The 144179-nt window shown below is 42.3% G+C and overlaps 1 protein-coding gene and 1 pseudogene across 2 annotated transcripts; one reads left to right on the top strand and one right to left on the bottom strand.

The window, feature by feature from the left end:
* Nucleotides 1-75069: 75069 nt before the first annotated feature.
* On the top strand, nt 75070-143341 carry ISOC1 (isochorismatase domain containing 1). 2 transcript variants are annotated; one of them, XM_089677707.1, is made up of 6 exons: nt 75070-75152; nt 75558-75908; nt 105476-105595; nt 123381-123584; nt 127531-127647; nt 138437-143341. In XM_089677707.1, the coding sequence occupies exons 2-6, from the start codon at nt 75570-75572 to the stop codon at nt 138581-138583; spliced, it is 927 nt and encodes a 308-aa protein (XP_089533833.1). In that variant the 5' UTR covers nt 75070-75152; nt 75558-75569; the 3' UTR covers nt 138584-143341. The 2 variants fall into 2 exon arrangements, with proteins under 2 accessions (XP_089533833.1, XP_089533838.1); XM_089677712.1 differs by having other exon boundaries at nt 75085-75157.
* LOC149473560 (U2 spliceosomal RNA) lies at nt 116811-116943 on the bottom strand (annotated as a pseudogene).
* Nucleotides 143342-144179: the final 838 nt, after the last annotated feature.

The raw sequence follows: 144179 nt of genomic DNA, 5'->3' as shown, positions 1-144179 counted from the left end.
ATGCAGGAGAGGATTGTGGAGGGTGTGATAGCAGGCAGTATGTGCGGGAGAGGATTGTGGAGGGTATGATAGCGGGCAATGTATGCAGGAGAGGATTGTGGAGGGTATGATAGTAGGCAGTATGCAGGAGAGGATTGTGGAGGGTGTGATAGTAGGCAGTATGCAGGAGAGGATTGTGGAGGGTATGATAGTAGGCAGTATGCAGGAGAGGATTGTGGAGGATATGATAGTAGACAGTATGCAGGAGAGGATTGTGGAGGTTAAGATAGCAGGCAGTATGTGCAGGAGAGGATTGTGGAGGGTATGATAGCGGGCAGTGTATGCAGGAGAGGATTGTGGAGGGTATGATAGCGGGCAGTATGTGCAGGAGAGGATTGTGGAGGGTATGATAGCGGGCAGTGTATGCAGGAGAGGATTGTGGAGGGTATGATAGCGGGCAGTATGTGCAGGAGAGGATTGTGGAGGGTGTGATAGTAGGTAGTATGTGCGGGAGAGGATTGTGGAGGGTGTGATAGCAGGCAGTATGTGCAGGAGAGCATTGTGGAGGGTGTGATAGCAGGCAGTATGTGCGGGAAAGGAATGTGGAGGGTAAGATAGCGGGCAGTATGTGCAGGAGAGGATTTTGGCGAGTATGATAGCAGGCAGTATGTGCAGGAGAGGATTGTGGAGGGTATGATAGCAGGTAGTATGTGCGGGAGAGGATTGTGGAGGGTGTGTGTTGGCTTTTTAGACACATATAATACTTCTTCTAGTGTCTTGAGGCGATTATGAATGAAAGAGCCATTGAAATAAAAAATGAAGTGTGATTTTATTCTATCACACAATGGTGTAAAATAACAATGTAAAGCGTATTATGAACAGTTCCATGTAGATAAAACTACTGTAAAAATGACAAGCAAACGTTTAAAACAAAGTCACCATTATCTGTCATGGCTGTCCTTGCCATGTGCGATTCTCATGTCCTTGTCCAACTCAAAGTCCGAGAGAGAAGACGGAAGTGACGTTAATGATGATCTCTTGTCTTGCAGCACCTGTTCCAGCATCTCAGACGTGTGTATGCAAGAGTTATGTAGCGTGTAAGTGTGTGTGTGAGTGAGTGTCTCCTATGTCCGTTGTCTCATGGACTTTTAAGAGGCAAATGTACGTCATAGTTAGTGATCTTAATACCTTCTATGGAAATTATTACTGCTTAGCAAAGCCATTTCATATAAGGAAGGGATGCTATACATATGATGTTTGATGGACAGGAACATATGTATGCTGATGTACTAATGACGTAATCCTCAGCTATATATTTACAGAATAGTATAGCTTAAGAACATATCAATGTATAATCACTAAACTATATATGTATCAATGTTAGAAACGTATACTAAATACACACAGATACTATTAAAATACGTAATGTAATAGTAAGTCACTTCTAATAACCTTGACATAACTACCAAATACTTTTAACCAACTATATCTAAATATAGTATACTCAACCTAACTTGTATATCTTTTGGTCTCAGCTATAATTGAAGAATAGTAAATACTACCATTTGTCAATAGACCACTTACACATATTAATATTAATTATGACTAATCATAAAAACCAAATATTTTGCAAGCTTGCCATCAATATAAGTGCCGAATCATAATTTAGATTTAACATGTCCCCCTTATTATGATTAGTTCAGAATTAATGTTTAATCAATGCACACTTCATTCATGTCCCATACACACAGTCTTATACCAAATGATCGTATATATTCTTCATAACTGGACCAATCAAAAATAACTTTCCTTCAAAACTATACCTTATCTTCAGTTTCTCTTACTAAAAATTCTTAATCATAATGTTAATTGATATATGATAATAGTAATAATAATAATAATTAAATTAAATAATGTAATAATATTTGTATAATATTTTAACTCTCCGGCTTAAATCTTTTAACAAAAGATATTCTAATAACTGGAATAACTCTATGAAGTTTTAACCAAAAAATATTCCGTATATGAATATGTAAAAAATAATAATAATAATAATATTAATATTATCCCAATATGGATGTAAGTATCGGAATAAAAGGATCATTAAAATGTATATGTGACCTATAACAATATTTACTAATAATAAATTATTTTATCACTAATAAATAGATTTCCTCTTGATGAATCTTTTCTTCATGCAATGTCTATATAATTTCTTCTTTAAGTTCTGTAAAGTAGAAACATCTTTGTTGAACGTGATAAATCAGTCACAAGTGTGAAGTATTGAGCTCTTGTTCAATCTTCTTCCCATATGAAGATCTCTTCTTTAACGTCCAAATTCCTTAAAGTTGGCTTGTAGGAGATTGTTACGCTTCATGTTTGATTTTAGATGTCATTTCTGTAAAGAAATGCAGTATCATTACTTTGGCACAAACATTGCATTATTCTTGCACCTTTTTCAACAAATATGAAAGATTATGGAACAATCAGTTTATGAGTTTGAAACACATATTGTGAAGTAACATTACTTCCTATTTCCTTTTACAGAAAACCTCTATATATCAATCAAAATACTGTCCTAATCCTGTCTGAAATTACCTAAACTAGAATACAAAAGTAGTGTGTTATTTAGGTATGACAGGACGCAATATTTCACCATAGGTCATGACCGCAAAACCCTGTTTTACTAAACAAAGAAAGGTTTTGTATCACCCCAGAGATGACAAAGCTTTATGCCTTTGTTCTCATCCCTATAATATTAGAAATATGCGTAGCTGTTTTCTGTGCTGATGTCATTATTCTGGTGTTAGAGTGTTCTTCAGTAATACATGTGTTGCTGTGAATGTGAGGTAGAGACTTGTCTGATACAGCTGTACCTATCACAATGTGTTTGGCTAACAGTGCTCTTATCCACTGAGGATACCTTTCACGACATTCTCTGAATATATCTTCCTCAAGAATTCTTCTTAGTGAACTGTCAGGAGACTGTAATATGATACTATGTGACTTTACTGTGCTTTGTGAAGCTTTGATTGCATAAAAGAAACTCAACAGTTGTTGTGCCTCTGATGTAAAAGTTCTTTCCAATGGTGATAAATTCCTGGAGAAGTAACTAATTAGTCTCTCATTACCTTCTTTTAAATGAGACAAAGTTACTGAAATTGCATTATCAGATACATGAGTTTTCACAACAAAAGGAGCATTGGAACAAACCTCAATTGTATTTAATGCTGGCGCATTCTGCAAATCCTTTTTCAACACTTTTAAAGCATTATTCTCATTTGGACCCCATTGGTCAACTAAGTTATTTTTACTCTTCAAAAGATGATATAATGGCTTAACTTTCTCTGCGAAACCATGTATAAACTCTTTGCAATGATTTATGTTTTTCAAAAATTGTTGCAATGCTTTATGTGTTGTAGGAACTGGAAAGGCAGTGATAGCTCTGACTGTTTCTAGCAATAATTGTCTCTTTCCTTGACTAATCTGCATGTGAAAGCATTTCACCTGACTTTTCATCAGCTGAACTCTTTCCGGGTTTAATTTTAGACCTGCATCCTGTAACAACATAAATAACTCAGACAAAAGAGTAATATGTTCGTTAACATTCTGCGTACTTAGCATAATTGTATTTACATGCTGAAAAATGCATTCTGGCCTTGAAAATTGTGATAGAATTTTTGCTATGGACTCATGGACTACACCATCACTGATGTCTAAACCAGCTACTAATCGAGTGAATGCATACGTCTCTTTCTGAAACTTAAAAGCTAACTTGTATTGACAACTTTTAGCTATGGGGATCGAAAAATGACTGTTATCGATTTCCAAAACAGAAAACACTTTGGATTCAGCCTTTAAATGTAACTTGATATTAGAATGATCAGGAACAACTGCTTTGTTATTTGTAATATGTTTATTCAGTGTCCTGAAATCAACTGACAAAGAATATGAATTGTCAGCATTTTTGATAGGCCAAATACAGTTATTTACTACTGATTGTGTTTTCTTTAAAATGTCAAGTTGTACAAACTCTTGAATAATGGCAGAAAGTGGTCCTATTGATTCTCGTGGTAATTCATATTGATTAAGGGCTTTAGGATCTTTTCCCTCAATATTCAATTCTGTATCTTTCAAAGTTCCTATGTCATTTTTACATTTTGACCACAAACTTGGAAAACGTTGTACCAATTCTTTTAAAGCACAATTACCATCAGTATCAGGCCATCTTTGTGCTGTAGACATTTTAGAGTTGAAACCAACATCACTGTATATAGAAGGATCCATTAACATTGATTTGGGCCTAGATGGATTCCTCCAAATAACTTTGGTCATAATATCAATAATCCACTTTTGTTTATTGATAAAATCAATGCCAAGAATATTTTCGGTGGCATTACTATACCAAATATCAATGTTAGTTTTCACTAGCCCAGGTACTTCAAATGTTACATTAGGTACCTGTCTAGCAGTGGAATGACCTGTATTATTAAAACCTTTTATTTTACACATGGGTGAATTTGGTTTCACAGGTACGTTTTCTCTGGTAAGATTAATCTCAGATCCGCTGTCAATTAGGAATTTGATCTTTTTACCATTTAGTAATCCGTCTATAAAAGGCCTTCCATTGTCATCCAATACAATTGGAGCGACAAATTCTAACGATATCGGGGATGAATGTGGACGTGATTCTATTTTTGGAACTGGTAATAAACCATTTCTGTCAGTGACAGCCCTTCTCACCCTGTTGTCAGAACAGTTGTTTCTAGTCAAAGTATGAATTTGTTTAACTGTTGAGGCATAAGGCAATTCAGTTAAATTTTTATCATTACACAACACAGCAGGTTGTACAAAAGCTGCTTTTTCACTTTTTATTTCCAGTTTCTTTATTTGTGAATCAAGTTTAAACTTCCAACAATGGCATCTGATATGACCTTGTTTATGACAGTGAAAGCATGTGGTATACTCTTTATGACTCACTTGCTTGCATCTGTCGTTGTCATTCTTACTGGGACCTGTAGTTCCTGGCATAACTGTAGTCTGACTGTTGTTGTCACTTTGAAGCACAGCTACCTCATAAGTGAAATAGTTGTTTTTCAATTTTCTCCGGATTCTATCAATGAAACTTACTATATCATTCAAATTTTGTTTTTCCTCTGCTATGACAATGGTTACTGGGTCTAAATACGTGAATTTCTTTACAAAAGCTTTGATCATAGCTGAGTCTTCCTCATTTTCTACTCCAAATATAATTTTATATGCTTTGGAAAACTTAGTTTTAAACTCAAAAGGGTCTTCGTCAGCAGTAGTCTGAAGTAAGTCTAGCATTTCTACAGAAGGTACGTCTTCACCTGTTGAACATAACAGCAATTGTCGCAGTCTGTCTGTCGCGTCATTATGTTTTTTCTGATCTTTATTGTTAATAACAGAATTTTTAATTCGAGACATAAATTTAATTGGGAGCCACATCGGAAATAAATAATTTATGTCATGATTTGAAATCTGATGGCATTTGACATGCATTTCACATATTTCCATGTTGCTGTAGATATCTTTATCTGGATCATAAGCAGGGATGTCTTTTAAAACTTTCATTAATTGATTATGTATTTGCAACTTAAGTTTTGCAGTTTTACATAACAATTCTTTATGTTTAATTTGTGTTTCATCATCAGAGTTAATATCCGAACTTTCAGAAATATCGGACAGCCGTGGCTCTGATTTTGAATCACTCTGTTTGTCATCTGTGTTTATCATGGCAACCTGTTTACTGTCATCCTGCAGTCTTAACAAAAGATTTGTCTTTAAGTCAATTTGTTCCTCAAGATTCTCTATGTAATTACAAAAAATGTCACAGTTTGGGCAACTAGGAGCATCTTGAGACAAATTTTCATGCTTTTCTGTATTCTGTACAGTGTTATATTATGTCTGTTTTAATGTACAAGCTTTTTTAACAGATAAATCAACATTCAAAATCATTTTGTTGAATATTCTTACTAAATTTAAGATGTTAGATATCTTTTTACGCTGTCTGTGCACAGTAAATCTAGCTTTATCTATCTGAATATTGGCCTGTAAACATTTGTTATACATATAGTGCCATAGCTGACTGTCTTCAGGATATAAAGAAACATCTTTAAACTCTAGCTTACTTTCATTAACTAAGTCATCAATAAATTCCATAATTGTTACTCACCGTAATCAGAAGATTTTCTCGTTTGACCCGGCTCAGTCACTGGACCTCTCATCCAAGTCTGTTTAATCGCCTGTTCTGCTAGGTTATTTTCACCGTGTTTTCCCAAGACTTGACAATCACAGAATTGTGCGTAGTTTTCCCCCTTAACAAGGCATGGGGAAATCCGTAGAAAAAACGTTCGGTGGTGGCTGGCTCACCAAAATGTTGGATTTTTAGACACATATAATACTTCTTCTAGTGTCTTGAGGCGATTATGAATGAAAGAGCCATTGAAATAAAAAATGAAGTGTGATTTTATTCTATCACACAATGGTGTAAAATAACAATGTAAAGCGTATTATGAACAGTTCCATGTAGATAAAACTACTGTAAAAATGACAAGCAAACGTTTAAAACAAAGTCATCATTATCTGTCATGGCTGTCCTTGCCATGTGCGATTCTCATGTCCTTGTCCAACTCAAAGTCCGAGAGAGAAGACGGAAGTGACGTTAATGATGATCTCTTGTCTTGCAGCACCTGTTCCAGCATCTCAGACGTGTGTATGCAAGAGTTATGTAGCGTGTAAGTGTGTGTGTGAGTGAGTGTCTCCTATGTCCGTTGTCTCATGGACTTTTAAGAGGCAAATGTATGTCATAGTTAGTGATCTTAATACCTTCTATGGAAATTATTACTGCTTAGCAAAGCCATTTCATATAAGGAAGGGATGCTATACATATGATGTTTGATGGACAGGAACATATGTATGCTGATGTACTAATGACGTAATCCTCAGCTATATATTTACAGAATAGTATAGCTTAAGAACATATCAATGTATAATCACTAAACTATATATGTATCAATGTTAGAAACGTATACTAAATACACACAGATACTATTAAAATACGTAATGTAATAGTAATATAATAGTAATGTAATAGTAAGTCACTTCTAATAACCTTGACATAACTACCAAATACTTTTAACCAACTATATCTAAATATAGTATACTCAACCTAACTTGTATATCTTTTGGTCTCAGCTATAATTGAAGAATAGTAAATACTACCATTTGTCAATAGACCACTTACACATATTAATATTAATTATGACTAATCATAAAAACCAAATATTTTGCAAGCTTGCCATCAATATAAGTGCCGAATCATAATTTAGATTTAACAGTGTGATAGCAGGCAGTATGTGCGGGAGAGGATTGTGGAGGGTGTGATAGCAGGCAGTATGTGCGGGAAAGGATTGTGGAGGGTATGATAGCAGATAGTATGTGCGGGAGAAAATTGTGGAGGGTATGATAGTAGGCAGTATGCAGGAGAAGATTGTGGAGAGTATGATAGCGGGCAGTATGTGCAGGAGAGGATTTTGGCGAGTATGATAGCAGGAAGTATGTGCAGGAGAGGATTGTGGAGGGTATGATAGCGGGCAGTGTATGCAGGAGAGGATTGTGGAGGGTATGATAGTAGGCAGTATGTGCAGGAGAGGATTTTGGTGAGTATGATAGCAGGCAGTATGTGCAGGAGAGGATTGTGGAGGGTATGATAGCAGGTAGTGTGTGCGGGAGAGGATTTTGGAGGGTGTGATAGCAGGCAGTGTGTGCGGGAGAGGATTGTGGAGGGTGTGATAGCAGGCAGTATGTGCAGGAGAGGATTTTGGAGGGTATGATAGCAGGCAGTGTGTGCAGGAGAGGATTTTGGAGGGTGTGATAGCAGGCAGTGTGTGCGGGAGAGGATTGTGGAGGGTGTGATAGCAGGCAGTGTATGCAGGAGAGGATTTTGGAGGGTATGATAACAGGCAGTGTGTGCAGGAGAGGATTGTGGAGGGTATGATAGCAGGCAGTATGTGCAGGAGAGGATTTTGGAGGGTATGATAGCAGGCAGTGTATGCAGGAGAGGATTGTGGAGGGTATGATAGCGGGCAGTGTGTGCAGGAGAGGATTGTGGAGGGTATGATAGCGGGCAGTATGTGCAGGAGAGGATTGTGGAGGGTATGATAGCGGGCAGTATATGCAGGAGAAGATTGTGGAGGGTATGATAGCAGGCAGTGTATGCAGGAGAGGATTGTGGAGGGTATGATAGCGGGCAGTATGTGCAGGAGAGGATTGTGGAGGGTGTGTGTTGGCTTTTTAGACACATATAATACTTCTTCTAGTGTCTTGAGGCGATTATGAATGAAAGAGCCATTGAAATAAAAAATGAAGTGTGATTTTATTCTATCACACAATGGTGTAAAATAACAATGTAAAGCGTATTATGAACAGTTCCATGTAGATAAAACTACTGTAAAAATGACAAGCAAACGTTTAAAACAAAGTCACCATTATATGTCATGGCTGTCCTTGCCATGTGCGATTCTCATGTCCTTGTCCAACTCAAAGTCCGAGAGAGAAGACGGAAGTGATGTTAATGATGATCTCTTGTCTTGCAGCACCTGTTCCAGCATCTCAGACGTGTGTATGCAAGAGTTATGTAGCGTGTAAGTGTGTGTGTGAGTGTCTCCTATGTCCGTTGTCTCATGGACTTTTAAGAGGCAAATGTACGTCATAGTTAGTGATCTTAATACCTTCTATGGAAATTATTACTGCTTAGCAAAGCCATTTCATATAAGGAAGGGATGCTATACATATGATGTTTGATGGACAGGAACATATGTATGCTGATGTACTAATGACGTAATCCTCAGCTATATATTTACAGAATAGTATAGCTTAAGAACATATCAATGTATAATCACTAAACTATATATGTATCAATGTTAGAAACGTATACTAAATACACACAGATACTATTAAAATACGTAATGTAATAGTAAGTCACTTCTAATAACCTTGACATAACTACCAAATACTTTTAACCAACTATATCTAAATATAGTATACTCAACCTAACTTGTATATCTTTTGGTCTCAGCTATAATTGAAGAATAGTAAATACTACCATTTGTCAATAGACCACTTACACATATTAATATTAATTATGACTAATCATAAAAACCAAATATTTTGCAAGCTTGCCATCAATATAAGTGCCGAATCATAATTTAGATTTAACAGTGTGATAGCAGGCAGTATGTGCGGGAGAGGATTGTGGAGGGTGTGATAGCAGGCAGTATGTGCGGGAAAGGATTGTGGAGGGTATGATAGCAGATAGTATGTGCGGGAGAAAATTGTGGAGGGTACGATAGTAGGCAGTATGCAGGAGAAGATTGTGGAGAGTATGATAGCAGGCAGTATGTGCAGGAGAGGATTTTGGCGAGTATGATAGCAGGAAGTATGTGCAGGAGAGGATTGTGGAGGGTATGATAGCGGGCAGTGTATGCAGGAGAGGATTGTGGAGGGTATGATAGTAGGCAGTATGTGCAGGAGAGGATTTTGGTGAGTATGATAGCAGGCAGTATGTGCAGGAGAGGATTTTGGAGGGTATGATAGCAGGCAGTGTGTGCAGGAGAGGATTTTGGAGGGTGTGATAGCAGGCAGTGTGTGCGGGAGAGGATTGTGGAGGGTGTGATAGCGGGCAGTGTATGCAGGAGAGGATTGTGGAGGGTATGATAGCGGGCAGTATATGCAGGAGAAGATTGTGGAGGGTATGATAGCAGGCAGTGTATGCAGGAGAGGATTGTGAAGGGTATGATAGCGGGCAGTATGTGCAGGAGAGGATTGTGGAGGGTGTGATAGCAGGCAGTATGTGCGGGAAAGGATTGTGGAGGGTATGATAGCAGGCAGTATGTGCGGGAAAGGATTGTGGAGGGTATGATAGCAGATAGTATGTGCGGGAGAAAATTGTGGAGGGTATGATAGTAGGCAGTATGCAGGAGAAGATTGTGGAGAGTATGATAGCGGGCAGTATGTGCAGGAGAGGATTTTGGCGAGTATGATAGCAGGAAGTATGTGCAGGAGAGGATTGTGGAGGGTATGATAGCGGGCAGTGTATGCAGGAGAGGATTGTGGAGGGTATGATAGTAGGCAGTATGTGCAGGAGAGGATTTTGGTGAGTATGATAGCAGGCAGTATGTGCAGGAGAGGATTGTGGAGGGTATGATAGCAGGTAGTGTGTGCGGGAGAGGATTTTGGAGGGTGTGATAGCAGGCAGTGTGTGCGGGAGAGGATTGTGGAGGGTGTGATAGCAGGCAGTATGTGCAGGAGAGGATTTTGGAGGGTGTGATAGCAGGCAGTGTGTGCGGGAGAGGATTGTGGAGGGTGTGATAGCAGGCAGTGTATGCAGGAGAGGATTTTGGAGGGTATGATAGCAGGCAGTGTGTGCAGGAGAGGATTGTGGAGGGTATGATAGCAGGCAGTATGTGCAGGAGAGGATTTTGGAGGGTATGATAGCAGGCAGTGTATGCAGGAGAGGATTGTGGAGGGTATGATAGCGGGCAGTGTATGCAGGAGAGGATTGTGGAGGGTATGATAGCGGGCAGTATGTGCAGGAGAGGATTGTGGAGGGTGTGATAGCGGGCAGTATATGCAGGAGAAGATTGTGGAGGGTATGATAGCAGGCAGTGTATGCAGGAGAGGATTGTGGAGGGTATGATAGCGGGCAGTATGTGCAGGAGAGGATTGTGGAGGGTGTGATAGCAGGCAGTGTATGCAGGAGAGGATTGTGGAGGGTGTGATAGCAGGCAGTATGTGCGGGAGAGGATTGTGGAGGGTGTGTGTTGGCTTTTTAGACACATATAATACTTCTTCTAGTGTCTTGAGGCGATTATGAATGAAAGAGCCATTGAAATAAAAAATGAAGTGTGATTTTATTCTATCACACAATGGTGTAAAATAACAATGTAAAGCGTATTATGAACAGTTCCATGTAGATAAAACTACTGTAAAAATGACAAGCAAACGTTTAAAACAAAGTCACCATTATCTGTCATGGCTGTCCTTGCCATGTGCGATTCTCATGTCCTTGTCCAACTCAAAGTCCGAGAGAGAAGAGGGAAGTGACGTTAATGATGATCTCTTGTCTTGCAGCACCTGTTCCAGCATCTCAGACGTGTGTATGCAAGAGTTATGTAGCGTGTAAGTGTGTGTGTGAGTGAGTGTCTCCTATGTCCGTTGTCTCATGGACTTTTAAGAGGCAAATGTACGTCATAGTTAGTGATCTTAATACCTTCTATGGAAATTATTACTGCTTAGCAAAGCCATTTCATATAAGGAAGGGATGCTATACATATGATGTTTGATGGACAGGAACATATGTATGCTGATGTACTAATGACGTAATCCTCAGCTATATATTTACAGAATAGTATAGCTTAAGAACATATCAATGTATAATCACTAAACTATATATGTATCAATGTTAGAAACGTATACTAAATACACACAGATACTATTAAAATACGTAATGTAATAGTAAGTCACTTCTAATAACCTTGACATAACTACCAAATACTTTTAACCAACTATATCTAAATATAGTATACTCAACCTAACTTGTATATCTTTTGGTCTCAGCTATAATTGAAGAATAGTAAATACTACCATTTGTCAATAGACCACTTACACATATTAATATTAATTATGACTAATCATAAAAACCAAATATTTTGCAAGCTTGCCATCAATATAAGTGCCGAATCATAATTTAGATTTAACAGTGTGATAGCAGGCAGTATGTGCGGGAGAGGATTGTGGAGGGTGTGATAGCAGGCAGTATGTGCGGGAAAGGATTGTGGAGGGTATGATAGCAGATAGTATGTGCGGGAGAAAATTGTGGAGGGTACGATAGTAGGCAGTATGCAGGAGAAGCTTGTGGAGAGTATGATAGCGGGCAGTATGTGCAGGAGAGGATTTTGGCGAGTATGATAGCAGGCAGTATGTGCAGGAGAGGATTGTGGAGGGTATGATAGCAGGAAGTATGTGCAGGAGAGGATTGTGGAGGGTATGATAGCGGGCAGTGTATGCAGGAGAGGATTGTGGAGGGTATGATAGTAGGCAGTATGTGCAGGAGAGGATTTTGGTGAGTATGATAGCAGGCAGTATGTGCAGGAGAGGATTTTGGCGGGTATGATAGCAGGCAGTATGTGCAGGAGAGGATTTTGGAGGGTATGATAGCAGGCAGTGTGTGCAGGAGAGGATTTTGGAGGGTGTGATAGCAGGCAGTGTGTGCGGGAGAGGATTGTGGAGGGTGTGATAGCGGGCAGTGTATGCAGGAGAGGATTGTGGAGGGTATGATAGCGGGCAGTATATGCAGGAGAAGATTGTGGAGGGTATGATAGCAGGCAGTGTATGCAGGAGAGGATTGTGAAGGGTATGATAGCGGGCAGTATGTGCAGGAGAGGATTGTGGAGGGTGTGATAGCAGGCAGTGTATGCAGGAGAGGATTGTGAAGGGTATGATAGTGGGCAGTATATGCAGGAGAGGATTGTGGAGGGTGTGATAGCAGGCAGTGTATGCAGGAGAGGATTGTGGAGGGTGTGATAGCAGGCAGTATGTGCGGGAGAGGATTGTGGAGGGTGTGATAGCAGGCAGTATGTGCGGGAAAGGATTGTGGAGGGTATGATAGCAGATAGTATGTGCGGGAGAAAATTGTGGAGGGTATGATAGTAGGCAGTATGCAGGAGAGGATTGTGGAGGGTATGATAGAAGGCAGAATGTGCAGGAGAGGATTGTGGAGGGTATGATAGCAGGCAGTGTATGCAGGAGAGGATTGTGGAGGGTATGATAGCGGGCAGTATGTGCAGGAGAGGATTGTGGAGGGTATGATAGCAAGTAGTGTGTGCGGGAGAGGATTTTGGAGGGTGTGATAGCAGGTAGTATGTGCGGGAGAGGATTGTGGAGGGTGTGATAGCAGGCAGTATGTGCAGGAGAGGATTTTGGAGGGTATGATAGCAGGCAGTGTATGCAGGAGAGGATTGTGGAGGGTGTGATAGCAGGCAGTGTATGCAGGAGAGGATTGTGGAGGGTGTGATAGCAGGCAGTATGTGCAGGAGAGGATTGTGGAGGGTATGATAGCAGGCAGTGTGTGCAGGAGAGGATTGTGGAGGGTATGATAGCAGGCAATATGTGCAGGAGAGGATTTTGGAGGGTATGATAGCAGGCAGTTTATGCAGGAGAGGATTGTGGAGGGTATGATAGAAGGCAGAATGTGCAGGAGAGGATTGTGGAGGGTATGATAGCGGGCAGTATGTGCAGGAGAGGATTGTGGAGGGTATGATAGCGGGCAGTATGTGCAGGAGAGGATTGTGGAGGGTATGATAGCAGGCAGTGTATGCAGGAGAGGATTGTGAAGGGTATGATAGCGGGCAGTATGTGCAGGAGAGGATTGTGGAGGGTATGATAGCAGGCAGTGTATGAAGGAGAGGATTGTGGAGGGTGTGATAGCAGGTAGAATGTGCAGGAGAGGATTGTGGAGGGTGTGATAGCAGGCAGTGTATGCAGGAGAGGATTGTGGAGGGTGTGATAGCAGGCAGTGTATGCAGGAGAGGATTGTGGAGGGTATGATAGCGGGCAGTGTGTGCAGGAGAGGATTTTGGAGGGTATGATAGCGGGCAGTGTGTGCAGGAGAGGATTTTGGAGGGTATGATAGCACGTAGTGTATGCAGGAGAGGATTGTGGAGGGTAAGATAGCAGGCAGTATGTGCAAGAGAGGATTGTGGAGGGTATGATAGCAAGTAATGTGTGCGGGAGAGGTGTGGAGAGTATTAAGGGGTGGGGAGGGGACTGATGCTTGTCTGGAAAGGTTGTGAGGCAGCTGCAAGATATATATTTTAGAAAAAGGTGCATTGAGCAATGTGTCAGCGGTGGTGAGTGGGAAGGCCAGAGAGGGATTTCTGTGGGGTTTGAATTGGTATGTGTGTCTATGGTGGGACGCCAAGAGGTGGACTTTTGTTGGAGATGTCTATCAACAAGGGTCATGTGGCAGCAGAGGGGTGTCTGGCAATTGAGGGGATGTCTGTTAGCAGAAGGTGTGATGGGGCCATGTAGAGATATCTGTCGGAAGGGGGGTGTAAGGCAGCTGTCAACAGGAGGGCATGAGGCGGTAGAGGGAAAGGGGTAGTCCATCAGCTTGTGGTGTTAGGTGCCTGGGTGGATATGTCTCTTGGCAAGGGTGTGAGGTGTTCAGAGGAAGTATCAATAGGGAATGTAAGGCAGCTGACCAGGTGGGGGGACACCCTCCTGGCCAGATTGTGTACCCAAAAGGCAAATCAGATCCCCTAGGTATCGTCCCATTATTTTCAATGTCATGCCATTCTCCCTCAATTCTCTGCACCTTATTGACCCTCCCAAAGCACATGGATCTCCAAAGCTGATAAGAGCTCTGCGCTGACACTGGCAAGAACCGAATGACTTGTGTACCAGCCTGTATATACCACTTCCTTTATGGTCCATTTTTCAGTTTTTCAGTTTTTATTCAGTAATGCAACCCTGTACCCAAATAATTTTATATGAAATTAAAAAATTATGAGAAAAAAAACTTTTACTTACTTTATAAAACATATTAAATAAATAGTCTTTCTTCATAAATTTAGAACAAAATGTACTCTTGGGGGTGTTTTATACTTCTGTCTGTACAGTCAGGAGGGGGTGCATACTTTCTTTGGAGGAGAAGTACCATATTCACACATGAACAGGCAGGAAGGGTGTATATAGATTGTATAGGGGGTGTCATATTCACACATGTACAGGCAGGAGGCGGTGTATATAGATTGTATAGGGAGTGTCTTTTCACTTATGTACAGATATGAGGGAATGTGGCTTATAGATCAGTGGGTAAAACTATGATCTGACCCCTATGGATGCTACTGTGCAGAATAAACCTGTCAGGGTCCTCTCCACGGCAGGAGTTCTGGAAGATCTGGCATTTCTGCCAATACTCTACATGGCTGCAGAAGTACACATCAGCCTCAGTCTGGTGTCAGACGGCCTTTATAAGGAGGCTCATCACTTCTGGTTGCTGGATGATCTCTAGCTCCCCGTGCCCTGTTCCTGGTTCCTGTTTCCTGTGTTTCTGACTTGTGATTTCCTGTTATCGACTCGGCTTGCTCCTGGACCTGTCTACTCTGATTTACCCCTGATCTGACCTCAGCTTGGCTTATGGATACTCTCTCTCTCTCTTGCTCCTCTGTGAATGATGGCTTTCCCATCTGACTACATCTGCTCTGATTCCCACCTGGTACCTGACCTTGGCTTGAACCAACTACCCAGTAAACATCCAAATCCCGGAAGGGCTTGCATACCACGCACAGGCGCCTCCTGTCTGCAGACCTATCTCCGTGCACCAGCTGTGCTTCTGAGTGGACCACCAACCAGCACTCCTACAGGCGACCTCTGCAACTTTGGGCCTGACTCCCACTGTCCCACTTTCAGGGGAGTCTGGAACTTAGCCGCAAGGGAAGCCCTCTCTCCATTGGCCTCCATCACCAGGTACGTGATAGTATCATCCAGCCAGTATGTCTGAGGCCGAGAGAGGTGCTTCCGCACAAGAGGCCCTGTGCCAACAGATGATGGCACTTACCCAAGCAGTGAAGGATTTACAGCAAGGATACTTCCAGCTAGAAGGGCATCTTCACTCCCTCTCTACTTCCGTGGACCAGGATCCCTCCGCCAGTTCCAACCCAGTAGCCACACCTGTCAGTCAGTCTCCTGCCACCATTCCTGCTATTGTGTTACCACCTCCAGAACCCAGAGTTCCTACTCCGGAACGTTTTCTCTGGGATCGACGTACGTTCAGAGCTTTCAAGAATGCCTGTGAATTATATTTTGCTCTGCAACCCAGGACCTTTTCTCTGGAAGCGGTCAAGGTCAGGTTCATCATCTCCCTCTTGTCTGAAGAACCTCAGTCTTGGGCACATAGTCTTCTGGAAAAAAAGAGCCCAGCACTCAAATCAGTGAGTGAATTCTTTGAAGCCATGGCTGCCCTCTTCGACGATCCCCAGAAGACCTCCAGTGCTTCCATGCTCTACTACAAGGTCGGCAGCCTGTGGAGGACTACATAGTGGAGTTCCGTAAATTGTCTACAGACATTGGTTGGAATGATGCAGCATTGAAGTACCAGTTCCGCCTAGGCCTGTCTGAGTCCCTCAAGGACGAGTTCGCTAGGGTCGAAGCTCCCTCCTCCTTGGAGAATCTTATCCTGCTCGCTACCCGGTTGGATTGGCATCTACAGGAAAGACTCGCTGAGCATACTCAGAGATTTCGTCCCACTTGGGTTCTGCCAAAAGTTCCAGGACCAACAGCTCCTGCCCTTGCTCCGCAACCCATCAACAATTCGGAGGTAGAACCTATGCAAATCAGCCTTCTCCGACCTGCCCTAAGTCCGGAAGAAAGGCTACGCAGACAGCAAGGCATCCTCTGTCTTTACTGTGGGGCCACAGGCCACTTCCTGTGTAACTGCCCAGTACGCCCAAGTAAGTCCAGCCAGCCTCATCCTTCGTACCTTCAGCTATCCGGGACTTCAACCACCCATGTCATTCTCCCCATGTCTTTGCAGGTGGCTGGAAGGGGCGTCAAGTTGCAGGCAGTCGTTGACTCGGGAGCTTTTAGCTGTTTCTTAGACATCCAATTGGCCAAGGACTTACACATCCCTCTTATGCCTAAGAAACAGAGACTTGACGTCTTACTTGCGGATGGCACTACTCCGAGTTCCGGACCTGTTACCCAGGAAACCACTCCTATTCTTGCAACCACCGATTCCGGCCATCAGGAGTTTATTCGTTTTGACGTGATCAGATCCCCTATGTTTCCAGCCATCCTAGGAATACCCTGGTTGCAAGCCCACAACCCACAGATCAATTGGCCCAAGAAGGAAACCATCTTTTCTTCAGAATATTGTCTACAACACTGTGGTGCACCCCTACACCCACCAATTCTTCCATATGTCTCTCAACCCAACCTTCACCAGAGGCCAGTCAACTAGTTCCCTCTACCTACCATGACTTCCTCGATGTGTTTGCTAAAAAGAAGGCCGGCACATTACCTACTCATCGGTCTTAAGATTGCCAAATTGAGTTACTCCCAGGAGCAGAAATACCATTTGGGCGAATTTTCCCATTATCCGAGCTTGAACTGGAAGCCCTCCGGCACTATCTAGACGAGAATTTTGCTAAAGGATTCATCCGCCCTCTTCCTCTGGTGCCAGGGCTGGTATTTTCTTTGTAGAAAAAAAAGATTGGTCTCTTAGACCGTGCATTGACTACAGGGAACTTAATAAAATTACCATCAAAAACCGGTATCCTTTTCCTCTCGTGCCCGAGTTATTTCAGAGATTTCGAACAGCCCGAGTCTTCACTAAATTGGACTTACGGGGGCCTACAATTTAGTCCGTATAAGAGAGGGTGATGAGTGGAAGACCGCCTTCAGAACACGCTTCGGACATTTTGAATATTTAGTGATGCCGTTTGGGCTATGTAATGCCCCTACTACATTCCAACATTTTGTGAATGACATCTTTAGAGAATACCTAGACCTTTTTGTGATCGTCTACCTGGACGATATCCTAATTTTCTCTACCTCACTGGAAGTCCATCGGGATTACGTTAGGAAAGTGCTAAACACTCTAAGGATGCATGGCTTGTAAGCCAAGGCAGAGAAGTGTGAGTTTGAGAAGCAGTCCATTCAGTTCCTGGGGCTCATAATTTCCACCGAGGGGATCTCCTTGGACCCTCAGAAAGTATCTGCTATCCTGGATTGGCCTGCACCTTCAGACAGGAAAAGGGTCCAAAGATTTTTGGGTTTCGCCAACTTTTACAGGAAATTTATTAAGAGCTTTTCCACAGTCATTGCCCCTATTACTCAACTCACCCGCCAGCATACACAATTTTGCTGGAGCCAGGAAGCTGAAAAAGCATTCTAGTAATTAAAAGATCAATTCACCTCCGCTCCTGTGTTACAGCATCCAAATCCAACACTCCCCTTCATCCTGGAGGTAGACGCATCTGAAGTTGCTACAGGAGACGTACTCTCCCAGCGCCAGGGCCCAAAGGCTCTGCTCCACCCAATAGCCTTTTGTTCTAGAAAACTGAGCCAAGCCAAAAGGAACTACGATGTGGGAGATAGGGAACTGTTAGCAATTAAAATAGCCTTCGAAGAACGGAGGTATCTCTTGGAAGGGAAGCCCTCTCTCCATTGGCCTCCATCACCAGGTACGTGATAAAACCACTTATTAATTTGTAATAATAAAAGAGTCAGTGCTTACATTTGTAATCTCTGTGATTGTCCATCCTTGTGATCACAAGGCGCATCTCATTGGCTTTGTACAATTTGCCTGTGTAATAAGGGGTTAGCCTTATTACTTAAAAGTTCCTATGCTTAATCTGTCAGATATGTTGATATGGTACAATAATTTCAGACAAACTCGAAAGTATAATAATAAAATAATTTACTTAGCTTGGTTTAAAGAGGTATTACAGATGATAACAAATAGATAAATACAGCATCATTCCAGACCAGGGGGAGTTCTCAACCCTTTCTCGAGTTCCTGGAGACGACAGATGTAACCCATACTTTAATATGCGCCGAACTCCACTAACTCTTTGTATTACAAGCATTTATATAGTGGTCTACAAAACTAGTCAAAACTGGTTTGAGCCACACCACAGAATGCAAAGGTGAAAGGTTCCCAAATTTCCATAGCATCAGATGAGACCATATGTTTCAATACACATGAGGCCATTTTATATATATATATATATATATATATATATATATATATATATATATATATATATATATATTGTGGCAGTGCGGTATCCTGCCACGGTCGAAATCCAGTTTATAACCCAGGATTCTCAACCAGACAGGTTGAGGAGCTCCAGAGGGTTTATTTGTACTTTGTGTCATTCTTGACTCGAATCTATCCTTCCAGCCCCAAGTCCAATCGCTAACAAACTCATGCAGACTCCACCTCTGCAACATCGCCAAAATACGCCCATTCCTAACCCCAGAAACCACTAAGAAGCTCATCCACTCCCTCATCATATCACAACTCGATTACTGCAACTCCCTCCTCACTGGCCTGCCTCACCACAGGCTATCCCCACTTCAGTCGATCCTGAATACGGCAGCCAGACTCATCCACCTTACCAACTGCTGCGTTTCCGCCACCCCCCTCTGTCAATCCCTCCACTGGCTTCCGATTGCCCAACGGATCAAATTCAAAATGCTAACACTGACATACAAAGCTGTCCATAATACTGCCCCAAACTACATCACCGACCTAATATCCAAATACCACCCAAAACGCACTCTCCGCTCCTCACAAAACCTCCTTCTCTCTAGTTCCCTGGTCTCCTCCTCCCATGCCTGCCTCCAGGACTTCTTCAGGGCATCACCCATACTCTGGAACTCCCTACCCCAATCCATCAGACTATCACCTACTCTCCTCTCCTTTAGGCGCACCCTGAAAACCCACCTCTTTAGGGAAGCCTACCTCGCCCCCTGCTAATTGCCGATCTCCTCCACTCTTCCTACCACTCCATCCCCCACAGCTTTTCCTCCTGTACCACTATCCCCTCCCTCCTAGATTGTAAGCTCCAAGGAGCAGGGCCCTCGAACCCCTCGTGTATCGCATTGTATTATTATTGTACTGTCTCATGTATTGTCTCCCATTGTAATGTACAGAGCTGAGCGAACTGTTGGCACTTTATAAATACTGTATAATAATAATAATTTGATGCAGAGGAAACTGGTTTTTTGGTTTCCTCATTTATTTGTAAAGTCCGTTTTGGGTTCTGGAGCCTGGAGATTTCTAAGTGATCTGGGAGGGATGAAATCTCCAATCCTGGGTCCATGTTTTCTGAACCCCCAGCACACTAATGGTACAGATGTGTGCAGGGCTTTAAATAAGAACCTGACTATGGTTCTGGGCTTCACCTCGGCAGACAGGAGATCACTGTCTTGGAGTCAGGTGGGCTTCACCTAGGAGAGGTGGAAGCCAGAGTAGCTGTGTGCTAGTGGCTAGCTGTGTGCAAAACAGCCATTTTTGGAAAGAGTCTGCAGGAGACAGACATAAAACTGTGTACAATGCAGGAGGGAGAATATTTGTTGCATTTGTTTTGATGGTGGATACCCCTGCGTGGGAAACTTATGTTACGGGACTTAATTTTAAATAAAATTGGGCATAAAGGCCCTTAAAAAGAAGCGAGTTGCTGTGTGCTTTAAAGAAGCTCTACCACTTGATGCAAGTTCTCACTATATATATATATATATATTTATGATTACTCTTAGAATAACATAATTGTTAACACAAAATTACTACTTAGTTTCTTGTAACTCAATAACTGTTCAAAACCCACACTACAGCCTGTCTAATGACAGCTTGATCACAGCATTCAATGAGCACACTGGCCACATGTGTGTGTTTTCTGCAGCACTTTTTATAAACATGTACCCACTGTTTTCTTCCGCAATATAAGCACTGAAAGTGTGACCTCCGTAACTAATCAAGTTGAGGTGAGATAGCTTAACTTACAGCCCCAGTAGCACGGCAGACAGTGACTCAATCGAAATGACATCTTGCAGATCATAGAAAACTTGAATCCAAAAACTTGTGTGGATCATAACAGGGGAACATCATATAGGTCAAAAAATGATAGTGTGTCTAGCTCCAGTTGAATCGAGTACATGTGGTGAATGGAGGCTACAACATGAAGAAGTGTGGGAATAACTACACAAAGCATCCCCTAGCTTTGGAGTCAGGTAGAGACAAAATTGTTTAATGACAAACAAACAGCAGTGCACGTGTAACATGATACTCCCCATTGAAACTTAAGATTTCAATATTAAAACAATTGAAAATCAAGTTCAAACACTAAAGAATATGTAAACCCAACATTTCACATTCCTGATATGTGCCTGTTGTACCATGTACTTGTATGAAAAAGTATCCTGTTCTCTTTATATTGCTTCCTTTGTGGGAAATTCCTGGTGTTTTTGCCAGTCCCTTACCTTTTTACCCACTTGCTGACTGGCCAACAGTAATTTTACTGCTGGCCAGCAGCTTGACCAGGCACTGTGATGTATCCATATGTTGGCCCACTCATGCACACTGTGCATGCCCCCTGTGATATACCACGTAATCACTGTGCAATCACATGTCACCTAGTAAACAATAGTCATGAATGGAATCCATTCATGGTATAATTGTTTACTACTGTGTGTGATCTGTGATTAGTCACCAGTGATCACATGGTACCTGGGCCAATCATAGGACCCTGTGCCATTTGATTAGCTGTGGCCAATCACAGTATCACAATCGTAAACAATGAGTCATAGATGATAGAATGTAAAAAAAAAAAAATCATTTCATTTCTTCATTTTACAAAATACTTTTGACAAAAATTGCAATTTCAAAAAACTTTCAATGCCTCTTACTAAATACCTTGAACTACTTTCCAAAAAGGGGTCATTTGGGGGGTATTTGTACTGTCCTGGCATTTTAGGGCCGCAAGAAAAGAGAGGCAGTCAGTACATCAGGATTAAACAATTTTCAAATATATATCCCATAGTTTGTAGACTCTATAACTTTCACACAGGCTAAATAATGTATACTGATTTGGGTTATTTGTACCAAAGAAATGTAGCAGAGTACATTTTGGCCTAAAGTTATGAAGAAATATTCTTTGTTTGAAAAATATTTTAACCGAAACTAAGAAAACTGTGGGGGTTTTTTTCAAAAATGTTGGTATTTTTTTGTTTATATAGCAAAAAAAAAAAACAAACAGTGGTGATTAAATACCACCAAAAGAAAGGTCTATTTGTGTGAAAAAAAATTATACAAATTTAATTTAGGTATAGTGTTGCATGACTGATCAATTGCCAGTTAACGTAGCACAGTGTTGAATAGCAAAAAATGCCTAGGTCTTGAAGGTGGTAAAACCTTCCAGAGATCAAGTGTCAACAAGTATACAATACTCAAGCTGACACTTGACCTCCGGAAGGTTTTACCTCCTTCATGACCAGGGCATTTTTTAGGTTCAGCTTTCCGTGGCTGAGGACCTGTGTTTTAGATCTAGTGTTCCTGTACTCAATCAGATCCATAGTAACATCAAGTCAGAAACTCGGTATAGTCCATAAAATCCAAATCTTTATTGGCTACATACTAAAACACACTGGTAACAAGCTAACTCATTTTGGCTCTGACAGCTTTCCTCATAGCATAGTGCTATGAGGAAGGCTGTCACAGCCAAAAAACACATTAACTTGTTACCTTTGTGTTTTAGTATATAGTCAATAAAAATTTGGATTTTATGGACTATACCAACTTGCCGGCTTGATGTTACTATGGTTCCGGAGGTCTACTGGGTAAGCACTGACCACACTAGCCAGGACAACACAGGGTGGTCAGTTCTCGGAGTGTGCTCTCCTCCAATGATCAGACTTCTGCGGACACCCCCCAATCCTGCACAGCCATTTACTGAGAAGTTTAGTGTGCTGCTGCTTCTACTCTCTGAGCTCATTATGGAGCTGATACCAGAGATTACATGATCACTTATAAAAAAGAGGGGAAAAGGTATTTAGAAAGTTTTTTATATGTATTCACAAATGTTTTGCCTTTCATTTCTATTTTAAACTGAATGTGTTGTTTTACAAGGTGAGGGTTTACATATACTTTTAGTGAAAACTCTATTCTAGGAACACCTGAAAGGAAGAAAGGGATAGAATACGAAAGGATAATGCAAACATTAACATACTGTAAAAGTAATGTCATCTATCTTCAAAGGGGAAGGCAGCAACATGCACCAGTCCTTCTTACCTCCCTTTAAATTGAGCTCTTCAGGAGGGAAGGTAACAACATGGGAACATTATGTGATGGCTCGGAGAACAAAAGACAATTTTGTCTTTTGACTTCACAGATGTGTTGAGTAATATGGTATTAGGTCTAATTTCATTGTCAGTCTCAGGACCAACAAGTTCAAATGCAGAATCAGTGTGAATTGTGATGGGGTCATCATTCAAGAAGTCAGGTAAGAATTATTATAAAATGTCCTGAAATGCAGCAGCTGGTACAGCATGAGTGCCGCAGTCAACTGGGTTGAGGTCCATAGGCACATAGTGCCATTGATTGGGATTGAAACATTTTCTGATGCATTCTACTCTCTTACTGACATCCACATATAACTGTTTTGTTTGGTTGTGTATGTATCCCAACACTATTTTGTTGACTGTGTAAAAGTGAAAAAAGGGTCTATTTCAAAGTCTATTTCACATTTTATAAGCTCAACAATTTCATCAGCTAACATGGCTACAAAGAGATCAAGCCTTGGAATGGTATGTGCTGTTTTTTGAGGCCAGCTTGGCCTTGCCAAAGACAAGCCCACACTTACTTTGTCTCTTGGATTTATAACTTTAAAGCGGAGTTCCATCCAAAAGTGGAAGCTCCTCTTTTCTGCCTCCTCTCCCATTCCGCTGCCACATTTGGCACCTTTTTAGGGGAGGGGGGAGCAGGTACCTGGTTTGACAGGTACCCGCTCCCACTTCTGGCTGAGTTTGCTGTGGCAAACTCAACCAGAAGTTCGGCACCCCCAGCAGCCCTCTGGGACACTTCCAAGGTCCCAGAGGACTGCAACCCATTCATAAAACGCAGAATGCTTTGCGCATGCGCAGTAGGAAATTGGCGGTGAAGCCTCAAGGGTTCAGTGCCAGTTTCCCTTATTCAAGATCGAAGCACCAGCACCCAACAGCCGATTGAAAAATTGGCCTGGGGTGAGGACACCGCTGGATGCATTTGATGCGTGGACAGGTGTCCTACTATTAAAAGTCAGCAGCCACAGTATTTATTTTTGGGATGTAGCAGGGACCGGAACTCCGCTTTAATGTAGGCTACTGCAGCTATTTTTTCAATGGAAGCATCAGTGAAAATATGGATCTTTCTTCTGGTTGCATTTGATGCAGGAATGTAAGAGCACAGTATCTGATGTTGTTATAGTGCTTTCAAGGATTCTTTCCATGATAATCATCTTTGATGTTTCTCTCTGTGTTATGGGGATTCCCAATCTGTGTTTTCAGAAGTAAGCTGTCTTAGAAGTATCTTACCCTGAACCAGGGGCGGACTGACCATTGGGGAACTCAGGCACTGCCCGAGGGGCCAGGGTCAGTAGGGGGCCCATGAGATGTCCCTGGTTTCTTTCATAGGCTTTTCTGGGTGTGGTTTGAGTGTGGGCCAGGACAGAGGGGCCCCATGATGCCCTATTGCCCGGGGGCCCCATGAGTTGTCAGTCCGCCCCTGCCCTGAATAATTAAGGATGCTATGAAACCCAAAAGATCATAGATGCTGTTCACAGCAGACAAAATTCCTCATTTTGTGAAGGGCCTGTCACAAGTTGATACTTGAAATGTGAATGTGTCTTGTTTGACATTCCAAAGCACTGCATAAGGGAAAGATCTGTTCCTAGCTTGAATCCCTTTACACTAACAGCATGGTTGTCAAAAGGGAAAGGCCTTAAATTGTCACTGTTAGAAATAATTTTGTGAAGCTTGAGGTTAGCAGTGCTAAGGATATCATGAGTTCTTTTGAGATTATCAATTGCTTATTCTTCTATAGGCAGAAGAGAGTGAGAGTAAGAGAGAAGGTCACTGAGCTCTTGTTACTTTAGTATGTCTCTGCTAGATATTTTTGGGAAGGTTTTGCAACCTTTTAAATAAAGCATTCTCAATGGCTTCTGGGCTTCTATGCCCAAGTCTGCCCTGGCATTAAGATCTGCGGCAGGGTTGTCAATATGAACAGCTTTGAGTCTTTAGATATTGTAACAGGGTTAGCTCGGCAGCGGGTGTGTGTGACCCCCTGGATGGGTGCACAACACAAAAAATAGGCACAGCACAACAATAGTGGAGGTGAAAACAAACAGGTGCAATTTATTTACAATATTTACAGAAAAAATGATAAACAAAAAGAAACATCAAAATAAATCCTGGCCAACTTGGCTACTTACTGCAACAACAGCTTCTCCCTAGCTACCCACTAGGTACAGCCTGCTGCTATACCTAGTTGCTAGTACTTGGAGGCTAGCCACACAGGCTTTGGTCTCTCTGCACACAGGTAACAGGTCAGCTCCCCAGACAGTTCAGGCACAGATCTGGTTCCAGGGTGGAGCAACTCCCTAAGCACTCTGGGAGGTTTTATAGAGGTGTTTAATGAGCCCACTACCTTCAGCTGGGCTCATTACCTCAGTGCTGAAGGACTCAGCACTTCCCTCTAGTGGTACAAATCCCCATAAAGCCTGAACCTTGGACAAATATATCGTCCATCCAGGACGCAACCAGGTGATTTCACCTGCCTACTGTCACATACCCCCCCCCTCTTGTTTCAACCTTGGGGTTGTAACACCAGTAGCCAGGCAGGCATGTACCCGGGATAAAGCATCCACATTTCCCATCTGAACACCAGGGCGATGCTTCACCGTGAAGGTAAATTCCTGTAGGGCCAGAAACCACCTATTTACCCTTCTATTGGTCTCCTTATTTTGAGCCATCCATTTCAAGGGAGCGTGATCTGTGATCAGGTCAAAATGTCTGCCCAGCAGATAGTACCGAAGGGAATCTAGGGCCCACTTCACCGCTAAACACTCCTTCTCAATTGTGGCGTAATTTTCCTCGTGAGACTTTAGCTTTCGGCTGAGATAGATTACTGGGTGCTCCTCCCCCTGCCAAACCTGGGACAGCACTGCTCCTAAGCCAACATTGGATGCATCCGTCTGGACCACAAAGTCTTTTGAGAAGTCTGGGGAGTATAGGACTTGCTGACTACATAAGGCCCTTTTTAAAGACTGGAACGCTGCTTCAGCATCAGGGGACCACTTAACCATGACAGGCTCCTTCCCTTTTGTCAGGTTGGTTAGGGGTACTGCCATAGAAGCAAAATGGGGAATGAATCGCCGATAGTAGCCAGCAATTCCTAGAAAAGCCCGTACCTGCTTTTTGTTATTTGGGCGTGGCCAATTCTGTATTGCTTCCACTTTGTTTATCTGAGGTTTTATTACCCCTCTCCCAATAGTGTACCCCAGGTACCTGGCCTCCTCCTGTCCAATCGTACACTTCTTTGGGTTGGCCGTAAACCCAGCTTTCCGTATTGAGTCTAGCACAGCCTGAACTTTTGGCAAATGTGAGGCCCAGTCTGCGCTATGGATAATCACATCGTCCAAGTACGCTGCAGCATACTTCTGATGGGGACGAAGAATCTGATCCATTTTTCGCTGAAAGGTGGCCGGTGCATTCTGTAACCCGAACGGCATTCTTTTATACTGGAATGACCCTTCTGGGGTTACAAATGCAGTCTTCTCCTTTGCCGACTTAGCTAGGGGAATTTGCCAATAACCTTTTGTCAAGTCTAGCGTTGTCATGTACCGGGCTGCTCCTAGTCGGTCGATTAGTTCATCTATCCTTGGCATGGGGTAGGTGTCAAATTTTGTAACTTTATTCAACTGTCGAAAGTCGTTACAAAATCGCCAGCTCCCATCTGGTTTGGGCACCAACACTATGGGGCTGGACCAGTCACTTTGGGACTCCTCTATCACCCCCAAATCTAGCATTCTCTGTACTTCCCCACGTATTGCCTCCCGTCTAGCCTCTGGGATTCTATAGGGTTTCAGTTTTACTCTTTCACCCGGTGGGGTGATAATGTCATGCTCCACCCCCGAGGTTTGTCCTGGCAGCTCAGAAAAAACATCTGTGTTGCGGAGCACAAACTCTTTAGCCTCCTGTTTTTGAACTGTAGACAGCGTGACTGCTATTCCAACCTCCGGAACCAAGCAGTTAGATGGCGCTGGTGACAAACCCTCAGCAACTAGGGATTCCCTGTCCCTCCAGGCCTTTAGCAGATTAATGTGGTAGATCTGCTCCGGTTTCCGCCTTCCTGGTTGTCTGACCCTGTAATTCACTTCACTCACTTTCTCAATCACCTCGTAGGGGCCATGCCATTTGGCCAGGAATTTGCTTTCAACCGTAGGGATTAGCACTAGCACTCTATCTCCTTCAGCAAATGACCTGGTCCGGGCCCCCCGATTGTACACCCTCTGCTGCGCTAACTGTGCTTGGGACAAATGTTCCTTTACGATAGGCATGACCTGGGCAATTCTATCTTGCATTTGGGCGACGTGCTCAATCACACTCCGGTGGGGAGAACTCTCACTTTCCCAAGTTTCCTTGGCGATATCTAACAGCCCCCTTGGGTGTCTCCCATAGAGCAACTCAAATGGTGAAAACCCTGTGGAGGACTGGGGTACCTCCCGGATGGCAAACATCAAATAGGGTACTAAATAATCCCAACCCTTTCCATCCTTATCTACCACCTTCCTTAGCATTTGTTTCAGGGTTTTGTTGAACCTTTCCACCAACCCGTCAGTTTGGGGATGATACACAGAGGTGCGCAACTGTTTGACCTTGAACAGTTTGCACAGCTCTTTCATCACCCGGGACATAAAGGGGGTTCCCTGATCCGTCAGCAGTTCCTTTGAAATACCCACTCGGCTGAAAACGAGGAATAGCTCCTTAGCTATTGTCTTGGCAGAGGTATTTTGGAGTGGAATTGCTTCTGGATAGCGGGTGGCATAATCGAGTATGACCAACAGGTACTGATGCCCCCTAGCGGATTTCACCAGCGGACCTACCAAATCCATGGCAATCCTTTCAAAGGGGACCTCAATGATGGGAAGAGGTACCAGTGGACTACGGAAATGGGGCATAGGGGCCGACTTCTGACACACAGGGCAAGAGGAACAGTAATTTTCCACCTCCTTAATGACCCCAGGCCAATAGAACCGCTGCAGTACTCTTTCCCGTGTTTTCTCTGCCCCCAAATGACCCCCAAGGATGTGTCCATGGGCCAACTCCAACACCAACTTCCTGTAAGGTCTGGGCACCACCAGTTGCTCAATGGTTTCTTCTGCCCCTTGAGCAACTCGATAGAGTAGGTCCCTTTCCACAAGGAAGTATGGATAAGCAGCAGTTTTCTCAGGACTCACTAGTTGACCATCTACTTTTACTACATTTTCCCGGGCTTTTATCAGTGTGGGGTCTTTCAGCTGTTCGGTTGCAAAATTTTCCCTATGCACCTCTAAGTCCGAGAACTCCACAACCGGCAGATTTTCATCTGAGGAGGCGGGCTCCTCCTCAGTTCCTTGGGTCTCCCCAGCTAGTACCGACAAGGGGAACTTGGGAGAGACCTCACCACACTCAGACGCTTTCTGGGATTCACCTTCCTGGTCTGCAGGGGAGACAGTGGGGGGGTCAGAACAATCCCAGAGTTCCCAGAATTTTGGAAAATCCCTCCCCACAATGGCATCATGTGGTAAATGAGGTACCAATCCTACCTGATGAGACAGGTTACCTTTGGGGGTCTCAAAAAACACAGTAGCCACGGGATACTCCCTAGTGTCCCCATGCACACAAATCACCGCCACCTTTTTATGCCCAGAGACCTTTGTAGTGACCATCTCCTCTCTTATCAAGGTTACCAGGCTACCTGAATCCAGCAACCCCACAATATTATTTCCATTAACAGTCATTTTGCACAAATGTTTCTCAGTGCCCGGGCTGGCCGTGCATACCACTGTCGCAAACAGCGACTGACGTCTATTGCTCAGAAAGTCACACTGCATAGGCTCATCCACCACTGGGCAATTAGCTGCAATGTGTCCCTCTTGCCGGCAGCGGTAACAGACAATTTTTTTCACCGCTTCTTGCAGCCTTGGCCTTCCTGGCCGCTCTTGCCAGACATTGGGTAATACTCCCACCCTCTCACTCTCTCCACCCTCACCCCTTGTAGTCATCTTACCCGCCGCTGGGGATGGTCTGGTCTTAGGGTGGAAAGTCCGTGAGTCTCTGGAAGAGGAGGTCAGGTTCTCAGTAGCCAAGTATCTTTCCACTAGATCCACCAGCTTGTCTGCAGTTTCTGGGTCTCCATGGCTGACCCACTTTTGAATAGTAGTAGGCAGAGACCTTAGGAACCGATCCATGACGACACGTTCCACAATTTTTGGGGCGGTCAAAGTCTCTGGCTGCAGCCACTTCCTGCTCAGGTGAATGAGATCATACATCTGTGACCTGGGAGGTTTCCCAAGCCGAAAAGTCCAATTATGTACCCGCTGAGCACGGACAGCGAGGGTAACACCCAACCGGGCCAAAATTTCCACTTTTAGCACATCATAGTTTTTGGCTTGGTCCGGCTCTAGGTCATAGTAAGCTTTTTGCGACTCTCCAGTTAATAATGGGGCCATCAATCCAGCCCACTGTTCTTTAGGCCACTTTTCCCTTTCAGCAGTCCTTTCAAAGGTGGTTAGAAACACCTCCGGATCATCCTCTCCCGTCATTTTTGGCAATAAACGGCCCACAGAAAATGATGGTGTTTTACCAGAATCAGCCTCAGTCTGCTGCCTCTGCTGGAGCTGCTTCAAAACAGCCTCCATTTGTTGCTGGTGTTTCTGGTCCTGTTGCACCAGCAATTCCCTATGGCGGACCTCTGCTTGTTCCAAGGCCCTCTGCTGGGCTGCAATGCTCTGCTGGAAACTTGCATTTGCCTGTTGTTGATTGGCATTTGCCAGAGCCAACTGTCTGATTATCTCCTCCATGCTGGCCTTTAGTTACCACAACTGCCCGCCGTCCTCCACCATATGTAACAGGGTTAGCTCGGCAGCGGGTGTGTGTGACCCCCTGGATGGGTGCACAACACAAAAAAAAATAGGCACAGCACAACAATAGTGGAGGTGAAAACAAACAGGTGCAATTTATTTACAATATTTACAGAAAAAATGATAAACAAAAAGAAACATCAAAATAAATCCTGGCCAACTTGGCTACTTACTGCAACAACAGCTTCTCCCTAGCTACCCACTAGGTACAGCCTGCTGCTATACCTAGTTGCTAGTAGTTGGAGGCTAGCCACACAGGCTTTGGTCTCTCTGCACACAGGTAACAGGTCAGCTCCCCAGACAGTTCAGGCACAGATCTGGTTCCAGGGTGGAGCAACTCCCTAAGCACTCTGGGAGGTTTTATAGAGGTGTTTAATGAGCCCACTACCTTCAGCTGGGCTCATTACCTCAGTGCTGAAGGACTCAGCACTTCCCTCTAGTGGTACAAATCCCCATAAAGCCTGAACCTTGGACAAATATATCGTCCATCCAGGACGCAACCAGGTGATTTCACCTGCCTACTGTCACAATATGTAATGCAGATTGAGGACCTAGCCACCTGATAAGCAGATCTAGTTCTTCTGTTGTTGTGACATCTAGTCCATTGATGGTGGCTTTGAAGGTGAATTTCCAGCCCCTTTAGTTTTCAGGTTTGTCCTCAAACTTAGTGATACACTGTGTTGGTGAGTTCTTTGAGAAGCATACATTTAGCAAACTGTGACATGTCTTTGTTTTCAAACTTTGAATTCACAGCTGCGTGCAGAACAGTTAGTTACATTGTCTGGTTTGCTGAGATTGAGTGATTTTGGGGAGGCATAGTGGTGCAAAGGCATTCATTCTTGACACTGATGATTGCTGTGTTGGGTTGTAGCTGTGAAGCAGTGTACTTGGAGGTAGCTGACTAGTCTCATGGTAAGATGTATTGTCCAATACCTTCATACTGGTGTCTACATTTTACTACAGTCCAAAAGCCTGGTGTACTGAGGGATGAGTAGGAACATTGTTTTGAGCAGTGGTAGGTGTGGTGTACTAACCTTAGTTGAGGAATACAGCTGGTGTCGCTGGGAGCTGAAGTTTTGGGAGAGTGTGTGAGGAATATGATGCAAACGATGCAAATGAGTATCTGCTGCTGTTATGTCCTTCACTTTCGCTAGCAGCTTGTTCTAAGGCCTTTAACCTTGCCATGGCTGTGGCATGCTCATATTGTTCCAAAGCTTTCATCTCTGCTCTTGCATGCAGCTTCTGCGTCTATCTCTGCTTTCTTGCATGTAGTGTCTACTTCCATCTCAGCTTTCATCTGTGCTTCCTAGCACGCAGTTGGCTTCCATCTTGGGTTTTTTTTGGACAAAGGCTGCCTCAATTTTAGAAGCATCAGCACAGGTTTTAATAGGTTGGCTGAAAGTGGAAAAACTTAAGTGTAGAGACTTGGGGGATCTGGAGGAGTGTCTCATAGATAAAGAATGATGAGATTTAGATTCATTGACTTGTGTGATTATCACTTCTGCCTTTGTCTTTGTAGTACTACTGTAGAGAAAGCATTATTCCAAAAACTTGTGCAGATCATAACAGATGAACATCAGTTAGGTAAAAAACAACAACATAATGTGTCTAGTTTCAGCAGAATACAGTACATGTGGTGCATGAAGGTTATGCTTGAAGAAGAAGGGTGGAACTAACTACATTGAGCATACCCTAGCTATGGAATGAGGTAGGAAAAAAAATATTTACATGAAAACAAACAGTAATGCATGTGTAACATGATAGGTGTAGTAAGGTGATTTATAACTAAACTAAGCCCTAACCCTAATTAAATAGGAACTCCACCTTACCAATAAAAAATGATAATTGAAATTCCTAACACTTGTCCTAACAATATGCCAGAGACCCGCGGGGTGTCTGTGCATACAACACACATCCCAGGGGGCAGTTTTTGAGATCTCTCACATGCACAGACAAGCTGTGCTGTCTTCATAATGTTAATGGCACAGACCTGAGCCATTTATATGCATGATTCACATGGAGCCTTTCAAAACTGGTGGATTGCAGATATTTCTGATGTACTCCAATTGACAGGATAAACCTCTGTAATTTCTGTTCTTGCTGAAACTGTTCTGGGACTGAAAATTAAAAATGCATACAGCCACTGCATCTAGGAACTGCCATCCTGCAATATAGGTAAATGCTTGCGTGCAATATCCATCTGCATAATTTCCATGTCGTGTATGACTACTAATTGTCACTGCTATGGTATATGGTAAATAAAGCAATATCCTTTAAACTTGTCTATATACTTGGTGATTTTATTCTTACCTCCTTTTTGCCTTCATAATCAAAGAATGAATTATCTTCATGACTTTGGCCTGTGTCTGTGACTGATCTGGTGTTTTTTTTTCTCATCCCCCTCCCTTCATGTTTGTTATCAGATCCTAATTTCATCAATCAAGAAATGTTTTCCAGCATCATCTCCCTATAAATTTAGTTCAGCTTACGGGGAAGTCGCAGACAGGGGTTAGCCACAGACATCATGTTTCTTTTCTGAGTGTTTCTTTAATGAGTGTTTGTCGCAGTTTTAACGGCACAATTTAACTAAAGCAGGACAACTAAAACTGTATGAAGCTACAACACGAACTCTGCTCCACTCTGGAAGAATGGCAAGCAAATCAACATTTCGATATTTCCTTTCCTATGAAGTCTGATTCCCACTAATATTCTCTCTACACTTCCTTCTCACATTAGTGTTCTCTGTCCTCAAATTGTCCTTACTTTACCCCTCACCTCCACCCCACAGCTTATACATATCATCCTCACTCCTACCCTCTCCCTTTTACTGCACCCATCACCTCTTACAAATAGTTTACCCACATGCTGACACAAGCACCAGGGCAGTGGAATATGTGCGGTCATATTCTTCCTGCTCCTATCTTACTTTCCTCACCCTCCTTCTCCTAATCTCTGGGAACATTTCCTCCAATCCTGACCCTCCATTTTCTAACTGCAAACACCCTTCCTTGTCTCGCAATCTACTCAGTTTAATTTCTATCCCCCTGCTTCCAAAAACCAGCCCCCCAATCTCATGTACCCTCTGGAATTCCCACTCAGTCTATAACAAGTTCACATTTGTGCATGACCTTTTTTATATCCCATTGCTTTAACATACTTGTCATAGCTGAAACCTGGCTTGAAGATTGTGAATCAGATTCTTCTACTGCCCTCTCCCATGGTGGCCTCCACTGGACTCACTCACCCAGACCTAGTGGACAGAATGGGAGGTAGAGTTGGATTCCTTCTATCCCTACAGAGCACCTTTCAAGTCCTTCCTTCCTTGTATTCTTCCATCTCTGCACTCCTGCAACCTTACCAACACCCCCTTTACTCTCTCTGATCACATCCTCATCACTTTCACAGTATCCTTGTCTCCAACCACCTATCCCTCCAAGCAGCAAACAATTACTTGTAAAAACCTTCGCCAATTTAACCCTTCTCTTTTCTATTTTGCTACTGACCATCTCTATGACAAAACCTCTCCCCTTTCCTGTCCTAACTTGGCTAGCAATGTCTACAACAGTTCACTCTCATCTTCACTCGATACACTTACCCCTCTACTTGAAGAATTAGGCCCAGACCATTACAATCTTGGCAAACTGACACCAGAAATCTCAAGAGACGTTACTGTGTTCTTGAACAATTGTGGCGTAAAACCAAATCCCTGCAGGATTTCATCCTATATAAATCTGCCCTCCTAAAATACAATTCTTGCCTCCATGCTGCCAAACAAACCTACTTCGTCTCTTATTAATACCTTATCATCCAGTCCTCGTCGGCTCTTCACTACCTTTAACTCTCTGCTTTCTCCTCCACCCCCTTTATCCACTAACTTACTGACTGCCCTAGAGATTGCCAATTACTTCAAAGACTAGATTGATGCAATACATGAGGACACATCCACTATGCAGATATCTTCCCCACTTAACATACCTTGTCTAACAGTAGTCAACATTTTTCACTTTTGAACTGGCTACTTCTGAGGAAGTTACCAAACTTTTCTCAGATGTCCACCTAACCAACTGTCCCCTGAATTCTGCTCCCTCGCAACTACTACAACCACCCTGTGGGATGATTTGCAAATAGAAATGTCCATAGAAGAGTGATCGGTCACGCGCATGTGCACAGAAATGACTTTGGCTTGCTTATGATTTGGTACCACACTGTCCGCCCGTTGATGACCCTGGCTATTCCTATGACATTGCTCCTGTCTCCCATCCCAGCTTTGTCTTACTCTGGTGCACACCTGGTGATCTACCATACCAGCTCTGCATATCGTTGCTGTTCCTGAATCGGAGGTTCATCAGACTTCCAAAGTCTCCAGCTGCAAGAGCTGCAAACAACATCTACTGGTGCTCTAGTCCCCCGGTCCCTAGACACCCTCTGTTCCACTTCCAGTGGGGTCAGGGTTAGTGACACAAGTGAGGCTGACCTCGTCATTTCAGTCTCCAATCAGGTACGTGACACCCCCGCTCATGTCCTTGTGCATGAGTTTTCCATCAAGATCAATAATACAACTATCAGTCCCTCCCCTCAAGCCAAGGTACTAGGTGTAATCCTAGACTCTGACCTATCCTTTTTGGCCCCAAATCCAATCGCTGTTAAAAGCTTGTAGACTTCATCTCCGTAACATCTCTAAAATTCTCCCTTTTTTAACTAATGAAACCACCAGGCTACTCATCCACTCCCTTGTTATCTCTCGCCTTGACTAATGAAACTCCCTTCTCATAGGCCTACCTCTCTGTAGACTATCCCCTCTTCAGTGTATCATGAATGCTGCTGCCAGAATTATCTACCTTACCAACCACTCAGTGTCTGCCACCCCTCCCTGCCAATCCCTCCACTGGCTTCTAATTGCCCAACAAATTAAGTTCAAAATATTAACAACAACATACAAAGCTATTCACAACTCTGAACGGAGCTACATCACCAATCTTGTCTTCAAATGTCACCAAAACCATCCTCTCCACTCCTCTCATGACCTCCTGCTCTCCAGTTCCCTTGTCTCCCCCCTCCAATGCTCGTCTCCAGGACTTCACCAAAGCCTCTCCCATCCTCTGGAACGCTCTACCTAAATCTGTCCAGGTATCCCCTACTCCGTCTTTAGGTGATCTGTGAAAAGTTATCTCTTCAGGGTAGACTATGATACCTCCAATTAGACATTTATTACTTTCATCAGCTTATCCCTCACAGTTATAACCTTTTGTAACACTTGCCCCAACCTATTAAATTGTAAGCTCTTATGATCAGGGCCCTCTTAATCCTTTTATTTTCTATTGTATTGTAACTGTACTGTCTCCCTTTATATTGTAAAGTGCTGCACAATCTGTTGGTGCTATATAAACCCTGTATAATAATAATAATAATAATACTAATAATGCATGCACAGGATCTGATTATGTCATTCTCAGATAGGTGAGACTATAGAATTGAAAGTAAAAATAACAAAAAAAAAACAAGGTATTTCTTTTTAGTAAATTGTTTTTGCAATTGTGTAAGTAGGGTAAGGGTGCAGAGAGAGGACTTTAGGGAAAGGCAACATAATAAACTGATTCTTCATATTTGACCTTAAACAAAAAATCAAGAACAGTTAAAAGAGTTTTTTTCCCCCCAAACTGTATTTACCTATATCTGTCCCTTGCCGGCTCTAAGTGTGAGAGTTCTCATGGCCACTGTGAGCAGAGAGCGGTCAGTCACCGCTGTCTTTGCTGCAACGCCCCCCCACTTTCTGCAGGATTCAGCCCGCTGTCAGCTGAAAACGGGTCACAGGAGTGCAGAACAAACTGCACTTCTGTGATCCACAGGAGAAGTACAGCCAAAAGAGCTTTGGCTGTACTTCTCCTTTAAATCAGTTAAACATTTGAATAATTGTTTCACTAGTGATAATGTAGGCATGACATTAAAAGAGGCATATACTTATGCAGAATTTATGAAACTGGCTATTGTTTTTTTTTTTATTATTCTTTTAGATCATTTTGCAAAGATCTGCTTTCATGAAAGAGATCTGATTATATTACGCTCTGTAAAAAATAAACTGAATGAGTAAATACGTAAATTTACTTAAATGCAAAGTTCTAAGACAATAAAACATGAAAAGGGGTTCATTACTTTTTATAGCCATTGTTTACAGAAACACTGCACTATTTTACATGTAACTGCTATTTAAAAATTGTCCATCGGGTGGTGCTCAAGCAGTGTAAAAGTAAAACTGACTCAGAGCCTAGAGACACTACAAGTGGTTTTGTTCATTTTTCAAAGGTCATTGTGGTTTTTTTGTACAGATATAGAAAGAAAGTTTACTTTTAACTGTACAAATAGTGATAAATTAGTGTTCATTTTGTTGCTGCTGACCAGCCTGTATGAAGGTCAATCTGTAAATAACCATGGCTGAATGCCTTGGGAGCAAAGGCAAGACAAGGGTCTATTTATTTCAGGTACTTATATAGTGCTGTCAATTTACACAGTGCTTTACATATATATTGTACATTCACATCAGTCCCTAACCCTCAAGGGGCGTACAATCTAAGGTCCCTAACTTACATTCATACATACACATACTAGGGCCAATTTAGACAGGATCCAATTAACCTACAAGCATGTTTTTGGAGTGTGGGAGGAAACTGGAGTACCCGGAGGAAACCCACGCAGGCACAGGGAGAACATGCAAACTCCAGGCAGGTGATGCCATGGTTGGGATTCGAACCAACGACCCTAGTACTGCCAGGCGGAAGTGCTAACCATTTAGCCACTGTGCTGCCCATTCTTGTAGGTTTACTACAAGAATGAAGGTAGTTCCGTTTCACACTGCACTTTTTTTGCTTTCAAACAATGCAGCGGCTTGTGGACAGAAGGCAGCTTTGAGCACCCTAAACTTTTAAAAAAGGTCCTTTCACCATATAATAGAAACCAATATACCCAAATAAATGAAAACCCGCTTAAGACAAGTGAACCTGTATTACTAATGTACAACTAGAAGACATCGTCCACTGTTGTCAGGAATCCCGTCCTGGGCAATAACCTACAGCCACCATTGGAGTATGAGCACATGAACTAGAAGTGTCTGCAGAGTGGCTGGAGAAGATCAGCAGAACTGAGATTCAAAAAATGATAGAACAGTGTCGCATAAAAAGGCAGCTGTTTATGCTGCACAGTGCTTTCGCAAACATCATCTAGTCATGGTTTACATCTACTTTAAAGCTCTTAAAGAAAGGTACCACATTTTAAGAATTTTCCTACCTTTTAGAACTTTGCAGTGGGCAGGGAAGTGTTGGAGAAGCACCTTATTTTGAATAAAATTCCTCATTAATAAACTTTGTATTGCTTATTTATGGTCTTCACTTGCTTAACTATGTCTGCCTGCTGCCCAAAACCATCGGTAGCTGGAAGTCAGTTATTACCAAACAAGGAGTATACATATCAGCATTTAAGCAGGATATGGATCATATCTGGATTTTATCTGCTTGGTTTAAATTTGAATCACTGTTATTGTACCAGACAAAATGCAACAGGAGTGCATTTAGAGTAGTTTGGCATATGGTAAGATTACAATTTTGATGTTGAAAGCAGCTTAAGGGATTTCAGAGAGATAGTAGGCAGTGCAATGTAATTTACAAGAGGAAGTTTCTATGCTTATGTGAATTAATCACCGCGTGGTTCAATTTCCATTGCATGAAGTGGTAGGCTGGGCTACAAAATATATTGACAGGATAGAGAACAAAGCAGTATTGAAATCATAACATTATAAAGTATTCTACATATTTTTTCATGAGTAAACGGGAGGTAAGGAAAATTGTCCTATACAGTACAGAGAATATATTACGTTGAACTGAATGGTATTTTTTCAACCAGATTAACTATATTCAGAAAAATACATAAATACTTCTTCCAGAGGTGGGTTAGGTAGTGATCCATGCAAGTTAGATTTTGTGCAGAAAATTGGTTATTATGAATAACATGGGCAGCACAGTGGCTAAATGGTTAGCACTTCTGCCTGGCAGTACTAAGGTTGTTGGCAGGGGAGGACTGACAACTCATGGGGCCCCCGGGCAATAGGGGATCATGGGGCCCCTGTGTCCTTGCCCAAACTCATAAAAGCCTATGAAAAAGGTACCAGGGGCATCTCATGGGGCCTCCTACTGACCCTGGGCCCTCGGGCAGTGCCTGAGTTTCCAAATGGTCAGTCCGCCCCTGGTTGTTGGTTGAAATCCCAAACATGGCACCACCTGCTTGGAGTTTACATGTTCTCCCTGTGCCTGTGCGGGTTTACTTCAGTTTCCTCCCACACTCCAAAGACATACTGGTAGGTTAATTGGATCCTGTCTAAATTGGCCTAGAATGTGTATGAATGTAAGTTAGGGACTTTAGATTGTACGCCCCTTGAGGGTTAGGGACTGATGTGAATGTACAATATATATGTAAAGTGCTGCATAAATTGACAGAGCTTTATAAGTACCTGAAATAAATAAATCTGAGCCATGCTTTTGTAACATTGGCATGCTTTCCCATCAACACCAACATCTCTCTGACCAAGGAGACAGCTTTACCTCCATCTGCAGCAGCCAGTCACGAGCTGGGAAGAGAATGAGCATTCCTACATATTAAGTGGAGGAAGAAGGATAGGATACAGAAGGCTATTGTTTTGTAGTAATTTGTGCATTGCAGATGCAGGGTTACAGCATGTCATTTCCTTTGTTTTGGCATAATTTATATTCTGCATCTCATACACTAGTCACTACACTGCTGGTGCATTAGCAAAACTGTGGATCACTCTGCCAAGCTGTCTCTTTTCTGTACTTGGAAGTAAAGCCAACACTGATAAAATTGCAGATTATTTCTGCTGAAAAAACACCATTCTAATTCACTGTAATACTAGGCCATGGTGTCAATGCAAACAGATTACTCTGTTGGCTGCCTTTTTTATGTAGCAGGGAGAATCCTATTTGGTTGATGCTGCTGGGTGCACATGGGAGATTTATTCTAGATTGATCATCGCCTGTGATCGCCCCATGAATTATTGCTTTGATAAATACACAATGGAGTGTAGCATGTAGTAGTAATTAATTGCAAATAGAAGCATACTGCTCCAAATGTGTGTAATTGATTGCTACTACATGCAATTGCATGAACAACAATTGAAGAGTGATCATGGGCCATGATTGTTCTAGCAGCCTAGTGTATTGAATTATATAAATCAGGGGTGTCCAACCTGCGGGCCATCATGGCTATGAATGCGACACAAAATTGTAAACTTACTAAAAATGTTTCTTTTTTGGGGGGATTGTAAAAATGCTTTTACACTTAATGAAAACATACGGACGAAGAAAAATTTGCCAGTGTCTCTTTACTGGACTTTTATAAGTTATATCTATATCTCAAAGAAAAATATCCCACTTTTCACAATCACACCTTATTAATTTCATCACTATAATAACAACACATGCAGCGCTACAAATGGTTAATATAAAGTAACATATAAGGTAATAAGTGATGGGCTACTGGTGCTTAGTGGTGATTGATAAGTGTCCAATAAGCCGTGCAAAAGTGGTTGACTCCGTGCTGAAAAGTGTCTAATATTATGCACTCACCAGAAAGCGCATAATATGCGCATTTGAGTTGTCAGACCACTCCTGGTCCTAGAAAGCTGAACCTGTGTGGATCATCTGGCAAGCTGTCACTGTGATGGGGATAACCTTTTCCTTGGCCAGCAGGGGGATTCCAGACATCCAGAGACCCTTAATAGCACTGATCCAGGTTCCTCACCCAGGGCACTCATATGAGGTATCCACCTTAAGAGAGGGGGGGGCTTGACCAAAAAGCCCACCCCAAAAAACACTGATAGTGTAGTACGTTTCAAAAAAATCCTTTATTGCAGAGTAAAAGACAGGTCACTCACAGGGTTTCCCAGAGTCAAAGATGGCCGCTGGCCTCCACGAGGTACGGAACGGCGTGACGTCACCGGCTAGGCTCCACTCTGACGCGTTTCGTGCGGAAGAGCACGTTATCAAAGGGAGCGAGCACTAGCCGGACAAACTCATATATAGTGTTTCCCGCGCATGCGCGGTGAAACGAAAAAGCCGGTGACGCCATTTTTTCCCGCTCGCGCATGCGCAAAGCATACGATAGCGGCCATTTTCTTGGTTATCACGGCTCAGGGTAGGCGATCATTATGCATTTAGGTGAATCCATCTCACCTGCACTACTATATAGAAGACCAGTATACAGGAGACGGAAAACCATCCATATTACAATGTATACTGGCCATAAGGAGTATTACATATATTATTAAACTATCCCTGACTCCCTTATAATGGAGTTTAATACAGGTGCAGTCAAATTTGCTAAATGAAGGCTAATTACATAGCACTTATTGCACTTACCTATAAATATATTTAAATATAATATGGTAATAGCCAGACATCAATAAAATTAAGATAAATAATTCATAAATACTGGAAACCATGCCTAAAAACAACCCCCTGAGCCAGGATAACTTACACTTCACATAATATAAAAACCTTGTACAAGCCATATATATATAAAATGTATAAACATATACGTATATGCATTTAGGTGAATAAAAAATTAAAAAATAATTAAAAACATATCGACTTGTATCAATAAAACAATTAATGTCAAGGTCTACATTCAAGCCTTGAGGGAAAAAAGACTGTAGCTCATAAACCCACTTTGTTTCCAACTTGGAAACCGATCTCTTTTTGTAAGTGCCCCTCCAATGTGGTTTCACAATGTCTATCGCTACAAATTTCAAGCATTTGGGGTTATTATTGTGGCACAGCCGATAATGTAAAGATAATGAATGGTCCTTAAAACCTTTTTTAATATTTTTTAAGTGCTCACGCAGTCTATCCCGTAACCTTCTTGTTGTCCTCCCAACATATTGTTTCCCACAGCCGCACTCTAATAGGTAAACAACGTATGTACTATTACAAGTGATGGTATTTTTAATTTCATAGGTTCTGTTGGTGATATTAGAGGCAAAAGTCTTCACCGGTCTCTTGTGTGTACCATTATCAACACAGATCATGCACCTATTACAAGGATAAAAACCTTTATGCCCAAGATTAAATGTTACAGTTTTTGGGGCGTTCACAATGTTGGGGGCTAAAGACAACCTGAGGGGTGGTGCTCTCCGGAAAATAATCTCCGGGCGGTCGGGTAGTACTTTTCCCAATAATGGGTCATTCAGAAGGATGGACCAGTTTTTCTTAATTATTTTGTAAACATCTTTATATTGGGTATTAAAATTTGTAATGAAGGGACAGACAATGTTATTATTGGCAGCTGTAGTGGGCTTGAGTAATTCATTCCTATCTGTATTTTGTACTTCCTTTATTGCTTTAGTCAGGAAAGGTTCATCATACCCTTTTTCCAAGAACCTTTCTTTTAAAATTATAGACTGTCTATGAAAATCCTCAATATTGTCACAATTTCTTTTTATCCGAAGAAATTGGCCTTTCGGAATATTCATTAACCATTTTGGGTGATGACAACTATCAAGTGGAATAAAACTATTCCGGTCCGTCTCTTTAAAAAATGTTTTAGTTAAAATATCCATATCTGATACAAAAAGAGTAAGATCTAAAAAATCGATTTGTTTAAGATCATACTGGTAAGAAAGTTTAATATTTAATTCATTAAAATTTAATGTAATAAAAAATTCTTAAGAGTGAATTCATCCCCCTGCCACAATAAGAACACATCATCAATGTACCTCCGATAAAACAAAAGGTTAGGCCATTCCCTAGAGTAGATGAGATCTTCCTCCCATCTGGCCATAAATAAATTTGCCAGACTTGGGGCAAACTTGGCGCCCATAGCGACACCAGTAGTTTGTAAATAAAATTCATTCCCAAACCAAAAATAATTGTGTGTCATGGCAAATTTAAGAAGGTCTAAAATAAATGTTCTTTGTATTACAGGGATGTCTGTGGCCATATTAAGATAAAAATCTGCTGCCGCCATTCCATCATCATGTTTGATATTACTATAAAGTGCTGACACATCTGCTGTGACCAAATATGTAGGGGAATTCAGTTTAATAGTTTTAATGTCTACAAGCATTTGTTTTGTGTCTCTTAGAAATGCTGGTGTCTTGGCCACCAGGGGCTGTAAAAATTGATCGATGTATTCACCAATCCTTGAGCTTAGAGAGCCAATGCCACTCACTATAGGTCTCCCCGGGGGGTTAGTCAGATCTTTATGTATCTTAGGCAAGCAATATAAGACCGGTAATTTGGGTGAGATAGGGCACAAATAATCTTTTTCCTTTTTGGTTAAAATGCCCATATCATAACTTTTGTTAATAATACTCCTCAATGATCTTTTATAAGGGACCAGAGGGTTTCGATCAAGGGTTTGATAGGTGTTCTTATCATTTAAGATAAGATATACCTGCTTAACATAGTCTGTCTTGTCCATAATAACTACCCCCCCACCTTTATCGGCTGGGCGCACTACCAGATCTTTTTCTTCAAGTAATGATTTTACCAGGGAATTTCTGTGTTTATAGTTGTCTCTATTTCTGACCTTAATTTTTTCTAGGTCTTTTAAAACTAAACTTTTAAAAACATTAACATACGAATGGGCTGGGGAATTGAACAGGGAAGCATTCTTAAGGCCTGAATGTTTAAAAATACTAGTGGCAGGGTTAGAGGAAATACTCGTGGGAGGGGCATTCAGAAAATATCTTTTCATAGCTAGTTTCCTCGTAAATTTGTGAATGTCAATATATGTGTCAAATTTGTTAAGTTTAGCTCTTGGGGCAAATTTCAGCCCTTTGTTCAGGAGGTCTACTTCATTCTCAGTTAATTCTTGTTTACTTAAATTAAAAATACCTCTAGAGTTTAAGTCTTTCTTTTTTTGTTGTCTATGTACCCTCTTTCCTCCTCTCCTTCCTCTGACCGTGTACTTCTTTTTCTTGCCGGGCCTATTCCTAAAAAATGACTTTGTGGGTGAGAGTATTGTTGGTCAGGATTCGGATACGAATAATTCTCATTCATTTCTACAGAAGCTTGTGGGTAGTCCCGGTATTGGGGGCCGTAATTATTGGAAGGGTATCTCCTAGGTGATGAGCCCCAGTTTTGACTGGAGTTGTATTGGTGCCTCCCTGGGGTCCAATCACCTCTCCCTCCTTCTTGGTGATAATAATTATTATTACCATAATTCGCTTGATTATAGTTTTTTGTATTTCTCCAGGTACCCCCTTGTTGTGGTTTACGCGGGTGCCCTCCATTACCATTTCGATTACCGCCTGTTCTATTGTTATTGTGGTTGTGGTTATGATTAGAATGTGGTCTAAAATTCCTATCCCCATAAAAAAGTGTGTGCATCTGATTAAACCCTTGAAACCTAATAAAGGTGGGTATGTTATATTGGTCTTGCAAGGGGTTCGGTGTAGTAGGGGGTCTATCATCATTAACCCTGTGATTGCTTCTCTTTGGTGTCCCCATTAATTTTTGGGGATTAATTTGTGGGGCATTGCCTTTATTAGGATGAATATAAGGTCTAGAAACATTACCTTCCGACTGGGTTACAGTCTGTGATGAAGGAGAAAGGCTGAGAGTCTGCCATTTGAATATTTCTTTATTTGCATAATCTTTGCAGTCTCTCCCATATTTTTTCTTTTTCTTGGTTTTCTGTTCCTTCTCAGTTTTGTCAAGGAGAGTTTTTAGCCGATTTGATTCTGCTTTATATTCATCCTTCCCTTTATATGGTTGTAGTTTTACATTAGTTTTATTAATCTCATTGTCTAGGTATATTAGTTTCTTTCTCTTCCTGGCCACCAAAAATGTTAACAAATCCAAACCTTTATTGTTAAAGAATGAAAACCATTCTACTTCACTGTTAACATCTCCGACTTCCGGAGGAACCTCCCACCTCAGAGATCTGGGAACCATACCCTCCTTGATATATTTTTCCAAAAAGGTGATATCCCAAAGGGTTCTGATCTCAGAGGTGGTATGGTTAGACAGATGTAAAAATAACCCATGGAGGTCATCAAAGTCATCCTCATGAGTAAATACCTCCTCGGATAACACCGGTCTCTTAGATCTAAACTCAAAAATATCCTCTTCCATTTAAATTGAAGAAAAGAAAAAAAGGGGAGAGAAAACCAGGTATATAAACCTATTAAAAGGTAATGTTCCAGCAGCTCAGTATAACCAAGTAAGTAGTAGTCAAAAACAGCAGAAAGAATAATTAACGAGCGCTTGGAGATGGATAGCAAGCAGCTGGCATGAAAGGCACAAACCTCAAACCTTCACACTAAGATAACAACACATGCAGCGCTACAAATGGTTAATATAAAGTAACATATAAGGTAATAAGTGATGGGCTACTGGTGCTTAGTGGTGATTGATAAGTGTCCTCATAACATGATACAATAGTCCCAATAAGCCGTGCAAAAGTGGTTGACTCCGTGCTGAAAAGTGTCTAATATTATGCACTCACCAGAAAGCGCATAATATGTGCATTTGAGTTGTCAGACCACTCCTGGTCCTAGAAAGCTGAACCTGTGTGGATCATCTGGCAAGCTGTCACTCTGATGGGGATAACCTTTTCCTTGGCCAGCAGGGGGATTCCAGACATCCAGAGACCCTTAATAGCACTGATCCAGGTTCCTCACCCAGGGCACTCATATGAGGTATCCACCTTAAGAGAGGGGGGGCTTGACCAAAAAGCCCACCCCAAAAAACACTGATAGTGTAGTACGTTTAAAAAAAAATCCTTTATTGCAGAGTAAAAGACAGGTCACTCACAGGGTTTCCCAGAGTCAAAGATGGCCGCCGGCCTCCACGAGGTACGGAACGGCGTGACGTCACCGGCTAGGCTCCACCCTGACGCGTTTCGTGCGGACGAGCACGTTATCAAAGGGAGCGAGCACTAGCCAGACAAACTCATATATAGTGTTTCCCGCGCATGCGCGGTGAAACGAAAAAGCCGGTGACGCCATTTTTTCCCGCTCGCGCATGCGCAAAGCATACGATAGCGGCCATTTTCTTGGTTATCACGGCTCAGGGTAGGCGATCATTATGCATTTAGGTGCATCCATCTCACCTGCACTACTATATAGAAGACCAGTATACAGGAGACGGAAAACCATCCATATTACAATTTATACTGGCCATAAGGAGTATTACATATATTATTAAACTATCCCTGACTCCCTTATAATGGAGTTTAATACAGGTGCAGTCAAATTTGCTAAATGAAGGCTAATTACATAGCACTTATTGCACTTACCTATAAATATATTTAAATATAATATGGTAATAGCCAGACATCAATAAAATTAAGATAAATAATTCATAAATACTGGAAACCATGCCTAAAAACAACCCCCTGAGCCAGGATAACTTACACTTCACATAATATAAAAACCTTGTACAAGCCATATATATAAAATGTATAAACATATACGTATATGCATTTAGGTGAATAAAAAATTAAAAAATAATTAAAAACATATCAACTTGTATCAATAAAACAATTAATGTCAAGGTCTACATTCAAGCCTTGAGGGAAAAAAGACTGTAGCTCATAAACCCACTTTGTTTCCAACTTTTCACAATCACACCTTATTAATTTCATCAGTTTTGGGCAGCACCTATATTTGTGAACAAATATTTTCAAGGATGAAGTGCACAAAGGGCAAAATTAGAACCAAAATATCTTATGAGCACCCTGAGAATTCATCTAGAAATGCTGCTACATCCATCAAACCAGATATTGATAACCAGCGTTATTTTAGCAAAAAACAGAGTCAAATATCTCACTAGTTTTATATTGCCCTCTTTTACTTTTATCATAAAAAATATTTTTATAAAATGACGTTTTATTACTTGAATAGGTACATTATCTATATTAGTGATGGTTAACTTGTAATTTGCCCGACTTTTTCTGCTCATCAGCTATCCTTATTGTTAGAGTATTTTATGCGTGGCCCAAGACAATACCTCTTTTTCCAGTGTGACCCAGGAAAGTCAAAAGGTTGTACATCCGATATAAATCAAATAGTAACAAGAATGTAACTTTTAAAATCAAGCACAAATGATGCTTTAAGTGAACCCAGGAAAGCATTAAATGCGATAAACTGGAATCTAAGACAAAGCAGAGAGCCTACGATTTCAGCTTTTAACACATGATCACCAATTGAGACCCTTTCATAATGGTGTGGAGGGACTCAGGATAACACATTGGGGGAGATTTACTAAAACCGGAGCACTCAGAATCTGGTGCAGCTGTGCAAGTTAGTCAATCAGCTTCTAACTTCAGCTTGTTCATTTAAACTTTGGCAATAAAACCGGGAAGCTGAATGGTTTCTATGCAAAGCTGCACCAGATTTTGCACTTTCCAATTTTAGTAAATAATCTCCATTCTTAATGCCTTCTTGCTATCATAGGTCCAAATAAGAGCAGAGTGGTTCCCTGATGGAATAGCTTGCTGATGGCAACATGTATTTTCTCTTCTGTAGCACCCTGGAGGATGCCTCCAGGCATCAGCTGTGGTAATGTCAGGAAAGGCTTGCCCATAGTACAGATGAAGGTTTGCAGTGTGAAAGTATGCGCAGAACAGTAACGAGCCAGACAGATGTGCGTGGACTTGGGCATAGGCGCATGCAGGTGGGCGTGCATTAGCACTCACGTATACAGGCACGTGCATGCACACTCATGCATTCAGGCGCGCCTGTCAGTAATGCTGGTGACAAAAGGGCTATTTAAACAGGCTGCAGTTTTGTCTCATTGCTGTTTGGTCTACAGCTTCTGAGTGTGTTCCTGATTCTTGTGCCTGACCTCTGATACTGACCCAGCTTGTTCTTGATCTTTGCTTGTCTGCTACCTGCCCTGACCCCGGCTTGTCTTGGATTACTCTTCTGCCTCCTGTTCCTGTCTGATTCTCCCTGCTGACCTGGCCTGTGACCTGACTACTCTGCCATCTATTGTCTATGCTTGATCTGCCCGACTGTTACAGACCCGGCTCGTCTGACCCTGCATCTTCCATTCTGCTCCCTGCAGCTCATCAGCTCTGGAAATCCGCATCTGGATCTTGCTTCCTGCTGCAATTCTACAACCTGCTGAAAGCTGAGATTCATGCCAGGCTATCTGCCATCAGACTGTCCTGCTGCTTCACCTGCCTGCTGACTGCCACTGACACACAGACTACTGGACTGATCACAGGCATTCATACCTCGCCATGCTCCTGTGGCTGCTGTCCCACTACCAGTAGTCCTCGAGACGGAGCTGAATGGGAGGCCTGCCTCTTCACATCAGGCTCACTATCCAGGTACGCGACAGGTAAGCTGAGATGTTAATTAACTAGTACAGGCTTGTATATTAAAGTGACCCAATACATTTCAATGCATGTTGCACAGGGAAGAATTCTATGAAAGCAGACGGGTTAGCATCATTTTGGGTTCAAGTCATGTTACTGAGCAATTACTTAGCCATATGTTGTGCTCTTGAGTGCAATAAAGTGTCACTGGTTTTTATTAAGAAAAATTTCCACCTTAATTTCACCACATAGGCTCTTATGTACAATCATTCTCATCACATTATCCCTCCAGATTTATCTCATGGGTCACTGGATAGGTATAAATCTGGAAAAAGGTTCATAACTTGGGGCTTGTGTACACCAGAACAAATGTGCTAATGTGTGTTACTCTGACAAGCCTTTGTAAACCTTTTAGACTTGTTTTGGAAAGACTCTATATAAACTGATTTGAAAGGCACACTGCAGGTCAATGAAATAAAATACAATTAGTTTGCATTGGAAAATGAAGAAAAATGTATGGTAACAACAACAGGTCCCATGACAGGGCCAGATTGAGGGCAACTGATGCCCTAAGCACAGCCCAACAACGATGCTCCCTCGGAACCTACCTCCCTCTCCACAGATGTATACTTACCAAGATTGGACTGCCAACCTCCATTGTTTGTTTACATCCTGTGCCACAAGTCCATTGTTTATTGTGTCCCATAAGTCTAATCTCTTGCCCATGCATGTGCATTACAAGCCCATATAAGTTTATGCGGCTGTGCTGCGCCTGCACATGATCATTATTTTGTTAACCCCCCCCAGTTAAAACACCACAAGTTATGCTATAATCTGCATATACCAAGCTGTGAATAGCTACCCTAAACTTTAATCCAAGCAGTCAGTGAAGTGCCAACTACTAAAGGACCTGTCCAAATATAGCTGTTCACCCCTCCATTTAGGATATTTGGCAAAGTACAAATAGTAGAAGTTTTTTGTACTGCCTCCAGTCTTAGAGCATAGCTATTGAAAAGTACATCAGCCTAAGGCTCCATGCACACTAGCATTTTTTAAGCTCAAAAAAGCCTGGAAAAATGCTGGATAAAAAATCCACTGGTAATAGCATTTTTTAGTAGCATTTTAGTAGAATTTTAGTGGCATTTAGATGTGTTTAGAAGCATTAGCAATTTATTAGCGTTTTTACAGTACATGTAGAAAAAAAAAGAAAAAAGCTGTTAGTAGCTGTTAGAAGCCTTCCATAACCTAAGATCTAATATCTGCTTGTTAACAGCACTAACATATGTATGAATGTGTTGGATCTTAATAGAATAATTGAGTTGTTATATTTTTATTTGTTCTAGATTGGGAAAAGTAAGATAAACAGACTTTTATAGTCTATGTGAATACATATGTATATGGGTATATATCTTGTTTTTTTTCTCTACATTCGAGTATCATGTGGTAGTAATTAGTCATGAATTGGTTAGCTAGCTTTCCTCCCCCATCTCCCCCCATCTCTGTGGGTAGGAGATAAAGTTTCACTAATAAGAGAATTGTAAGAATCTATTTATACATGGCAAGCATACACATTTTATACTGTAAAATTTCTTGATTAGGATGTTTATATATGACATACCTTTATATTAAGATTACTTTTGGGAGAATATATATATATATTATATATTTGTAACACATCCCATCCCCCCTGACTAATGGAATGTCAGTAAAGTTTTGATTAGAGATCCCAAGGATTGAATTTCAGACTCCCTCCTAGAGGAGGGAAGTGAGACGGAAGGTTTGTTCTACACATCTGTTGCCAAATATCATTGTAGGACTATAAGAGACAGAAAGGAAAACCAGCCCACTTTTAGGAGAAGGTGGGGGCTGAATTGCTCCTTATAGAGCAGAACAAAGACTTTTTAGTGGGACATTTTTTACAAGCTGGGCTAAGGAGCCCACATATACACACAGATTCATACCATACACACACAATTACACACAATTTTTATCTCAAGAACATAACTATATTTTTTGGACATTATTTAACATTCTGTAATCCAATATTTTATTTCTAATTTCATGCAATATTATTATTATTAAATAAATTTTTGAGCTGAAAGGACTTTCTGTTTTGGACGTTTCTCATTAATACAAGTTAACAAAATATCGAGACAATCAGGTATTTTACAGTAGCATTTTAGTAGTGTTTAGTAGCGTTTAGGCATTTTCTGCTGGAAAAAAACTCTACAAAAACATTTTTTTTCTGCTCCTAGAAGCTGAAGCTCAAAAAACACCTAAAGTAGTGCTTCTAGGAGCAGAAAAAAAAATAACAGCTTCAAGGAGCTTAAAAAAACCCTAGTGTGCATAGAACCTAAATCATTGCAGTGCAACTTACATCCACGGGATATTTCGAACACAGTGTACATGTCCAGGATGAAGAGGACCTGGCAAAGGGCATTTTCAGAGGAAAGTCTATGCGGTTATTGGTGGGAATGTACAATGATGATCACTAGAAAGCAAACAAAAGGTTTCTACCATTTAGCTGGTTACCTGGGCTTCTAACTTAACCACTTACCCTCCAGAGGATTTACCCCCCTTCCTGACCAGGCCATTTTTTGCTATACGGCGCTGCATTACGTTAACTGACAATTGCGTGGTCATGCAATGCTGTACATAAATGTAATTTATGTCATTTGTTTCCCACAAACAGAGCTTTCTTTCAGTGGTATTTGATTACCTTTTTTTTACGCTATAAACAAAAAAAGAAAGACAATTTTGAAAAAAAAAAACAATATTTTTTACTTTTTGCTATAAAACATATCCAGTAAAAAAATTTAAAAAATTACATTTCTTCTTAAATTTAGGCCAAAATTATTATTATTATTATACAGTATTTATATAGCGCCAACAGTTTGCTTAGCGCTGTACATTATAATAGAGGACAGTACAGTAACAATACAATACAATACAATACACGAGGGGTTCGAGGGCCCTTCTGGAGCTTACAATCTAGGAGGGAGGGGAGAGTAGTACAGGAGGAAATAGCTGTGGGGATGGAGTGCTGGGAAGTGCGGAGGAGATCAGCAATTAGGTGAGGGCGGGGTAGGCTTCTCTAAAGAGATAGGTTTTCAGGGTGCGCCTAAAGGTGAGGAGGGTAGGTGACAGTCTGATGGATTGGGGTAGTGAGTTCCAGAGGATGGGGGAAGCCCTGGAGAAGTCCTGGAGACCGGCATGGGAGGAGGAGACCAGGGAACTGGAGAATAGGAGGTCTTGTGAGGAGCGGAGAGTGCATTTTGGGTGGTAGATGGATATCAGGTCGGCGATGTAGTTTGGGGCAGTGTTATGAACAGCTTTGTTCGTCAATGTTAATATTTTGAATTTTATGCGTTGGGCAATCGGAAGCCAGTGGAGGGATTGGCAGAGAGGGGTGGCAGATACGGATCGATTGGTAAGGTGGATGATTCTGGCCGCAAAATGTATTCTGCTACATGTCTTTGCTAAAAAAATCCCAATAAGCGTATAATTAATAGTGGTATATACAGTATAGTGCAATTTTTATTTTTTTTTATACTTGTAATGGCGATGATCAGCGACTTATAGTGGGACTGTGGGACTGAGGCAGACACTCTGACAATAGGTGGGAACTGACTAACTGCCACAGACATCGCCAATAACACTAATTTGACCAGTGCTAATAAAAAGCACTGACACTGTACTAATGACACTGGGCAGGAAGGAGTTAACAACTGAGTTAATCAAAGGGTTAACTGTGTGCTGTGTGTTTTACATTGTGTGCTGTGTTTTACAGTGTGTGCTGTGTTTTACTACAGAGACATGCTGCTTTGTATTTCTCTGCTGTGCACAAAGCAGCATGTCCTTGCTGACAGGAGAGAGATCTGTGTTGTTTACACACAGGTCTCTCCCCTGTCAGCTCTGCCAACAATCACCGAGTCCCGGGCCAAGAATTGCCGGCTGGGACCTGGTGATTGATATATCCAGCAGCCAATAACGGCGCAGGTAGGGCGGCGCGTGCCCCTACCCAGAAATGCAAATCACATATATTTATGTGACTTTGCGCAACCCTGTAGCAGTATTTCTGCTATAGGGTGGCGGGCAAGTGGTTAATGAGCCAGCATCTTCATATTTACCAACAGCTCCTACAGTGATAGTTGTAACTGTAGCAACACCCCAGCAGGAAAGAGAACCCCCTGCGCAGGGGTAGGCTGACATTACCCCAGGGTGGATCCATGACTGTAGTAGAGGACTAAAAAAAACTTTGGGTGCCAATCATATTTTTTTCTTGTCCAGATGTTTACTTGCTCCAGGCTCATAGGGATAAACGGTTAGGGCTTCAAATGCTTCCAGCAACATATTTTTGAGACTCTACCCATACTCCTACTGTCACAGTCTGTAAAGAACAGGGACCACAGTGTATTGAAAAAATAAGGACCATGAAGCAAACACCAGCAACACTGTCTTCAGAGCTCCACAGCCGGCAGTGGATACCTCCATTCATCCTCTCCAAGGGAGTACAGGATCCTCAGAGAGTCAGACTCATCCCACCTCCAGCAGGACTTCTTCCCCTGGCTCTCCACCTTGGGTGCTGTCTCCTCTTTGACCATACAGGACAGCTTCAGGATGATTTTGCTAGGCCCAAACAGGCTTCTGGCCAAGCCAGTACACACTTCTACACACACCTCTACAGAACACCCTTGGAAGAAGAAGACTCATTACATCATTCCCCAAATACGTATGTATATCCTTTTGCCAGCATGCACCACTGTCAACAAACCTCCTAGTGGCTGGCCAGGGGACATAAATATTCATAATCCAGCATTAGCAAAGCTCCCCTGTCTATTGCCAAAGGTGGTAGTAGTGATACCTACAGTTGCAAGAAAAAGTATGTGAACCCCTTGGGATTACGTGGAGTTTTGCATGAATTGGGCATAAAATGTGCTCTGAACGTCATCTAAGTCACAACAATAGAAGAACACAGTCTGCTGAACATAATACTACACACACATTAGATGTTGCCATGGTTTAATTGCACATAACATGTAAACATTCACAGTGCAGGGAGGAAAAAGTATGTGAGGCCCTAGCTTAATGACTTCTCCCAGAGCTAATTGGAGCCAGGAGTGAGCCAACCTTGACTCCAATCAGTGTGATGATATTGGATGTGTTGCTGACAGCTGTCCTGCCCTTAAAAAACACACACCTGTTTTGGGTTTACTGGTTTCAAGAAGCACTGTCTGATGTGAACCATGCCTTGCAGAAAAGAGCTCTCAGAAGACCTACGATCAAGAATTGTTGACTTGCATGAAGCTGGAAAGGGTTACAAAAGTATCTCTAAAAGCCTTGATGTTCATGTGTCCACGGTAAGACAGACTGTCTACAAATGGAGAAAGTTTAGCACTGTTGCTACTCTCCCTAGGCGCGGTCATCCTGTAAAAATGACTGCAAGAGTACAGCGCAGAATGCTGCATGAGGTAAAGAAGAATCCCACAGTGTCAGCTAAAGACCTACAGAAATCTCTGGCACATGCTAACATTTTTGTTGACACATCTACAATAAGGAAAACATTAAACAAGAATGGAGTACATGGGAGGACACCACGGAGGAAGCCATTGCTGTCCAAAAAGAATATTGCAGCACGTTTGAAGTTTGCAAAAGAGCACCTGGATGTTCCACAGCACTACTGGCAAAATATACTGTGGACAGATGAAACCAAGATTGAGTTGTTTGGGAAGAACACACAACACTATGTGTGGAGAAAAAAAGGCACAGCACACCAACATCAAAACCTCATCCCCACTGTAAAACATGGCGGAGGGAGCATCATGGTTTGGGGCTGCTTTGCTGCCTCAGGGCCTGGACGGATTGTTGTCATTGATGGGAAATGAATTCCAGAGTTTATCAAGACATTTTGCAGGAAAACGTACGACCATCTGTCCGCCAACTGAAGCTCCGCAGAGGATGGGTGATGCAACAGGACAATGACCCAAAGCATACAAGTAATTCAACAAAACAATGGCTGCAACAGCACAGAATACGCCTTCTGGAGTGGCCCAGTCAGAGTCCTGACCTCAACCCGATTGAAATGCTGTGGCATGACCTTAAGAGAGCGATTCACACCAGACATCCCAAGAATATTGCTACATTGAAACAGTTTTGTGAAGAGGAGTGGTCCAAAATTACTCCAGATCGTTGTGCAGGTCTGATCTGCAACTACAGCAAACGTTTGGTTGAGGTTATTGCTGCCAAAGGAGGGTCAACCAGTTATTAAGTCCAAAGGTTCACATACTTTTTCCTCCCTGCACTGTGAATGTTTACATGTTATGTGCAATTAAACCATGGCAACATCTAATGTTTGTGTAGTATTATGTTCAGCAGACTGTGTTCTTCTATTGTTGTGACTTAGATGACGTTCAGAGCACATTTTATGCCCAATTCATGCAAAACTCCACGTAATCCCAAGGGGTTCACATACTTTTTCTTGCAACTGTAGATTACCATCTAAGTTTATGGCAGAGTGGCTACATAACCTCAAAGTGCATGTGAACCTTTACCTTGTAAAACAACCTATTCAGGCTAACTAAAAATACAAGGCAAAACATCTCTGTGGCATGATGGTGCTTACTACTTTTCGGCTCTTCAGTGTTTTGGACAATGGTTTTTTCATTCACATGTTTGTACCATGTTCAGTGTTTACAATGTGTATTACTGTAGAACTTAACTGTATTGTTCCTGTATAACTTGAAAAATATCTACTGTGTTTAAAAGTTTGCGTACTGTGGCAGAAATTGTGAAATTTTGGCATTGATATTAAAAATATGACTGATCCTGCCAAAAAACTGTCTTTTATTGAAGGATGATGATCATATGAAGCCATTTATTATCACGTAGTTTTTTGGCTCCTTTTTAAATCATAATGATAACAGAAATCACCACAATGGCCCCAATCAAAAGTTTACATACCCTGGAATGTTTGGCTTTGGTACAGACACATGTTAAAATGGCAATTAAAGCATAATTTACCACATCTGTGGCTTTTTGAATTTCAATTAGTGTCTGTGTATAAATAGTCAATGGGGGGGGGGGGGGGTAATTACTAAAACTGGAGAGTGCAAAATCTGGTGCACCTCTGTATCGCAACCAATCAGCATCCAGGTTTTATTGCCAAAGCTTAACTGAACAAGCTAAAACTAGAAGCTAATTGCCTATCATGGACAGCTGCAGCAGATTTTGAGTGCTCCAGTTTTAGGGGTTAAATCTATCCCAATGAGTTTGTTAGCTCTCATGTGGATGTACTGAGCAGGCTAGATACTGAGACATGGGGAGCAGACAAGAACTGTCAAAAGACTTCCGTAACATGGTAATGGAACTTTATAAAGATAGAAGAATGATATAAAAAGTTATCCAAAGCCTTCAATATGCCAGTCAGTACTGTTCAAACACTTATTAGGAAGTGGAAAATTCAGGGATCTCTTGATACCAAACCAAGATCAGGTAGACCAGGAAAGATTGAAACCACAACTGCCAGAAGTATTGTTCGGGATACAAAGAAAAATTGACAGGTAACCTCATGAGAAATACTGCTCTAAAAAAAGACTGTGTGATTGTTTCAAGCAGCACAATAGCACGATACGTGGACAAAAATTAGCTGTATGGTAGAGTTGCCAAAAAGAAGCCTTTACTGTGTCAATGCCACCAAAAAAAGCCCGGTTACAATATGCCCAACAACACCTTGACACGCCTCACAGCTTCTGGTACACTTCCACAGTTGGAGTAAGTGGAAAGATAGCACTGGACCTGTAGAGTTATGTTATTGCTATCTTAAAATATTGATGTTGATGAAAATTATCTGGTTCCCAGGCAGTCAGCATCTACACCCCAGGGGATCTGCACAGTCTCCTTGGTTTGTAGCGAAATGAAAAAAAAATGAAACCGAATTGCCACACCACTGCTAAGAGGCCCAGATACAACTTTATTCTGATAAAAGTTAGGAATACAATCCAAAAAGTAGACCAATGCATTTCAGGGGTCTAAGACTACCCCCTTCATCAAGGCTAGAAAGAACATACAAAAGATCCCCATATCAATCTGATATCAATAGAATATCAATTAGAAATATCAGATATAGAGATCAGAATGTCAGACTTTAGAAATAGAGATGATTGATTCACAAATAGAGGCAAATCCGGAAGAGCAAGGGTGAGCTGTTGGCTACATTAGATTTACTTTCCAGCAATTTGAATAACCAGATTCACAGAGAATTGCACAATTAATGGATCCAGGCCATGGGGGATTCACGGATGATATCATTCAGCACACTGAGCAGGCACAGGAATATTTCACAGAGTCAGCAACTTACAGTTTGGTTAGTAATTCAAATCACTGAATGTGTCTGATTATACATTATATGATTTACAGCAAATCACCAATCAATTTGTTTAACACTACTTGGACATTTTTAATTAATTCAGCCTGATAGCTCAGTAAGTGTAAGCTTTTCACTTTGACTTTTGCCATCTGAGAAAGGCATTCAGCCAGGATACATTTTTTTGTATGACTGTATAGTGAACTGTATGTGATGGGTGAAGATTTTTGTCTATGTTTATTGAAAAACATACAAACAAATTGTAACAAAGTAATACAAAAATCCCCCAAAACATGGCAAGGGCTGTCACAAACAAGCATCTGTTTTTATATTAATTACAGTAAAATGGATGAGAAAAAAATATGTAAATACCGACAATGTTTGATCGTTCTTTAAAAAGCATTTGCATTTAGATCAAAGGAAGTGATTATTCAAGATGTATGCATGCACAAGGAAATAAAATAGGCAGCTGTCCCTTTCCGCTACATCAGTATATTGCTCAAAAGACATGTTGCTAATCAGTAAATAATAACATCCTCTTTTGCATGGGAAACAAGGAACAGTTGCTTGAAAACCATTGTCTGCTTTACAGAACATATTCACCCAAAACATGAGAAATGATGGTGAAAACCTCCTGCGCTTCTTACCTAAAAATGTACCAAACATATATAAATATATATAGAGAAGCTGCTAACATCCAATCATATACCAAAATGATCAAGGATAAATGAAATAAAGGAAATGACGCAGCGCTACTCTGATGATATTATGACTAATACTTAAATAGTATATAAAAAGTACATATATATAAAGTGACACAATGTGCAAAAAAACATAAACAGTAACCTGATCCTCCAGGGATCTACAAATATATAATAGTGAACTGATCCTCAATGGATCCAAAAGTGTACACAGTGATTATTTCATCACCTCAATGATGGTAATCACAGACTTTTATAAACCAATACTAAGCGTATGGTATAAGTGCGCATAAATCCTAAATTAGGATCCAAAGTGATGGTGTGAACAAACAAGAATATATAAATTTAGTCCAAAAAACGGAATAATAAGTGATACGTCCAAATTTTGGACTCAGATTGAAAGAAATGCATAAAAGTGCATAAAATAGTGCATAAACATGCAAAAACCAAATATATGAATCCCAAAAGCTATAAAGTGTTTCCATACACAAATCAGTGCATATACAAAAAAACAACCAATGATAAATACAGTAGTGAAAAATAACTACGTCATACAAAACGTATGACTCCAAACTAAAAGTAAGAATGTGAAAAAATGTCCAAATGTGGCACTACACCACCATATATTCAAATAAACAAGATAGCACTCGTGCACGTGGATGGTGAATGTGGGTAACCACAGAAGAGTATCCGTCAAAAGCCAGATTGGCCGCTCACCTCCTTGCTTCGACCCGCAGGAGGTCAAAATACTTTTGGGATCACTAAACCGGATCCTGCATGTATATGATTCCTCTATTTCCGCATATTTCTCCCCGCAGCAATCTCCCTCTCAGGGATGTGCGTGTAAGTAGCGAACTCCTCTCCAGGTATACGAATAAGGTATAAGCCAGTATCTCAAAAAACATAGGTAGAGTCTTCCATAGTGTATTACCTTTTATTAAACTCAATATTAAGCAAAGAAATCCAAAGTTTGCACTCACATTGTCATCCTTAGCAAACAAACATTTAGAACCTCATGTTCTGGGTGTATCTGCATGGGTATGTTCAGTTGGGTGCAGTAATATATATTTGAATATATGGTGGTGTAGTACCACATTTGGACATTTTTTCACATTCTTACTTTTAGTTTGGAGTCATGTGTTTTGCATGACATAGTTATTTTTCACCCAAAACATACCGCTCTGTTTGGGTGCAGTGGCACAACTTCCCGTACCTAGTTTGCCTCTTAAACGCTGTAGTAAATCCTAAGACCTCTTTCAAATAAGGAAAGGGTGGGGGGGAGTAAAAACAGGCAGCTAAGCGCTGCCTGTCAAACTTAGCCATTCAAGTGAATGGGGCTGTGCCACAACCATGAGGCAAATGCTTGGCTCACAGTTGTGGTACATTAGCCTCATTGTAAATTGCCATTCAGCAAAAAAAGAAAAACATGGTCTTAAATTAATTTGCTGGAATAATACTTTTTTGTGTGTGCAAATGAACAAATCTAGATTGCAATCAATGGCCCGCATTTGTGGGAGTGTTTTGTAGTATAGTGTCCCATAGAAAATGTTGATTTTGAAAAGAAAAGTAAAGGATTTCTGACAAATCTGTTGGGGTGTACTCATTTATGCTGGTCACTGTATGTAGCACCCACCTACTGTATTTAAGCTGCTAGGTAAATTTAGCTTTTGGCTTGCTCTACAGTCAGAGCAGCAGAGATTGTTTGCTATGGTCTGTTCAGGGTTTCACAGGCTGGGAGTTTGATTGCTTCCCTTTGCTTCTAGAAGAAATTTCTAAAGCTTAGGGAAGGAGAATTCAGATAACCAGCCTGGATATTTATCAGGGTGTGGAAGATCCTTGGGGAGGTGTAGTCAGATAGTGGCTGGACTGCTGTTAAATAGTCTGGAGCCCTGAGGGGATTTTCTTTTTTCCCCCCTGTGGGAATGGAGCTGAGAGGGAACTGATCTGCTAGCTTCAGGAGGCTGTCTGCCCCTGGAGCACCTTTGGACTGGCTGCTGAACTACTCTCCTATAGACATATCCCATGGACTTGTTATCTACCGCCATGATCTGTGAGTTGAGCCTAATTCCTGTGCTGCAATTTATCCATAGTCTCCAGCTAATTGTGCTGCAAACTGTCTTGTGGTCCTCAGCTGCAAGAGTTCAGACTGTGCTAGTCTAACACCTAATACCTGTGCTAAAACTTACTTCATGTTCCAATCTGCCACTATTGTGCTCATTCTGATTGCATGGTCTTCAGCTGTGCACCCATAGACTGTTCTAGTCTACAACCTTGTGCGATTTGCTCGTTCATGGTCTTAAGCTGTGCACCCATAGACTGTACTAGTCAAACTGCCATTTTGCTACTGCCACTAAGAGAAAAGTCTTCTCTGCAAGTTGTGATTGGCCTTTTTGGAGTATCCCACACCTCTGTACCCTCTACTGTTACAAGTTTCGTTAAACAATAAATATTCTAAAAGACATCCCCTAAACTGTTCAATGAGTCAGAGTGAATGGACTGCTGCTGTGTGCCTGGCTGCCCCTCCACTGTTGTGGAAAGAACCCCCGGCTCCTACGGGGGTAGCGCTACACATATTTACATTGGTCCAGGCTGGACTAATGTAACTATGTAAAAATAAACAGGTCTGGAAGTCATTTTTAAGTCACCTGGAAGTCACTCATTCACACCTGAGCATTTTTCTGTTAATTTCCCTACATCTGACTGAAGCTGACTATGCAGAATCCTGTTCTTTCTAATTGTCCCTGTTCACACTTATACACCCAGTTCTCCTATGCCCTAATCAAAAAGGTACATGAGCTTTAAACATGTGCACGTCAGAAATATTCCTTTCATTTCAGATGCATTTGTTCATTGAAGAATTTTGTTTTGTCATATTCTCTATGTTAAACCAATTCGTTTTTGGAATCTGTTTCATATTTCCAGCATTCGATTCGTATATTCGTTGGTCCAGGTGAATTCAAAAAATTTTGCAGTTTTTCAAGAAGATTGCTATATATTCCATATACTATTGAATCAGACATATTTGATATTCTCAGACGCAATCCAACCCACCAAGAGAAATGGCATGAGCTGATTAGACATTATCGACTGAGATCATATGCATCTGAATTACCAAATGAAACAAAATCGGGATCCATTTGTTATCCAAATTCCGATTATTGAACAAATGTGAAAATTGAACTCCCCATGGGCCCGAACTACTATCACATCATGTGATCTCATCCAAACGAAATTAATGCATTCATTATAACTTTCTTCTAGATTCATTGACATTCCTTACTATGTCCATTTGGAAATTCGTATATATCAGAATCTCCAAAAATGGAATTTTGGTAGAAAAAAAACAAATCAGCAATGAAATGCACAAGTCTAATGAGCTTTTTTTCTGGCTTCATAGACTTCATTGGAAACATCTGCAAATGCACACTACTTTTGTTTTTGCAAGCGGTTTTACACCAGAATTCCTCTCCTCCTACAGAACTGTTCATCTCCCCTTGCCCAGCCTAGGAAACTAAAATGCTTGATACACATGCAAAAATGGCTATAAAACACCTGCAATGTAACACACCAGAAAAAGGCAGGTAAAAATGCATCAAAGCAATTACCAGGAATACGCTCTATGGTCTTTAGATATTGGAGGCATTGATTTTTTTTTGTTTAAGCGAAGAACATTGCCAGAAAATACCTGTTGCTCATGCTAGAAATGCAGAGTCCTTCTCTATTCCTGTGATCGGCACCAAAGAATATCTTCCTCCTTAGTTATCTTCTGTAAACTACTGATTGCCCTGCCCTCCATGTAATGAAGATGAAGACATATTGACATGTTTGTGGTCCATATCAGGAAAGCTGTCTAGGGTGTCAACCATGGCTCCCTCAATAGATACAGTGAAGGAATGATGTAGCTAACCAGGAACAGCAAGTTTGTTGTTTGCAGAATTACTGGGCAAAAATACAGCAAAAGAAAACTTGAGATTCAAAAACAAATGTAGCCACCACAACAAGGACTAGTAAGCTGCCATATATTACATTTTTGGTTTTGGGTTTAGATACACTTTAAAGTGAACAAAAGCCTGTCAATACGGTGCTTTACCGCTTAAGGACCTGCCCTATAGTAGATATACTGCTACAGGGCGGCACCTGTGCACAAAATCATGAATATACACAGTGGGGCAAAAAAGTATTTAGTCAGCCACCAATTGTGCACATTCTCCCACTTAAAAAGATGAGAGAGGCCTGTAATTGGCATCATAGATAGACCTCAACTATGAGAGACAAAATGAGAAAAAAAATCCAGAAAATAACATTGGCTGATTTGGAAAGAATTTATTTGCAAATTATGGTGGAAAATAAGTATTTGGTCACCTACAAACAAGCAAGATTTCTGGCTCTCACAGACCTGTACCTTCTTCTTTAAGAGGCTCCTCTGTCCTGCACTCATTACCTGTATCAATGGCACCTGTTTGAACTTGTTATCAGTATAAAAGATACCTGTCCACAACCTCAAACAGTCACACTCCAAACTCCACTATGATGAAGACCAAAGAGCGTTCGAAGGACACCAGAAACAAAATTGTAGACCTGCACCAGGCTGGGAAGACTGAATCTGCAATAGGCAAGCAGCTTGGTGTGAACAAATCAACTGTGGGAGCAATAATTAGAAAATGGAAGACATACAAGACCACTGATAATCTCCCTTGATCTGGGGCTCCACGCAAGATCTCACCCCGTGGGGTCAAAATGATCACAAGAATGGTGAGCAAAAATCCAGGACCACACGAGGGGACCTAGAGAATGACCTGCATAGAGCTGGGACCAACTTAACAAAGGCTACCATCAGTAATACACTACGCTGCCAGGGACTCAGATCCTGCAGTGCCAGACGTGTCCCCCTGCTTAAGCCAGTACATGTCCGGGCCCGTCTGAAGTTTGCTAGAGAGCATTTGCATAATCCAGAAGAGGATTGGGAGAATGTCATATGGTCAGATGAAACCAAAATAGAACTGTTTGGTAGAAACACACCTAGATATGTTTGGAGGAAAGAGAATGCTGAGTTGCATCCAAAGAACACCATACCTACTGTGAAGCATGGGGGTGGCAACATCATGCTTTGGGGCTGTTTCTCCGCAAAGGGACCAGGACTACTGATCCATGTACAGGACAGAATGAATGGGGCCATGTATCGTGAGATTTTGAGTGCAAACCTCCTTCCATCAGCAAGGGCATTGAAGATGAAACGTGGCTGGGTCTTCCAACATGACAATGATCCCAAACATACCGCCCGGGCAATGAAGGAGTGACTTCGTAAGAAGCATTTCAAGGTCCTGGAGTGGCCTAGCCAGTCTCTAGATCTCAACCCCATAGAAAACCTTTGGCGGGAGTTGAAAGTCCATGTTGCCCAGCGACAGCCCCAAAACATCACTGCTCTAGAGGAGAACTGCATGGAGGAATGGGCCAACATACCAGCAACAGTGTGTGCCAAACTTGTGAAGACTTACAGGAAACGTTTGACCTCTGTCATTGCCAACAAAGGATATATAACAAAGTATTGAGATGAACTTTTGATATTGACCAAATACTTATTTTCCACCATAATTTGCAAATAAATTCTTTCCAAATCAGCCAATGTGATTGTCTGGATTTATTTCCTCATTTTGTCTCACATAGTTGAGGTCTACCTATGATGCCAATTACAGGCCTCTCTCATCTTTTTAAGTGGGAGAACTTGCACAATTGGTGGCTGACTAAATACTTTTTTGCCCCACTGTATATATATATGTGATTTTGCATTTCCGGGTAGGGGGCGCACGCCCTACCTGTGCCGCCATTCGCGGCTGTGGATGTAAATCACTGGGTCCCGGATGGTAATTACCCGCCGGTGCCCAGTGATTACCGAGCATCTCCGATGGGGAGGAAGATTGTTTTGTTTACAATCTTCCTCCCTGTCAGCTTGAGCACACTGCTTGGGATGGCTGTGCACAGTACAGCCATCCCGATGAGTGTGCTTACAGTGAAGAACACCACCCCGCCCCCCAGTAAAACACACACAGCACAGAGTTAACCCTTTTTATCTCCCCAACACATTACCCAGTGCCATTAGTACAGTGTCAGTGCTTTTTTTTAGCACTGATTACTGTATTGGAGTCACTGGAGATGTCAGTGACACTAAGTTAGTTCCCCCCCAGTGTCAGAATGTCTGCCACAGTCCCGCTAAAAGTTGCTGATCGCCACAATTACTAGTAGCAAAAAATCCCATTATCTATACTGCCATTTGTAAACGCCATAACTTTCACGTAAACCAATTAAATTTACATGGATTGGGATTTTTTTTAAGCATAGACATGTAGCAGAATACATTTTGACCTAAATTTATGCCGAAATTTGATTTTTTACATTTTTTTACTGGTTACTGGACATGTTTAATAGCAAAAAGTCCAAAGTATTGTTTTTTTCTCAAAATTGTTGGTCTTTTTTTGCTTACAGTGCAAAAAATAAAAAATGCACAGGCGATCAAATACTACCGAAAGAAAGCTCAATTTGTGGGGAAAAAAAGGACTTAAAATTTAATTTGGGTGCAGCGTTGCATGACCGCGCAACTGTCAGTGCTGTGACACAAAAAATGGCCTGGGGTGAATCCTAAGGAGAGTAAGGGGTTAAATGTTCTAGAAGCATTGTTTCTATGTGAAATTTGTAATTATATAGTAACGTATACTCATCATAGGCTACCACTTATCTTAAATCAACAGGTATTGGGTAGAGACAGTCATTGTAGTAGTTAAACTACTCTGCCTCTAGAAGCTTATAAAAATAAGTGCATGCTTAAAGTGGTTGTAAAGGCTGAAGGTTTTTTAAAAACCTTCTGTGTGCAGCAGCTCCCCTAGCCCCCTCAATATTTACCTGAGCCTCATCGCGACCCAGCGATGTGAATGAGAGCCTCGGCTGTCCCGGATCTCTACCTCCTCATTGGCTGAGACAGCAAGCTGGAGGCTCTATGTGTAAATTGACAGATGGAGCAGTGGGTGCCCTCATAGCAACCTGCTTGCTGTGGGGGCACCTGACAGACAGGAGGAGCCAGGAGAGCCTGCGGGGAACCCGAGAAGAGGAGGATCCAGGCTGATCTGTGCAAAACCATTGCACAGAGCAGGTAAGTATGACATGTTTGTTATTTTACAAAAAAAAAATGAAGCTCCAAAACTTTTTCCCTCACTGTGCGTGCAGATGCGTGCACCTACCTTCCTGCCATTTCTGAGCAAGCTCTGCACTGTGGTGCCCCGATCCTGAAACTGAATCAACTTTAGAAGACGGTCCTGGTACTTGCTGGACTTTCTTGGGTGCCCTGAAGCTTTCTTCACAACAATTGAACCTCTCTCCTTGGAGTTCTTGATGATCTGAAAAATGGTTGGTTTTGGTGCAATCTTAGTAGCAACAATATCCTTGCCTGTGAATCCCTTTCTGTGCAAATGATGACTTCAGGGAAATTCATATTTGTGTCATTCTCAGGGCTGTAGTGTGTGTATGTTAGCTCTCAACAGAACTGTCAAGCCATGAAGTGGCTAGTGTCATAGTTGATCACATGTACAGCACCATGGCAACTGCAGATCAAACAGAGGCTAAGATGGCAGTTTCCTTGGCTGTGAAGGATGGGAGGATTAAGCTTCACTAAGAGCTGATTCACACATGTGCAATGTGGATTGAAGCTCAGGTTTCACAGCTAATTAATACAGTAGTAGTTCACCTGTTCACTGTAAAGGTGATGAGATTGTGATCTGACAGAGGAAAAGGGGTGTTTGTGAGGTTGTAAGGAGTGCAAAGATGGGAGAAAACAAGGTCTAATGTATTCCCATCAGAGTGAGTGGAGGACTGTACCCATTGTGTTAAGGCAAAAGTTGAGGTTAGGGTGAAGATTTGGAATGTAGCTGGGTTGTTTACATTATTCTGGATATTAAAATCTCCAAGAATGATAGTGGGTATTTCAGAGGAGAGAAAGTAGGGTAGCCAAGCAGAGAAGTCATCAAGAAAGTGCGACACCGGTCCAGGAGGCCAGTAGATCACTGCAATCCTCAGAGAAATGACAGAAAACAGCCGAATGCAGTTCATCTCTAAAGAAAAGGATAGAGAGGGAGGGTTAAGGAGGACTTGAAAGGTGCTCAGTGGGGTTAGACGCAAACCAACTCCACCTCCTTTCTGACCACTGTGTCTGGGTGAGTGGGTCCTAAGAAGGCCTCCATAGGAAAGTGCTGTGGGAGAAGCAGAATCTGATGCTTGAAGCCAGGTTTCTGTAATTTCTAGCAGGTTAAGAGAGTGGGAGACAAAAAGGTCATTGACAGAGGTGACCTTATTACAGACAGAGAGGGCATTCCAGAGTGCACATGAAAAAGGGAGGGTGGTTTTTAGGAGCATGGGGATTGAGATTAAATTGAGTGGATTGCAGCTATTCCCAGAAGATGGAGGGTGCCTGATGTGGGGGTGAGATACTGGAGGACCAGGGTTTGGGGAGATATCCCCAGAGGTTAGGAGAAGAAGGAGGGTGAGGAAAGTAAGATGGATGTATATGAGTGCACATGCCTTCATATCCTGGTGGACAGTAGGTGAGTAAAGTATTAGCAGGAGGTAATGAGAGCAGTAGTAGGGAGATGGTAGAAGTGAGGGTGATATGTATAAGCTTTGGGGTGGAGCAGAGGGGTAAAGAAAGGGGATTTTGAGAGCAGAGGATAGTAATATGAAAAGGAAGAGTATAAAGGGCATTTTAAATGGTACATGGAGTGGGAATTAGACTTGTAGGAGATGTTTCCTCCCTAACCCTCCCTCCCTAACCTTCTCCTCCTTCGAGGCTCACTGTATCCGGCTCTTCACCCCCACCCCCCTAAGGATCGCAGTGATCTACAGGCCTCCCGGATCCATACCCCGCTTCCTGGATGACTTCGCCGCCTGGCTTCCCTTCTTCCTCTCCTCTGAGCTACCAACCATCATCCTCGGGGACTTCAATATCCCCATCAATGACAACAGCCCGGCTACTTCCCAACTCCTCCACCTAACCTCCTCCTTCGCGCTCACACAGCACACTCAATCCTCCACCCACATCATTGGGAACACCCTGGACCTCGTCTTCTCCCACCTCTGTACCCTCAACCAGTTCTCTAACACCCCCTTCCCTCTCTCCGACCACCACCTCCTCACGTTCTCCATCTCCCCTTCCCCTAACTCCCCCCCCCCCCCGAGCGCCAAACCATCACCAGCCGCAACCTCCGCAACCTGAACCCGGCCCCCCTCCACTCAGCTGCCGACCGCCTACACGACAGCATCCTTCCACTGTCTTGTCCTGACCTAGCCACTAACACGTACAACGACTCACTATCAGCTACCCTAGACTCCCTGGCACCCCTAACCACACGCTACATCAAACCCAGACCGCTCCAACCATGGCAGAACGATCACACTAAATGCCTCAAACGTCGCAGTCGCGCGCTAGAAAGACTATGGCGCAAAACCAGGTCCCCCCGTTCATTCTCCCTATACAAATCTGCCTTCCTCACTTACACCTCCTCCCTCCACGCCGCCAAGCAGGCTTACTTCGTAAACCTGATTAACACCCTCTCCTCTTGTCCTCGCCGACTCTTTTCCACCTTCAACTCCCTGCTCTCTCCCCCCCCTCCTCCACTCAGTACCTCACTCACCGCCCACGAAATTGCCACTCATTTCCACAACAAGAGTGATGCAATCCGTCAGGACATAGTCAACTCGCAATCTACCTCCCCACCTAGCCCCCCCCCCATCTCCCCCTCATCTCTTCCCTCCTCTGACCTCGCAACCGCACTGCCCCCCTCCACACCCAAGACCCCGCTTACCGTAACCCCACCAGCTCTGCACTCCTTCAGCCCCGCTACCACTGAGGAAGTCACCAGGGTCTTCTCAGAAGCCCGCCTCACTACCTGCCCCCTGGACCCTATCCCCTCTCGACTCCTCCAGTCACCCCCCTCTTCCCTCATCTGCTCTCTCACCCACATCTTCAATCTCTCCCTCTCTACCGGCGTATTCCCCTCCCCCCTAAAGCATGCGCACATCACCCCCATACTCAAAAAGCCCTCCCTGGACCCCTCTGACCCAAACAACCTCAGACCCATCTCCCTGCTGCCACTCACTTCCAAACTCCTGGAGCGCTTAGTCTACAACCGCCTAAGCGCCCACCTAACTGACAACAACCTCCTTGACCCACTACAGTCCGGCTTCCGTCCCCTACACTCCACCGAAACCGCCCTCCTCAAAATCACCAACAACCTACTAACCGCCAAAGCCAAAGGCGACTACTCTATCCTCCTCCTCCTCCTGGACCTCTCCGCGGCCTTCTACACAGTTGACCACCCCCTCCTCCTTAATAAACTACTCTCCCTTGGCATCAGAGACACCGCTCTCTCCTGGTTCTCCTCTTACCTATCCCGACGCTCCTTCAGCGTTTCCTACAATGGTGCCACCTCCCCTTCCCTCCCCCTCTCTGTTGGGGTCCCCCAGGGCACTGTCCTTGGACCCCTTCTCTTCTCCATCTACACCTCCTCCCTTGGCAAACTCATACACTCCCACGGCTTCAACTACCACCTTTACGCTGATGACACTCAAATTTACCTCTCCACCCCCCACCTCACCTCCACTTTCTCCGCCCGCATCACTCACCTCCTAAACGACATCTCTGACTGGATGTCGCTCCATTTCCTCAAGCTTAACCTCTCCAAAACCGAGCTTCTCGTCTTCCCTCCTGCCCGCGCCCCCCCCCCCATCCTATCCATCACTACTAACATCACCACCATCAATCCCGCCCCGCAAGCCAAAGTCCTTGGAGTCATTCTGGACTCTAACCTCTCCTTCCAACCTCATGTCAAATCACTTACAAACACATGCAGACTCCACCTCCGCAATATCGCCAAAATACGCACCTTCCTTACCCCAGACACCGCTAAACTACTTGTACACTCCCTGATTATCTCACGCCTTGACTACTGCAACTCCCTCCTCACCGGCCTACCCCAGTGCAGGCTCTCCCCGCTTCAGACCATCCTCAACTCAGCGGCTAGACTCATCCACCTCACCACCCCCCTCTGCCTATCCCTCCACTGGCTCCCTATCGCCCAACGCATCAAATTCAAACTACTCACTCTGACCTACAAAGTCATTCACAACACTGCCCCTAACTACCTCACCGACCTGATTCCCAAGTACCACCCTACCCGTACCCTTCGCTCTTCACAGGACCTCCTTCTATCTTGCTCCCTGGTCTCCTCCTCACACGCACGTCTGCAAGACTTCTCCAGGTCCTCCCCCATCCTCTGGAACTCACCACCCCAATCCATCAGACTGTCACCTTCCCTCCTCACCTTCAGGCGCTCCCTGAAAACCCACCTCTTCAGGGAAGCCTACCCCACCCTCACCTAACTGCTGCTCTCCTTCATTCCTCCTACCACTCCATCCCCCACAGCCACTTCCTCCTGTACCACTACCCCCTCCCTCCTAGATTGTAAGCTCGAAAGAGTAGGGCCCTATAACCCCTCGTGTGCTGTTTGTAGTTGCTGTAATGTTTCATGTATTGTCCCCCTCTCTATTGTACAGTGCTGAGCGAACCCTTTGGCGCTATATAAACTCAATGTAATGTAATGTAATGTTTCCCAGGGTGTTTGCTTGCAGTCCATCCAGTGTGCAGTAGAGTTCTTTGTTGTATCTTCCTGCTGCTTGAGTTATCCTGCTTTAGTTAAACTGCTGTGTTCAACTGCTGTTTTGCACTCCAGCAGAAAATACACTCATGCAGGAAAAATGCCCCCTCCAACAGCGACTGTACCCCCATCTGTGAACTCCCCCATAAGCTGGTCTAAATTTACATGGAGAAGATCAAATGAGCAACTCTTCTCTGCCCCAAATTAGGAACTGATAAGGATCACATGAATTTTGGGGGAGGTTGGTCAAAACCAGACCAGCTACAGACACAGGCTAAAGTCATAAAAGATGATTGATTCTCTGTTCACAGAAAAGCAAAGGAGGTGAGAATCAATCACCACAGACAAAAAAATATAGGAATAATCATCCTGTGTTTTGCAGAAAGTCAGTGCACAGCAAGGAGACAGTTTAAGGTTGAGAATACATAACATCATTTACGCTAAGTTTGCAGAAAGTCAGTACATAGCACAGAGACAGTTTAAGGTGGTGATCACAAAACAGCATTTACTTGTGAAAAAGCAGAGGACATGATCAGATGATCAGGGGGTCGTGTTCAATTGCTGTTTTGCACTCCAGCAGAACATGCACTCACGCAGGACAATGCCCACCGTCTGCTGCTGTACTCCCCCATCTGAGATATACAGCTGTCACATGACCCAGCTCTTTCCCAGCCTGTCTGCAGGAATATATAAGCAGGAGGAGCTTCTAGTCCTCTGCTGCTCATCACATGTTCAAAATAAAAAAAACAGCCTTTGGGATACAGAGTAAAAAAAAAAATAATATTAAACTGTTTTAAATTGTCTCTCCTAAAGCTCATGCACATAAAAAATCCCGCCTGGAATTTGCCAGGGCACATGCTGAAAAAGAATAAGTCTACTGGAACTCTGTACTGTGGAGTGATGAGACCAAGGTATATGTTTATGGAACTGATGGCTTCAAAACTGTATGGCGTTGCAAAGGTGAGGAGTAAACAAAAAATGCATGGTGCCTACAGTATAACATGATGGTGGCAGGATCCTTCTGTGGGGCTGCATGACTGCTGCTCATGCCGGGGGGCTGAATTTCATTGATGTTATCATGAATTCAAAGATGTGCTGCTCCATTTTGAAAGAAGATGCTACCATCACTCCATGCCCTTAGTCGTCCTGCACTTTTCCAACATGACAATGATCCAAAACACACATCTTAGGCCACTGTTGCATTTCTGAAGGACAGGGTGAAAGTGATTGGGTGGCCAATTATGTCTTCTGATCTGAATCCAATTGGACATGGGGAATTCTGAACAGACAAGTTGAGCATCACTCTTCATCCAGCATCCAAGCTCTAAAAGAGGTGGTTCATGAACAATGGAAAAAGAACGATGTTGCAATATGTCACCAACTTGTTCATTCCATACCTAGAAGACTTGGTGCTGTCCTTACAAATCATGGAGGTCATACAAAATACTATAGTAGTTTTTGTTGTGGGGTGTATTCATTTTTGCATCAACTAATTTGAGTAAAGGTGAAGATTTTTAAATCTAAGTTATATTATTACCCTTACTTTCATGTAATGAGCTAAACAAATGTTCTATGAAATGCAGTTCTGTCATAATTTGGAAATTGTTGTGTTCATTGAGGTATTGATTAATATCTTTTTCAAAAGGGGTGTACTCATTTTTGCTGAGCACTGTATATATATATATATAGGGCAGCACAGTGACTAAAATAGTTAGCACTTCCGCCTGGCAGTACTAGGGTTGTTGGTTCGAATACCAACCACGGCACCACCTGCCTGGAATTTGCATGTTCTCCCTGTGCCTGTGTGGGTTTCCTCCCACACTCCAAAGACATGCTGGTAGGTTAATTGGATCCTGTCTAAATTGGACCTAGTATGTGTATGTATGAATGTAAGTTAGGGACCTTAGATTGTACACCACTTGAGGGTTAGGGACTGATGTGAATGTACTATATATATATATATATATACTGTCAGGTCCATAAATATTGGGACATCAACACAATTCCAACATTTTTGGCTGTATACACCACCACAATGGACTTGAAATGAAACAAACAAGATGTGCTTTAACTGCAGACTGTCAGCTTTCATTTGAGGGTATTTACATCCAAATCAGGTGAACGGTGTAGGAATTACAACAGTTTGCATATGTGCCTCCCACTTGTTAAGGGACCAAAAGTAATGGGACAGAATATTAATCATAAATCAAACTTTCACATTTTAATACTTGGTTGCAAATCCTTTGCAGTCAATTACAGCCTGAAGTCTGCAGTTAAAGCACATCTTGTTCGTTTCATTTCAAATCCATTGTGGTGGTGTATAGAGTCAAAAATGTTAGAATTGTGTCGATGTCCCAATATTTATGGACCTGACTGTATATATATATATATATACAGGTGGAACTCAAAAAATTAGAATATCGCGCAAAAGTTCATTTATTTCAGTAATGCAACTTAAAAGGTGAAACTAATATATGAGAGAGACTATGCAAACTTCTTTTGCAATTACCTTTTGAGGCTTTCCCTCCTTATGGAGGGTGTCAATGATGGTTGTCTGCACAACTGTCAGGTCAGCAGTCTTTCCCATGATTGTGATTCCTACTGAACCAGACTGAGAGACCATTTAAAGGCTCAGGAACCCTTTGCAGGTGTTATGACTTAATTAGCTGATTAGAGTGGGACACTTTGAGCCTAGAATATTGCACCTTTTCACAATATTCTAATTTTCTGAGATTGTGGATTTGGGGTTTTCATGAGCTGTAAGCCATAATCATCACAATTGTGACAAATCACGGCTTGAACTATCTTGCTTTGCATGTAATGGGTCTATCTCATATATTTGTTTCACCTTTTAACCACTTGCCGTCCGCCTGCTGTTTATAAACGGCAGGACGGTGGCACTCCAGGGGCGGGTTACCGTTCACAAACGATTCATCCCAAAAGTGTTCTATTGGGTTGAGGTCAGGACTCAAGGCCAGTCAAGTTCCTCCACCCCAAACTTGCTCATCCATGTCTTTATGGACCTGCTTTGTGCACTAGTGTGCCGTCATGTTGGAACAGGAAGGGGCCATCCCTAAACTGTTCCCACAAAGTTGGGAGCATTAAATTGTCCAAAATGCATTGGCATGCTGACGCCTTAAGAGTTCCCTTCACTGGAACTAAGGGGCCAAGCCCAACCCCTGAAAAACAACCACACACCACAGTCCCCCCCCACCAAACTTTACACTTGGCAAGGAGCAGCCAGGAAAGTAACGTTCTCCTGGCAACCGCCAAACCCAGACATGTCCATCAGATTGCCAGACCAAGAAGCGTGATTCATCACTCCAAGGAACACGTCTCCACTGCTCTAGAGTCCAGTGGTGGTGTGCTTTACACCAGTGCATCCAACACTTTGCATTGCACTTTGTGATGTAACGCTTGGATGCAGCTACTCAGCCATGGAAACCCATTCCATGAAGCTCTCTACACACTGTTGTGCTAATCTGAAGGCCACACAAAGTTTGAAGGTCTTTAGCTATGGACTCTGCAGACAGTTGGCGACTTCTGTGTACTGTGTACTTCAGCATGCGCTCACCCCGCTCTGTCATTTTTCATGGCCTACCACTTCATGGCCGAGATGCTGTTGTTCCCAGTTGCTTCCATTTTGTTATAATACCACTAACGTAGAGTTTTGCATGAATTGGGCATAAAATGTGCTCTAAACGTCATCTAAGTCACAACAATAGAAGAACACAGTCTGCTGAACATAATACTACACAAACATTAGATGTTACCATGGTTTAATTGCACATAACATGTAAACATTCACAGTGCAGGGAGGAAAAAGTATGTGAACCTTTGGACTTAATAACTGGTTGACCCTCCTTTGGCAGCAATAACCTCAACCAAACATTTCCTGTAGTTGCAGATCAGACCTGCACAACGATCTGGAGTAATTTTGGACCACTCCTCTTCACAAAACTGTTTCAGTGTAGCAATATTCTTGGGATGTCTGGTGTGAATCGCTCTCTTAAGGTCATGCCACAGCATTTCAATCGGGTTGAGGTCAGGACTCTGACTGGGCCACCATAGAAGGCATATTCTGTGCTTTTGCAGCCATTGTTTTGTTGAATTACTTGTATGCTTTGGGTCATTGTCCTGTTGCATCACCCATCCTCTGCGATGTTGGTGTTGATGTTGGTGTGCTGTGCCTTTTTTTCTCCACACATAGTGTTGTGTGTTCTTCCCAAACAACTCAATCTTGGTTTCATCTGTCCACAGTATATTGTGCCAGTAGTGCTGTGGAACATCCAGTTGCTCTTTTGCAAACTTCAAACGTGCTGCAATATTCTTTTTGGACAGCAATGGCTTCCTCCGTGGTGTCCTCCCATGTACTCCATTCTTGTTTAATGTTTTCCTTATTGTAGATGTGTCAACAAAAATGTTAGCATGTGCCAGAGATTTCTGTAGGTCTTTAGCTGACACTGTGGGATTCTTCTTTACCTCATGCAGCATTCTGCGCTGTGCTCTTGCAGTCATTTTTACAGGACGACCATGCCTAGGGAGAGTAGCAACAGTGCTAAACTTTCTCCATTTGTAGACAGTCTGTCTTACCGTGGACACATGAACATCAGGGCTTTTGGAGATACTTTTTTAACCCTTTCCAGCTTCACGCAAGTCAACAATTCTTGGTCGTAGGTCTTCTGAGAGCTCTTTTCTGCGAGGCATGGTTCACATCAGACAGTGCTTCTTGAAACCAGTAAACCCAAAACAAACAGGTGTGTTTTTTAAGGGCAGGACAGCTGTCAGCAACACATCCAATATCATCACACTGATTGGAGTCAAGGTTGGCTTACTCCTGGCTCCAATTAGCTCTGGGAGAAGTCATTAAGCTAGGGCCTCACATACTTTTTCCTCCCTGCACTGTGAATGTTTACATGTTATGTGCAATTAAACCATGGCAACATCTAATGTTTGTGTAGTATTATGTTCAGCAGACTGTGTTCTTCTATTGTTGTGACTTAGATGACATTCAGAGCACATTTTATGCCCAATTCATGCAAAACTCCACGTAATCCCAAGGGGTTCACATACTTTTTCTTGCAACTGTATTTACCAGCAAGGAAATGTCACGGATGGACTTATTGCACAGGCGGCAACCTATCATGGTAGGACGCTTGAATTCACTGAGCACCCGAGAGCGACCCATTCTTTCACAAATGTTTGTAGAAGCAGTCTGCATGCCTGGGGGGGGGGGGGGGGGGGGTGCGTGTGTGTGTGTGTGTGTGTTCCCAGCACTTCCTCCATCTATACTTGTGTCCCTAACACTTCCTCCATATATGTGTGTTCCCAGCAATTCTTTCCCTAGTGAAGAAAACACCCTTCACAACAGTTGGCCAGATCAAGAACACTCTCCAGGAGGTAGGTGTATGTGTGTCAAAGTCACCAATCAAGAGAAGACTTCACCAGAGTGAATACAGAGGGTTCACCACAAGATGTAAACCATTGGTGAGCCTCAAAAACAGGAAGGCCAGATTAGAGTTTGCCAAACGACATCTAAAAAAGCCTTCACAGTTCTGGAACAACATCCTATGGACAGATGAGACCAAGATCAACTTGTACCAGAGTGATGGGAAGAGAAGAGTATGGAGGAGGAAAGGAACTGCTCATGATCCTAAGCATACCACCTCATCAGTGAAGCATGGTGGTGGTAGTGTCATGGCGTGGGCATGTATGGCTGCCAATGGAACTGGTTCTCTTGTATTTATTGATGATGTGACTGCTGACAAAAGCAGCAGGATGAATTCTGAAGTGTTTCGGGAATATTATCTGCTCATATTCAGCCAAATGCTTCACAACTCATTGGACGCCGCTTCACAGTGCAGATGGACAATGACCCAAAGCATACTGCAAAAGTAACCAAAGAGTTTTTTAAGGGAAAGAAGTGGAATGTTATGCAATGGCCAAGTCAATCACCTGACCTGAATCCGATTGAGCATGCATTTCACTTGCTGAAGACAAAACTGAAGGGAAAATGCCCCCAAGAACAAGCAGGAACTGAAGACAGTTGCAGTAGAGGCCTGGCAGAGCATCACCAGGGATGAAACCCAGCGTCTGGTGATGTCTATGCATTCCAGACTTCAGGCTGTAATTGACTGCAAAGGATTTGCAACAAAGTATTAAAAAGTGAAAGTTTGATTTATGATTATTATTCTGTCCCATTACTTTTGGTCCCTTAACAAGTGGGAGGCACATATGCAAACTGTTGTAATTCCTACACCGTTCATCTGATTTGGATGTAAATACCCTCAAATTAAAGCTGACAGTCTGCAGTTAAAGCACATCTTGTTTGTTTAATTTCAAATCCATGGTAGTGGTGTATAGAGCCAAAAATGTTAGAATTGTGTCGATGTCCCAATATTTATGGACCTGACTGTATACTTGTGTCCCTAACACTTCCTCCGTATATATGTGTTCCCAGAACTTCCTCCATCTATACTTGTGTCCCTAACACTTCCTCCATATATATGTATGTTCCCAGCACTTCCTCCATCTATACTTGTGCCCCTAACACTTCCTCCATATATGTATGTTCCCAGCACTTCATCTATACTTGTGTCCCTAACACTTCCTCCATATATGTATGTTCCCAGCACTTCCTCCATCTATACTTGTGTCCCTAACACTTCCTCCATATATGTATGTTCCCTAACACTTCCTCCATCTATACTTGTGTCGCTAACAATTCCTCCTTATATATGTATGTTCCCAGCACTTCCTCCATCTATACATGTGTCCCTAACACTTCCTCCATATATATGTTCCCAGCACTTCCTCCATCTATACTTGTGTCCCTAACACTTCCTTCATATATATGTATGTTCCCTAACACTTCTTCCATCTATACCTGTGTCCCTAACACTTCCTGCATCTATACCCGTGTCCCTAACACTTCCTCCATATATATGTATGTTCCCTAACACTTCCTCCATCTATACCTGTGTCCCTAACACTTCCTCCATCTATACCTGTGTCCCTAACACTTCCTCCTACTATACCTGTGTCCCTAACACTTCCTCCTACTATACCTGTGTCCCTAACACTTCCTCCTACTATACCTGTGTCCCTAACACTTCCTCCATCTATACCTGTGTCCCTAACACTTCCTCCTACTATATCTGGGACTATACTATGTCTTCCTCTCCTCAATGCTACACACAGCTAACCCGCTGTTACGACCACGCCCCCTCATGAGACGCCCGGCCAGCTGACGTCAGCACGTGTCCGGTGTGTTGCTCTCGGGACAGAAGTGATTGCTGGGACAGACGGCGGGCGTTGAGGGATCGGAGAGTCGGGAGAAGTAAGGTGCTCCTAGAGGCGGCGTGTGGTTACTACGGACCTCTAGTGCCCCGTCTCCGGGGGGAGGGGGTGTCATTGCTGGGACGTACAGTCTGGGGCTCCACAGGTTGGTGGGATGTGGGCGCACACAGTGCTGTCAGTGTTCCTGTGTGTGGTGCAGGTCAGGCAACCTCCAATCACATAGCGCTTGTCACTTCCTAATCACAGACACGCCGCCTCCTCCAGTACAGAGCTGACACAGGGGGAGGGGGAGTGTGAGGGAGGAGGAAGGAGTGTCCATCACCTAGGCTGTGCCCTCCACCCACTGCTTGCATCCTGCACTCTCCTCCTCCCTGTGGGTGACACTTAGTGTGAGGGGCTGGCCAGACCACTGTGGTATAACCCCCTTTTCTGTGTCTGTCCACAGCAGCGGGTGACCATGGCAGAGCAGCCAGTGTGTGCAGCACAGGTGAGCAGCTGCCCCAGCATCCAGAACAACAGCTGCAGTGCTGCCCTGGGGGGCAGTGGTGGGAACAGCAGTGGTGTGCCAGTCCTCTTCTGCTTCTCTGTGTTCGCCCGGCCTTCCTCTGTGCCCCATGGTGCTGCCTATGAAGTCCTAATCCAGAAGTTCCTCAGCCTGTACGGGGATCAGATCGACATGCATCGGAAGTTTGTGGTGCAGCTCTTCGCTGAAGAATGGGGGCAGTACATTGACCTGCCTAAAGGATTTGTGGTCAGTGACCGGTGTAAAGTCCGCCTGGTGCCCCTACAAATTCAGGTCAGTGCCAATATCATCCTTACAGGTGTGTCATTGCAATCATGAGCAATTCCATGTGCAAATACTTCTCATCTGTCATAGAGCTTGCTTTAAGATGAAACTCACCGTCCATCTGAAACCGATCTTTCAGTTTTGGGTGCGTGCTGGTAGGTTCAGTTATTTGCTAGGAGACTTCAGCCACAAGATCTCACCGTCCCTGGTCCACCTACTTGCCATGAGGAGTGTCTCATTCACCCTGATTATTATGTGTGTTCTTAATATGATATGGTGACTGTAGCAGAGGAGGTGAGAGCCCATCTACAGCTGCCGGAGGCATGGGACTCCGATGTCAGCAGGAGGCATGGGACTCCGATGTCAGCAGGAGCGCAGCCATCAACTCCCAAAAGGAGAGCTTTCTTTGGAGATCTCAAGGGATAGGAAGAAACAAGGTGATTTACTCCCCCAGCGTCCATCCATCACTAATTCATTGGTGTTGGGTGGAATGAATGACACAAGGTAATTCACCCCCCCAGAGTTCATCCATAACTAACTCTTTAGTTTTGGGTGCACTGAATGACTGCAAAATAGCTCAGATCCCCTTTAGTCCATTCATTACTAGCTCATCAGTTTTGGGTGCAATGAATGATTCATTGATTACACTCTCCCAGAGTCCATCCATAACTAACTCATCAGTTTGGAGGAAATTAATGACTACAGGGTCATTCACTCCCTCAGATTGTATCCATAACTAATCAGTTTTGGGTGAAATGATTACCACAGGTTCATTCACTTCCCCAGAGTCCATCCATAACTAGCTCATCAGTTTTGGGTGAAATTAATGATTACAGGGTCATTCCCTCCCTCAGATTGTATCCATAACATCAGTTTTGGGTGAAATGAATGACTACAGGTTCATTCACTTCCCCGTAGTCCATCCATAACTAACCCGTCAGTTTTGGGTGAAATGAATAACTATAGGGTAATTCACTCCTCACTCTATCCATAACTAACTCACCGGTTTTTGGTGGGATGAATGACTACAGGGTAATTCACTCCTCACAGACTCTATCCATAACTAACTCATCAGTTTATTGTGGGATGAATGACTGCATGATTTGTCACTCCCCAAAGCCCATCTGAAACTTACTCCTCAATTTTGGGTGCATTCAGCGTCTACAAGGTTATTCAGTTCCCCAGAGTCCATTTATTGCTAACCTTGTTTGGTTGAATGAATACCTACAACAAGCAGATACGTCCTTCAATGTTCAGGCAGTTAATGTGCCAATATTCCCTTTCATTAACGATTAGTGTTGTCATTGAGGTCATTCATGTTTAGAACTAAAATACAGAGTGCATCAATATTGCGTAAAAGTAGCCCCGCTTGTTTCCTTGGTAGCTAAGGCACCAATGATTAATACTCTTTCAGTGCTGCTTGATTAAAAGAAAAAAGTCTGGATGCTGCTGCCCTGAATAATTCTCAGTGGCTGTCTCCAGAAGGTAATAAGACAGAACAGGGGCTGCTTCCAGGATGGAATAGATTTGAATGATCATCAGGAAATGAATGGCTCAAATGATGAAACAGTGGATATGTACTTGATTTACTGTAATCTAATAAATGGATTTTGCAAATGAGTGCTGCAACCTGGCATGTATTTCAAACCACTAAATAGCTATTAAACCCTCTTTTTTTAACATTGTGTGCATTAAGCTGCTATTTTCCATTTTCCTTTGGATGAGTTTATTAGGATGAAAGGTTTAAAGTGAAAAATGAGCAATGATCATTCAGAGAAACCTGGTTATGGATTTTAGAATACAGTTTAGCTTTTCATTTCTTTGTCAGAGCAAAAAAGGGACTCAGACATTTAAGACAGAAAATCCCCCCCCCCCCCCCAATCTGTCAAGTTTCTTCTGCAGATTACATGGGGCGGAACAAACTCTTAGGATAAAACTCATACATTTACCTTGACATACTGCATAAAGAATTTAGATATATATTGCATATTACATGAATACTGTGTCCAGTTCTGGAGACCTCCCTTACATAAAGATGGGACAGGAGGAGTCCAGAGACAGATAACAAAATGGTGAAAGGTCTGAGGGATAAAGAATATCAGGGGAGACTTCAGGAACTTAATTTTTACAGTCTGGAGGAAAGCAGGGAAAAGGGTGACATGATTGAAATGTATGAAGGGGGTGAATTAGGTTTAGGAGGGCAGAATTTTCAATATGAAGGCAAGAACACGGGAGACATGACCTCAAACTAGCAGGAGGAAAGTGCAAAACTGATCCTGAAAAGTATTATTTTACTGAAAGTAGTTGATACTTGGAATAGAACTCCAGCAGAGGTAGTGAGTACGGCCACTTTATTAGGTATAGCTTGCTAGTACCAGGTTGGATCCCCTTTTCCCTTCAGATTTACCTTAATTCTTCATGGCATAGATTCAACAAGGTGTTGAACTCATTCCTCAGAGATTTTGGCCCATATTGACATGATAGCATGCAGTTGCTGCAGATTTGTCGGCTGCACATCCATGTTGCAAATCTCCAGTTCCACCACATCCCAAAGGTGCTCTATTGGATTGAGATCTGGTGACTATGGAGACCATTGGAGTACAGTAAACTCATTATCATGTTCAAGAAACAAGTTTGAGATGATTTGAGCTTTGTGACATGATGCACTATCCTGCTGGAAGTAGCCATCAGCAGATGGGTACGCTGTAGTCATAAAGGGTTGGCATGGTCAGCAACAATACTCAGGTAGGCTGTGGCATTTAAATGATGCTCAGTTGGTACTAAGTGTGCCAAGAACATATCCCCCACACCATTACACCACCAGTAGCCTGAACTGTTGATACAAAGCAGGATGGATCCAGGCTTTCATGTTGTTTACACCAAATTCTTTCCCTACCATCTGAATGTCGCAGCTGAAATTGAGGCTCAATAGACCAGGCAATGTTTTCCCAATCTTCCATTGTCCAATTTTAGCGAGCCTGTGCAAAACTGTAGCGTCCGTTTCCTGTTCTTAACTGACAGGAGTGGCACCCGGTGTGGTCTTCGGCTGCTGTAGCCCATCTGCTTCAAGGTTTGATGTGTTGTGTGTTCATAGATGGTATTCTGCATACCTTTGTTGTAATGAGTGGATATTTGAGTTACTGTTGCCTTTCTATCATCTTGAACCAGTATGAACATTCTCCTCTGACCTTTGACATCAACAAGGCATTTTCGTTCACACAACTGCCGTTCATTGGATATTTCCTCTTTTTCAGATCATTCTCTGTAAACCCTAGAGATGATTGTGCATGAAATCCCTATAGATCAGCAGTTTTTGAAATATTCAGACCAGCCCGTCTGGCACCAAGAACCATGCCATGTTCATAGTCACTTAAATCCCCTTTCTTCCCCATTCCGATACTTGGTCGTCATCGCCACAACTACATGGCTAAATGCATTTTACATTATTGTCCTTGTATTTATAGTAATTTTCCTTAAGTAGCATTCTGGTAAAATCCTAACTAATCCTGCACCCACCCCCATTCTTAGCATATATGTTAGGTAGACTGACTTTTATGTTTACTTTCTAAAACGTTATTGTTCCTGGTACCAAGGGTGCATACACTGTGTGGATATATACATGCCATAGTACAGACACTGTGTGGCTTTATCTGGCATGATGGTCACAGTAAGACAGCAGATACAAATGCATTGCTTCCCAATATGACTGTGCAATGTGTACAGTACATATTCCTGCATTTTTTTAATGCTGCCATCAGAAATGAGTGTACACATTACAGGGGAAACTCAGACAATTAGAATATCGTGCAAAAGGTCATTTATTTCAGTAATGCAACTTAAAAGGTGAAACTAATATATGAGATAGACGCATTACATGCAAAGCAAGATAGTTCAAGCAGTGATTTGTCATAATTGTGATGATTATGGCTAAGGCTGGCCATACATTATACAATTATCTGCAGATTTTTGGTTTAGATTTACCAAAAACCATATAATAGGAGGACAAACCTAAACAACACTTTCAGTTGTATCCAATTAGGCAGGCCCTTGCACTACATAGTTGAAGGTAAATCTAAAGGAAATTGGGCAGAAAATCTGCAGATAATTGTATAATGTATGGCCAGCCTTACAGCTCATGAAAACCCCAAATCCACAATCTCAGAAAATGAGAATATTGTGAAAAGGTGCAATATTCTAGGCTCAAACTGTCCCACTCTAATCAGCTAATTAAGCCATAACACCTGCAAAGGGTTCCTGAGCCTTTAAATGGTCTCTCAGTCTGGTTCAGTAGGAATCACAATCATGGGAAAGACTGCTGACCTGACAGTTGTGCAGAAAGCCATCATTGACATCCTCCATAAGGAGGGAAAGCCTCAAAAGGTAATTGCAAAAGAAGTTGGATGTTCCCAAAGTGCTGTATCAAAGCACATTAATAGAAAGTTATGTGGAAGGGAAAAGTGTAGAATAAAAAGGTGCACAAGCAACAGGGATGACCGCAGCCTGGAGAGGATTGTCAGGAAAAGGCCATTCAAAAGTGTTGGGGACTTTCACAAGGAGTGGACTGAGGATGGAGTCAGTGCATCAAGAGCCACCACACACAGACGGATCTTGGACATGGGCTTCAAATGTCGTATTCCTCTTGTCAAGCCGCTCCTGAACAACAAACAACATCAGAAGCGTCTTACCTGGGCTAAAGAAAAACAGACCTGGTCTGTTGCTCAGTGGTCCAAAGTCCTCTTTTCTGATGAGAGCAAATTTTGCATCTCATTTGGAAACCAAGGACCCAGAGTATGGAGGAAGAATGGAGAGGCACACCCTGCAAGATGCTTGAAGTCCAGTGTGAAGTTTCCACAGTCTGTGTTGATTTGGGGAGCCATGTCATCTGCTGGTGTTGGTCCACTGTGCTTCATTGAGTCCAGGGTCAACGCAGCCGTCTACCAGGAGATTTTGGAGCACTTCATGCTTCTTTCCGCAGACGAGCTTTATGGGGATGCTGACTTCTTTTTCCAGCAGAAATTGGCACCTGCCCACACCGCCAAAAGCACCAAAACCTGGTTCAATGACCGTGGATTATTCTAATTTTCTGAGATTGTGGATTTGGGATTTTCATGAGCTGTAAGCCATAATCATCACAATTATGACAAATCACGGCTTGAACTATCTTGCTTTGAATGTAATGCGTCTATCTCATATATTAGTTTCACCTTTTAAGTTGCATTACTGAAATAAATGAACTTTTGCACGATATTCTAATATTTCGAGTTTCACCTGTATGTGTTCCTGTGGGAAGAATTAAAAAGTTGGTTCCTGGGGCTTAGGTTTATCTAACTTTAAACTCACCAACTTATAGTTGTGTACCCACAATATGAACGTGGTAATGTTGCTCATAACATCCAGTTGTTTTCCAGCTCTCATTTTTTACTATAGAGCAGAGCAGAAAAAGCATGTAAATGTGAAAATAGGATGCTGTGGGCATTGGATATCCTTGGTAGTGTTTATAGGGCAGTCTTACCTCCAAAGTATACTTAAAGCAGGAGGGGAAGTTCCGCTTTAACTACGATTCCGGGACCATTCAAGAGGCTTAGTGCTACTTGTGCATGCGCAGTGGGCACCCAGCTGTCACAGTCGGGTGCCCACATTTAAGATGTCGGCGCTGGGGAGCAAGAACGCCGGTGAAACTGGCTGCGGTGAGTACACTGCTGACTCAAGGTACAGGTGAGTGGCTGTTTTTATTAAAAGTCAGCAGCTACAGTTTTTGTAGCTGCTGACTTTATTGTTTTTAGCTTTGACTGCAGCTCCGTTTTAATATGTCTTGTTAGTAAAACGAACCTACCAGGACAAAAATATAAGAGCTACTATAAAAGACTTATTTTTAAAGGTACATGCTTCACGGGTGCCTTCCTGACCCTTCTTTACTACTCAGAAAGTCCTTGTACTTTAAATACTTTTGTCCACACATGCTAGTCCATGTTCAAGTTCATTTTTCAACTTAAAACCCCGTATGGGTTTCCCAACACCACTCCTATTATGCCTCTATACGGCTCTCAGATGCAACATGAACCTGTTTCTCACTGCCTGTATTTCCATCACACTGGTTAATGTTATCTATTTTTCCACTAGTCACCTGTGCTGCATGACCAGTTCCATATTGATGAATGGGAAAGCTGTCACAGCAATCCCATTCATTCCTTGCTCTACATGGAGGAGGGCTGGAAAGTGGGGGGCAGGTCTGCCATGCATCTGTCTGTGAGGGCATAACAGAAGTTCAAAACTAACACTGTAATTTTAAATAAGAGACTGGCAACAGCATGCACATTCAGATGGAGAAGTGAGCAATGGCCGCCTTGATCTTTCCATTAGATTTCATTGTTTCCTCCTCAGGGCAGTGTGGTGTAGGCTCAGTATGTGGCTGTACATCCCCTATAGAACCTGCCTCTGTCCAGTGCTGAAGACAGGCACTCTCTCTAAGCTGCATAGAAGAGTAAACTTGTCAGTTAATAAAGTCCTATACCTTTCATTTATGCACTCCAAACCCCACCTTTGTTCATTTTGTATTAGTGTCTGTTAGCAGCACTGAATTCCCATAGGTAACTTGTCTTCTATAAGGGCATGTTCACATACGGTGTGTTTTGCTGTATGTTCTCAGACTCTCAATGTAATACGTTTTTGAAAACCTTCATCCAATTAACTTGCAGTGCATGGAGATCTGCCTTCTGTTTCCACCATGCTCTATCAAATAGCAGATTGACGGAAGCAATCAAATGGTAACTTATGTATTTCTCTAAATATAGATATCCTTTCAATACCAATATTGAGGTCTGCATTCACAAAATGCAGCAATTTTCCACAAAAATTGCAATTTAGCTCATTAGTAAAAAGCAGGCGTTGTTGGTAACCATGTATCTTCTAATGCCCTTGCACTGGAAAACACAGCAAAATTAAGGCTGATGTGTCCGGTCACGATGCCTATAGTGAGAGATATAGGAGGCAGCCCTTGTGGACTTACTCTAAATGATGGCTGCCTGGCTTTTTCTGGCTTTAATACTCTAAGTCAGAGCAAACTTGCTGATGAAGAAAGTCAGAGTTAAAGTGGTTCTAAAGGCTGAAAGAACTCAATGTGCAGCTCTCACCTCAGCCCCCCTAATACTTACCTGAGCCCAATCTCAATCCAGTGATGTGCATTTAAGCAGGAGCTCTCCTGGGTCTCTCCTTTTTCATTGGCTCAGAGACAGCATTGGGAGCCACTGGCCAGCCACAGTCAGTGAAGGGAGCTGAGCCACGTTCTATTGACACAGTAGCAGCTTGGGAGTAATCACATAGGAGTGGGGGGGAATGGCAGGGATTGGGGGATAGCCAGGAGCACTGGCTGTGGACCTGAGAAAAGGATCGGGGCTGCACTGTGCAGAACCAATGCACAGAGCAGGTGAGTATAACATGTTTGTTATTAAAGGTTCAGATATTTTGTTTTAAAAATATCACTTTAAGGCTCAATGCGCACTAGTGTTTTTTAGAAACTCAAAAATGATAGGAAAAAAAAAAGCTTGATGAAAAACGCTGATAATAGTGTTTTTGTGCCGGGTTGTAGTAGTGTTTTAGGAGTGTTTGCTTTTGTATTAGAATTTTTACAGTATATGTAGAAAACAAAAAAGAAAGAAAAAAGCTGTAAGGAGTATTCAGCGTTTTTTTTTTCCTGCTCAACGCTGAAGCTTGAAAAACACTACTAGCCTAAAATAATGTGTAGTGCATGTATATACATAGGATAACACTAGCTTCTAGAAGCAGAAAAAAAAGCTTCTAGGAGCTTTAAAAAAGGCTAGTGTGCATGGAACCTCAGTTAGAATTGCTGATTTGTGTAAATGTTTAGGTCAATGATTTATAAAATATTGAAGCCACTAGTTTAGTATAGAATCCACATCACTAGTGCTTCCACAAAAAGTTAGCAATGGTAGTCTCCATTGTTTTCAGTACGTTTCCTTTAAAACAAACCCTGTTGAGTTACAAAACACCCAGATGAAAATTCCCTGCAAGAGAAGAGATCTTGTCTCCTGTTTTCTTTCCATTCCAGCACTACAGCCTCCATAAGACTATTTGACATCTCCAAGTTGCAGGAATATAGGCTGCCTGTGTCCCCCTTCCCCCTCTGCTGTGTTCTGGTTCCATTCCCCAACATCTTCATCACTACAGGACTCCGCAGTGACATAGGAATAGAGGAAGGAACCAGAGTGTGCAGTGGGGGATACAGGCATCTGACGTTCATGGAAGTGTGGAATGTCAGAGACTGACGGAGTCTGCAGTGCTGAAACAGAGCCTAGGAGACGTGGACCACCAGAGAGGGGAGTATAAGAACTCTTGAGCTATGAACTTTCATCAGGATGTTTTGCAAACTGACAGGGATGTTTTAAAGCCGGGGTTGGCATTCCATCAATTGTGATCTACCTGTCGATCGATGGAAGCTGACCGGTAGATCGCAATCAGGGCTGTGCTGATCTGTCTTCCCAGCCTCCGCCGCTCTCCGTTTCATAACGGAGTGGATCAAGAGGCAAAACTGTGCCAGATTGAAGGGCACAAGCGCAATAGTTGCATTAGTTAACTTTTCAAGATAACCAGCAGGTGATTGGTTGCTAGGTGGCCCTAGCAAACAATCATCAGCTTTTTAACATGAAAAGTTAACTCTGACAGCTCCCAATAACGCCCCCCACCCAGCACTGTGCTGCCTCTCGCTATACTCTGATGTACAGGGAGTAGAGAGCTACCTACACATGGCTGTGCCACTACATGTGAGGGACAGAGAACACTTGTTTGGGGTGGGGGAGAGAACAGAGGACACTACTGGGGAAGGTTGGGGAATGCAGAGGATAGTGATATGGAGGGGGGCAGACGGCACTACTGTGGGGGGAGGGTGCAGAGAACACTACTGTACTGGGGGGGGGTAAAGAGGACAGTGTTATGAAGGGGTGCAGGGGATGCTACTGTATATAACACAAACATGTCAGAAATTTAAAAAAAGAAATCAAAAACTGAATCACTGGAAAAAGGATCACCCCCTTGTGTCAGTATTTTGTTGAACCATCGTTTGCTTTAATTACAACCTTTAGTCTGTTGGGATATGCCTCTACTAACTTTGCACATCAAGACTTTGCATTATTTTCCCACTCTTCTTTGCAGAACTGCTCAAGTTCAGTTAGTCATTCCACAGAGTTTCCAATGGGGTTTAAGTCTGGGCTCAGACTAGGCCATTCAAGGACATTCACCCATTTCTCCTTCAACCACTATGTGGTCATTTTTGCTTTGGGTTATTGTCATATTGGAAGGTAAACCTTCTTCCCATTGACAGTTTTCTGGCCCCCCAAAACCAAAAGCAGGTGGGTGGTTGCACTGCCGCCACATAATCTGGGCTCCGCTTGCCTGTCTGCAGGGCATCTACGAGTGAAAACGTTGATTGCGATATACCGGTTGCATATCACTGTGCACTCCAGAGTGAGAGCAATAATTCTAGCACAAGACCTGACCTTTAGGGGCACACAAATTTAAGGTTTGACATGTCTGGTATCTATCTACACGGTGCAACTTCATAGTTTATATTTAGGAGTTACAGCGTCACTATCTTTTTGCCGCCGGCACCATGGAGGTCCCGGTGGCCACCTTCTAATTCACCTCATGGTCAGTGTTTGTTTGTTTTCCTTACCTATGTCATACTGTATAAGAAATAAATATCTTTTAAATGGTATTATGCTATTGGTCTCTTTTCTTTGTGGCCCTTGGTGAGTCACTCATCACCTATAGAGCCACCTAAGAGAGAGACCGTGGATTACTAGCAACATCCAGCGGGTGGAGGAATATCTGGCTTGACCTGACCCTTTGAAGCTACCAGTGGATCTAGTGGAGATATTATATCTCTAAATGCGCAGTTACACTGTGCATCTGGTGAGTGCACAGCCTTATCCTTTTCACGTTCACTGCATGGAAGCAGCACTTTGAAGGAGAGAAATTGTCACAAAGACTGGTTTTGCACCGCATGTTACTCTGCTTGTGATTTAATTTTTTGGGATCACATTAGTCACCCAACCACTATATATCGATATCTTGGACGTTTTATTCATATATTTGTGTTATAGCGCCGCATCCTTTATATTGTATATTTACCAGAATTTTGGGTAATTTATTGTTTGTTTGCCCTAAAGTTCACTTTAGTGTGTTTTTTACCTTTGCAGTAATATCGTGTGACGTAAAAATTTGGAAATATCACTATTGTATTCTTTAGGATGTCTGCTTTCAGAAAATAAAATGTTTGGGGGATTTGTGTAATCTTCAGACCTAAAATTATTTTTTAAATGTGTGAAAAAAAATGACCATGGCAGTGAAAGGGTTAAATCCTGTAAGTTGCAAGGTTGGGGTGTCCATGGATTGGACTTGTTTTTCCAGCACATCTCACAGATTCTCAGTTGGATTGAGATGGAGGCCAGGTCAACATCTCGCTCATTGTTTTCCTCAAGCCATTCTTGAACCATTTTTGCAGTGTGGCAGGACGCAGTACCTTGCTGAGACTACTGCCATCAGAGGATATCGTTTCTATGATGTTGGCCATCAACAACGTTTTAGGTTGGTGGTACGTGTCAAAGTAACATCCACATGAATGGCTTGCCTTCATCCCATAGTGCATCCTGGTGCCATCATTTTCCTAGGTAAGCAATGCACACTCAATTGGCCATTTACATGATGTAAAAGAAAATGTGATTCTTCAGACCAGGCCACGTGCTACCATTGCCCTGTGGTCCAGTTCTGATGCTCATGTTCCCGATGTGGGCACCAGTCAGCATGGGGACCCTTATCGATCTGTGGCTACACTCCATACACAACAAACTGCAATGGCCATTTTTTTCTGTTTTCAACACATCAACTTAAATTCTCAGTTGCCATTGTAACGGGATAAGCAATGCTATTCACCTTACCTGTCAGTTGTTGTAAAGTTATGGATGATCTGTTTACATTGTTCAGTCTGGATCCATTTGAAAAAAAATGGATCCAGATGGATTACCTGTGTGAAAGGTCCCTTACTGTTAATGACCTAAATCACCCTTAATATGCATGGTAGACCTAGATCTTATGATCTCAAATTCTTAGGACCCCATGCACACAGGGTGTCCTTCTGTGGAATTTAGCTGTGATCTTTGTGACAAACAAGTGGAACTGTTGTACTAAATAATATAATGTGATTTGATTTTCATGAAGTGTTATTTTTATTAAGAGTTTTTATTGTTTTCCTGTATTGCTTCTTTGTGCTCCAGGGACACCCATACCTATGTGTATGCTATAAGTAAAACTTCTAGCAAACTGAGAGCAGTGGCACTCTCCATTCAATCCACAGTTAAAAGCATTGCACCTTGTTGAAAGTTGCATTGGTATAGGTAGGATAAGTGAATTGTTCTACATCTTTCATCTAGGTTGAAAGTTTATATTATGTGGCATGCCAGGTTACAGCAGTTGCTCTGATACTCCAGGCTCGTTCTAGAGACTAAACAAACCCTCAGCTCTGGCTCCAGTCTGCTCCTGAAATCCCAATTTAGGCTCCAGTCTAGAGATACAACAAAATATTTATCCCCAACTCCAAACATGCTTTTTATGCATTTCTAAATGTTTCACTATAGCAACATCACTTCAACTATTTGCATGCAGTCTACATATTTATCAGCTGTATATTAAATAGGATACCCTAATTGAACTTTTGTTTTAGGAAAAACCTTAATGTAGCTTTAAATTTTAAAAAGTATTAATATGTACTGTAGATGATGATATATTTAAAATCTGAGCAATTGTAAGCTGAGGAACATTATTCTGAAATAGTTCAACAATGTTTAGATGCAGCTTTTAACAGATTGGTGAACCTCTGCGCATACTACTGAGACGCTCGAGGGGGCGGGGGGGGTTCACATTACTGCGTTGACCTGCATTTCAGCACACTGTTAAAATGGGAGTCAACGCATGGGCACACAGAAAACAAGTGTTTGTGTCCCATTCACGCTAACACAGGCCAGCTGTGCTGCAGGGTTCTGCGGCAAAACGTAGACATGCTACATTTTATCGCAGTGCTCTGTAGAGAATTGCATGACAGTACAGTGCATTGAGATGCTACACAGTGCCATTAACGAAGTGTACATTTTGTACACCTCAAAGTTTGTAGTAAAATAGACAGCTGCTAAAGCTGTAAAGCGCTCTGGCAGCTGTCCACTATCCACTAAGATGACGGGTGTCAAACTGGCGGCCTTCCAGCTGTTGCCAAACTACAAGTCCCATGAGGCATTGCAAGATTGACAATTACAAGCATAACTCCCAAAGGCAGAGGCATGATGGGACTTGTAGTTTCGCAACAGCTGGAGGGCTTCCAGTTTGACACCCCTGCACTAAGATGCTCCTTTTTTGATACCCAGTCATGTGATTAGCCTGCTGCCAATTAACCTAATTTAGTTGCAAAATTTTCTTCCAGCTTTTATTAGTATCACTTACTTTGTCAGCTTTTTGTTGCCCTGTCTCAGCATTTTTGAGACTTGCTTTTGCCATCAGTTTCAAAATGACTTTTTTCTTAAAATTATATTTTCTCATTTAAAAATGTCATATGTTTTCTATTGTGAATAAAATATGGGATTATGAGATTTGCAAATCATTGCATTCTGGTTTTATGTGAAAGAGAAGACATAAGTTACCCACGCATCTCACCCATCAACACCTAAAACATAACTTTTGTTTCTCAAAATTTAAAAAGTTACTATCATTACATAGACTCACAATTCAACTTGGCTTAGTACTAACAGGGGGAGCATAGAGTCCTATTGGAAAGGATCTCTCTCTCTCCAAGGAACTTAACCACTCGTTGACTGCGCTATAGCCGATTGACAGCTACTGCACAGTCGGCCATTTCTGGGAGGGCGTCGTATGACATCCTGCCAGAACCGCGCGTCCCTGGCGCTCTTTGATCGCTGTGTCCTTTGGACACGACATGGTAAAGGGCCAATCACAGTGGCCTTTTACCATGTGATCAGCTTTGTTCAGTCACAGCTGATCACGGTAAACACACTTTCCGGTTATCGGCAGTACTTTCCTCATTCTGTCACAGCTGGAGGAAAGTACTGCTGATAACTGGCAAGTGTGAAAGGAAACATTTACACTGATGATCAGTGCAGCCCAAAAGTGCCAAGCTGTGTCCAACAGTGCTTCCTCATAAATCAGTACAGACACATATATGTGAAGGAGAAAAATTACCTGTTTGCAAAATTATATAATAGAAACTAAGAAGGTTTTTTTTTTTCTAATTTTTGTCTTTTTTTTTTTATTTGCTTAGGAAAAAATAAAACATCAAGTGGTGGTTAAATACCATAAAAAAAGTTCTATTTGTGTGAAAAAAAGATATATATATAATGATTAAAAACCTACAAATGTCATACCTGTTTATTTACAGCCATCTTTCACCTACATCAATTCAAAGTGCAAAAATTTTTATTTTAAATTGAAAGTGTTTTTTTTTAATTATTTAGCAAAGGGAGATACAGCTCACCTCAAAGTAGACAAAATCAAACAAGATAGGTGGTACAGTAGTTATCCAATTAAAGGACAGTGTCAAGTGTTACATAAAACATAGGGCTTTAAACATTCTTTAGGTTATACAGAAAAGTTTTACAAGCGCAGTCAGTGTCAAGTATCACAGACTATCAGGAGAAACTATGAATGTTCACTCAGGAGAGGGAAAAAAAAAAGATGGGAGCAGAGCAAGGGAGCTAAGGGGGGAGAAAGTTAAAGGAGGGTGAAGAGAATAGGATAAGGAGATCATCAAGTTCCATCTAATACATCCTATTAACCTTCTGCCAAATAGACACTGTTGGGGGCATGGGAGACTTCGAGTGCAACAGGATTTCCTGCCTCATGTAAAAAGATGGATAGGTAAGAAATAGCTTCATGTGCCTACCTGCCTCCACATCCTCCATTACACCCAACAATAGAGGAAGTTTGGCTCAATCATAAGGTCAGATCACATATATCATTAAGAGCACCAAACACCGACTCCCAGAAGAGGGCGAAGGACAGGGCAGGACCAGACCATATGTATAAACGTGCCAGTGGATACACCGCATCTAGTACATACAGAACTTGTCTGGGGGCAAATCTGAGCCGTGATGACCTTGTTGAGGCAGATGGCCAAGATTTTTGCGAGGAGCTTCACATCCGCATTCAAAAAGAGAGGGCAGTAGAATGAGCAAAGATCTGGTTTTGGGATCACCCCAATCACTGCATCACTCATAAAATCCAGAAGAGAAGCAGCCTCCGAGCTCCTCACAAACATTGAATGAAGATAAGGAAGCAACTCCTTGGCAAAAGTTTTGTAAAATTCTACAGGGAATCCAGGGGTCATACCAGACTGAAGAGTGCCCAGAACCCTTTGTACCTGATAGGTGATAGGGTAGTCCAGCTTATCCCGATATGAGGACGTCAAACCTGGAAAGTCTATCTCAAACAAATAAAGCTACAAGTCACTGACAGTATGACGCCCTGGAGCAATATAAAGCTTAATAATACAAGACAAAACAGTCATTAATCATACATTGTCAGTAAGTGTGCCCTATTTGGGGCCAAGGATCTGCGTTATACACACGGTCACTGTGTTTTTTGGCCAGCCATGCTAACAGTCTCTCATTCCTCTTTCCCTGTTCAAAACTTCTCTGAGACGGATTCAAAAGATGTTTTATAGTCGGTGACAAATGGAGAAGTAAAATGTCTCTAATAAGAGCCTGCAGTCTATAATAGCGCCATGGGTCCCTGTTCCTGTTCAATGCCCGCAGAATTGGCTTCGGTAAGATTCTCCTCACGTTCCCTACTCATCCTGCCAATTAGTTATTGTCCTCTCCTATATACTTTAAAGGTGCCCCACACTATATCCTTGGGGGCAGAGTCAGGGTTGGTTCTCCAGAAAATGCCAAGTTAGTCTCAAAACCTCAGTTCTATCTTAACATACAATATCAAATATCTAGAGAGCCTCTGTAGTTATTGTCTGAGTTGTCTGAGACCATAATTTGTAATAAGATTGGAACATGATCAGAAATCCCACTCAGCAGAATAGTAATGTCCCTGACCCTAGGCCCACCTCCCACGAAGGCTGAATCAATATGTGAAAATGTTTTGTATGAGGCTGAGTGGCATGTTTTAAGCCTGAGTATTAAGGGTTTTCCATCTCCAAACATCCGTTAAATCATGTCTCAGCCCACGTGGAGAGTTCAGAAGTGTGGGAGCCATCTGGAGATAGTCTTTCCCTATTAAAATCACCCAGTATGATTATATTTTCAGTAGCGTATGCAGCTACCATAGCAGTTACCTTATGCACTTGACGAAGGCACACTTCTCAGCGTAAATGAGTACACCCCTTTTGAAACGTAAGCTTTTAATCAATCGACACCAGAATAATTTCCAAACCTTTGACAAAACTTTTTCATAGAACATTTGTGTAGCTCATTACATGAAAGAAAGGTTAATATTACTTGGATTACAAAATCTTAAGTTTTACTCATTAGTTGATGCAAAAATGAATACACCTCACAACAACTACTACATCTATTATTTTGTATGACCTCCATGATTTGTAAGGAGAGTGCCAAGTCTTCTAGACATGGAATGAACACGTTGGCGACATATTGCAACATCTTCAGGAACAACCTTTTTAGAGCTTAAATGCTGGATGGAGGAGTGACGCTCAAACTTGTCTCTTCAGAAGTCCCCATAGGTGTTCGATTGGGTTCAGATCAGGAGACATACTTAGTCACTGGATCACTTTCACTCTGTTCTTCAGAAATGCAACACTGGCCTTAGATGTGCATTTTGGATCATTGTCATATTGGAAAAGTGCAGGACGACCAAGGGCACGGAGTGATGGTAGCATCTTCTCTTTCAATATAGTAGTACATCTGTGAACTCATGATACCATCAATGAAATGCAGCTAACTGACACCAGCAGCACTTATGCAGCCCCACAGAAGGACACTGCCACCAACATGTTTCACTGTAGGCACCATACATATTTTTTTGTACTCCTCACCTTTGTGACGCCATACAGTTTTAAAGCCTCAGTTCCAAAAACATATATCTTGGTATCATCACTCCAGAGTGCAGAGTCCCTGTAGTCTTCTTTTTCAGCATGGGTCCTGGCAAATTCTAGGCAAGGCTTTTTTGTGCATGGGCTTTAGGAGATGCTTCCTTCGTGGATGACACCCATGCATGCCATTCCTCTGCAGTATACGCCTTATTGTGTCATGGAAAACAATCAGCCTATTTTGGCTTTTTACTTCTTTAGCTAACTGCAGTGAACTTGCATGGCGATTTTTCTTCAACCCTTCTCATCAAAAGCTTCTGTGGCGTTGTTAACTTCTATGGAAGGTCTGGACATCTCTGTGAGATGGTTGCAGTTCCATCTTTCTTAAATTTTTATATCACTTTTGTTTCAAGTATTTTGACTGATAAGTAAAGCTTTGCTGATCTGATGTGGTCAAAGGATTTCCTCTGTCATGTTTCCACAGAGTAATCAGGGAATATGAGCAACTTTGAGAGCTTCATGAAGCGCTATGTCCCTGTTCCTAAAATTCAGGAGATTAAAGATGAAGGTGCATGGTGGCGCTCCATGCAGGCTGCGTGCCGTAGGCATGCAATGGGCTTGCTTAACTGTAAAATAGAGAATTTAGCCTGGGGCAGCAGAGATTGTAGGAGATTCTCAGTGAAAGTTGTAGGTTCCGAACCTTCTGCGCTCTCAGGGAGACCAATAATTTGCAGATTGTTGTGGTTCTCTGCATCCCCAGCCCTAGATTCTAGATACTTGACTTTAACTTTTAGAATATGAAGGTCTGGATTTTTTCCACAGGGGACACACTCTGCTTGACCTCGGTGATCCGCTCCTGGAACTTGTCCAGGTCCCAGCATATTGGGCCCAGTTTAGTGTGCATGTGGTCTGTCTTAGTGGTAAGAGCAGATTGGCATCCATTAATAGCTTGCATTAGGCTCCATTCACACTTAGGTGTTTCAAATTGCATGCGGAATCGCGTTGATTCTGCCCGCAATTTTAAAACGTGCTGTGAAAATGTGAAAACACGCATTCGCATGATCAGGTGCCATTTGGGTTCTGGAACACTTTTTGGGCATCACGTGTCCCGCAATTTTGTTTGCATGATCACAGATTGCCGTTTTCAGGTGTCATTGAAATAACTGTCACCTGAACATGCAAATGTGCGTTTTTCACAGCGTGTGTTTTCAAGTCGCAGGCAGAATTGTGGCGATTTATAATGCCTAGGTGTGAATGGAGCCTAAGAGAATCAAAGCTGTTAGAGTCTGAAGAGGCAGCCTCTGGACCAGCAGTCTCTGTCGCCATGCTGCAGGTGGTAGTGGCGGGAGCTGCACAGGATTGGCTGTGTGGCATGTTGGGCTGGCGCTTCTGCCCCTGGTCCTATCCCTCAAGAGTGCAGGAAGAAGCGGCGTCAGCCACAGGAGGAAAGGTGCAGCCTGCACTGATAGGTAAGTAAATCTAGTTACTGGAGTGGGGAGCCTACACGTACGGTCTGCAGTATTTACACAGGATCTCTCTGCTCTGAAAAACAGTAGGGAGCAGAAGTTACATCACTAAGGAGAGCTCAGAGAGCTGATTGGAGGAAAGAGAAACATCCCGCTTCACAAAGCGCACAGGAACATAGCTGAGGCTTTTAATCTGCTGGATACCCCTCCCCGTCACCATTTTTCTCTTGGTGTCTGGAAAACTTTTCAGAAGTGATTTATGCTGATGGCAGAGGATCGAAGCAGCAGTCACAAATCACACTTAGTGCTCTTAATTGAGACAAGTACACAGTGTAGAGAAATATGCTTTGTTCATATTTCATGTCTGAGGTTTACAATCACATTAAGTCTTATTGTGCTTACAAATATTAGGTGATCTAACCTGGCCACATAAAAATTTTCAGAGAGTTCTTTCCCAGATTCCCAGACTAATCCAAACTGATAATTTAAGGAGCAGTTTAACCTATTGCTGACCACGCTATAGCCTGACCTGAACCTGATCTAAACTTGTCCTGAATCTGTTGTAAACCTGACCTGAACCAGTGAGCAACTACTGTGTCAATTAGCTGTGAAACCTGAGATTCCACCCCCACCGCACATGTGTGAATCAGCACTAAAGTAAGGTGACAGTTTGTAAAGTAACCACCACCACCCAGTTATACTCCCCTGAAATTGATGTCAGCTGGTGTTGAACACTACTGGGAGCAGTGATGTCACATCCCTAGTTGTGTGTGAGTGCTTGGTCCTAGAACTTGTCTACTAGAACTGAACGCTGGCACATGAGAGGAGGTTGGGCTCTTCTACATACCTAGTAGCACTGGGTATTGCTGCAGCAAAGACAAATGGCATAATGGCAAATGGCATAATGTACCCATTATGCCCCATGGCTAATGGGTACATTAGCCATGGGGCATAGCTGATCTTTATTTTGAAGGCTTTGCTTTAGGCCCCCAGTTTCTCATTTTTTCTTCTATTCCCCAGGTCTTTGAAGTTAGTTGCTTAAAATTCTCACGGCCAGGTTCCATGAATCACCACTGTTTATAGCCATTCAAAAAATATTGCTATCATTTTCATGCTGTTTAGGATCATAGATGAGTTTGGAATGTGTTCTCCTAACAAAGCTTGCTTAGTTCATATTTGAGATGAAACATGCAATATGATATATTTATCTTTTGGTGACTGGATATATACAATACAGTATATCATCCTTTTTTAATTATTCTAAACCGTCTTAGTTCTGGGGGATTTTATGCAACCTGCATCTTCCTAAAGTTCTGTTCAGCCATATTCTTTAGTTGTCAGAGCTGGTTTTGGGTGTTTTGATATGACACCTTGTTTAGTACAAGGCTGGACAAATGTTTGTAGGATTTAGGAAAGAAGTATACAAGCCAACGAAAACCTTTTTGTTACGGTGTTGCATCCAGGCTACTTATGCAGTAATAGTAGTGGTAAGTGGTAAATGATGTCTGACTTTACTGTGGTCTGACATGCCCCCTCCAAACACTGTTCCATTCAACATCGCTCTTGCTCCCCGAACACTGCTGTTGATTGTAGATTGTGGGAAAGGATGGGGACCATGTCTGATAGCTGCTTTTTGTGAGAGAGTCACAGTCCGACTCTTCTACAGTGCAGGGTATTTCAAACTTTTCTGCAGCACTTACCATTGCGACAAAAGAATAAAATTGCCCATACGCAGTAAGATTTGTCTTGTTCATCCCTGTGGGCTGAACAAGGGAAATCTAGCTAATCTCCACTGTGGGCTATTGTATTCTGACAGGGAGCATCCACAGATATTAGAATACCTGAGTAATGGCTGCATCTGTTTGGATGCAGCCACTGTTCGGCCCACATTTTCCCACCTGGCTCCTTCAGTTTTCAGATTGAAGGTGTGTGACAGAGCTTGCACCATATATGGCCAGCTTTTGAAAGATATCCTCAGCAGCTTCAGTTACATTGGTCTTTGTCCAGCCATGTCACCCGTCATTTATTATGACAAACCTACAAAGTACAGACCAAATTGCTACAGTTATTTTTTATCTTGTATATTTTACATATCCATGAAGCACAGACGCAGATGGAACTCCTCTGTTATTTTTATCTTTTGTTCCTGTTAAGTGAAATGACCTCCTGTGCGTCAGCTGTAGCTTTCCTCTTAGGGAGTTACAGTCCCCAGAGTGTCAGCATCTCTTCTCAAATTACCGGAAATAATAAGGAAAGCTGTATCCTTTTCCACTGATTTTATTATCTTCATTACCACTTGATAAATAAGTGCTAATATTTAAGCCTTCCAGCATCCCCAACTAGAAACTCTGGATATGTTAGACTATTCTCCATGCACTGTATTCTTCTACATCATGCTCATTTCTACCATCTTTTTTTTTTTTTTTTTTTTTATAGATCTTTGGACCAAAAATATGTAGGTAGATGTTTTGTTATGTAACCCTTGAAGACATAACATTTGAGCTTTTCTTGATTCTTAGCAAGTTGAATTGCTATTCAAAATTACATTAAAAGCACCATTGTGAATAAATATTGAGGGAATCCAGCAGCAAGAATGTGGCACCTACCTCCTGAAAAATTTGAGGACTGGAACCAGGACCAAGTTAGACTTTATAGTTATTGGCAGATCGAAAAAAAAACCATATATAAGTGAGCACAATTATGTTTGTTAAATGCTGATGTTCCACTACAAGGGGAACTCCAGGCAAAAATGTAAAACTGTAATATGCATGTTTTCCATGAATATTGCCATTCACAATATATTTCCATTTACCTTAAATTATTTGGAATAATTTACCTGGTGATCCTACTATTTCCGTGATGTTGACACTAGTTCTGGGGCCGATCCAACAGTGGAACTCAGCTGATGTCCTGAGCATTGTCGATACCCATAAGCCGCTTTCCTCCAGTGCGCATGCACTGCTCAGACCTCTTCATAGTAGTGAGGCAATATGTACCGTAGCTTTTCCTCTCCTCCCTCACTCTTTCACCTTGCAGGGAAAGTTAAGTCTAGGGGTGATGTCACTTCCTGTACTGACCTTGGTACCTGCCGTTCAGTGGAATAGGAACACACACTGAGAGTGAAGACTGCATTCACATTTGAGCGTTTTTGGAACTTCGAGCTTCAAACTACAAACTTCAAAAATCAATTGTTCTCTGTAGTACCTGTTCCTGTGATCAGGCACCATAGAGAACAATTGATTTGTTTTACCTTTTTTTGAGCTTCGAGCTACAAATCGCTCAAGTGTGAATACAGCCTAATAGAGTGAGTAAAAATTGTAATTTTATGCATATTTTCTAAGGATCAACACAGTTGAAAGGAAATTCAACTTTTAGGTTAACATTTGGAACATTGGTGATACAATGAATGTCGTATCTAAAGCCAAGAAGAAAATGTAATATATTAGATCCTATTAGTCCTTAGTTGTGGTGGCTTCATTTTCTGTTTTATCCTTTATTTTTACCTTTTATTATTCTGCCAGTAACCCAACCCTGTCCTAGGGTAATCATGCTTACTGTTACTCTGTTTGCTGTAACCTTAGGACACTGCAGACTGCATAGGACAGGACTGGATTTCTGACAGGATGAACCGGTATTTTAAAGTGTTTAAAGCGGTATTAAACCCAAAACCATACCTCTATTATATTGCAGATTACCAATTATTAGATGGCTGTATTCATTTTCTTTTTTTTTTTTCTTTTTTTTTACTTCTATTTTCATTTGGTGAACTAGCCATCAAGTCTGATGTATTTCAAAAGCACAAATTCTCCAGCTCTCTAGAAGACTGTATTAGTTTACATGGACAAGACACTGACAGGGTGATTTAAAATGACCAGTTTATTAATGTAAAACCTTTATAATCAGTTTCAAACAATTTTTTTCCCTTTTGGGATAAAGTGTGAGCTGGAGTTTGGCTTCAATTTGTTAGTGTATCTAAATTTGCTAATACATTTAACACCCCCCACCACTCTGCTGTGCCTCCTATCTTACTCTTTCAGTCTTGTGTCTCACTAATACAGGAAGTGGGGTAGAAATGAAAAAAACTCATGCGGGAATTGTAGAGGTTTATAGAGCACTGGCTATACATGGCTAGAATTGTGGCCAGTTCACACTGAAACTGATTCAATTTCAGCCGTGGTTGGCATTATCGACATGAGATGGTTCAACAAAACTTGGTTTTAAAATTGACTGAGCTGGGTGGAAAACTATCAGCCAAACTGTGAATACATATAACAGATGAAGGGGAATCAAGTAGTCTTGATTGATATATTTATATTTTTGATGCTTTGTTTGCTTCTGTTTTTATACAGTTGCATATGTTTGTGTGTGGTTTTATATTGACTAATTTATTCCACTCTAGTGGGATCATGTGACCTTAGGAGGTGGGACATGTAATTATGCATGTTCTATTTGTCAGCCATGACAAAGACTTGACGACTGAAACACTGTATTTCTGCATGACTCTATCACAACAATATTAATAAAGAGCATTGATTGTATTTTAAAAGTGCAGAATAATTTATTTTGTTTAGCCTTCAGGATGCATGAGGGTATCTCTGTGTGTATGGCTGGCTTAAAGCATGATCTGTGAGTAGCACTGCTGTGTCACGCATTTTACAGAGCTTACCTTCTTAACTACAGAGATGCTGAGAGGAGGGTTTTCAGGAGGCGGAGTCTGTACAAGAATTACACCTTATAGGCAGCAAGGTACTATGGGATATGTAGTCCATGGAAATTGAAAGTAGGAGGAGAAGCTGCAAAGCATGCAAATAATCCAGAAAGTTGTAGAAAAAGATGGCAAGTGGACAGGCAGCGTGTTATACAGTAAAATGAAAGTGTACTTGACCATAACATTTTTTTTTTATACTAAGACACTAAGCATCTCATTCAATTGTTGGATGAATTGGAGGAGGATTGTAAAAATGTTATTATGACCACAGCGGACGTATCCTCGCTATATACAATTATAGGTCATAAAGAAGGTATAGAGGCTACTACTTGGGGGATGAAAAAATATGGGAACCTAACGAGAATACAGAGGAAGTATATAATAGTGTCTTGAGTTTTGTTTGACACATAACTATTTCTGGCATAAGAACTCTTTTTATAACAAGATTAAAGGTGTTGCTATGGGGGCTCGCTTTGCCCCTAGTGTGGCGAATCTTTTTATGGCGCATTGGGAGGAAGAAGCTATATATCTCAACCCCCCACGAGAACTAATCTTGTACAAAAGATACATAGATGATGTGATCATATTATGGAGAGGCAAAGAAGAGGGCCTAGTTAATTTTCTAAATGTTTTGAATGATAATAATAAAAATATACGTTTTACGTGGGAATATGATTATGATAAAATTAGCTTTTTAGATTTGAACATTAAGAAGGAAAAAGGGAAAATTATTACCAGCACTTTTTTTAAAAACGTTGATAGAAACGGATATATTCCTACTGACAGTTGCCACTCTCCGCCGTGGCTTCTGAATGTACCTAAAGGCCAAATTATAAGACTTAGGAGAAATTGCACCTTACAGGAAGATTATAATCTTCAAGTAAATGTTTTAGGTCAGAGGTTTGTGGATAAAGGGTATTCCCAAACCATGATTCAAGAAATAATCCAACAAATAGGAGATACAGATAGAAGTGTATTTATGAAGGATAAGGACAAAGTAGAGAACCATGAAGATAAATTGGTTATATGTTTGGATTATAGTATGCAATATAAAAAGGTGGAAGCTGTATTTAAGAAACATTGGCCACTTCTAAAAGCTGATCCAGTTTTGAGAGATTTATTGTCTGAATTCCCTATTTTTAGATATAGAAAGGCCCCTTCACTAAGAGATAGAATAGTTAGAAGTGTTCTTGACCCTCCAGTAAAAAATAAGAAAATGACCTTTTTAGATTTGAATGGCTTCTTCCCCTGTAAGGGATGTTATGCCTGTAAGGCCACAAAAGGAAAGAATTTGAAAAGAAATAGTTTTGAGTCTCATGTGAATAGAAAAGTTTTTAGTATTGATGAATTCATTTCCTGCAGAACAGAGGGAGTGGTTTATGCGTTGCAGTGTGCTTGCGGACTGCAATACATTGGAAGAACAAAAAGACCCCTTTGGGTCAGACTGCGAGAACATGTGCAGAATATAAAGAAAAGTTTTCCCAAACATAGTGTCTCTAGACACTTTGCTAAGTATCACAATAGTGACCCCTCCGATTTAAAATTTTGGGGAATTGTAAAGTATACGAAGCATTGGAGGGGGAGCCATAAGGTGCGATCTCTCAGTAAAATAGAGTCTAAATGGATATATATTATGGAAATGCAGGTACCTAAAGGCTTAAATATAGAATTTGATGTGAATTGCTTTCTTGCAGATTATTAATATTGCCACTTGAAAGTAGTCTTTGATGTAAGAAGAGTGCAGTAATCATGTTTTTAGTGGAAATTTTAAAATATTAAGTTTAATAAACCGATATAAAGTCTGTCCGGTCATAATTATGAGTAATTTTAAAAAAATTGTCTTTGGGAAGTTCGTTAAATAAATGCTTTTATTAAAGTATATATTTTTTTTAAGATTTTATATATATGTATCTATGTATATTGGCTACATATGTGTATTAGGTGTTATTTATATAGTGATTTTAGGAATTATTATATTTGTATACCCATTGCTTTTGGAGGTTGTCTTAATGGTTTGCCATTTAGCTAATTTTAGGTGGGATAGTTCTTTATTAGGATTATTAAAAACCCATTTATTAATGTAATGTGAGGTATTAATTTTAAATAAAGATATCGTTTTTAAGAAGTATTCTTCCTTTGTAGAGCAGGTTTATTTAAAAGTTTTTTTTGTTTTTTTTTTTCTCAAAAGATGTTTTTGAATTTATTAATGGAGTTATTTATTTAAAAAAAAAAAAAAACATTTTTGTATTTATTTATATATTTTTAATTAATTTTGTTAGTATTTTTAGGTAATTTGTTTTTAATATATGTGGTAGATATTATATATATATATATATATATATATATATATATATATATATAATTATCAATAAAATTATTTTTGGGCTATTTTATGAGACCCAGTTTTAAATATGATTCGTAATAGGGCTTGTAAGATGTTTCGTTTAAGATTTACATAATCATAGGTTGTATTGGGTATTATAGTCCCTCAAGATTGTTCAGGAGCCGGATAGTGATTTGTTTCCTGTGGTCTTCATTAATATGGCCGCGGGAGATGAGGGTGTGTTAATGCTCTAGTGTAGGATCCACCTTGGGCGGAGCATATCGCATCACACCAAGTATTTAAAGGAAGTTCGTCACTATGAGTCCCAGCCCTGAGGAAGTCACATGTTATTGTGACGCAACGCGTCGGCCTGACGTGGTGACGCACTTCCGGCGTGGTGGCCATCTTGGTGCACCTTTTTTGATTCCTGTACACCCATGCAGATTACACCCAAAAGCATAGGGTTGTAAAGCTGTCATCTTTGAGGACGGATGTGAGTCGTCTCCATATGTTTATGGTTTGTTTTTTCCATTAAATTTACCTGCTACACTATGGGAGATTGTGTTTATTTTTTTATGGCACATACCCATATCCCATAAGAGGAGCCACTGTTTGATTATCGAACCCTAGAGAAGGATATCTATGGATGGGGAAAATGGATCAGTGGATATCAGTAGATGCTGAGAGGATTTGAGGGTTTGATCCCACTATACGCTTTGACCTTCACAGGTCGAAGCCTGGAGGTGAGAGGCTAATCTAGCTGTGTGTTGGAGTTTCTGCACCTGGAGTCACTTTATGATCACGTGTGCTTGCAATTGCAGTAGTGGTGTCATCCACCCATTGGACATTTGTCTACACATTTTTTATTTTTCATTTGTGTTTGTAGTGTGATATTTTTTGCACCTTATTTGCATGATTGATCACAGTCTACTTATTATAATTGTTTATTGCTTTCATGTGTTAGAAATTGTCACAAATATTGTTACTACACAGTATTTATACATTATATTTTTTATGATATTTGTTTATTAATATTGATCACTATGACCACTTGATTATTATTATATACATATTTACTTTACGATATATTTGTTATATATATTTTAAAATAATTTTTTGATTTTTATGAGTAGCGCCACATTTTTTGATTTTTATCTCTATTGATCATGGGTATTTGATGTAGTGTTGGCGGCTTCTCTCTTAAGTTGATTGAATATAATTTTTTGGGGGTTTAATAGTGTGGGAGGTTCACACCATCCCTGTTCATAATATATTTTTTTTAGCAGGGCAGGAGGTTCACACCATTATTCTTAATTTTTTTTTTATAGCTTATATCCGGGCAAATAAATATTATCTCTTGCAGTGGGGCATTCCTTCTATACAAAATATGAATGGGGTCTGAAGGCAAAACTTATTTTTGTTTTTTTTGTTGATCTCATAGTATGGTGATCTTGTTTTTTGTTTTTTTGCTTTTTGTTTTTTTTTTCGTTCAACCTGCTGGGTTGAAATAGAAAAAAAAAAAGAATGTATGCACCAGGCAATATGCTTTAAGAAGTTTATAACTTATGCATATATGCATTAGGTTTGTGAAAAGTTTAAATGCAAGAGCTTGTTTTATTCTGTGCATGATAAGAGGAAAAAAAATTTCCAGTGCATGTAGCCTGCAGAGGCTTGTATTGAGGCAATGTATAAATAATGGTAAGTGGTGACATTAATATATTGCAAAGGTTGTGATGGTGGTACACTTATGATCAAAGTCTGCTACACACTGGCCTGAGGAAAATCAAACTATTTTAGCATTCAAGGCAAGTTAACATATTTAGAAAATATGTCGTGATTTGATCAGTGTTCAGCCACAAATTTGCTTTGCATTTTGCTCTTATCCATTAAAAGGTTGCATACTGCATTTCAGCATTGTAGGAAATAACATTAAAAATAACTAAAACGGAAATTGGTACAAGCATTTGTAAAATACTCCCCAATGTTTGATGAACTCATCAATTCAAGACTAATTTTAGCAGATGAAGGTTTACAACAGAAAAGCAGACTGGCATCGTAAATTATTATAATGCATTCAATAGTTTTATTTGGACCTTGTCACCCTTGCTGCAGTAACTATTATGAATGACGAGTGCTACTTTTGAGCTACTTTTTTGTTTTTATAAACTACAAAAACAATTGAGTACTATCCATGATACTTTTTTTATTTGCACTAACCTACAATTTTCAGGACAAGCGTATGAGGTATGTCCCCTTCTTCAAGGTCCAAGCAGTGCTACTTGGACCTTGAAGAAGGGGACATACCTCGCAAGCTTGTCCTGAAAATTGTATGTTAGTGCAAATAAAAAACAGTATCGCGGACAGTACTCAATTGTTTCTGTCGCAAGTGCACTAATACGGCTACAATCACCTATAAACTACAAATTATTTCCTCTGCCGCTAAAATGGTAATCCTAATAATATGCTTCTTAAACCTCACATCAGCTGTGGAATGGTTTACTAACTCATTGATTTTTAGATTTGCAGCAATTAAGCTTTAGTTACTTCTACATCACTGTTGGAATGCTGGTAGAATTATTTATGATATAGAGGGAACTCTTATTTTTATGTATCGTTTCCTGAACTGGAAAATATATGCCAGCAAGCGTTATAAAAAAGGTCAACAATACTGGAGTGCAAAGTACCTTTTACTAAAACTGTTTAGTTTCCAGAGTTTATATTCGACAATCCAGTTTACATCCAACTTATCTTGATAATTCATATATTGCATTATGACCCTCTTTTGGCTGTACGTCTCCTGTGAATCACAGGTTCAATTTGTTCTGCACTCCTTTTGACCCGTTTCCAGGCTGGAAAAGACCCTGACTTTAAAGTTGGGATCCACCCCAGAGTCTAGAGCTGGCTCAGTCTCTCACTTACAGTCACCGCTGTCTGCTCGCAGTGGCAGTAAGAACTCCGCTATCAGCAGTCATTTGATTGCTGAGTTCCCAGACTTTGAGCTGGCAAGGGACAGATCCAGCATCAGACCAATGCTGCATCCACCTAGGTAAGTATAATTTCGGGAGGAAAAAAAACCCATACTTCTCTTTTAAAGTTAATCTGTTCTTTGCTCACCTAGAGCCGTACCTTTGCTTGCTCATCAGTGGAAACTTGGTGGAATACTTGGTACTTCTGGGTATGGGAGAACATGAGACTCCCTCCCCTTTCCCCCACATGACATCGGCAGTATTTGGTCACTTAGGTACAAGAGTCTGTCACATGGTGCAGAGAGAGCTCTCTGCTCTGTGTTTGCTCCAGGTCCCAGTATGGCCAGGTTTATATTAGAATACAATGGAAAACCGCATTTTAACCATTTGACCTCCAGAAGGTTTTACCCCCTTCATGACCAGGGCATTTTTTGTTATTCAGCACTGTGATACTTTAACTGGCATTTGCGTGGTCATGCAACACTGTAGACAAATTTTATCTTTTTTTTTCACATAAATAGAGCTTTCTTTTGGTGCCATTTGATCAACACTGTGTTTTTTTTAATATAAATCAAAAAGACCAGACGTTTTGGAAAAAAAAACAATATATTCTACTTTCTGTTCTTCATAAATGTAGGCCAAAATGTATTCTGCTACATGTGTTTTGATAAAAAAAAATCCAAATATATGTATATTTGGTTTGTGTGAAAGTTATAGCGTCTAAAAATATATTACTGCCAGTATACTGGAATTTACACAGCTATGACACTATACTGGTAATGGCGGTGATCAGTGATTTATAGTGGGACTGGGATAGTGTGGCGGGCAATCTGACACTATCTGACGCTGTCTGGGAGGTACATCTGACTGACACTGACATTCCTAGTGACATGAATACCATGATCAGTGCTATTACTGTACACTCATTGTACTAATGACACTGGCTGGAAAGGGGTTAACATCTAGGTGCAGTCAAATGGCTGTGTGCATAACAATGTGTAATATGTGCTGTTTTTACTTTATTATCTTGTTGTTTTGTACACAGAGTTCTTTATTTTGTAAATGGAGAACTCTGAGTGTGATTGGACACAGCCAGAAGTGATGTCAACAGAAAACCCAGAGGGAGCAGAGGGGATCCACAGGGGCTGGAGATGGGAAAACAAGCAAAGCGGGTTGGCATCCACCTGCATGTGCTTTTTCAAGTCAAAAACAAGCAAAACTGGATGCATTTCGCACTGTGTCCAAACTTTGACTAATTGGACACAGAACTGATCGGTAAGGGGCACGTCCGCAGACCTGGAAGAAGGCAGGCATGTTAATATGTACTGTGGCAAGTGGTTAATGATGCTTGATTATGTGGGCAAAATATAACATTCTGCTGAGATCACCAGGGGTTAACACTGTGACCATTTGCCTCTTTAGTGTCCTGTAAAAAAAACATCTTTGCCGCTTGCCTTGGCCAGATAGGTTGAGTACTTGCTCCATGATGCATGATGTGGTTTCTCCCAATAATGAACTATTAACATACAAGCCAGTCGGAGAGTAAGTATAATACAAACAGGCTTTTCAACACACAGGCTTCTGGAAAGTTAAGTATATCTGCGCTTTTGTTTTCCAGATGGGCTATTAAATGAAAGTGACCCTGTGGTGACAGAATCCTTTTAAATGCCTCAGGTACACTGAGAATTTACCCAGCTCTTCAGAATGCCTTTCTCCTGGCAAGAGAAAAGCAGTGGTAAAGTGTTACTAAACCCAGAACCGTAAAGTCAATCTGTGTGTGTAGTAAAGCATGCTTGTTATACTCACTGTAGAATCTAAGTAGTTAATCCTCCCCAAACTGATTTTACTGTCGTGGGAGTAGTAACACTTTAAGAATGACTCGGAGTTTGCACAAAAACAAGTCGGCAATGGCGGCTCTTAATATATATTCTTCCCTTGGCAGCTGCCTTGTGCATATCAGAAACAACAATGTGTATATAATATTTGTATTTCATTTTTGACCCTGGCAAGTTTCATTTTGATTATTTTTGTATTGCCTGTCTTTCAGCTGACAACACTTGGGAACCTTACACCTGCTAGTACTGTGTTTTTCTGCTGTGACATGCAAGAGAGATTCCGTCCTGCTATCAAGTATTTTGGAGATATAATAAGTGTGGGCCAGCGATTGGTAAGTTTCTTAAAAAAATGTTTCATATACAGTGCATTTCTAAAGTATTCAGACTCCATTCACTTTTTTTCAATTTTGTTATGTTGCAGCCTGATACTTCAGTTGTTTTAATTAATTTTATTTCTCATTAATCTAAACTCAGTACCTGATAATGACAAAGCGAAAACAGAATTTTAGAAAAGTTTGCAAATGTATAAAAAAGGAACAACTGAAATATCACATTGGCATAAGTATTCAGATCCTTTGCAGCAACAATTGAAATTTAGATCATGTGCTTCCCATTTTTCTTGATCAATGAGATGTTTCTACACCTTGATTGGAGTCCACCTGTGGTAACTTAAATTGACTGGACATGATTTTGGAGAGGCACACACCTCTTTCAAAAAGACCTCACAGCTGACAATGCATACTGTACTAGAGCAAAAGCCACGAGGTCAAAGGAACTGCCTGCAGAACTCAGAGATAGGATTATTGCAAGGGACAGATCTGGGGAAGGCTACAAAAATGTCTGCTGCACTGAGGATTCCTAAGAGCACAGTGACCTTCATAATTTTCAAATAGAACACGTTTGGACTCTTCCAAAATCTTGTCGACCGGCCAAACTGAGAAATTGGGGAAGAACAGCTTTAGTTAGTGATTGCCAAGAACCTGATGGTCACTTTGAGCCCCAGAGATCCTGTGTGGAGATGGGACAAAGTTCCAGAAAGGCAACCATCACTGCAGCCCTCCACCGATCTAGGCTTTATAGCAGAGTGGCTAGACTGTGACCCCTCCTTGGTGCAAAACACATGAAAGCCCTTTTGGAGTTTGCAAAAAAGCACCTGAAGGACTCTGTGAGGAACAGGATTCTCTGGTTTGATGAAACCAAGATTGAACTGTTTGGCCTCAATTCTAAACATTATGTGTGGAGGAAACCAGGCACCACTTGTCACCTGCCCAATGCTGTCCCAACATTGGTGGTGGCAGCCTCATGCTGTGGGGGTGTTTTTCAGCAGCAGAGACTGGAAAGACTGCTCCATTCTGCTTTCCCTCAACCCTGACCAAAGTACAGACATATCCTCAATGAAAACATGTTCAATAGTGCTCAGAACCTCAGACTGGGCCAAAGATTCACCTTCCGACATGACAGCAATTCTTACTTAGGGACACCTCTGTGAATGTCCTTGAGTGGCCCGGCCAGAGCCCTGATTTGAACCCTATTGAACATCTCTGGAGGGACCTGAAAAATGGCTGTACACCAGCAGTCCCCATGCAACATGACTGAGCTTGAGAGGATTTGCAAAAAAGAATGGCAAAAACTCCCCCAATCCTACAAAGTTTGTTGTGTCATACCCAAAAGGGCTTGAGGCTGCAATTGCTGCCAAAGGTGCTTTACCAAGTAAAGGATCTGAATACTTAAGTGCATGTGCTGTTTCAGGTTTGTTTTTTGTTTTTATATATATATATATATATATATATATATATATTTGCAAATATTTCTAAAATTCTGTTTTTACTTTGTCATTATGAGGTACTGAGTGTAGATTAACCAGTTACCAACCACATAACCTAGTTATACAGCAGCAGAGTGGCTCTCCTACACCAGATCACATACCTAGTACGTGATCCAGCACTTTTGGATAGGGGGCACACGCTCCTCCGGCAATCTGGCTGTGCTGTGAGTAGAAACGGCATTCTCTCACTGTTGAGGAGAAAGGCAGAGCTGTCCTGTCAGTGAGAATGTGCTGGATTTTATTTCCCTGCAAAGTAAGGAAAAAAAAAACCAGCACATCCCTCAGTGAAAACACCACATAGCACACACAAAAACGCTGGTTAGGTACACATTTGACCCTCTGATTACTCTAGATGTTTAACCCCTTTCCAGCCAGTGTCATTAGTACAGTGACAGTATACATTTTTACCACTGATCACTGTATTGGTGTCACTGGTTCCCACAAAGTGTCAAAAATGTCAGTTAGTGGCATATTGTCCGCCGCCCTATCGCAGTCCCTCTATAAGTCGCTGATTTGCAGCCATTACTAGTAAAAAAATAAAATATCCACTGAATATACCATAGTTTGTAGACGCTATAAAGTTTATGTAAACCAATCAATATACACTTATTTGGATTTTTTTACCAAAAATATGTGGCAGAATACATATTGGCCTAAATTTATAAATACATTTGTTTTTATTTTATTTTTATTTATTTTTATTGAATGTTTTATAGCAGAAAGTAAAAAATATTGTTTTTGTCTTTTCTAAATGTTTTCGTTTATAGCGCAAAAACCCAGTGGTGATTAAATACCACTAAAAGAAAGTTCTATTTGTGTGAAATAAAAATAGAAAAATATAAATTTTGTTTGTGTACAACGTTGCATGATCGGGCAATTGTCAACTGTAGTTTCAGGCTGCAACATAACATTGAAAAATGTAAGGAGGGTCTGAATACTTTAGGAATCTAATGTATATTTAATATACACACAAAATTATTTGATCCCCTGCAGATTTTGTACGTTTACCCACTTACAAAGAAATGAAGGGTCTATAATTTTTATCATAGGTGTATTTTAAATGATCGAGACAGAATATCAACCAAAAATCAATAAAAAAAAATACAATTTTTTTTAATTTGAGCTGCAGTTCAGTGAGTAAAATGAGGCTACTTTCAAACAGTGAAGAGTTTTTGAAGCGTTTTTGCGTTTAAAAAAAACACCTGAAAAGCTCAAGAAAAATGCTTCCCTATGCATGTTTATCTATGTATGTTTTTACACCGAGGTGGTGTAATAAAAACTGGGGCATGTTCCAATGCTCCATAAATGCCTCGTCCCTTTTGAAATCAATGGAAAGTGCCTGAAAAAATCTCTGGGAAGCGTTTTTGGTGCAGTTGTTAAGTCCTTTAAAAACGCTCAGCGCAGCAAAAGCTCGGTAAAAACGACTATGCGTTTTTGCGACGGATCAGTGTGAAAGTAGCCTAAGTATTTGATCCCCAAGCAAAACACGACTTTGTACTTGCTGGAGAAACCCTTGCTGGCAAGCACAGGGGCAAGAAGTTTCTTGTAGTTGGTTGCAAGGTTTGCACACATCTCCGGAGATATTTCGATCTGCACTTCTTTACAGATCTTCTCTAAAACCTTAATGGTTCTTGACTGTCGCTTGGCAACTCAAGCTATCCGCTCCCTCCATAAATTTTCTATAGGATTAAGGTCTGGAGACTGGCTAGGCCACTCCGTGACCTTAATGTGCTTCTTGAGCCACTCCTTAGTTGCCTTGGCAGTATGTTTTGGGTCATTGTCATGCTGGAAGTCCCATCTACGACCCATCTTCAGTGTTCTGGCTTAGGGAAGAAGGTTCTCATCCAAGATTTTACAATACATAGCCCTGTCCATTAGCCCCTCAATGCAACAAAGTTAGCCTGTACCTTTAGCAGACAAACCACCCCAAAGCATAATGTTACCACCTCCGTGATTGACTGTAGGGATAGTGTTCTTAGGGTCATAGTCAGCATTTTTCTTCCTCCAAACACGGCGAGTCAAGTTAATGCCAAAGCGTTCAATTTCGGCCTCATCTGGCTACAGCACTTTCTCCCAATCCTTCTCTGAATCCTTTAGATGTTCATTGGAAAACTTCAGACAGGTCTGTACATGTGCCTTTTTAAGGAAGGGGACCTTGCGGGCGCTGTAGGATTTCAATCCATAGCGGCGTATTGTGTTACCAATGGTTTGTTTGGTGACTGTGGTCCCGACTGCCTTGAGATCATTCACAAGTTCCTCCCGTATAGTTCTGGGCTAATCCCTCACTTTTCTCATGATCATCCTTACCCCATGAGGCAAAATCTTGCATGGAGCTCCAGACCGAGGGCGATTGATGATTATTTTGGATTTCTTCCATTTGCGAGTAATTGCTCCAACAATTGTCTCCGTCTCACAAAGCCTCTTGCTGATGGTCTCGTAGCCCATTCCAGCCTTGTGCAGGTCTACAGTCTTTTCCCTGACGTCCTTTGACAGCTCTTTAGTATTGCCCGTGATGGAATGGGCATTTTTTCTTCTCATAAAGGATGGAATGGGCATTTGAATGGAAGAAAGAGATTTTGTGGACAGGTATCTTTTATACACATAACGAGTTGTTGCTAGGCGCACCTTCTTAAATTGACTGACTAATCTGTGTACCACATGAGCACATAGCCAGTCTGTGGGAGCCAGAATTGTTGGTAGGGGATAAAATACTTCTTTTACTCACTAAACTGCAACTGAATTTCTAACATTTTGTATCATGTGTTTTTTTTCTGGATTTTTGGTTGATATTATGTCTCTATCATTTAAAATACACCTATTTATAAAAATTATAGACCCTTAATTTCTTCGTAAATAGGCAAACTTACAAAATCTGCAGGGGATCAAATAGTTATTTTTGTGTGTGTTTGTGTGTACAGTTAGGTCCATATATATTTGGACATAGGCACAATTTTAGTTTTTTTCAGGTATTTACCAAGACATATTAAACCTATAGTTATGTAATGGATATGGGCTGAAAGGGCACACTCTCAGGTTTAATTTGAGGGTATGTACATCAAAATTGGAGGAAAGGTTTAGAAATTACAAAGATAATTTTTATCTTACATTTTTGTGAGATTTTTAAGTCAACCTTGAAACATATACAGAAAAGTCACTTGTTAGAAAAAATCAACATTTTATTTTAGCAAAAAATAGTTTTTGTTTTGACACAAAAAATTTCAGACGGGCCTGTACATGTGCCTTCTTGAGGAAGGGGACCTTGCGGGTGCTGCAGGATTTCAATCCATAGCAGCGTATGAAGTATATCAAAGAAGTAGTGTATACTTGACCAATATCAGAAGCAATGGTTTATAACAGAGCATTCTCTACACAAATTTGCGGTTTATGCTGTATATATCCAGTGGTATCCCTCAAAAGCTGATTTCCATCTTGCAACCTCAATTTTGACTGCAGATATATATTCAGCCTGGGATCCAAGGTGTTTTGAATACATTAGTGCAGATTATTCTTCAGGGAAAGGATACCACTCTATAACAATAATCATCAATGAATCAAGAATTGATACACATCCTTACAATTAAACAACGATAAATTAGCCATACGAAATACATAACTTGCATAACCACCAAAAATAGTTAAAAGGAAATGCTTCACTGTGTTTAGAAGGCAAATTTCTTCCATAGCTAAGACCATCAAATGACGTGTAAGGGCCACTGGTGCCACATCACAGGCGCTGTCATAATAAAATACACACACACACACACACACGATTTTGAATGTTTGCGCACTTACAAAGCTATGATCAGTCTAAAAATCGAATGGTAGGTGTATCGTAACACTGAGAGGCAGAATAGCAACACACAATTCAAAAGAAATGCATGTCTAACAAATTATGCACTGATTTGCATATTCATGAGGGAAATAAGTATTTTTCCCCTATCATTCAGCAGGATTTCTGGCTACTGGGTGTCTTTTATACAGGTAACAAGCTGAGATTAGAAGCACTCTTAAAGGGAGTGCTGCTAATCTCATTTTGTTACCTGTATAAGAGACAGCTGTCCTCTGGAGCAATCGAAACAATCAAGATTCCAAACTCTCCACCATTTTTGATTGAAAAGATACTTTTATTACAGAAGCATCAAAAACAACATGATACTGGTAATCGGGGTACATCTCACCCTATACTGCGACGCAGCGCACCACATAGCAATATAGTTCCAAGCATACAATAAATACATTCAGAAATAAATACATTCGCTCAGCGGTATGATGCCTGACGTGATGTGCGTAGAGGAAGAATCCCCCAGACCAACACGTCCTGCATGACGCCGCTTACCCCGAAACTATAGCATCCTAATACACAATACGTTTCCTAATATTACTATTACTAATGCATGCACAAACGAAAACCGAATATTACGATCAACAATAGGCATCGGGTGTGTGGGGGGAAAAGGGGGAGGGGGAAACACAGGCCCGAAGCTTTATTGAAAAGACAAAGACACGCAAGGGGGAGTAGGGGGAAGGGGGAAATCTTTGGACGTCCTCTTCCTCCTTAAAGTCCATCAAGGAATAGTCTCTGAGCAGACTGAGGATCAGTCTGCGGCAGTCCTCAATGGACATCCTCTCCCGCTGGTGGATGAGGCGCTTTCTGGCGCACCATAGAGCGTCCTTAAAACAGCACAGCACCCGCCAGGCGCCGTCAATGTCCTCCAGAGAAAAAGTCCCACAGAATAGTCCATTCAACACCCCAAAGTGAGTGATGGCTGTCTGTGGTACAAAGTCCTTGAGTTCAGGTTCCAGGGCCCCCAACAGGGCCTGAGCAAATGAGCACTCCCAGAAAACGTGGTGAGACGTTTTCTCATGGATGATGCAGAAGGGGCAGTGTCTGTATCTGCTCAGGTTCCTGGCATGCATAAATGTCCTGAGAGGCAACCCCCCTTGGATTGCCATCCATGCCAGGTCTTTGTGCCTGTTGGTGAGAATGTTGGAAGAAACATTCCTCCAGACCACCTTGCAGGTGTCCGAAGGCAGGCCTGGAACCGACCCCAAAATGTCACTGGCTCGGATGAGCTTGTAGATGGTCTTTGGTTTCCACAAGTCAGGCTTGACTCCCTGCAGCCCTTGCTCCCTGATGAACTTGAAGGTATCCAAGTAGTACCAAGGAGTGTCCCAGTTGTAGGGGATGGAACTGTCCCAAGTGTCCCACCCGAGGGACCTCGAGAGAGAGGCAACAGGAAGAAGCGAGACATTGCGTTCCCGCCAGAGTCCATAATCCTTTTGGGCAAAGTTCTGCGGATGCAGTTGCAAGCAAAGAACACCCTCAGTTGGGTGGCGATGTCGGGCACGCCCTTACCGCCCTTGAGGGGTTCCTTGAACATGACTGCCCGCTTCACTCTGTCCATCTTGGAGCCCCAGATGAAGTGAAACACCGCCCTGGTGATGGCCTTACAGGTGTTGACCCGAGGGGGCCAGGCCTGGGCGAGGTACTGCAACACAGGGAGAATCTCGCTGCGGAGTACCAGTGTTTTCCCTTCGATGGTGAGGTCTCTGAGGCTCCAGAGTCCAAATTTTTGACGCATCTTTGCTAGTCTCTCCTCCCAAGACTTCAGGGCTGCGCCCTCGACACCAAACCAAACTCCCAGAATTTTCATGAAGTCTGTCTTGATGCCAAAGGGCATGGATGCAGAAGAAGGCAGGAACCACTTTCCGAAGAGCATGACTTCCGACTTCCCGCAGTTGACCTTTGCCCCCGAAGCTTGGCCGAAGTCCTCGCAGGTCTGGACGAGCAGGTCGATGGAGCGCTGGTTGGCAAAGAACACCGTCACGTCGTCCATGTAGAGCGAGCACTTCACTTCCCTTCTGTCTGGTCCCGGTGCGGTGATTCCCCCGATCTCTGGATTCCGTCTGATGCATTCGGCGAAGAGCTCTATACAGCAAACAAAAAGCAGAGGTGAGAGAGGGCAGCCTTGTCTGACCCCGGAGAGGACCGGGAAGGGGTCAGTTTTCCAGCCGTTCACCTGCACGGAACTGCATATATCATTGTATATAATATCAACGTACGAACAAAACATTTCCCCAAGACCAAACCTGCGCAGGGCTCTGCACATAAACCCATGAGAGACACGGTCAAAGGCCTTTTCCTGATCAAGACTGACCAGGGCCGCGTGCACACGGCGGTCCTTGATGTATTGGACCGTGTCCCGGACAAGCGCGAGGCTGTCCGCAATCCTGCGGACAGGAATGCCGCAAGTCTGATCCGGGTGGATGATCTGTCCGATGACAGCCTTCAGCCTGTTCGCCATGACCTTGGCGAGGATCTTGTAGTCCACGTTCAGGAGAGAGATGGGACGCCAATTTTTCAAGTCACATCTCTCCCCCTTACGCTTGTACAGGATCGTGATCATCCCCTCCCTCAACGAAGCAGGCATCTTGCCCTCCACCACCATCTCCTCGTACAGCTCGAGCAGCTCCCGGCCCACGAGATCCCACAGCGCTACATAGAGCTCAGCTGGGAGACCGTCGCAGCCCGGGGTCCTGCCTCGCCTAAAGGATTTAGCGGCAGAGTGCAGTTCCTCCAACGTCAAGGGGGCGTTGGTGGCCGACAAACCTGCAGGATCAATAGCGTTAGAGATACCTGACAAGAACCTGTCGGCCGCTTCCGTGTTTGTTTCTTTGGGGGAGTAGAGGTCTGTGTAGTAGTCGCTGACCACTTCCAACACGGCCTCCTTCCCCTTCTGGAGTGTTCCGGTCTTGTCGCGCAGCTCCGATAGAGGTGTGTGTCCTGAGTGGAGTTTTCTGAAAAAGAAAGAGTTACACTTCTCACCTTTCTCTAGATGCTCCACCTTGGCACGGAAGACAATGTGCCTGGATTCTTCCTCAAAGTGCTTTTTCAAGCTCTTTTTGGTGTCCTCCAGGTCTTGCCTCACGTCCCAGCCACAGAGATGAAGGTCCTGCAGGGATTGCAGCTGACGCTGCAATCTCCTGAGTTCCCTCCTCCTGGCACACACTTGCTGGCGTCCCCTGGCCTGAAAGAAGCTGCGCAGCTTGACTTTCACGAACTCCCACCAGTCGCTTACCTTGGGAAAGAAAGACTTCTCCTCCTTCCAGGCACCGTAGGTTTCCCTGAGCTCCTCTAGCAGTTCCTCATCGTCCAGCAGGGTGCAATTCAGCTTCCAGGAGCCTGGGCCCGGGGCAAAGCCCTCTCCCAGGTCACCCCGAAACTGAATGGCCCTGTGGTCAGAGAAAAAGCAGGGAACCATGGAGAACCCGCGGTGCCTGACTGCCCTGGAGGTGAGCACAAAGTCAATCCTGGAACGCACAGATCCGTCGGGACGGCTCCATGAGTAGTTCACGGAACCGCGCCCCACGGATCCCACGGCGTCCTGCAGGGAAGCCTCCGCAATCACCTCCCGGAGCAGCTTTGAGGTGGCGTCGAGTTTTGCGTACATGCTGGAGCTGCGCCCGTCCTCCTCTATCGGACAGTTAAAATCACCGCCGATCACTACTGTTCTCGTTGTGACGAGTTGCGTCCGCAGGGTTTGGAAAAGCTCCAGCCGCGTGTTCTTCTCCGGGGAGGCGTACACGTTGATGAGCCTGACTGGCTCTCCCGCCCACGAGCCGTCTATGACCAAAAGGCGGCCACAGACGAGCTCATGGACGGAGTCAACAGTGAAACGTCCTCCCCTGATAAGAACCGCTACCCCTGCGGACTTGCAATCGCCACCCCCAGACCAGTAGGAGGGACCGTGGGTCAACTGGGAGGACAAATGAGTGTACCTCCTCAGAGGGGGAAGGGCGCACTCCTGAAGCATGTAGACATCACTCTGCTGTGTGGAGAGAAAGGTCAGCACAGTCTGCCTCCTAGACACATCCTTGATGCTCCTCACATTAATGGAAAAGATAGAGATCTCAGCCATCATGGGAAAGAGATGAAGGGGTTAGTCGGCAGGGGCTGTGCTTACCTCCCCTGGGGAGGGGGGGTGACCTCTGCGGCCTGGCCAGGGTCCTGGCTCAGACCGATCTGGTTGAGGACCTCGTTGAGGACCTCATCGAAGTCGGTGGAGAGATCTGGCCCCGACCGGGTCAGAGCCATCTCTTCTTCCACCTCTTCCTCTTCCTCCAGTGTGTCGAGGTCCTCCCCCACGGGGTCCGGACCTGCGGCATCCTGGAGGACGGCAGGCCGTTTGGTGGCGGAGGAGGGGTCCTCCGCCGCCGGGCTGGCCTGCTCCTTCTTCCGCTTCCTGATCCCCGCCGCAGAGCTGCTGACGGGGGTGGCAGGGGGAAGGGGCGGGAAATCCTCCTGTGAGGACAGGTCAGGGGGGGGGTGGAACCGGGCCCGGGAGGGGGGGGGGCCGGGGCAGGGGTGGCAGAGGCAGGAGGGCAAGGGGTGGGGGGGGGCAGGAGGGCAAGGGACAGGGGGGGCAGGAGGGCGGGGGGCGGGTGGGGCAGGAAGGCAAGGGGCAGTTGGACCAGGGACTGGGGGGCGGCCTCCGACACCGGAGGGGTAGGGGAGGCTGGGGTGGGGGGAGGGGGTGGGGGGTTCCTCTTACCTGGGTCCTTCTTACCTGGGTCTTTCTGAGGCTTCTGTGGCGCTGGTTTAGCAGCTGGGCCCTTGCTCAGGGCCCCCGCATACGTCCTGCTTCTCTCTGGGCAGTCCTTGTAGACGTGCTCTGACCGTCCACAGAGGTTGCAGGTTTTGGACCTCGGGCAATCCTTGGTCTCGTGACCTGCAGACCGGCAGAACCTACATGAAAGCACATGGCAATCCTTACCCTCGTGCCCCGGCTGACCGCACCTGCGGCATGACTGGGGTTGATCCGGGTAATGTAGGAGTCCTGCTGACGCTCCCAGGGAGAAGCACTGTTGCAGGTGTTGGAGATCTCCAGCGGGACGATCTCTCAGCAATCTGCAAAACACGGCCCACTTACCTGTCCAGAAGCCGTTGGCGTCTAGTATCCGGACTGGGTCCTTCAACACGACGCAGAACCTCTGGAGATAGGTGGCGATATCTTTACCGGGGACATGAGGGTTCCTCATGGACACCGTTATCCGCCTTTTGTCCCTTTGAATGGGAGAATTCGCAAGAAACTTGCGGAAAGGGGAATCGGGCCCAGAGGTCTTCACCATCTCCCAGTACCTTCTGCAGACCTGTAACGAAACAAAGGTTATAAAGAAAATGCCCTTCACGAAGGACTGCACCGACAGGGTCTCTGCCTTGCTAAATCCTTGATCCAGAATCATTTTCTTGCCGAAGACTTCCGGGGTCATCTCCGGGATTCTGCCTTCCACCTCTTTCAGCCGCAGCACGACTGTCTGCTTCATCCAGGGCTCCAGAGGGGGGAGACCTTCTGCAGGGCCGGAGCGTTCTGAGGTGAGGGTGGGGGCGGAGGGGGCTTCTCCCGGGGTCTTGGCGGCGGTGGCGGTCAGTGGCTTCTTTGCGGTTTGCTTATTCTTCCCCATCTTGTCGCAGAGGAGTTCTCAGGAGGGCTTCCAAGAGATCTTCAGCGGATTCCTTCTCCTTCTTCTTCCTCGGCGGCTTCACTCTCGCTTGCTTAGCCTTTGAAAAGGCTCTTGAGAGTCTACTGCCCGGAGGTAGTAACGCAGAGTGAACAAGGGGGGGGGGAAGATCACAAACTCGTTCTGTGTGGGGGCTAAGCCTCAAACCCAATAGCAGCAAGCAGGTGAAGCCGAATTTAATCGACGATCCTACCAGGCCGAGTAGAGGGTACCCCACACAGACCAAATGGCTGGGATAGATGCAAGCAGTTCTCAACGTCCTAGCTGGAAGCAGGGACACCCCTAAAGGCAAGGTCGATACTACACTTGATCTTAGCCAAAAGGCCGAGAAGCGATCTCATTTTGTTACCTGTATAAGAGACACCTGTCCTCAGGAGCAATCGAAACAATCAAGATTCCAAACTCTCCACCATGGCAAAGACCAAAGAGCTGTCCAAGGATGTTAGGGACAAGATTGTAGACCTGCACAAGGCTGGACTGGGCTACCAAACTATCACCAAGCAGCTTGGTGAGAAGGTGACAACAGTTGGTGCAATCATTCGCAAATGGAAGAAACACAAAACTGTCAGTCTCCCTAGGTCTGGTGCACCATGCAAGATCTCACCTCGTGGAGTGTCAATGCTCATGAGAACAGTGAGGAATCATCCCAGAACTACACGTGAGGATCTTGTCAATGATCTCCAGGCAGCTGGGACCACAGTCACCAAGAAAACAAATTGGTAACACACTACGCAGACCAGGATTAAAATCCTGAAGTGCCTGCAAGTTCCCTCTGCTCTAAAAAGCACATGTTCAGGCCAGTCTGAAGTTTGCCATTGAACATCTGAATGATGCAGAGGACTGGTTAAAACGTTTGTGGTCAGATGAGACCAAAATCGAGCTCTTTGGCATCAACTCAACTTGCCGTGTTTGGAGGAGGAGCAATGCTTTCTATGACCCCAAGAACACCATCCCAACTGTCAAACATGGTGGTGGAAACATTCTGCTTTGGGGGTGTTTTTCTGCTAAGGGGACAGGACAGCTGCACCGCATCACAGGGATGATGGACGGGGCAATGTACCGTCAAATCTTGGGTGAGAACCTTCTTCTCTCAGCCAGGGCATTGAAAATGGGTCGTGGATGGGTGTTCCAGCAGGATAATGACCCAAAACACACGGCCAAGGCAACAAAGGAGTGGCTCAAGAAGAAGCACATTAAGATCCTGGAGTGGCCTAGCCAGTCTCCAGACCTTAATCCGATTTGAAAATCTGTGGAGGGAGCTGAAAGTTCGAGTTGCCAAACGTCAGCCGCCAAACCTTATTGACTTGGAGAGGATCTGCCAAGAGGAGTGGGCCAAAATCCCTCCTGAGATGCGTGGAAACCTGGTGGCCAACTACAGGAAACGTCTGACCTCTGTGATTGCCAACAAGAGATTTGCCACCAAGAACTAAGTCATCTTTTTTGAAGGGGATCATATACTTATTTCCCTCATGAACATGCAAATCAGTGCATAATTTGTTAGACGTACATATTTTTGTTGCTATTCTGTCTCTGTGTTACAATACACCTACCATTCGATTTTTAGACTGATCATTTCTTATAGGAATATAGAGATCATAATAGTATGTGTCCTTGGTAGATATTCTGTAATCTACAGCAATAATAAATGTATATTTTAGATGTATCAGCTATATATATATATATATAAACTATTTTTTCAAATAATTACTAATATTTAACTCATCATAAACTATGCGGCAATATAATAGTGTTCAAGTTGAGCTTGGTTTTGTTGTTCAGACCACAACCTTCCAGGGGGTCAACGCTGGGCACAATGAATGTGGTTCCTCCCAGAGTAAGGTTAGATAGCAAGGGCTGTAAATAATAGTGCCAAAAGTGGCCTTTTATATGGTCCAAAATGAGTGCAATACATGGACTTCTTCCCATATGTGGAGTGAATCCTCTAGAGAGGAAAATGCCACCCATCATGTGGTTCCAGGTATTCATCTCAACTGCGCAGGTGCAAGAGCGCCATGCGCATTGACGTCATATCCGACTGGGATGACATATTTCCAGAGACCGCACAAAACGCCATGTTAGAGACTGCCGCAGACATGTAAAGAATGCGGACTGCACAGAAGTGCGTGAGAAACGGGAAAGAGTGCCTTACCTCACTGTTCTCTGTGACCACAAATACAGATCCCCCAGAAATTTAGGGGACCCTTTCCGTGCCGGGCACATCAGACTGCCTCGCCAGGAGAAAAGAGCCAACCTTCACAGCGAAAGCATATACATTACTTTTGAAAAAGTTGCTACATAATCTGGACAGCAAAACATAACTTAATCAAAAATATAATAATTGAATGACATTAATGACATAGAATCCTGCGGCACAAAATAGAACAGGAAAATTCGGGTTTAGGCATTACAGCTCTTAGGAGTAGCCCTCCCCCCTTTTTTTCAAGGGACCAAAAGTAAGTGGACAATTGAATATAATCATAAATAAGAGTTCATATTTTGTTGAGAATCCTTTACTGCCAATTTCTGCCTGAAGTCTGGAACCCATGGACATTACCAAAGATTGGGTTTCCTCCTTTCTGATGCTTTGCCAGGCTCTAACTGCAGCTGTCTTCAGTTGTTCTTTGTGGGTCTTTCTGCCTTTTTAGTTTTGCCTTCAGCAAGTGAAATGCATGCTCAATTGGGTTGAGATCAGGTGATTGACTCGGCCATTGTAGAATATTCCACTTCTTTTCCTTCAAAAGCTCCTGGGTTGCTTTTGCAATGTGTTTTGGATCATTGTCCATCTGTACTGTGAAGTGCCGTCCAATCAACTTTGCTGCATTTAGCTGAATCTGGACTGAGTGTATATCTTTAAACACTGCAGAATTCATCCAGCTGCTTCTGTCACATCATCAATAAACACCAATGCCCCAGTGCCACTGGAAGCCATGCATGCCCATTATTATTATTATACATTATATAGCGCCAAAAGGTTTGCTCAGCGCTGTACATTACAGTGGGGGACAGTACATGAGACAATACAGTAACAAGACAAAACCCGAGGGGTTCGAGGGCCCTACTCTTTCGAGCTTACAATCTAGGAGGGAGGGGATAGTGGTACAGGAGGAAGTGGTTGTGGGGGATGGAGTAGTAGGAGGAGTGTAGATCAGCAATTAGGTGAGGCTGGGGTAGGCTTCCCTGAAGAGATGGGATTTCAGGGTGCGCCTGAAGGTGAGGAGGGAAGGTGACAGTCTGATGGATTGGGGTAGAGAGTTCCAGAGGATGGGGGAAGTCCTGGAGAAGTCCTTCAGTCGGGCGTGGGAGGTGGAGACCAGGGAGTTAGAAAGTAGGAGGTCTTGTGAGGAGCGAAGATTACGGGTAGGGTGGTATTTGGGTATCAGGTCGGTGAGGTAGTTTGGGGCAGCGTTATGAATGGCTTTGTATGTCAGTGTTAGTAGTTTGAATTTAATGCGTTGGGCAATCAGAAGCCAGTGGAGGGATTGGCAGAGGGGGGTGGCGGATACGGAACGGTTAGTAAGGTGGATGAGTCTGGCCGCTGAGTTCAGGATAGACTGAAGCGGGGATAGTCTGTGATGAGGTAGGCCAGTGAGGAGGGAGTTGCAGTAGTCGAGTCGTGAGATAATAAGGGAGTGAACGAATTGTTTAGCAGTATCTGGGGTTAGGAACGTATATATTTTGGAGATGTTGCGGAGATGGAGCCTGCATGAGTTTGCCAACGATTGGACATGGGGTTGGAAGGACAGGTTGGAGTCAAGAGTGAAACCTAGGACTTTGGCTTGTGGGGTTGGACTGATAATGGCGTTGTTGGTCGTGATGGAGAGGGTGGGGGGCACGGGCTGGGGGGAAAATTAGGAGCTCAGTTTTGGAAAGGTTCAGTTGAGGAAATGGAGCGACATCCAGTCTGATATGTCTTTCAGTAGGTGGGCGATACGGGCGGAGACTGAGTGGGTGAGGTGAGGGGTGGAGAGGTAAATTTGCGTGTCATCGGCGTAGAGGTGGTAGTTGAAGCCGTGGGAGTGTATCAGTTTGCCGAGGGAAGAGGTGTAGATGGAGAAGAGAAGGGGCCTGAGGACAGAGCTGAATCTGGACTGAGAGTATATCTCTAAACACTGCAGAATTCATCCAGCTGCTTCTGTCACATCATTAATAAACACCAATGCCCCAGTGCCACTGGAAGCCATGCATGCCCATGCCATCACACTGCCTCCACCATGTTTTACAGATGACTTTGTGCGCTTTGCATCATGAGCTGTTGCAGGCCTTCTCCACACTTCTTTCTTCCCGCCATTCTGGTACAGATTAATCTTAGTTTCATCCTTCCAAAGAATGCTTTTCCAGAACTGGTCTGGCTTTTTTAAATTTTTTTGGCAAAGTCTAATCTGGCTTTTCCTTTCTTCAGGCTTATCAATGGTTTGCACCTTGTGGTGAACCCTCTTTTATTTGCTCTCCTGAAGTCTTCTCTTGATTGTAGACTTTGACAATGATACGCCCACCTCCTGGAGAGTGTCCTTCACTTGTCTGAATGTTGTGAAAGGGTTTTTCTTTACCGTAGAGAGGATCCTGTGATCATCCACCACTGTTGTCTTCCCTGGACGTCTATGCCTTTTTATGTTGCTGAGCTCAGCAGTGCGTTCTTTTTTCCTCAGAATGTACCAAACTGTTGATTTGGCCACTCCTAATGTTGCTGCTATCTCTCTGGTGGATTTGTTTAGTTTTTGAAGCCTTACAATGGCTTCACTTGCATGGACAGCTGCTTTTGAATGCATAATGTAGGTTCATAGATTCCAAATGCAAATACCACACTAAGAATCAACTCCATTATTTCTTCATCAATTAAGCAGGTAAAAGGTCTGGAGTAGCCCACACCTGGCCATGAAACAACTTTTGATTCAATTGTCTTATTACTTTTGGTCCCTTGAAAAATGGGGGATGGCTACTCTTAAGAGTTGTAATTCCTAAACCCTTCCTCCAATTTGGATGTACATACCCTCAAATTAAACCTGAGAATGTGCACTTTCAGCCCATATCCATTCTATAACTATAGCTTGAATATGTAAATACCTGAAAAAACTAAAATTGTGCCTGTGTCCAAATATATATGGACCTAACTGTATATACACTGCTCAGAAAAATTAAAGGGACACTTTTTTGAAAACACATCAGATCTCAATGGGGAAAAATATCATGCTGGATAGCTATACCGATATGGACTGGGTAATGTGTTAGGAACGTAAGGATACCCCATCGTTTGACGGAAATGAAAAATATCAACCGACAGATGACTGAATTCAAAGATGCCCCTAAAATCAAAGTGAAACAATGATACAGCAGGCTAGTTCATTTTGCTGAAATTTCATTGCAGCAACTCAGAATGGTACTCAGTAGATTGTATGCCCCTCACTTGCTTGTATGCATGCCTGACAATGTTGGGGCATGCTCCTAATGAGACGATGGATGGTGTTCTGGGCTATTTCCTCCCAGATCTAGACCAGGGCATCACTGAGCTCCTGGACAGTCTGAGGTACAACCTGGCGGCAACCAAAAAATAATATCCCAGAGGTGTTCTATTGGATTTAGGTCAGGCGAGCATGGGGTCCATTCAATGGTATCAATTCCTTCATCCTCCAGGAACTGCTTGCATACTCTTGCCACATGAGGCCGGGCATTGTCGTGCATCAGGAGGATCCCAGGATCCATTGCACTAGTGTAGGGTCTGACAATGGGTCCAAGGATTTCATCCTGACACCTAATGGCAGTCAGGGTGCCATTGTCTAGCCTGTAGAGGTCTGTGCCTCTCTACATCGATATGCCTCCCCAGACCATCACTGACATACCAGCAAAACGGTCATGCTGAATGATGTTATAGGCAGCATAACGTTCTCCACAGCTTCTCCAGACCCTTTCATGTCTGTCACGTGCTCAGGGTGAACCTGCTCTCATCTGTGAAAAGCACAGGGCACTAGTGGTAGACCTGCCAATTCTGGCGTTCAGTGGCAAATGCCAGTTGAGCTCTATGGTGCCAGGCAGTGAGCACAGGGCCCACTAGAGAACGTTGGGCCAGCAGGCCACCCTCATGAAGTCAGTTTCTGATTGTTTTGTCAGAGACAATCACACCATTGGCCTGCTGGAGGTAATTTTGTAGGGCTTTGGCAGTGCTGTTCATCCTGTTCCTCTTTGCACAAAGGAGCAGATACTGGTCCTTATGATGGCTTAAGGACCTTCTATGGCCCTGTCCAGCTTTCCTAGAGTAACTGCCTGTCTCCTGGAATCTCCTCCATGCTCTTGAGACTGTGCTTTGAGACACAGCAAACCTTCTGGTAATGGCACATATTGATGTGCCATCCTGGAAGAGTTGGACTGCCTGTGCAATCTCTGTAGGGTCCAGGTATCACTTCATGCTACCAGTAGCAAAACTTGTGAAAAACCAGTCAGAAATGATGAGTAGGGAAAAATTGTCAGTAGCCTCCACCTGTAAAATTCCTGTTTTGGGGATTGTCTCATTGTTGCCCATCTAGCGCACCTGTTGTTAATTTCATTAAGACCAAAGCAGCTGAACCTGATTAACAACCCCCTCTGCTATTTAACTGACCAGATCAATATCCCAGGAGTTTAATTGATGCTATACTCCTGATTACAAAGTGTTCCTGTTAATTCCTAATAGTGTTATCGAGGTGTGTGTGTCCCCTCTAATTTTATGGCAGGACAAGATGTTAACATTTTTCATCAGGCTTCCATAACTCTATTTTTATTGGTGTTATCCTATCTTGTTTCAGTTACAAGGTGCACGCATTTTAGGAATTCCTGTTATTGTCACAGAACAGTACCCTAAAGGGCTTGGAAGCACAGTACAAGAACTTGATCTAACTGGTGTGAAACTTGTAGTCCCAAAAACAAAGTTCTCTATGGTCTTGCCAGAAGTTGAGGCAGCATTGGCTGAGATACCTGGAGTTCGTAGTGTTGTATTATTTGGTGTTGAGGTAAGTGGGGCCCTGTTTAAATGTGTTGTATTTGTGTTTCTATCATACATGGGAACTAGCATATATGTATATCTCTTTGGCGCCAGCACCTCACGGCCCTTTAAGGGGACCACCATGATTGGCAGTCACATGATCAGAATGCTCCTGACCGCAAGTAGCGATCAGGACCTTTCTGTGAGGCGATGGTAAATGTGCCGGACTTTCTCAGTACATACAATGAAGGAAATAAGTATTTGATCCCCTGCTGATTTTGAATGTTTGCCCACTCACAAAGAAATGATCAGTCTAAAAATCGAATGGTAGGTGTTTTGTAACACTGAGAGACAGAATAGCAACAAAAAATTCAAAACAAATGCATATCTAACAAATTATGCACTGATTTGCATGTTCATGACGGAAATAAGTATTTGATCCCCTTCTCAAAACATACCTTAGTACTTGGTGGCAAATCCCTTGTTGGCAATCAGAGAGGTCAGACGTTTCCTGTAGTTGGCCACCAGGTTTCCACACATCTCAGGAGGGATTTTTGACCCACTCCTCTTGGCAGATGCTCTCCAAGTCAATAAGGTTTGGTGAATGACGTTTGGCAACTCGAACTTTCAGCTCCCTCCACAGATTTTCAATCGGATTAAGGTCTGGAGACTGGCTAGGCCACTCCAGGATCTTAATTTGCTTCTTCTTGAGCCACTCCTTTTGTTGCCTTGGCCGTGTGTTTTTGGTCAATATCATGCTGGAATACCCATCCACGACCCATTTTCAATGCCCTGGCTGAGGGAAGAAGGTTCTCACCCAAGATTTGACAGTACATTGCCCTGTCAATCGTCCCTTTGATGCAGTGCAGTTGTCCTGTCCACTTAGCAGAAAAACGCCCCCAAAGCAGAATGTTTCCACCACCATGTTTGACAGTTGGGATGGTGTTCTTGGGGTCATAGGCAGCATTCCTCCTCCAAACACGGTGAGTTGAGTTGATGCCAAAGAGCTGGATTTTGGTCCCATCTGGCCACAACACTTTCAACCAGTCCTCTGCATCATTCAGATGTTCAGTGGCAAACTTCAGATGGGCCTGGACATGTTCTTTCTTGAGCAGAGGGACCTTTTGGGCACTGCAGGATTTCAGTCCTTGTCGGCATAGTGTGTTACCAATTGTTTTCTTAGTGACTGTGGTCCCAGCTGCCTGGAGATCATTGACAAGATCCTCACGTGTAGTTCTGGGATGATTCCTCACTGTTCTCATGAGCATTGACACTCCACGAGGTGAGATCTTGCATGGTGCACCAGATCCTCACGTGTAGTCTTGGGATGATTCCTCACTGTTTTCACGATCATTGACACTCCATGAGTTTCTTGCATGGTGCACCAGACCTAGGGAGACTGACAGTTGTTTTGTGTTCTTTCCATTTGCGAATGATTGCACCAACTGTTGTCACCTTCTCACCAAGCTGCTTGGTGATCGTTTAGTAGCCCAGTCCAGCCTTGTGCAGGTCTACAATCTTGTCCCTGACATCCTTGGACAGCTCTTTGGTCTTTGCCATGGTGGAGAGTTTGGAATCTTCATTGTTTGATTGCTCCTGTGGACAGGTGTCTTTTATAAAGGTAACAAAATGAGATTAGAAGCACTCCCTTTAAGAGACAGCTTCTAATTTCAGCTTGTTACCTGTATGAGACACCCAGTAGCCAGAAATCCTGCTGAATGGTAGGGGATCAAATACTTATTTCCCTATGAACATGCAAATCAGTACATAATTTGTTAGACATGCATTTGTTTTGAATTTTTTGTTGCTATTTTGGCTCTGTTACAATACACCTACCATTCGATTTTTAGACTGATCATTTCTTTGTGAGTGGGCAAACATTTAAAACCAGCAGGGGATCACATACTTATTTCTTTTACTGTAATTTGTTTACATTTCCAGCAGCCTGTTTGTTCAAATGCTGCCTCTGCAGTGCTCACCAGCCATTGAATATATTCCACACTTCCAGGTGTATGGAATACTTGCCACCCCACCCCATCCCATGCTGTGGTTTCTTCCACCTGCTCCTTTGTCACTACAGGGTGTACTAGCCTTTGGGAGTATTTTTGAAAGGAGAGCTCAGCAATGGCGATCTACATAGTTCTCATAAAAGATTAGGCCTCATAATTGCGAATAAAGTTTTTTTCCTTTCATAAGACCTGTGAAGAGGCTGATTGTCTTGCTGTGCAATTCATAGGGGATCTCTCTGGATAGAAGTTTGGGAGTTGCCATTGCTAACTTATTTATAAAGCTACAAGCTTGGAGAGGTTTGGTTGTCTTCTCACTAGTTGAGAGTTGCTGACTTGGACTAAGTTTGCAGGTCTATTTATCACGGGGCTATGGCTCATCCAGGAAACCACCATGCAAGTTAGAATTTCTAATAATAAATTAAGTCAGAATTCTTTATTTGAATACTTGTTTCTGGTCAGTGATTCAAAGTGTTGAAGCCGAAGTGATAGGGTGACAGCCAGACAACTAGTATTTTCATATACAGGGCCATGAAAAAGCATTTATACTCCCACATTTTGTTATGGTACAACCAAAATCGTAAATCTTATTTTATTGGGTTTTTATGTGATAGACCAACACATAATTGTGAAGTGGAAGGAAAATGCTAAATGGTGTTCAAAATTTTTTTTAAATTGGGAAAAAAAGGTAATCGAAAATAATTTGTAAAAAAATTAAGATTTACATTCTGTCCCTGATCACCGCTACACCAGTTGTATGATGACGCTGTACTGCACTGGTGACAGTATAAAAAAAATATTGAAAAAAATCCTTTTTTAAAATTCTCTTTATTTCCCCAAAAAAGTGACAAAAATCACAACTTTAAAAAACACACCATACCTTGGACTGTCTACTTATCAAAAAGGGGTCATTTGAGGGATATTTGTACTGTCTGTGTTTTCAGGCCTGAAGAAATTAGATGGGCCATCAGTACATCAGAATGTTTGATTGATTTGCAGATATATGCCTTAGTTTGTGGACTCTATAACTTTCACACAGACTAAATAATAAACGCTGATTTGGGTTATTTTCACTAATGAAATGTAGCAAAATACAGTTTGGCCTAAATTTATCAAGAAAGTTTTATTGCCAATGAACATTTATGAACCTTGCACTTTCTACAAGCAAGCATAGGTTAGCTTACCCTTTAAAATCTTCAGCTATGTGTTAGCTGTAGTCCCTGTGACTTTCTGTCTTTATGTTCAGATAGTAAAAGCTAAACCTTTAAAGCACTGCCAGTGGTTTTGATTTCTCTTTTACATATTTACCTTTTTGATAGATGTTTTCCAGCCTGCTCACATGAACTGCAGGTTCTTTTGCCTATTCACATCTTAGCTGTGGGAGGTCCTCAGGTAGAAAGTGGCCTTGGTTACCATCTGCATTGTTGTATTTTATTGTATGTTTGACACCCTGCAATCTCAGGATGTCCCTGGTCTTCCAGGTTGAATGACATTGGGTGTCACTTAACCTGGAAGATCGAGGACATCTAGTGGCATAAAGGAATCACTGCAGAGGACCGTGCTGTAGAGGAGTACTGCAGCTATTGCTGTTGTTTTGGTTTTTTTTTTGTTTTGTTTTTTTTGGTTTTTTTTATACCTGCTGGGAGAATTTTAAAAAATGCACACAGTTGGGCTTTAAGCTAGTCACACAGTACAGTCTGGCTGTACTAACTGTTATGCAGTATGAGGTCCTAATGGGACTGGATATGAATTGAATATATTGCTTATATAAGTCCTCACACTGCATACTGTTGGTAAATCAAGCACATTGTAATTTGTGTTGCCAATTTAGCAGTGTCAGTTGGAAGATTTTGATTGTGACAGTTTTCAAACCCCTACAGTATAAATATTTTGTTTGACACATGTCTGCAAGAGGACAGACTGTATAATGTTGCAAATCTGTTTTAAGTTCTACTTTTATTCTTTTAGACACATGTTTGTATTCAGCAAACCGCATTGGACTTAATTGGACGAGGAGTAGAAGTTCACATTGTAGCAGATGCTTCGTCTTCACGAAGCATGATGGATAGGATGTTTGCCTTGGAGGTATGCTTAAATGTGATTCATTGATTTGATTGCTTTAAAATCTGATATTGATGGCTGATTATGCACTCTGGTTATACATGAACATGTTGCTTTTAGGAAATTTCCACACCTCTCTGCCTAACCAACTAATCCATGTAATTACAGGCGTGAAATGTAGCAAGACTTGAAAACTAACTTTTTTTTTTCTTATGACAAGAATCAAATCAAATAGATCTTCTATACAAGACAGCAGAACACATTGTGCATCTACCTGTACTAGCTGCCATAGAAGATCTATGTTTTAGTGCTCTTGTTAGCAAATGGCATACACTCGCATACATATGTCTCCTGGGATGCCTCAGAATCTCCTTTGAGAAAAAAGGTATTCTTGGTAACACTGGCCTACAGTGAGAGTGGGGATATAGGCCTGCTAGCTGAAGAGTAAAGAATGTGTTCCATTTAGGTCATCTTCTTTAGGCTCACTTTCCAGATATTGGGAACTTGTCATTATTTTGATTCCTGTGAGAGGAGAGGAGCATCCAGTACTTTTCTATAATAGGGAACGTTTCTCTAATAGTTACATTTATTTGTTTTATTTAATAACTAAGCAAAGCAACATAAAAACCTAAATTGTTATGAATTCCTCTACATTATTGTTTCTTCTTTGTTTTCTGTGGAGCAGATATATACATATAAAAATAGTGTACTGCCTGTTTCACAATGTTCTTTTTTAAAAACAGCTGCAAATATTGCCTACCAATAATTTTATATGTTTATAACCACCTTTGTGCATTTGATATCAAATTTATAATCTTTGTTTAAAAAGTGCAGTTGTTCCCAGATGATCAGCAGGGTTCCTCCCTGTCACAGAAGCTTCCCTAAATTAGGGGGCAGAGTACTCTAGAGGTCCAAGGCAGTGGAGATTTGATTCCCAGTAGTTTTCTTCCCTGAAGACCCTCTCTGTTGCCCATCTACCTAGTTATCTTTCCCCTGGGGAGGTTCCTGTACACTGGTGAGGCTAGTCAGGGGCTTTGCCTCTTTCCACTTTCCCCTGTGGGATTTCCCTTCACACCCAGTTCCGTTACCCGTAACATGAGGGTAGTCCTTGGGCACAAGGGGGTGGGACATATCCAGTGTGTCCCCACACCAGTTCAAGTGAGCAAGCTGTATAAGAATGGCAATCACATCAATTGACAGCTAGCTTTAAAAGTCAGGTGCACATGGAAAGGCATTGCACAGCAGAAACATACCAATGATTTCCCAGCTAGCCTGCAGAACAAAAACAAAATTACACTGTAACAGTTTACATCAAAAACAGAGGTTTTAGTTGCACACATTTGGAAATATATGTGAAAGCCTCACTGCTTTGCCAAGGCTCCTCAGAAAGTGCAGCCCTAACTTTGATATTTGAGGGTAAGCACCTATCCTCCTGTCCCTCTCCCTGTTTCACTTTATCCTTCTCCTTTTTAGCTGCTTTCCTTTCACATAAATCTGCACTGCACACATCCCTACACCTCCGGCCTCGGAGCTGGATATTCCACACTAGGACTCCACACACCCTTTCCATCTCCTGTTACTTTTTATCTCTTCTATCTGTCCTGTCACCGAAATTCAGGCTAGCACTTTCTCTGCAGTCCTTCACTCTACTCTTCATTATCTCATGCTCTTGCTAACCTGACCTTCCTTTTTTTTCTCATCTCTAAGGCTAGGTTCACACCTTTGCGTGTTGGGAACGCACACAAAATTGTGCGCTTTCCTGAGAAGAACAGAAAGTGCTGCCTTTAAGTAGCTGCTCAGCAGTGCCGATAATTGTTAATGACAGCCTCACGCATCTGCCTATGTGTGCATTTATACAGACCTCAAACCACATGGGGCCACAGCAACATGCGGATCAGTGCAGCCCATTTTTGGAAAAGGGCCAGGGAATTTTCTGTATTTCTTGCACATAAAACAGCCTACTGAATTCAAAAGCAGGGGGTTGAGTCACGGTTTTAATTGCCCCAACCACCCACCTGAACAAGATGAGGCAGCCACTAGGGGCTGTACGTGTGGCAAAATTTAAATGGCATGTCGCCATGAATGTGGACCATGCCTGCAACCTCATGCAATAGACACACAGGTATTTATACGTTAAATACATATGTTTCTGCTGTGGGGGCTCTCAAAATCTGTAGAGTTAGGACTACAGAATATCGGTGCCATGACGAGGCACTGAAGCTTACGCAAGTATTTTCGAATGTGGCCTAACTAAACCCCTGTTTTTAATGCATACTGTTAGACAGGTTAATTCGGTTTGTTTGCAGGCTGGTTGGCAAGCTGAGCTGGGAATTTTTCTCTTTTGTTTGACAATGCACACACAAGTAGTTTGCTGTAAATTTCTCTTCGTGCAATTGCTGAAGTTCAGAGCGGAAGTGCCACTTAAAGAACCTACTATTGAAAGAATCCCAGCATGTGCTTCCCCCATGAAGGTGGTATTATACTGAGGTAGGTGGGGGTGGAATTTTGAAAATTAGTCAGTCAAGGTTAACAGAGCAAACTTTTCACACCACAATCAAACTGCATGAGGACTAAGATGGTAGAGGTAAAGGATAAGTTCACCTTTTAGTGAAAAACTAAATGCACATTTTTTTTTTTTGCAGGTAAAAAAATGTACATGTAGTATTTTTGTCTGCAGGAGCCTGTAAAGCATTGCACCAGTAGATCACTGGTGCCATGCAGGTCTCATACTGATGTACAGGATGTACAAGCAAGCAGATATACTGACAGGTAGAATGAATGAACTATCACGCCATTCCATAGCACTGTGGTAGTTCATTGAGGACTACAAGCTGACGGACACTAAGGCTGTCGGGACTTGTAGTCTCTAGTTCACAGAAGACTGAATGAGTGACGCGTCCAGGTGGGCAGAGCCCCGCGTTGTTAAAAAAAAAATTTGACAGCTAGGGAGGGGGGATGAAGATCCCCCACTACCCCACTATCTGTCAAAGTGGGAGCGAGGTGGGGAGTAAGGTCCGGTCTGATCGTAACATGTTACACCCTGAATATGGGGGTAACATGTTATGAAAGGTGAACGTGTGCTTTTGAAAAGCCCATAATTTAGCTAAGACACTAAGAAACACAGTAAACATCTCAATAATGTGAACAGGGCTACAGATGGTGAAAGCAGAAGCATAGGTCTATACTCGAATAGAAACAAATGTGTAAATGAAATAAATGGGGCTGACTTTTTTCACCACTATTTTCTGCCATCACTATTCTGTGTTGTTTTTTTTTTTTCTTTTTTCCAATAAATACCAGAAATTTTCTATGTAATATATTTTTTGTGACATGTTATTTTAAATGAGACTCCTAATGTCTCACCTGTCCTCTATTGAAGCTAATACGTTCCAATAGTTTTTTTTCTTTGGGCACATGGCCAGGGAAAGTGACAGCAGAAATCAGAAGTGATGTTATACTTGTTGCTTCATAATAGGTAGGGGGATCAGTGAATAGACACTCTGTGGTCTTCCTCCCCTGTCCCCAGCCATGCTGGTACGTGGTCTGCAGTTTGTAGCAAGGAGCCCAGGAAACATGATGGGGGTGTACGTGGTTGGGGGTGGGGATTGGTAAGACTATATATTCCAGTAGTAGTGCACCAAAATGAAAATTCTGGTGCTGAAACTGAAAATTCAGGATGCACTTGGTTGAAAACCAATACAGAAAGTTTTTATTTATTTATTTTAATATAATTATTGTGGCTGGCGATTTTTGCATTGAAGTCACAAGGGGGGCATTTTTGAATTAAAGTTAATGTGGACTTGACTTTGCGTGAGAGTCTAGGAGACTTGATTTTGCATTGAAGTCACTAGAGGGCGTGTTTGCACGAATGTCTATGGGATGCAGCTTTATATGTATCCGCACCCTTTTTTCTTATTGGCAAAATGCCGATAACACTATTTTTGGCCGATATGTTTTGGCTGCCGATATATCGGGTGTGTGGAAGTGCTCAGACTGACGAATGACAGTCAGATTTATATTCCTTAACAGTGTCAAAAAGTTGTCAAATCCTCCTGTTCCATTGAAAAAATAAATAAATAAATAAATAAATATATATATATATATATATATATATATACACACACACAGTGGGGCAGAAAAGTATTTAGTCAGCCACCAATTGTGCAAGTTTTCCCACTTAAAAAGATGAGAGGCCTGTAATTGGCATCATAGGTAGACCTCAACTATAAGAGACAAAATGAGAAAAAAAATCACATTGGCTGATTTGGAAAGAATTTATTTGCAAATTATGGTGGAAAATAAGTATTTGGTCACCTACAAACAAGCAAGATTTCTGGCTCTCACAGACCTGTACCTTCTTCTTTAAGAGGCTCCTCTGTCCTGCACTCATTACCTGTATCAATGGCACCTGTTTGAACTTGTTATCAGTATAAAAGACACCTGTCCACAACCTCAAACAGTCACACTCCAAACTCCACTATGGTGAAGACCAAAGATCTGTCGAAGGACACCAGAAACAAAATTGTAGAACTGCACCAGGCTGGAAAGACTGAATCTGCAATAGGCAAGCAGCTTGGTGTGAACAAATCAACTGTGGGAGCAATAATTAGAAAATGGAAGCCATACAAGACCACTGATAATCTCCCTCGATCTGGGGCTCCACGCAAGATCTCACCCCGTGGGGTCAAAATGATCACAAGAATGGTGTGCAAAAATCCCAGGACCACACGGGGGGACCTAGTGAATGACTTGCAGAGAGCTGGGACCAACGTAACAAAGGCTACCATCAGTAACACACTACGCCGCCAGGGACTCAGATCCTGCAGTGCCAGACGTGTCCCCCTGCTTAAGCCAGTAAATGTCCGGGCCCGTCTGAAGTTTGCTAGAGAGCATTTGGATGATCCAGAAGAGGATTGGGAGAATGTCATATGGTCAGATGAAACCAAAATAGAACTGTTTGGTAGAAACACAACTCGTCGTGTTTGGAGGAGAGAGAATGCTGAGTTGCATCCAAAGAACACCATACCTACTGTGAAGCATGGGGGTGGCAACATCATTCTTTGGGGCTGTTTCTCCGCAAAGGGACCAGTACGACTGATCCATGTACAGGACAGAATGAATGGGGCCATGTATTGTGAGATTTTGAGTGCAAACCTCCTTCCATCAGCAAAGGCATTGAAGATGAAACGTGGCTGGGTCTTCCAACATGACAATGATCCCAAACATACCGCCCGGGCAACGAAGGAGTGGCTTCGTAAGAAGCATTTCAAGGTCCTGAAGTGGCCTAGCCGGTCTCCAGATCTCAACCCCATAGAAAACCTTTGGAGGGAGTTGAAAGTCCGTGTTGCCCAGCGACAGCCCCAAAACATCACTGCTCTAGAGGAGATCTGCATGGAGGTATGGGCCAACATACCAACAACAGTGTGTGCCAACCTTGTGAAGACTTACAGGAAACGTTTGACCTCTGTCATTGCCAGCAAAGGATATATAACAAAGTATTGAGATCAACTTTTCATATTGACCAAATACTTATTTTCCACCATAATTTGCAAATAAATTCTTTCCAGATCAGCCAATGTGATTGTCTGGATTTTTTTTCTCATTTTGTCTCTCATAGTTGAGCTCTACCTATGATGCCAATTACAGGCCTCTCTCATCTTTTTAAGTAGGAGAACTTGCACAATTGGTGGCTGACTAAATACTTTTTTGCCCCACTGTATATATATATGTGTGTGTGTGTGTGTGTGTGTGTATATATATATATGTGTGTATATATATATATATATATATATATATATATATACACAATATTTACAATATACAATATTGTGCAAAAAAAATGACATGAATTTTATAAATAAAGTCTAAAGAAAGGTGCAATGTCCAACAATATTGTGTGAATCAATGGTGATCAACGGCATAAGGTGACATCTGTGACAATCCTCCAACACTATGCACTCACCAGAAGCAAGAAATAAACAGGCTCTCTACAGAAATCCCTCCAAGAGATGTAACCTTTCCACTGCAGGAAGTAGGTATATGGCCAGATAATATCCACTGTGGCTGGGCTCTATACGGACATTCCTTAAGATGGATCTCTCCGCGCCCATACATCGATCAATCCAGATGTGGCACATCCTGAAAAGAGCTCAAATACCAGAGCCCAGAGACCGTGGTATATAGTGTAGTATTTTATTCAATAAAAATACAAAGCATCCACGTGGAGCATAAAAACAATCACTCGCAAAGATGGCCGCCACATTTTTGCATTAAAGTCTAAGACACGAGTTTGCATTGAAGTCCTTAGGGGGGCATTTTTGCATTGAAATCACTAGGGGGCATTTTTGCATTGAGTTTATGGGGACAACATTTTGCTTTAAAGTCTATGGGCCGCAATTTTGCAATGAAGTCTATGGGCCGCAATTTTGCAATGAAGTCATTATGGGGATACAATTTTTGCATTGAAGTTTATGGAGATGGGGTTTTTCATTAAAGTCTATGGGACACGATTTTGCAATGAAGATACCATCGGGCTTTTTTGCATGAAAGTCTATGGCACTCCACTGTGCATGAAAGTCTATGGGACATGACTTTTCAAGTGAGTTGCCTTGACACATTTCTTTTATAGCGAAAACACAAGCCATTCTAGGCACCATTATCTGCACCTTTTTTCCTATCTGCAAAATGCCAGTAACACTATTTTCGGTCGATCTGTTTCAGCCGCCGATATACAGGTGCATCCCTATTTGGAACCCTTCTAGTTTCAGAAAGAGAGGTTTTTAGCCCATTTTTCAAGGCTTAAACAACTCTGTCTTTAGAATTTTAAAGAGCTTGTTTATTCAGGAGTTCTTCATTAGGCTCTTGATCTGATCTATGCAGAGCTGATGTTTGGAACACATTGTCATGTGCATTTGATTGGCCTTGATTTGTTATCTGATGAATGGCAGCTAGGTAATTGAGAGTGAGTGAAGTAGGAAGGCAGATTTGAGCACTGAATGACCTGGCTAAATTGCAGTAAGACCTTGATTTCTGTGCCCCCAGCTAGTGTGTGCTGATCCATTACATAATTGTAGCATAAGGGCAAATTGAATTTTCACGCTAAGGGCTCTGCTGACCTATACAGTTTTGAAAGGCAGTCACCGCAGGCACAATCCATGCATCATTTGCTGTGCACTCAGAGAGAATCACACAAAACTTACTCATTATACCAGTTGAACATCCGTGGACTTCAACTAAATGTTGTTCTATGTGGTGCTGAGTTAAAGGTTTTACTTTGCCGCTGTGTTCTAATTTACTATGGCAATGTGTTGATAAATGCCATACCAAACTGCTAAAGGAACAGGCAGCTTATCAAATTTTCCATTTGTAAGTTCAGCTAAAAACAGTTTACTTGCTCATTGAAGGACTGACCAATTACCCCATCCAAACATTTGAGGTAGATGGGGGAATTCTTCCCACGGCGCTATTATATTCTGACAACAGGGAGACTTCCCTGTCCTCAGAATACACTGATCAGTATTGCAGCTTATTGACTATGGTACTGATCGAATGGCTTTTATTTAACAGGGCCATTGAACAATAGTTGATCAGTAAATTTTATTTAGAATTAATATGGCACTTAAAGTCTCAGCTCTGTTCCAGTGTGCTGTGTGAAGGCAGTGTGGCCCTTTCCTCCAATCGGCTCTCAGATCTCTTGTACAGTGTGTAACTGCAGCTCTTCACCCCATGCTTTGTGAGTCTGTGAGAAATAGTTTTCATCTCTGAGTTTTACAAGGATCAGGACAAAGGGCTGCAAATAAACAGGTATAACTTATGTAGGAGGATTTGTTTCATCTCTGTGTATCACCTGAGCCCAGTCACTTCACTGGGTATAGGCAAGGGTTTACAACCACTTGCCTACTAGGCACATTTACCTCCTTCCTGCCCAGGCAAATTTTCAGCTTTCAGTGCTGTCAAACTTTTTATGACAATTGCACGGTCATGAAACACTGCGCCCATATGACATTTTTATCATTTGTTTCACGCAAATGGAGCTTTGTTGGTGGTATTTAATCACCACTGAGTTTTAATTTTTGCACTATGAATGAAAAAAAACTTAAATTTAAAAAAAAAATAAGTTTTTTTCTTTGTAATATAAAATTTTGCAAACAGGTAATTTTTCTCCTTCACTGTGTTGATGAGGCTTGATGAGGTGGCACTGGTGGGCATTGATGAAGCACTGATGAGACTGCACTGATATGTTGCACTGACTGGCGGCACTGATGGGCACTTTTGGGGCTGCGTTAATAATCAGGGCACTGATGATCAGTGCCCTGATTATCAGTGTAAATTAATCCTCTCACAGTTGCAGGTTATTGGCAGTACTTTCCTCACACTGACAGTGTGAGGAAAGTACTGCCAATAACCTGCAAGTGTATTTACATGGTGATCAGCTGTGACTGGACACAGCCGCTGTGATTGGCTTTTTACCGTGTCAGGTGACCAGCTGTGTCGAAAGGACACATCGATCAGAGCGCTGAGGGCATGCAGGGGGTGCGTTTTGGGAGGACATCATATGACACCCTCCCAGTACTTGATGACCACGCTGTAGCTGTCATTCTGCTATAGCGCGGTCAAGAAGTGGATAAACAATCTGTGCTAATGTTACAGTGCATAAATAAATGCAATCCACTGAAGTTTGAACAAAACACAAAAGTCCAAAAGTGCAATTAATTGTTAATGTTCACCGTACAGGTTTTGTCTTGAAAGTGCACCTATTGTGAAAATATAAATGTGGGGTAAATATGTTGTAACATGCTGTGTGCAGGTCCCCTATACGGTTCTTAACAGGGAAGATCCGTGCATTGCTATTTACACCCGGCTGTCTCCAATTCAGTCCGCCCAATCCGAAGAGGACACAGTTCCCCTTCATTTCTTTTATTTTTAGCGGGCATGATTGGACTCGGAGATATTTGGGTGTAAACTGACCCAAGTCTGTTTTACACCTGTCAGTCCATAGAAAAGAATGGACCTTCCAATCAGTTCTGCCTGAAAAACTGACAGACGAACCTGATTGGATTGCCTGTCTGAAACAACCCTTTTTAAAAGCAAAAAAAAAAAAGGCGCTTACTTCCTACTGTGAATAATACTTTGACTGTAATTACCAAATACTCAAGAGCTTTGGGTGTTTCTTCAATGTGAATCAAAACTTGAAAAAATCTATACAAATTACCAAACCAAGGCAAAACCAGCTTGCTTGAGAAAGCTGACATATGTGAATAACAAAATCCTCTTCAGAATAACACAAGTGAAAATTAATTTGCGCAGTCAACAAACAGAACCTGATATTATGGTGACGAAACGCGTGGGTTTGGGGCTTCACAATCTGGGTGAGAGTTGTACAGCAGGGTGCTAGCTTCTTCTGATTTCTGAGCGGTGCAGACACAACCAGAGCGTAAGGGGAGGTGGTGACTTGGTACTTTTAATTTAATGCTTGCATGTTTCAATACAAAGTGAGTGCACATTCATGAGGTGAGCGCACACCCTTGGGAGGTTAGGTGGAGGATCTGCATTGCATACATTGGAATGCCTTCTATTTGCTATGGAATGAGCTCATGCGCTTGAAAAATAAATCAGACAACCTGGTTCTACTGGTTCTGATATGGCTTGACCTACTGGTTCTGATATGGCTTACTACTCTCCAGAGCCTGAAGTGTCCTTCCTGGGCTTTTTTATGACTCTGTGATTTAATCCACTTCATATACAGTACAATTGATGGGAGACTGCTTTGAGAGGCTGTCCTCTAAGGAAAAACTGATACACCACTATACATTAATAGTGTCAGATGATTATATACAAATGGCTATCTCATCATGTGATTGTACACACATCAATATAGGTTACTTATTCTCAATGCACACTCGTGTCTATTGCTGCATATGATTTTTAGGATGTTCTCCAGATTCAAAGTGAAATAAATTCTTATCCAGTGATCTATTGCATTCATCAAATAATATCTCTATGCAGGGATAGGCTTCATTCTATATCATGCATACATTTTTGTGTGGGGGAAAAAATACAATTTTAAAAAGTGTGTATGTGGTTGTGTATTTGATATTTTTGATATTGTGGGGTTTTTTTCTTGTTTTTTTTCTTGTGGTTTTTTTTTGTTTTTGTTTTTTTATATAGGGTCTCTGCTTCCTTTTAATAATAAATTAACTGCTCATAGGCCTAGCATATGTTAAGCTGACCTGATCTCTGGCTCCTAAAAGCATTACTAGTGTGTCAGACTGCAGTGAGTGTAAAGCTGGATATACACTAGTAGATTTTTTTATTAAAATTCTCAGAACGTTTGATGACTTGACAATTGTTCAAAATTTAGTTTGCTTGTAACTTTTAAATTTGAAGTGAAGGTAATTTTCTGAATGAAAACTACATACACTTAGAAGAATGTTCACTCAAGAAAAAATTTCCATCTTGCTCCTTCAAATTTTCTCGTTATGGTCTTCAAAAATGTAAATTTTTTACCCCACAGGATTAGAAAAAGGAATGTTATTACAATGTTCTTATAACCAAAAATGCTGGAACAAAATTTTACTAATGTATGCCCAGCTAAAGGTCTAATGGTTGATTTTCTGGAGATTAGAGGATCACCAGTGCACAACTATTACTGCTGCTCCTTGTACCAAAATAAATACAGATTAAAGACCTTTAAAGCATGTGATTTCTATTAGCTGGTCTCTTTCATGTATAAGTAAAAATAATTAGACAGATTGTGGTTTTCCTTTCATATGTAATAAGTGCTTCATTGATTTTTAATGTGCTTTATATGCAGCGCCTGGCAAGAAATGGAATTATAATCACCACAAGCGAAGCTGTACTTCTGCAGCTGGTAGCGGATAAGGACCATCCTAAATTTAAGGAAATCCAAAACCTTATCAAAGCAAGTGCCCCCGAGTCAGGACTACTCTCTAAAGTGTAACTGCAAACAAAATGACAGTGCAATTGGAATCCATTTTCTTGTGGGCTTCAACAGTTCCGTTCAAATGCAGTTCTGCATGAATTTTCTTTGCAGCAAACTAATGCCGACTTCAATATCAACATGGACTCATCCATTAATGAAAAGATTGTTTGCCTGTATGTAAAATGAAGTGAATAATTTGTATATGTAGCTTCTTAAGGGTGTATTTTTCTCTTGGTAAAGAGATTCGGGGCTGTTAGTTAAAGATGGTGCGACGTGAAGTATGGTTTCTTTTATGCTTTGTTGTCAAAATTGCTTTCTACAAAGAATGAGTTTGACAAAAATGGGTGCAAAGAAAAGTAAAGAAAAAAATGAGCTTGTTAATATAAGTCTCTCCCCCCCCCCCCCCCCCAAACAAAAACGAAAAAAAAAAACATGAGTTTGGTAACGAAGTGCATCAGTACCACTTACCTTTTGCTACTGTTCAAATAGAATGACCCTAGTGGATATAAAGTATAATGTTCTCCCACAGATTAAGGCTTATTTTTTCAAAGCAAACACCAAGAAAACAAACCACAAAGGGCAATAGGCCACCTGCAATCTAATTCAAGTATGAAGTATGTCTAAATAGATGTACATTTGAACAGCAAAAGGATGTAATATAAAACATCAAGCATACGGAATGTAAGGGGATAGTAACCTCTTTCCTGTTTCTAACCCATTACATTCTGTAGGGTTGATGTTTTATTGTATAATTTTGCTGTTAAAATATACATCTTTTTAGACATACTTTGTATTTGATTGCAGGTAGCATATTTTTGTTTTTTTTGGTGAATGTAATACACTGGTCATCTGAAGTCAATAACAGCAACTCCCTGTAATAGGATTCTTCCTTCGGGTTGTAATTGAAGCTTTGTCGCCATAGGATTGGTGCTCTTTTTATTCATCTTTCACACTGGTAGAAGTACAACTTTTATCAAAGCACTACTGAACAGTGGTTTCAGAACTTCTAGGGAACTCAGTCAGGTTCACATTTTACTTGTCACATACTAGTTTTGAAGAGCAAACCTTTTCAGTGAACTTACACGTGAGATGGATTTCTTTATCACTGATAGTTGTCTGCCCATACAAAGTCACCCCAAAAATATGCATCTAATCTGAGCATCTCTAGTAAAAACTGGAGCATGAAAAATTGCAGTAACAAACACTTGCAATTGTCAGAAGTGATCTTTACCACACAGAGATGTTCCTACATATTGAAAAATGTGTTTGTAACGTATACCTAGGCATACCCTTTTTGTGGAGAAAAGGAAGCAAACCGTTCTAGCATGAATGCATGCAACTAAGAAGATGCTGGGTCCTAATGGAACACAGGTCCTAGATGGGCAGATGTTTCGTGGCTCATTGGCCATCTGTCTAAATATGGCCATCGATTACAGAGGTAACACAAATGCTATATGCAGACTTCAGACTATTGGACTTACATACAGGGGTACATTCTGTTTTTGAAGCAGTTTGGTATGCTCTGTACTAATTGAATGTTCTGTGTCAAATCATCCATTAGCCACTATCAAGGGACAAGAAAAATCTTGCTTTTTTGGATATTAATATTAGCTAGAACTGCTCTGTATTCTATGCAGTCACACTGTTTGCATTGTGCTAACAAATATCTAAAAATGGAGTTGGATGCCTGTTCATTGACTTATTGCAACATGTATTTCCTAAATGTCCACACCACTAAGAGCTTATTGGTAGAGTGGTGCAAGTATACTTTGTGTGCATAACTTATTCTATTGTGATCCTGTTACATTGAGTTCTATAAAATCACTGTTATTGTACATAAGAGACCTGTTTTCCTGAACTTCAAACTAGCTGCATGGTGTATTGGATGCTTGAGAAGAACACTAGAAACTTGACAACTGTGTCAAAGTGCTTGAGGACCAGGCTTACCTCACTAATAAATTCTTAGTGATGTTCTTTAATGTTCTCTGTTCAGATCCATTACATATTTTCAAAGTACAACCCAAAACTGTTATTTCTCCTCTTCTTTTGAACAGAGGGTGAGATCTTCTCATTTGAGAACCCAGCTTTGCCCATGTGCAGCGGCCATTGGCAGTATGTACACCCCTTCTTCTGCATTTACAGCTTAAGAAGAAGCGGTTGTGGTGGGGGTGGGTGGTTAAAATACAGGGAATACACTATAAAGAGACAATATTCTTAGAGCTGGTTCACACATGTGTGATGTGGATTGAAGCTCAGGTTCCACAGCTAATTGATACAGTAGTTGTTCATTGGTTCATGTCAGGTTTTCATCAACTTCAGGACAGGATTAGCTCAGGATCTTAATCCTGTTCACACATGTGGTTTAGAAACGGCTCCCATAGAAGTCAGTAGCCTGTAATCTACACCTGAACCTGAAGGCATGGCTCAGAAATCATACATGACTCTTTTTTTCAAAACCACACTGAATCCGCACCACCAGTGCACCGGACATATGTGAACAGGCACCATAGGGAGCAATTTCTTTCACATATCATGCGGATTGGATGCGATTCAAACCACATCCTATCCGCATATATGTGAACCAGCACTTACGGTTCATTATACTGACGAGCTGTGCAGATATTAATGGGTTTGACTAGTTCTAGTTGCAAGTTTGCAAATTGGTGGCACAGAAAAAAAGGGAAAATCGTACTTGAATGGTACTGATCATCATAAAGGTTTTACATTATACTAATGTCATCTAAATGACCTATTGGTGCTAACTAGAATGATGTAGTAATGGCTGTAAGCTTCCAGATGGTCTGAGTTTAGCAGTCCTGGTCATAAAACCAACCAAAGAGGCCCATAAAAGTTTTGCATAAATAAGCACTGTCTGGGTTGTCAATGCTGGATTTTTCATTTATTTTGTGTTCTGGAAAACAGAAGTGAGAATACGTCTTTACTTTATCATAGACCCCACAAGGGGGCATGTCTGGGAATCCACGTGTATAGATCTTCTCACGGGGGGCTCCTATGAAAAACCACCAGGATATTGAACCTGATAGTATCCCCTGAACACCGAATGATCACTTGTGGGTCATCTCACAGAATGCAGATTCTGGGCTACAGATCTGAATCATAAGTAGCTTTACTTTCAGGAAAACTGGTTTTGTGTTGTACTTTTCTACAGTGGTTTTCACACTGTTTCTATGTTTTATATTTTCATACTTCTGCTTTTACATTGATGATGTAATTGAGTTGCCAAAATTGGTAGGTATACTAATGTTTAAGGGCTTCTCTTTCTACATTGATGCTGAGATCTGGTAGCAAAGTACTAACAAGGGCCCATTCCTCTTATTTGAATACCACTTCCTATGCTGCCTCATATGCATAATATGACAATGCAGCAGTTTGCAGCTGTAGAGACATGGCTTTCAAAAAATGGCATGGTTTTCCTAGGGTGGCAAGGATGGCTTTGTGAAACCACACTGCTCATCCACTCACTTATGAATGGTGTGTCTTTTTGTCTCTCTTCAGTAGGCCTTGGCTGTCCTATTAGGACAGTTCAAGTTCACAGACAACTTGGTGGGGATTTACCAAAACCGGAGAGTGCAAAATCTGGTGCAGCTCTGCATAGAAACCAGTCGGCTTCCAGATTTTACTGTAAAAGCTTAAAGTGGTAAAGGAAATAATAAAAAAAAAATGTTATACTTACCTGCTCTGTGCAGTGGTATTGCACATAGCAGCCCAGATCCTACTTTTCTCGGGTCCCCCACCGACACTCCTGGCCCCTCCCTCTTACCGAGTGCCCCCAGAGCAAGCAGCTTGCTATGGGGGCACCCAAGCAGGCTCACTCCTGAACTACTGCTCTGTGTGTCCATTCACATACTGAGCCGTGGCTTGGCCCCACCCCCTCTCTTTCCTCATTGGCTCACTGGCTGTGATTCTGAGTGTTCCAGTTTTAGTAAATCTCCCCCTTTGTCATTGTGGTACTTGCATGCTCAGTGGTGGGAAATACATGTCATCACACCATTTTCACACAACCAATTGTGATTAGCAGTACAAACATGGGATGAAAAGCTCCATTTAAATGTCCCTCCTGCTGAAGCTAGAATATTACCTATGCCCATTTGTCTGCTACTAATTTAAGAGGAGTATACTAACCGTATAATTCCTTCTTTTACACTAAGAGATATACTTTAATTATTTGTTCTATTGAGCAGGTAACAGCAAGGGACTGAAAGAGGGGAAAATACACCTTGACCATCTGTGTTCAACATTGCAATCTGATAGTGATGCTTTTCTATAACCAAGCCTATAGTAGCACTGCGTAGAATGTGTACTAATAAAAAGGAGTTCTATTTCGCCTGAGTCACATTTAGTCTATCAGACATTCATGTTTAATAAGCAAGTTTCTTATCCACTGTACATGAGACTAATTAGTGCTTTACCTGTTTCCTAGTTGGAACAGGCCTTCTGTTCCTGGCATTGTTAATATGAGTCCCCATTTGATTGCAGAGAATGTGGTGTTGTCACATATGGTAGGCTCCAGTGGCTTTAATACTGTTCCATTTGCACTCTCAGTGCTTTTAGTACACCAGAAACTTTGTATGTCCAATGTTTTACTCTGTAACTACGGTGACTTCAACTATGGTGCCTGTGTGTTCTGTACAGTACCTCAGTTCAAATACATCTATAAAAGTGCAGTTTTTTCTGTGTGAAGATCTTTCTAGACTGTACTCTTTGTATGTATCCATATTTGGCCAATCCTTGTTAAATAAAATGTGACTTTTTTCCCTTGTGTTCCAACATTTTTTAATAGTGCATATGCTAGGTAGGTTGGTGCAATAACATGTTAAAAAAAATAAAACACCTATCAGGATGTTCACATCATTATTGAAAGAGCTTTTGGACAGTTTTTGCAGCAGGACTTTTAATCTTCCATGCATTATTTTTTTCCCATTGCTGTCACTTTTTATTTGTTGCTTGGTCTACATTTTGCAAATGCTAGCATATAAACATAGCATGTCTTTCAAGATAGAATGGTTCTCATTGATCACCCCTTTTACCATTCTTGGCGTTAAAGCACCCCAGTCCAAACTGTTTAAAATTAATTTTGGATGGTGTGTGGAATAATTAAAAAATGCCAGGTTTTAAATGCTGTTATGGGGAAATAATATAAAAAAACAGCAGCCTTTACTTCAAACTTGAAAATAGTATGAGAAGATTGGCTGTTTTCTTTAAAGGAATGATATATGCTTTGTAACAGAATCCATTTACACAAAATTTCAGGTGTTGAGAACACTGGCTATGGGATCTCTGCTTTTTGGTCACCAAGAAGTGAGATTCTACTTCATAGTGATTACGGACAGGGACAGGATTTCTGTATTGAGTTGCTATGTACTTTCCAAAACCTATAATGAATAAGGGTTAATTCAACACGTTCGTATCCACCTGAAAAGCAAATATCACTTTTGCATGGCGTTTGAGTTTTATTGGCTAACAAAGACAAGAGGAATGCAGATGAAGGAAAGTGTATGGCCACTGATCATTACTGAGGTTTTACAATGAGGTCCTACCATTTCCAGGATTCTCTGATATCCAGCAGGTGGTATGGTACACTAGGTTTATTATA

The sequence above is a fragment of the Staurois parvus genome, unplaced genomic scaffold, assembly GCF_062004578.1.
Source record: "Staurois parvus isolate SC_StPar_1 unplaced genomic scaffold, SC_StPar_1.0 ptg000014l, whole genome shotgun sequence".
Lineage (NCBI taxonomy): Eukaryota > Metazoa > Chordata > Amphibia > Anura > Ranidae > Staurois > Staurois parvus.
The sequence above is the reverse complement of the archived record's forward strand: the minus strand, read 5'-3'. Positions and strand labels throughout refer to the sequence as shown.

Excerpts from the sequence above, each read along its gene's own strand:
- ISOC1 (XM_089677707.1), top strand. The coding sequence starts at position 75,570 with ATGGCAGAGCAGCCAGTGTGTGCAGCACAGGTGAGCAGCTGCCCCAGC. Across the intron at positions 75,909-105,475 it reads TGGTGCCCCTACAAATTCAG|CTGACAACACTTGGGAACCT; the intron begins GTCAGTGCCAAT and ends CCTGTCTTTCAG. Across the intron at positions 127,648-138,436 it reads ATAGGATGTTTGCCTTGGAG|CGCCTGGCAAGAAATGGAAT; the intron begins GTATGCTTAAAT and ends CTTTATATGCAG.